Source organism: Phasianus colchicus, chromosome 11 (assembly GCF_987193195.1).
Source record: "Phasianus colchicus chromosome 11, bPhaCol1.hap1.1, whole genome shotgun sequence".
In the NCBI taxonomy this organism is placed as follows: domain Eukaryota; kingdom Metazoa; phylum Chordata; class Aves; order Galliformes; family Phasianidae; genus Phasianus; species Phasianus colchicus.
The window spans coordinates 14,325,911-14,434,482 of NC_143446.1; the positions used below are offsets into that span (position 1 = coordinate 14,325,911).

At 45.1% G+C, this 108,572-nt stretch overlaps 2 protein-coding genes across 7 annotated transcripts; both read left to right on the top strand.

Annotated features, from left to right (window-relative positions):
* Positions 1 to 4,621: 4,621 nt before the first annotated feature.
* On the top strand, positions 4,622 to 82,567 carry SYNPR (synaptoporin). 3 transcript variants are annotated; one of them, XM_090148368.1, is made up of 6 exons: positions 4,622 to 4,757; positions 4,849 to 4,914; positions 64,807 to 64,931; positions 75,298 to 75,496; positions 80,945 to 81,136; positions 81,759 to 82,567. In XM_090148368.1, exons 1-6 carry the CDS (start codon positions 4,740 to 4,742, stop codon positions 82,023 to 82,025), a joined length of 867 nt encoding a protein of 288 aa, XP_090004494.1. In that variant the 5' UTR covers positions 4,622 to 4,739; the 3' UTR covers positions 82,026 to 82,567. The 3 variants fall into 3 exon arrangements, with proteins under 3 accessions (XP_090004494.1, XP_090004492.1, XP_031462155.1); XM_090148366.1 differs by lacking the exons at positions 4,622 to 4,757; positions 4,849 to 4,914 and adding an exon at positions 52,755 to 52,857; XM_031606295.2 differs by lacking the exons at positions 4,622 to 4,757; positions 4,849 to 4,914 and adding an exon at positions 62,808 to 62,914 and having other exon boundaries at positions 81,759 to 82,566.
* Positions 82,568 to 87,137: 4,570 nt separating this feature from the next.
* On the top strand, positions 87,138 to 91,052 carry SNTN (sentan, cilia apical structure protein). 4 transcript variants are annotated; one of them, XM_090147790.1, is made up of 5 exons: positions 87,138 to 87,218; positions 87,752 to 88,240; positions 88,594 to 88,628; positions 89,203 to 89,342; positions 90,693 to 91,051. In XM_090147790.1, the coding sequence occupies exons 2-5, from the start codon at positions 88,140 to 88,142 to the stop codon at positions 90,849 to 90,851; spliced, it is 435 nt and encodes a 144-aa protein (XP_090003916.1). In that variant the 5' UTR covers positions 87,138 to 87,218; positions 87,752 to 88,139; the 3' UTR covers positions 90,852 to 91,051. The 4 variants fall into 4 exon arrangements, with proteins under 4 accessions (XP_090003916.1, XP_031465400.2, XP_090003917.1 ...); XM_031609540.2 differs by having other exon boundaries at positions 87,140 to 87,218; positions 88,016 to 88,240; XM_090147791.1 differs by lacking the exon at positions 87,138 to 87,218 and having other exon boundaries at positions 87,534 to 88,015; positions 88,113 to 88,240; positions 90,693 to 91,052.
* The last annotated feature ends 17,520 nt before the right edge of the window (positions 91,053 to 108,572 follow it).

Below are 108,572 nucleotides of genomic sequence, written 5' to 3' on the forward strand. Positions count from 1 at the left end.
AATGGAGCTATCCCTGCTCAGCTCCTCTGACACTGAACTGGGTTTTACCAGGAAGCAGGGCTGTTTTTTACTTTTAAATAGTCTAAGCTAAATTAGCTGGAACCTAATTACAGAATGCTTTTGATTAAAGTCAGACAATACTCTCTGGAAGCTAGGATCAAAAATGACAAGACTTGATGTCAGTGAAGGATTAAGAAAGAAAAGAAAAATGACTGATTAATTTTTAAAAATCAGACAGATTTGCTCTTTGTGCACTGTGTGAAGGTTTCAGCACAGCAAAGCCTTTGGACTCAGCAAACCTGACTTTCAATAATGATTTTCAATCTAATTTCACATATGCAAGAGCAATCCAAAAGGAGACATCAAAGATGATTGCTATAGAGATCAGGAGAGAAACCATGGTAAGTCTTGTGTGAGATCTAGGAATTGCATTAAGATAGTTTGATCTGTAGCCACTAATGCTTGTAGGTCAATATCAGCCATGCAACTAAACACTGGTGCTTGATTGAATCCCTACGCCTCTATGAGGTGTGCTGTAATTGCATGCATTCCACACTGCAAATGACCCTTCTACCTGCTTACAGACTCTTACTGGGAAATAAAACGTTGATTCAACAAAACTAACTTCAAACAAGAATATTCTGTACTTTCAGCTTAACAGTGAGCAATGGTCACATTGCTCAATTAATTGGAATCCCGAAATCTTTTAATTATGTATCTGGCAACATACTGAGGATGTCTTTTTCTAAACTGAAATGATCACACATGTATTTCTGTTTATGAACTTTTTTCAGGTTCTAAAGTTGGAATATACCCTAATATTGCGGCCTTTGAATTCATTGACTTCCATGTGCTGAGGGGCATTGCTGTCTCCACGTGGCCCTATCTGTGGGGGGATTTGAATCGTAGAATCGTTAAGGTTAGAAAAGACCACTAAGACCATCCAGTCCAACCATCAGCCCATCCCTACCGTGTCCCTCAGTGCCACATCTCCATGGTTCTGGAACACCTCCAGGGACAGTGGTTCCATCATCTCTCTGAGCAGTTTGTGCCAGTTGAGAAATGAAGTTCCTTGGGAGACAAGTTTTTGAAGGATTATTAGTGTGCGGGAGTGGATGCTTAGAATTTGGAATCAGAGCAAGACAGAGACCATAGATGCTGGAAGGTAGAGTAGAGCAAGCTGGCTGAAGCAGTGATCTCTGCTGCTTCTCCCACTGATCACCCATGTGTGGTTTCTGGTCACTTGCATAATTCTTGGCTGTCCCAAGGCCCATAATTTATTGCCTGTTATTAGATTTTGAAGTGAAGTCATCAAACAAATGAAACAAAGCCATGAAATGACTGGCAATTCCCATTGGGATGGGTGTCTGCTCTCCCAGTGCCAGGAAAAGGTTAAAAGCTCCCCAGTGCAAAACACAGCCATGGGGGAAAATATTGTAACCTGCTCAAAGTGTCTGGTAGCTTTAAAAAATGAAGATCTAAGAGACAGCATCAAGCTCTCCCTTCCTGCAGATAATGTGTTGTGAACAAATTTGATGGAGACCCCGAGAGGATGAAATGACCCTCCAGAGTGTGGATCTTGGGAAGAGTGACAGGTAGAGTGTGAGACTGAGGCCTGGCTGGAGCTGAGAAATCTGGTGTGCTAAGCACCATATGGTCCTCCTCGCGCCTGTGTGAGACCTCATTTCCACACCCAACTGCTCACAAAAAAATGTAGTGCTGGTGCTATCACCAGTTGCCTTCAACTCCCTTCAAACTGGGTGACCCCACCGTCTGGCCTTGGCTGCTGCAGCCTGGGCAACCCGTGGCCATGGGCTCTGTGCTCCTGCATGTACAAGGAGAAATGTATTTTCAGCCTCCTGTCTTTTACACATATACATATATGTGTATTTGGCTTACATTTCATGTCCAGCAGTCTAGCAGAATAAGAGATCATTTCCTACTGTTTGCCCACTGGCTTCAATCTTAAAACCATCTGCTAAAGATGTCCCAAGCAATGATGAATACCCACTTCATTGTTCAGTGACCTCCAATCCTTCGTGGCTTTTGCCACTCCCACCCACTGTGGTGGCAGCAGGGACAGGAGAGCATCACCAAGTCCATCCCTGGAGTTCAGCATCCCCTCTTACAATGGCCACTTCCCACAGGCAGCATTTAATCCTGAGAAGTGAGGAACTTCTACAAGAGGAGGCTCCCAGTGCAGTGAGCACACTCATGGTGTGAGGCCCTGTGCCCATAATACACTTCTGCTCTCCCCAGAGCATTCTCCATTCGCCATGATCTCTAATTGCACCTCTGTAGCATTTCTGGTTAATGCATGCCAAGCACCAGCCATCCAGGTGTGAAAACAATGAATGTGATTTTGCACAAAACCCAGCCTTGATGCCTAGCTTCTTGCTATTCCTCAGCTAATTGCAGATCTATCACATCTGCTGCTTTGAACATATGTTTCAGAGTTTTATTACACGGTACCAAAAAAGCATGGATCTCTAAAAAAACATTGTTTGTAGAGCAAGGTTTGTACTGGGAGACTCAAGAACCATCTCTGGAGGTGTTTAAGAACCACAGAGATGTGGCACTAAGGGATGTGGTCAGTAGGCATGGTGAGGGTGGGTTGTGGTTGGACTTGGTGATTGCAGTGCTGTCTTCCAACCTTAGTGATTCTATGACTCTGAGTGGCGAGGAGATGCTCTTCTAAGCTAACTGGGACTGTGTGTAGCAAGAGCAGCTGTGAAAGCCAGAGAGACACATTCTGCTGAATTGAAGTACAAACGCTAATAGCCATCTGGAAGCCTTGGTGATGGCTAGGACATCGAGCGCTGGCTGTAAAATCAAGTTACTGCTGCTGTTCTGCAGGGATTTCCAGTTGGGGGAGGCTGAGAACACAGCTGGGGTGGTGGAAAGGCATTGGGGAATGCAACACAAGGGGTTTCTTCTAGGTGCTGCAAGCTCAAGCCTATGGAGTTAGAGAGCAGCAGGAAAACCATCCCAACCCACTGCAGGGAGAGCCTTCAGAGCACCTCCTATTTGTCTGAGGCTGACAATTTCTGAAAAAAAAAACAAAAAAAAAAACCTAAAAACATTAGTGCTGCTAAAAGCCTTGCAATTACAAGAAAACATGATTAATAGGAGGGTGAGTGAATAAGTCTTCCAGTGCTCCATGGCAGTCAATGGAGATTGTGCTTTTGCTTCTTCCAGAATATGCTTGCAATGAAATTGAGGAAAAAATCCCCACTGCTCAGTTATGCCTTTATTAGATGTTTTGGCATTCTTTTAGTCTTTGAGGAAACTTTCTGAACTATCACAGGACACCCACTGAAGCCTCCCACAGCACCAAACCACCCCCAGGCAGCAAAGAGAACTGCTGAGAAGCGTTCTCAACAGGAATAATTGCTTTGTTGTTTAAATAAAATAGCTGCTACAATGTTTGATAATGAAAATTCTCAATTTTTCTTTCTTTATTTTTTTCTCCTAGAGAAAGGAGAGCTACAAGCTACAACAACATCAAGTAATAATAATGTAACATTCTGACCCCAGACCTATTTTTGATAGGGGAAATGTTAACAATAATAATATAAAAAGGTGAGTCTGCTCCTTGTGCCCTCACAGCCTGCAGCTGGGTTCCTTGTAGTTCTATGGCTTTGATTTCAAATCTTCTCCATAGAACTCCAATTAAACTCACAGAACTTCATTCCCTGTCCCCCTGTGTACCTCTTGTTCACTCCTGGAATACACGTGGATTTTTTTAATAGAGGTTTATCCTGAACAAAGCTGATTGACTCATTAAACTTCCACAGCTGCTTGGTTGATCAGGGGAGTGAGAGCCTCAGGTGGTCTCTGACCTACTTGGGCACGGCTCCTGGTGGGGTTGGGGCAGTTCTGTTTGCAGAACTGGGCTTTGAATCCGGCTGGATGTGTGCTGTTCAGTGGGTCTGTGCCATCAGCGCTTCCCAAAGCCTTTGCAGGATCACGACCTGGCCTCACCACGAACCTCTCACGGTGATGTTTCACAGCCACAGAGAACTGGAAGCTCTGCCAGCGTGCGGGGCCAACGCGAGCACGGACAGACACGGGGATGTGCCGCCCGGGAGTTTAGCATCGTTATTGAGGTTACGCCGTGAAACGAGGCCAGAACAGCGGCAACGCGAGACGGGAAAACGCCGTTCTGCTGTCAAGGAAATGCCACAAAAGCACGAGGGAGGGCGGGACAGCAGGCAGCTGCCGCGGGGGGCCGGGGGTGGCCGGGGCGGGAGGGGAAAGGAGGACACGGGGCTCTAATGTGCCTGATGTTAGCAGCTCATTGGTGGGCGGGGGGACGGGGTGGCAGGTTTTCTTTCTTTCTTTTGTATTGTTTTATTTATTCCCTTTCTTTTATTTATTTTATTTATTCCCTATTTTATTTATTCCCTTTATTTTATTTCCTTCGTTTTATTCATTCCCTTTATTTCACCCCTTCTTGTCTTTCTTCTATTCCTTCGTATCTTTGACTGAAATTCCCCGTTCCCCCTTTCCCTTCCGAAGCAAATAAAAACAGATCTCCAAGAACCAACCCTATCCTAAATGAACGGCGATGCTCCCGGAGCGCTCCCACGGCGCGGGGCGGCTCCGCGGGGCGGTGCGGGGGGCGCGGGGCCCCGCCCGGCTGCTCCGCCCGGCGTGCGCGGGGGCAGCGGCGCGCATCCCCGGCTGGAGGCTGGCGGGCGGCTCCGCTCCGCTCGGCTCCGCGGGGCTGCGGCGCCATGGAGGCGGTGGACCAGGTAGGACGCGCAGCTCCGCGGGTCGGGCGTAGGGGTTTGCGCGTTGCCGAGCGCTTCTCTCTGATTTTTTTTTTTTCTCTCTGCCCCGCAGCTCGCCTCCGCGGGGACTTTCCGCGTGGTGAAGGAGCCGCTGGCCTTTCTCAGGGTGTTGGAGTGGGTGAGTGCCGGGTGGGTCGCTGTGGGATTGGGGGCTTTTGATGGGAGAGGGGATGTCACCAAAGTGAGCCTCGCAGAACAGGTGGGAGACGGGCTGAGGATAGGGGCGCGGGGCTGAGGATGGGGACCCGTCGTCCTGCGGTATTGGGATGGGATAGGGGGATTGTGTGTGCCCCCCAGCCTTGTGCAGGTTGGAAAAAAAAATAAAAAATCTCATTATGCATTTAGCAAACTTGTCTCTGGGCCGAGCGGGAAAGGAGGCAGATAATTGGTTTGCAGAGCAATGTCACTGTTTGTTGCTCTGATGCTCATTCGTAGTGAAGTCTGCAGGTCAAATGACATTCATCGCCAGTAGGTCTGCGGGAGGAGAGAGCTGCTCTGAACGGAAAGTTCAGAACATGTCATGGAGGATTAATCACATTCCCCTAACGCCGACTGGCTGGGGAATTATGTAAGCTGCATATTTTGGGGGGCGCATCTGCATGCGGGTGCCGTTACCCACATGCTGGCACCCACTGTGCTCACCATAATGAGGGGCTGTTGAGGTGTGCTGGGGGCTGCTGACCCCTGGACCCAGCAGAGCTGGGTGATGGGCACTGGCTGCGGGCTTGGGATGAGGTGGTCCTGCAGTGGGGTGACCTGTGTGCAATGCTCCCAGCATCCCAGCAGCGCTGCTTCTTCCAGGAGAACTGGGGTGCTCAGGGGCTGAGCCCTGGGCTCTCCCTGCTGCTTGCTTTGAAAGCAAGTGTGGAGCAGAACAGAGAGTGAAGCTATTTCCATGGCAAATCCCTGCTGGGAGTGTGGTGTCTTCACTCTGTGCAGCTGTGCAGGGCAGTGAGCTCCAGGGGGCATGGGCTTTGACCTTGCAGGAAACTGTTCCCCACAGAGCATTGGCATCTTTCAGGCAGTATGTGGGAGCTCTCAGGGTTCTTTCCTTGACAGTTACCCAGTTCTGTAACTTTTTCCAACTGCTGAATATAAACCTGCCTTTATCTTGGTTGAAAACCACTTGTAAAAACTCTTCTGTTGCTCCATCTGCACATTGCCTGCTTGTATGTATACAAATATACAGGGGGTCTGTAATAGAAACAGCCCTCTGGCACTGCTGGGGTGGATCAGCCTTTTGGAAATGGGGAAAAGGTTGCAAAGTGTATTGGAATTCAAGATGGTCTGAGAAATGACTCCTTCAAATTTTGAATGTACATGTGAATGGAATTAAGCATGCCTTAGTGTAAGGAGTAAGACTTTTATCTATCAACTTTGTGGATTACCTGAACTCTACCTCTCCTCACTTCATCTTGCTGCTCCTATCCTTCTCCTCTTGCCATGCCTGCCAACTCTCCACCATCTCTGGTCCCAGTAAGTGTCTGTCTCTCCCTCTGACTCCTTTTTTCACTCCAGCTGTCATTTTGAACTCCAAAACAGACCCAAAGCTCTGGCAGATTCTGTGGCAGCTTTCACATTCCCCAGCAGCATTGCAGCCTTCAGTGCACTTGATCAGAACAGTCAAATTTCACTGCTAATTGCTGGATTTACAGCTGTTTCATTTTGGGTGTTAAATGATGTGTGAGTGGGGTTTTTATGCAGAAAGTGCTGGTGACAGTGGAATTTATTAAAGCAGCTCTCGTTAACGCTGATGAGTTTCTCGGAGGTTTACAGTAATCACCTATAGGAAGGTGTGACTGACGTTGTGTGATGACGTGACAGCTGAATCACAACACACATGGAGCTTTAGGATATGGGAAAGCAACTGCAAGTGGTTTTACATCACATTCTTTTGGCTTATTTATCATCTAAAGAGAGGTGTTAATTTCTGCTTTTGGAAAACTTGTGCTTTTTTTTTTTTTTCTTTTTCTCTGTAATGCTTGTTTCCCAGAAAGCCAAGTTCTGGATTTCAGAAGCTGTTAGGACATAGGAGTGGGAGGGCTACTGCATGGGTGGCACATTGGGACCTAAAGATCCTCAGCTGGTCCAGGCAGACCCATCCCTAACGTGTGCTCCCACCTTGTGGGATATTTGGGTAGGTTGGAGGAGGTAGCTCAGGGGTCTGTGTCTTTATTAACAGACCTACCTCTGCACTGTAAACAATGCAAATACTTTCAAGTCTGGAGGCAACCGGGATGGCTGTAGGTTCTCAGACTGATAACTGCAGTCTGTCAGTGTTCCATGAGCTCACGGAGCTGTGTCTGGAGGAGCAGGCACTGGATTGGGCCTCTTGCAATCTTCTGTTTTGATTACTGCTGAGCACTGTGAGAGAAGATGCTGAAATAGGACTGATTCTTCTGAATATTCATGGTACGTTTTCATTTGTATTTCTCATGTACTTTGCAATCTGTTTCCAGGCAAGAAATTTCATTTGGAGGCCATTAACAGACAACGTTGGCTCAAGCCCAGGAAAGGTTAGGAAAAGAAAAAAGTGACTTGTAGCAATTGAACACCAGAGCTGTGTTTTTTGGGGGAAGTTCAGAGCTTTACATTGGTTATAAATGGCGTACTTGCAGCACAGGGATCACAGTTCTGGGCTTGGAAAATTGCACACAGCTGTGCTAGATAGGCTCTGGGTGTTCCCAGTTCTGAGTCAACTCTTACTTCGTGGCATGTATTGGGGAAAGCTGTGATTGCTCTTCTGCCCCTTCATCTCCCTGCTTGATCTTCATTTGAGACAATGGGCTGCTGCTGAAGTTTATTTCTCATAATTGTCTGCTGTGGCTCTGCAGTCCTCTGTGACCTGTTAAGTGTCACAGTTTTGCCTGAGAAAGGACTCTCCTCAATGTGCACCTGACAACATTGAGTAAGGAAAGATGAAAGAAATACATTTGCTTGTCACCCTGGATTAATTTCCATCACATGGATGTCTGGATGTGTTTGGATTGCTTTGATTGGGTCTGTGAAAAGTAAGCAGGAAAAGCAAGTTTGTCACTTGCGTTATATTTGTGTCATGGTTGTTGCTTCTCTGGAGCGAATCTACTGAAAAGCAGAACTTTGTGTCTACAAAGGAAGCACTTGATGTACATGCCACTATAGAGCCAGGGGTTATCTGCAAAAACATTTTGGTAAATGGCATCAGGCTCAGGTTTCGAGAGCCATTCCCCTCTCTTCCTGTTGCTCATCCCTTGTACATTGCAATGTGTGTACCTGGGAGCTGTCTTAGGGCTGTGGTTTTTGGCTATCGGTGGTGTTGGAGGCTGAAAAACACTTTTGTGGCTTTTCTTGAGGATGTCGACATTGAGATGCTTAATGAACCTGAATCTATCTGAAGAGTGGTAATTCATGCTTTGTGCAGAAAAATTACATTCTGGTCTTTGCATGACTGCAGATAGTCACTGCATGTGATTCTGCTCAGGATGTACAAAAGGTTTCCAGAGTAGTGCCTGGCATTTGGACAACAGATCCCCATTCATCTCTGATGGAAACTAGACGTATGAATTGCCAGGAAGGTTTCAGAACTATGTGCACATGAACCAAACTAACCCTGCTCTGCTTCCTTGCCCTCATGATGTGATCTTTTGGCTCAGGAGCTAGGAAGAAAAGCCTGGCAAGAGCAAAGCTTGCTTTGTTTGCATGGCCTCTGAAAGGGTTAGCCATCTTTCCTTGCAAACAGATGTATGCTTGGAAGGCAAAGGGAATCTCAATCTACAAAAACTGACGGGAAGTCTTACCTTTAGTCCTAATGCTGATTGCTCAGCTGGCTGTGGTGCCCTTCTTTGGATTATATTTGCATGCATATGAATGGATGTAAGTAGCTGCGTGCTTCCAATTGTGACCTAGAAAATCTTAGATGTCATGAGTTGATGAAAATAATGATAAAACAGGTTATATGCATGAGGCATTGATTAATATTATGGTCCTGAGATTCTTTTCAAGTTGTTGGATCCACTTCATCACATTTGCTTGTCTGCATTTTGCCTAACCAGAAGGCAGCTGTCTGCTCTGGCATGGGCATAGAGTGGTCTATACGGAGTATTGTAGGTGATGGAGTCGAGTAATCCTGATGGAGTCTAATGCTCATGGATGGCTGGAGGGTTGGGTGTTTGCTCTTCTCTGTCCTTGGGTTGAGAGAAAAGCCTTAAAATAATATTTTTCCTGCCTACTGATGTTGCTTGTGCAACCCCAGGACCGCATTCTGTTTTGGATCTGTCCATCTTGATGTGTAGGATATGCAAATGTATCAAAAAAAGTATTGTTGATTTTTGGATGTCTTCCTTGTGAAGCAGGTACCTGGTTGTTTTTGAAAACCTCATCCCAGTTACTATCTCAGGAATCTTGTGTCTACAGTACCAGGTCAATACAACATGTGCTACTTAATGAAAAAATGTAAATCCATTTATATGGTATTTTAATATTACACAGGTAATTACCATGTGACTAACCCTTGATGGGATGATTTCTTATAGGCAGCTTAGCATAAGGCATGCAAAACACTCTGCATTTCACCACTCTGGAACAAGGGAATGTGAGCACCCAATAGAAGGGAGCCCTGTGAACTGGCTCCATTGGTCCCCGTGGTTGGACATACAACTTCTGGACACTTAGCAGGACATCACTCATTGCAGCCTCACTGAAGACAGATGTGAACCCACATCTCACCTCTGGTGGGACTGGGATGAGGGCAGCAGAAGCCCTCAGTGCATGCGCAGTATTTTACCTTGTGGTTTTAAAGTCTCAGCTTCTGGGAGTCTTGTGATTCTGAAACCTTTGGCTCTGATAAGCCATATGCTACCATATGGTAGTTGAAGAGAGATGGAAGCCCCGAAGACTGAAAACCCAGCAGACAAGCAGAGGAGCAGAAAATCTGTTCTGTGATCCCCTGTTTCCATGCAGACTGCACAGAGCTGGCTGTTCTGCACACTGCTCACATGCATGTTTTTTGTGCGTGGTACAAATTCAGGAACAGGCAAAGAAGGATGGAGGAAAAGTCAGTGATGCCTGACCACATTGCAAATAAAGAACATCTTTCATCTGAGGTGAGCTTGCCATCTCTGCTTGGGCTCAAGCTATAATCATGGCAGAATCAATTTTAAAAGGTCACTTAACTTGTTGAAGGCTTGATGATTCTTAGGCAGGCCAAGCCCAGGCTGAGTGGGACTGGGTATGCAGGAGTTACAGTGGGTTAGTGTGGCTAAGAAAGTGTGCTTTGGGAAGTGGGGGTTCTTTGGAGTGAGGAACTCCATAGTTCCTCTGAGTGAACCTGGTGAAATCTCTTTATGGTAAGCCACCCTCCTGATGGCAGACTCAGCTGCTGTTATCTGAGTATGGCTGTTCCAAGCTGTAGGAATAAAAGATGAGGAGAGAAACTCATTAATGCTAAATTTGATTATATATGCAAACCAGGTTTCTATGAAAGGAAGAACAAAAATGATCTGACTTTCAAACTAGTAAGGAGATGCATGGAGATAGAGGGCTGTGTCATGAGACATACACAGTTACAGGATCCTTGCCAGTTTTTATGAGGGAGATGTTTCAGTCATCACTCCTATAAATCAGCATCTGCATAATTGGAGCCCCGGGTGAAAGCCCTGCCTGTTGACATCTCTGGATTCCAGTGCTGCAGTCAAGGAGGAATGTGCTCATGACAAAGAGCTGCCATCCTTTGGAACCTGCAGTCCCCATGTGAACCTGGGCTCCTGTACCAGCTCCTCCTTGGAACCGAGTGAAAGCAATCAAGTGTTATACTCCAGGAATACAGAGCAGCAAAGAGCATTTGTCTGTCTGTCCACCCAGCCTGGCATCTGGCCTGAGGGGTCTTAAGGGTGCTGATGGGTTGATGGTTGGACTAGATGGTATTAGTGGTCTTTTCCAGCCTTAATGATTCTATGATTCTCTGATAATGGCTTTTGCTCTTGGGGGATCCAGCAGGTGCTGCAAAGAACATAAAGAACATAGTGGAAAGGAACATGTGGAGGTGCTGCTTTTGAGGTGTTGGATCAAAGTGGCACATGTACTGCAAGGGCACAGTTGCTAAGGTGACAGCTTGCTTTCTTTTTGGCAAAAGGAAAAGAACACTGAATATAGACCAACTGCCAGCTTTTGTACTATTTAATTTGCACAGTTTCATCTTTTGGCCATTGCAGAAACTTATCGAGTTGGTCTTTGGAAGCAGCGTTTTCCCACCCATGATACTGCACTTGCTCAGCTGGAAAAGCCAGTAGTGCTGCTCATTCTCAGTGAAATGCATAAGCCCTGTAAACTGATGGTTTTTTCAATGAGCATAACTACAGACACAAATCATGGCGTTAAAAGAGTTTGGCAATGGCATTCAATCAGAGAAGTATTTTCAAAGAGCCATTTATAAAACCCAAAAATGTTATGTGTTGCTTTAGTGGCAGTCTGTTCTCATGCATGCATTTGCATCGCTGAGTGCACAGAGGATTGCTGCATGTGTGCTTTTGCAAGTAGCTCAAAGCTAATCTCAGATGCACAGAAGGGTGAGAACTGGTGGTTCTTGCACTCGGGGTTGTGGCTGTGATGGGAGGACCAAAATCCAGGCAGCAGACAGCTCAGTTACTGCCAGGGCTGAGTATCTTTATAATATTTCTTGGGGAGGAAGCTCAGCGAAGGATCAGACAAATGTGCATCCTTGAGTGAGGGGCTCTCTGGAGGAGCAGCCCTGTGCAGCATGGATCAGTGCTGTGTCCCAGCAGTGGAGAGGGAAAGCAGAAAGGTCTTGCAATTGGGATTGGAGTCATCTCTTCACTAAGAGGTCCCAGTGGGCATGCCATTCACCCATGAGTACTGGAAGGCAGCACGCAGCCTCCCGTGTCTCTGTGTTAAGGAAGCAGGTGAAAAACAGTAGAGCTGTAAGATTTCACCAGCGCTTTATAAATAATCAGATGATAATGGCCTTACTCTGTGCCAGCGGAGCTTCAGGTTGGATATTAGGAAAAATGTCTTCTCAGAAATCTTCTCAGAAAGAGTGGTGAGGCACTGGCATAGGCTGCCCGGGGAGAGGGTGGAATCACTGATCCTGGAGGTGTTAAAGAACCATGCAGATGTGGCACTGAAGGTAAAATAAATATATCTGACTGTCCTGCAAAACTCCTGCCCTGTCAACCCGATCCTTCTTCCTTGAGAAATACCAGAACCTATAGCAAACAGCCTGAGTGAATATTCTGGGAAGTAAATAGGCAGCTGTGTGCCTCTGCCACCTCAGATGGTGGCTCTGAGTAACTGCTCTTCACAGTTCCCTGAATTTCCAGCAGAAGTTTGTGATGTCTGTCCTCAGCCGATGTACGTGCTCTGCCCTCTGGTGTTATTCCTCAGGTGGTGCGAATCCAAAGTAGTTTGAAATGCTAATCCTTGGCTCCAGCCCTCTGGCATTTGCGTGTTGGGTGCTCATATTGGCACCCCGTACTTGGTATTGTAGAATCAGAGAATTGTAGAAACATTAAGGTTGGGAAGGAGCTGTACAATCATCAAGACCAGCTGTCAACCCCTCACCACTGTGTCTACTAACCATGTCCTAAGCGCCACCTTCCTGATGCTGGATGAAATGTCTCCCTGGCCCATCTCGATGGAGTTAGGTTGGATACCGAAAATGTTTCTTCAAAACCTCTTCAGTGCCAAATGCTGCAGCCATAAGCCTGCAGAGCTCTGTGGATTGCCATCTCCCAGGGCAGCCTGCATGCTGGAGCAGAATTAGGTCCCACTTTGCAAGAACACGCCTGCCAGAAGAATTAAACAATGGATGCTTTCCTAGTTAATTTTAACATTTTAATTAAATTCTTTGCTGCTGCGTGCCTTTGATCTCAGCGAGCTGATATACGTAGTGTCTTTTGTTGCGTCCTAGCTGAGTTTTATTCCAAACTTACACATAGCTGCTGGGATGTATTTGAGTATGAACAGAAGTACAGAACCACGTGCTGTTAGGTGAAGAGTGCATCACAACTCACTTTGTCAATTGGCTCCCAAAGGCATACAGACTATGAGATTTTGTGGGCAGTGGTGGTGGTAGATGGATGGTTGAACTAGATGATCTTAGAGGTCTTTTCCAACTCTAATGGTTCTGTGATTATTGAGGAGTATTTTAGTGATGTCTCAGTACATCTTCTTTTTGAATGTAGTCTCTCTTTTTTTTTTTTTTATACTTCTGTAAATGGTAGTGCAAGAAGTAGGTAGGAACTTACAATGATTGAATGGCCGAGGTATTAAAGTCAGCTTCCTCTTGTTTTATAGCCTGGGGGCAGTGATTGAGGAGCTGTGGAGTGTTTGGGCTGTACCCAGGTGTCAGGCAAGCCCAGCCATCATTGCATCAAAGTTGTTTGTAGATCTCACTGGAGAAGAGTTTCATTTCAGGGGAGAAAAATCACTTTTCATGTAAGTTTCCATTAGAAACTCTGTCTTTCTAGTGAGATCATGAGTGAAGAAATATTTTTGCCAGAAGCCACAGTCTTTCTTTCAACTCAAAGCTCAATTGGAGGTTCAGGTTGGATATCAGGAGAAGGTTCTTTGCTGAGATGGTGTTGGGTGCTGGTACAGGCTCCTCTGGGAACTGGTCATGGCACTGAACTGTCCAGAGTTCAAGAAGCATCTGGACAATGCTCTCAGACACATGGTCTGATTTTTGGTTGGTCCTTTGTGGAGCCAGGAGTTGGATTTGATGATCCTTATGGGTCCCTCCCAACTCTTTCCTTTAAGAAGCGGTGACCAGGTCCTTGTTCCCCTCCTGCATCATGCTGTTATGCACCAGGCTTGCTTCTGGAGGGGCCAGAGCCACCTGCACTCTTGGCACTGGGACTTGCAGGGGAGGGTTCACTTTTTTTGGAGAAGAGACGATTAATTTTTGGAAAAAAGTGAGCAAGTAAAAAATGTAGAAAATTCTTTTGGTGGAAAACCTTCAGCTGTCAAGCACTGATTTGTAGACAGCATGCATATTGGTGTTGTAGTTTATGCTTATACTTTGTGCAAGTGGCAGGAGGCTCTGTGCAATCAGAACCCATCCCAGTACCAGATCTGTGCTGTCCCAGATTGTGGGGCCTTGGCAGGCAGCTGAGGCTGTGTCTCAATGGCTGACATACTTGGGGACTCTGGGTGCAGCAGAAGGTCGCCTGCTGCCACCAAGCATGATGCTGCAGTGCACTGTAAATGAGCTCCTTGCCTGTGCTGCTCCCTGCATCAGGACCAGAGTGTTTTTCACTGTGGGAACCAAGTGCTGGCATGGCTTGCTTTTTCTATTCTTTTTTTTTTTTCTTCCCCCTTTCTTTCTTTTTCCCATTTTCCCCATTTTTTTCCATCCCTTCCATCATGGGTTTCACAGTAGACTGACAGCAACAGGAGAGCAAGGACAGGCTTGGGGCAGAACTGCGCCAGCACAGCTTGTGCTGCTCAGCAGTGAAATAGAGAAACTCTTTCTGCCACAGCATCCAAATGTTTCATTCTTTAAAAAAAAAAAAAAAAAACAAAAAAAACCACCACCAACAAAAACAACCCAAAACCGCTTTTTTCATCTTTTTGTTTCTATGCTCATTAGCACTGGCCACCCGTGGATGTTGTATGGGTTGTTAATGCAGCTGAAGAAGCTCTGACAAAGCGCACAAATATTGTTTCCGCAGCTTAGCACCTAAAAAGTAGTGACTCAGCAATGATCTCATGGGACAAACAGTTCCCAGCTCTTCCCAGATTGCAATGCAATCTGCACATCCCTGGGCTGCTGGAGGCAGGGCGCTGCGTACCCCACATCTGCATCCCTCCTGCACAGAGGCTGCTGGGTGTGAGGAGAAGAGGGCTCTCTTCAAAGAGATTTTCTGGGGGATTTTTACGCTCCATCCCGTGATGCGCTTTGGGATGCATTCAGCTTTCTCTTCTGAATAGGGCTCCAGATGATGGAAATAAATTATCATAAATTAGAATAGATTGCACTCTTCAGCATCTCTACATCTGTCATTATGTTTCTTTAACAGCTCAGTTTAACATTTATACACACTCTGACAGCAGCTACTGGTGTGTATGCTATAAATATTGGCTTGCAGAAGACATTAATGGAGTTTAGGTAAACGTTTGATGACGCTGAGATTCTGTTCCATATGGTGGCATGCAGCAAAATCGAATTCAATGTGCCATGTATAGCACGCTTGTGTTCCGTATGCACCGTCCTCCTGGCATTTTATCAGTGTTCTGCACTACCAAGAAGTGCAGGTGCTTTCAAAGAGGAAAGTGGGTTTCTTGCAGTTGGTTCTGTTGTTTAGCACCTGTGCTATTTGTGATCCTTGAAGCCAACTTGTGGCCTGCGTCATAGAGTCATTAAGGTTGGAAAAGACATCCATGATTGTCCATCTCACTGCCATGCCCACCATGCCCATTCTATGGATGGGAAGGGGCCAGGGAAAAGAGTTGTCTCAGAGAAGCAGTAGGCTGGAATTGGGAAAAGAGCTGTGGGATTGCTCTGCATTCAATGTGGGGAAGAAAACTTGTGGGATTTTCTGGTCAAGATGGTGTTTCATTGGTATTGCAGTGGGTCCCAAAGGCAGGGCACAGTCTTCGTGTGTTGGTTGGTCATGACTGCTGAATGTGGAATTTGTGAATCTCAACAAAACTGTCACAAAGCCACACTTGGCAGCAGGGTCTGCCGTGTGTTCTACTGTCTGACAGGAGGACAGATAGCTCAGATATCATAGCAAGAGGTAGCAAAAACTGTATTCTGATCCCTCTGTGCCTTGCCATCATCCAATAGAATTAGGACATCTCCCACAACTCTTTTTTTCTTCTATTTTTTAAAACTTTTTTTTTTTTTTGCTAATTGAAACACCTTGATTAGTGCAGCCTGATGATGTGGCTGTCTCCTTTACAGCATTTCTCTGACGTATCCTAGTTTTGAGTTAGCTTTAAAGTATGCAGTGTTCTGTTGGCTCTGTGCTGCGGAGGGGCAGCTGCAGTATAGGAGCTGGACAGCCCAGATGTGGGGCCCAGGAGAACATCTGGCTCAGGCTGGCCTATGGGCATGGCCACTTCATTTTCCCCTGTGTAATGCAATGTAAGTAATGAAGCAACCTCAGTGTACAAAGCAGGGCGATCTGAAGAATGCTCTTCACACTGTAAATTGCTGAAGGTCTTTATGATGCCAGTGAATTAAAAATCCGAGTAGAAAAAAAACCCTGCAGTGCTGTAAGTTTAAGTCACTTCTTTCACTAGCTGTGAGTGGGGAGGGGAAGGGATCTGAATGGAATTGTATTTAAATTCTGTCTCTGGCAGAGTGCTGGGTTATTGCACAGAAAACAGTGTGCTCCCTGGCACGTAGAGAACTGGAGACATTTTTGTGCAGACCAAATGGGTTTCCTTTGGTGGCATTGTTAGGGAAATTTTCAGACCCTTGCAGGTTGCTTCTTTTAGAAGACATTGCTTCAGGAGTTTCAGTGATGCACCTGTGTTTGTTTGCATAGGGATGCTGCTCCTTCCCTGCTGGTTGGGCACCAAGTCCTCTTTCTTACCTTTTCTCAGGTTTCCAGGTTTTAGCATTGTTCTGCCTGGTTGCCTTGTCCTCCTGCCTCAGCCTTCCTGCTCTTGCTGCCTCCTGCAGAAAGAAATGTGTTTACAAAACTATTCCCTACCAAAGCAGCCTTGCCTGTGATTTTCCTCTGGGCAGCTAATTGTGTCTGAGCTCGGGGCTTGCATTTATGTCTCTTGAATGATGCTATAAAGAACTAAATAGTATTTAAAGAAAGGCAGTGTTTACGTTTGCTTGCTCTTAAAGACATTTTAACCCAGGAACATGATTTCATGGTGAGCCTTGCTCCATTGAGCCTTCTCCAAGCTGCAGGAGAAGCTGAAGTCAGGGGGGCAGTTCTAAAATGCTGAAATCCCCTTTTCTCTCTATTTCTTGTGTTTTTTTTCTGGGTCTTTCAGCTCTTTGAGGTGTGTAATTTCAAACCTGGAGGCTCTGGGTGCAGCCCTTATCGTGTGGTGATGGCAGTTTTCTCTGTGATGCCCTCATACAAAGGGTGGATTTGAGGAGGGGTGTTCTGTAGGTGGAAGTTCATGGAAATGAGACACGTGCATCTTGAGAATATCTCCTTCTGGGGGTTAATTAATTAATTGCAATGTTTTGTTTAGCTCTGAACCAAGCTGTAAAGATACTCTTGGGTAGAAGGGAGGGAAAGATGAGGCAGGGGCACAGGCTGCCCAGAGAAGTTGTGGATTCCCCATCCCTGGAGGTGTTCAAGGCCAGGTTGGAAGGGGCCCTGGGCAATCTGATCTGGTGTCTGATTTAGTGGTTGGCAGTCCTGCCCATGGCAGGGGGTTGGAGCTAGATGATTTTTGAGGTCGCTTCCAACCCAAGCCATGATCCTACAAAAGGAGCCCTTGTTCTGGGTGGAGTATTTATTTTCAAATATACATGGTGTTCTCATAGAAAATGAGTCTATGTGCTGCTTTAATTAATCTGTCAAGTTTTATCTTTCACATATAACTGATGTTCAAAAATCCTCAAACTATTTCTTTCAGGCTTTCTGTCCCCATTGTGTAATGGAGACGACCCATTCCCAGCTCCAGCTGTCCTCCATATCTGGCCATAAGCCCCTTTAGGGTAGGATGGGAGAAATGTTGCACTTTTGCACTCAATCAGTGCTGGATCTCAAAGTTTAAAAATATCACAAGTGAAAAACATGAATGTGAGTCATACAGAAAACACCATTTCCAAGGAAGTATAAATATCAGAGAAACACATTCTTCAGATGTTTCCTCCTCCAAGCAGGTATTCACATCCAAGATTTCTGTTTGAAGTGTTCAAAGACATTGGCTCCCTGCTGTCAGAGTGACCATTAGGTACAAGAGATGCCTATCAAGTATTGATAGCTAACATCTTCCTGGAGCTAAAATAGTCACAAAGGGCTGGGTGAGCTTTGAATGAAAGGGGGAAAGAAGAGAAGGCTGTAACTTCCCTTCCTGTGGCAGGATACTCCAGTGATCTCCATAAACACCTCTTCTGCAAAGGTTGGTCCTCACTTTGGACCTGAATACTCAACTGCATCTCACACACTGAGTACTGCCCTCCAGGGCAGCACATCTGCATAGTTTTGGGGAGCAAGTGTTCCACTTGCCTCTCAGCAGCTGAGAAATGAGGGTTTTGTATCAGCCAGGCTTGCTCTGATGCCAGCGTGTGTTAAAGTGCATGTGCGTTTCCTTGTGTTTTTACAGGATTAATATTTTCAAGGCTTTTTGATAGAAAATTGCTGAAAATTATTTAAATCTGCGACACGCTGCAGAGATCAGAGAACTCTTATAAACTCCTGAATTAGTAATGTTGAATTAGACATGAGAAAATCCTTTTCGGCTTAAATGGTGAATAGGCTTTTCTCAGAACTTTTTACGAGTTTAATATCTTCATTCATCCTTCTAGTAAGTGTTACAGCTTTGGCTTTCCCTGTGTGTGCATGCTCAGTGGATGCAGTTCAGCCAAACTGTACATCTCTAGGGCTGCATAGCAAGCTGCTGTGATAACTTGGGAAAGCAATGCTCGCTTTAGTCGCACCAGCTGGATCCCATTTGTGTTGCCTTTCAGAGTCTAATCGGCAGCACAAGGAGCAGAGCCCAAGGCATTGCTGCCTGAGGTTGGTGCCTGATGAACTGAAGGGACAAATACAGCGAGAATCTGCCTTTCCCTTGTTCCCTTTGAGTGTGCACATAAGTGTTAGGTGAGCCATGTTTGAAGAGACATCATGAAGTGAGCTTTCAAATATTTCCTTGAAGTTCTGTTAATTATTTCGCTGTAACGGTAAGGAACAAAGCAGAAGAATCAATATGCCTAATTATTACATCTAAATGCAAGAGAAATTAGCCAGCAAACTCTCCCTTCTCTGGGGAGGATTAATCTTCCTATGCTCTATTTCAAATGTCTTCCAGAAAAATGAAAGGCTTATCACCTAGGAAACATGCGGTCCTAATCGCCCAGGTCTGGCACTTGGGCTTACAGCTGGTGAGGGGACTCATACTGAGTTGGTCTTCTGAAGTGCAAAATTAGATTGTTTTCTTGTGTTTAACCGTTGTAGTAAGAGTTCTGAAGCTGAGTGATTTGAATGACAGATGCTAGCATTGCGTGCGTTGTATTTAATCTGGAGATGTCCCCTGGCTCTGGATGCAGTGGTGGGCCACTTGTCACCAAGGGGTGCCACATGAAGGGTTGGGTTGTCCTGGACCTGACCCTGCTGATTAGCTGAGCTTTTCTGCACCAAAGTGCTGTACTGATGGGTCTACACTGCTTAAGGAGCTGCCTTGTTTACCTCTGCACAGTGCAATAAGTGCTTTTCTGACAGCTATGTGAGACTCTGAGAAGATACTGTTTTGCTGTGACCTGCTGAGAGATGGCCAGGAGATGCTTACAGGTGCTCTTGGTTGGATCTTGGTTCTTCCTCCTTGAATTGGTCATTGAAATGAAATGAGAGAAGCTTTTTCTGCTTACAAGGTTCAGTATTGCAGTGTATTCTAGTTCTAACTCCTTACGGTTGATGCATACCGAGCCAATAATACTTGTGATATTTCTGTTTGGTTGATTACAATAATTTTAAGCTCTTACACAGATGTAAGATGATTTCAAATGGAGCATTTAAATGAGCATCTTGATGTAAAATACGTTCATCCTCCGTCAGCCAGTAGGGTCTGGTTTTCTTTTGACTTTTGTCATTTGTTGTCTTGTTCTGGTGGTAATCCTAGGCTGGAAATACTAAGATGTGTTTCCCTAGAATATGACCACGTTCTTATACATGCAGATCATGTCTGGGAAGAGAAGGGCTGGGTTTATTCCTCATCTGAAAACCCACCTCAGTTGAAAGAAGGTTCAGCAGCTAAAATATGAAGTCTAAGTAAATAAAAAAAATAATTTCAAAAGGGCAATTTCTTTTCATAACACTGAGGAAATCAGTCTTACAGTTCACAAACTGAGATGACAGCTGGCTGTAGGGAAGTACTTCAGTCCATCAATTATTTTACATTTTTGTATTGCATTACTCATGGCAGTTTATTAATTAGTTTCTCTTTTGCGCTCTTCTTTAAAAGGAAAAGATTTCAACTCATTATGTATCTCTTTGCACCTTTTTCCCTTCCCAAATTGCTCTTTGAGCTGTGGGCCATTCCCATCTGACTGTTGAGTGGATCAGCTGGGTGATGCTGACTGGAGGGCATGGGATGGGCCACTGATGCACCACCTGATCATGTGGTCATGGAAACCCTCCGAGGTAAGACCTATGTTATCAAAATAAATTGGGATTTTCTGCCAACTAATGATTGGCGAGGCTTGCGCTAATGCTAGATCCTGCAGGATGATGCACTATGGAAGCCAATTAGCCTTTGCTGTGATAAGCTAGGCTTTGATTAAGCTTTCCAGGCTTTCTCATTGCAAGAAACATGTATTACTCATTGAACATGCAAATGCATTTGCAGTGTGTAATTACAACATTTTCTAAAGGAGCGACCTATTTTAAACAGGGCTTTCGTTTCATGCTTGTTCCTCGGTTGCACTAACCCACTCGTTCACACAGACTAATTCAGCAAACATAATTGACTGGTTTTAGGAGTTAAAATATCCTGTTGTTAAGTGTTTTCTGCTTCAAATACCAAATATAATGAAGACCATTGTGGTGGGTATGTAAGCTATCTGCAGCTGCTCAGAACACCTTACTCTGTGCAAGGAGCCTTTGGGGAGCAGTGGGCTGGCAGTGCTGCCTTCCATTGATAGCATTGCCTATATTGGTTTGAGCCAATATAGGAGTGATCCTGTCCTGACCATGTTGAGAACAAATGCTTTTTCTGTAGCCATGGATAGGGATAGCTTTTATCCCGCTGAATGTGCATCTTGTTCCACTTGATGGGAATTAATTTACTGATCTAATTATCCCCCAACCTGTTTAGAGGGTGATCACAGATGAAACAATGGAGTTAAAATTACTTTTGGCTGTGTATCGTATCTATAAACTTTGACACTTGGGATTTGGATTTTATGGTGTGCCTTCTGTCAGTGATAATGGATTGCGAAGAGCACCAGGAGGTTAACATATTTTCACACTCATAAGGAATACATTTTCTGTGTTACTTTCTTATATATGGCATTATCTGTGTGACAGGATCGTGTTTCATACCTGGTCATACAAATTATGATAGCTTTTGTCAGGTTACCTTAGAGATTATACAAGCTTGTGTGTCTCCATCTATGTTCATATGTTGCAACTTTAGAAAAGTGTTTAGGAAATGGAATTTTTTCTTCCAGATCTAATTAATTGTTATGGTCTTCATGTGTAACATGACCATTCCTATAGGCAGGTGCGTATGCTTCCCATTCGTGGTGCCTTTAGCTTGCTGCCTAACTAACCTGTGAAATTCCTACAGAGTTATATACAGTGGCACGCTGATATGACATAAGCTTGGCCTGCCTGGCATCTTCTGAAGTGAGTAATGGCCTCGTTCCTGCTTTTTGTTGTTACTGAGAAAACCAAGGGCTGATGGGTTCAAGAAGAGCACGGTGGGAAGGTGGCAGCGCATCTTTCACTTGTAGGGCTTTGCTCTCTCAGCCCATCAGTTCTTCCTGCTCGTCTCCTGGGTGCTCCCAGGGTTCCTGCTAATGGTCACAGAGCAGGCTTCTCTCCTTGCTCAGAAATCACGTGTCTACCCTTCTCCAAATTAGCAGTTTTCAGGTGTCCCGCAGGACACTCAGCCTAAAATAGTCTGAACGCTTCTCCTGTTTTATTTTGCTTGCCAGTTTTCATGCATGCACTCAGGCTCCAGTGAGGCATCAATCTGAACATTACTGTCCTTCATTTAAACAAAATTCCATCTGTGGTAGAAATTTTTGCAAGTGAAGGTTCCAGGATTGATGTTTGATTGTTAATTGTGTCTGAATTGTGATTTGAATTCTGCAGCATTTGGCTTTAGTTTTTTTTTTTTGTTTTTTCTTTTAATCTTAGGATTTTTTTTTTTTTTTTGCATTCTATCAATAGTAACTGCAAACTTGAGCATATGCTGCAAAAAGCACGGAGGCAAAGCATTCAGATAGAGAGAGAACACAAGTGCCTTTTTAATCTGAGAAAATTAGCAGAAGGGATTCAACTTCCAGCAAACTGTGGCTTCCGATCCGCAAGCTAAAATCTGCATATTAGTCACCAGTTATTTTTCCAGATTTCCAGTTCATTCTGTTTTCTTATTTAAAGATGCTGCAATTCTCTTTCAGCCCTTTCAGACTGTTTCGTAACTAGTTTACTTGGTGCAGGGGGAGGGAGGGAGGGGAAAACCAGCATCGTCACCACCACCGTTATTATAGCTCACATCTGGCAGGTTGTGGTTTGTATCTGGCTCTGACCAGCAAAGATGCCAAACTGCTTTTTAGTCAGGAGGAAGTCTAAGGAAGAATACGTTCTTTTGCGACCAAATCCTGTAGAAGTGAGATTTTGCCTCAAGGGGAAATGTTGTTTAACGATATACACACACATCAAACAACCAAGATTAAGTTATTAAATCCAAACCCACCATCATGTGCATTTTTTTTTTTATTTTTTTTTGCTCAGCACCATCCTAAATGTACATGAAGAACCTCTTTACCTCCATAACTTGGAGGGATACAAAGAGGGAAGGGTAGGCTGGGAGCAGAAGACAGCTTCAGCATGGGGCAGTTTGATGTATGTGGTGCCTATTTCCAGATTAATTTAGCTGGTGAGCAGAAAATTGTCCCACTATATTATCTATTTTTTCCACCCAAAGGATCATCCATACTTGTGTTATCCAGTGTCCATTTTTCTTCCTTACGCTGCTCTCCTTTGTCCCATTTTTCCCTGCTGTGGGCCTGATCAAGGTCTGGAGATGTATGTGCATAGGTTCATTACTCATGGGGAAGACTTCTCTGGTTGGAACAAGACTACCTAACAAGCATGAACCAGGGTTCATATTTTGTTCTTCAACCTGTTACAGAGAAACTTAGATTTTCTCATCTATGCTGGCTGATGCAGGAGTAGAAGAGAGTCTGTGCTTTTAGGTTAACCATTGAAAATATTTTTCTTTTTTTTTATCCCCATGAAATATGATAGGGCCATTAAAACAGAACGTTTGCTGTAATTTTATATGTGTACACATAAAGACCATAAAGCGAAACAAACCTTATCAATTTGATGGTACTCATTATCCCAGAGCAATATTTTTTATGTAGTCCTTCTACCCTATTGCTAGATCATCTGCATTTTCTCTTTACATTTGCTTGAACGTGTTCTGTATTTTGGAGGAACATTTTCTCTCCCTCCCACCCCTCCCACTTAAGACACTGTCTGTTGTCTGATATTTTTCTTGCTTGTGGCAAATGCTTAGAAGTGACATGCTGACCTCGTGGTGGGTGAAGATAAATGTGTGATTGCATTGCCTTTGATGATGTAGTTCTGTATTGAAAATGTATTCTGCTTATTTTCTGTCAGGGCCAAGTGATATGCTCATTCAAAAATTTTCCTCCTCAATGCCATGCCATCAATAAAGACTGTTTTATAATACCTAGAGCATTGTCTGCTTTGTGTTTATTCTTTTTTTTTCAGCATGACCTTCATATTGGATTTATCTGTTATTAGGCTGAGCAGGTAACAGCGTTCTATGGTATTGTACTGCTGTATGTGCTAACAGTGTTTGGCTGTAAATTGACAGTTGCTGTGATGCATTTATGTGGAGGCAGTGGGTGATTTCCTTATTCCAAGACACCACTCTTCTAAAAAGAACTTAACAAGTAGGAGCTGACCTAAACTCAGCTAATGTGCCAGTGGGTGCACCTGCAAAAAGTCCTGGTGATGAGGTGGCACTCAATGGCATCAGCATAGATTGCTGTGACCATCGCCCTGATTTTGCAGCAAAACACACACAAAAAAAGTGATTTTGTGTGGATAAATGTTGACGTTTCTTGACATTGATGAGACAGTGATAGACTGTACGTATGTGTCACCTGAACAGGATAATTAAGTTCTGGAGGAGGCATAGCTGTGATACTGCTGTGCTGATGCATCTCTGGGAAATAGTTGGGTGCTATGGAAGTTGGACCCTGTTCAAAAATAAGCTCGGAGTTGTTTCTGTAGGTAAGGAAGATGCATGTTTCCATCTGCACGCTGTATGTTACCATTGCAGCAGAGGCTGTGATTGCAGTCTGCGTTCCTACAGGAACGTGTTTAGTTCAGATATACCCTCTGAAGATTTATCTATCAGAAATATTTTCCTCTCTTTTCACTGTTATTTTTTATTATTTTTTTTTTTAAGTGAAAGCTTGTAAAACATGGGCAAAACGCAGAGCTGAGAGGAAGAGAAGCCAGGAATACTAAAGAGAGAGAGAGAGCTTGCTTGAAAGTGTTGGCCAAGCAGCTGTTCGTGCCTCCTATTTAGCATGAATGGAAGACATAGCCCTGATTAAAAATGGTAGGTAGCAGCTGCACAGCCTGGGCTAAGGATTACCAGATGGTTAACTGTGATTGACTTGTCTCCATGGAGCTCAGTGGGGAGGGAGGAATGGAATATCTGAAATGTGATGAACATGCTAGGTACACAATTTTTTTTAATTTTTTTTTTATAATGAATGTGCCAGATTTGTTTACATGCTTCTTGAATAAAATATGGCTGCTAGTTTGACTCAAGACAGACATCTTTAGTACATGCTATGTTGCAAAACCTTGCTCTTTTGATTGTAGGTGTGATGATTTCCCCCCTCCTTCCCCACCCTCCCCAGTGCTGTGATACAGCATAAAATAATTGGTTGACAGAATGTTGATTCTGCAGCACAGGGAGGATTTGCACAGATGGGAGTCAAAATATGTCTCCTTGCCTTATGCTAATGCCACCACAAAGGTTAGAGAGAAGTTCAGAGCTGAATGTGGAATCCTTGTGCTTGAGCTGTTGCAAAGTGTTTGAAGTCGGTACCTGAGGAAAGAAGATCTGAGTCCAAATGCTCTCGCTGTCTGCTCCCTCTGTTTTCAGGAGGGCAGCGTATTCATTGCACAGTGATAATAACTCAGCTGCTTTTCCTTGATGTGCGCCCATTATGGTCAAAGTGGAATATTTTCAAGCCTGGGGAGGGCTGGTGCTCGGTAGAAAGGCAGGAAAACACAGATAGCTCTAAAAATACTGTGGCGAAGGGATGACACATCCGCACGACTCCAAACAGCATCTTCTAATGGGGCTTGGCCAAATTTCTTCCAACTGCCAAACAATTGGCACTTGTGTGAGCAATATGTTCCGCAGAGGCTGTAGCCATATGCATGGTGATGTATTCATCCCACAACCCGTTCGTTGGGATGAGGGGAAAAGCAAGTAGTGGTCAGGGTGAGGGCCAGCACGCCTCTCCCAGCTCTCCAGGGCGATCCTAGCATCTTGTGACTCAGTTTCTCATCCTGTGTGCTCCTTGGCAGCTCTCACAATGGGGTTTTGGAGGGGTCCTGGAGCCCTGGTGTCCCTGATGCCCCCGGGGCTTGCTCAGTCAGAGCATCCTGCATGCTTCCGACCTTCTGCTCTGAGCGGCTGCTGGGACTTGGCTGGCAGGCAGGAGCTGCAGCTACCCCAAAATAGAAACGGGTCGTGTTGGGAGTAATACCTTGGCATGTTTATAGGGGAAAAAAAAATAGTAATGACAGCAAATAGTTTAGAAATGCAGAGCTAAATACTGTGTTTGAGGGAATGTATCGCCTCAGGCTGAGGGGAGTGGGAGGCTTGGGTTGTGTGTTTCTTTATCCTCTATCGTGAATGGTTTTACTTTGCCTGCATTAATTTTTAAATCAAATTACAAATATGTCAAAAAGATGGAGCTGACACTTATGCCAACTCTTTCCCTCAGATTTGAGTATGAATGAAATTGTGATGCGGATTTGTCTTTGTAAGTGCTTTGTTACCTAGAAAACATTGCTTTTGAGCTTGTGACTTCTGGTGTGTGCAGTGGTCTCACCTGAATGTCATCAGTGTACGTAAACACAAATAAAATAATGGTTAAAGCTTTCAATATTGAGATTCAGATGGTTTATTTCATCTTTGCTGTGTTTTATGTGTGCTTTGGCAACACCATAGCCTATCTTCTCTCCTCTATTAAACTTAAAACCAAACCAAGACCTCATCTGATTTATCAAAACAAGCAACGGTTTCTTGAAAGCAGTGGCAGAAACCCATCTTGTCTTCACATCATAGCCGTAAGTACCAAAGGGAGGATGTGGTGGCAGTCAGTGCCCTTCCTCAACGTGGGATGAAATATTTGGCTGCAGTTTCTGTGGTACTGTTCTGAGCATCCATGGCTGCAGCAGGACTCCCACATGTGTCCCATGCAGAAGGAGAAACTCAGGGTGACAACATGACTGTCTGGGCTGTGCTGAGCCTGAAACACATCAGGTTGGTGGTGCCCCATGAGTGGGCTTTGTCTCCTCCCGTGTATTATAGCCTATGGATGCCAGCTGGGATGGGTGCCCATGGCCAGCTCCCTGCATTGCTGCCCTCATATGGGGCTTGTTTCTTCTTCAGTGCTGCTTGGCAAAGCCACAAGTGAAGCAGCCTTCACGTCTTACCAAAGAAAAGGCAAAGCTGCCAAAATGTTGTCTGTTTCAAGTCAGGAAGAAATGTTGAAATTTTGAAAGTGTGTTTGCCTTGAAAATGATACCAACACCTCCAGCCTCAGATCTGGTCAATTGATGGGTTTTGATTTTGATCCATTATACTTTCTTTTTTACATGTGTTAAGGTTTTGTAACACAATATTTTTCCACTGAAACTGTTCATTTTGAAAGCTTCAGAAGGAGAATTTTGACAATGTCAAAAATTTCAGTACAGAACATGTCATCCTGCCTGTCAACAACTATTTGTGACAAATCAAAGTTTTAAAGGGGAAAGTGTTCTTTGGGAAATTTGTCTCCAGTTGCATCGTTCAGTGTATTATTTGAACTAAAAAATGGTAAGTTTAGACCCATAGTGTGTTGTGTGAATTGAGAGCAAGTCCTCTTGAGGCTCATAGGAGCACTCAAGCTGCCTTGGAAGGTAAGTGTGTATGACCATGCTTCTCGTGTTGTTTACTGCCGTTGTAAATACTGACAAATGTGAAAGGAAGGATTTATATCATATTGCTTTTGCACAGCATTGTCTTCTACTGGTGCAAGGATGCTATTCAACATGTTCATCATGAAGTATTCCCATCTGATTGAGCTGCATGTCAATAAGTGCTTGATAGCAACCAAAAAATATCTGACTGCCTTTGTAAGCAAAACAGATGCAAGTGATTTTTCCTTCTGGTGTTGTGTGCTGAACTCCAGGCTTTGGAAAACACAGCGTCATCCAACCCCATCTACATTCTGTGTTAACCCCACCTGTGCTCCGTTCTGCCATTTTACTCTCAGCACAAACCCATGGTCTCCACGTCATTCCATCACTGTGACATTTTCCTGGTGATATTTCTGGGCAGACCTTTTGTCCCCAGCAGCATAAACACGGCAGACCAGGATTTCTGCATTGTACCTCAAGGCCTGGAGCTCTGCACTGAGAAGAGAATTTTGCAGTGAATAAAATCTTGGTGTTAAAATGCCAGGTGACTCTGGCATCCTGCCTCGTGCACTGCTCAGCATGTCTCAGAAGGGCTGTGATGAATTTGTTCTTTGGCTAATTGTTTCTGTATGTGTAGCCTGCTTTATGGGTGCTTGGGTGGCTCGCTCGTACTCAGGCAAATATATCTCCTGCTGTCTGAGTGCTGCCTGGGATGGAGATGGTAAATTCAGAAACTGCTTTTTTTATGAACTGCTCTGTTTATCAGCTTAAATTAACTGCTAAAATGAACTGTTTGCATCGATACAGAAAACTGTGGACAACTGATCTGGTTTAAGAGAAGCATTTTGTGTAAACTTATTCCATGTTTTGCAAGTACAAAGCAATACAAAATTGGCTTAAAAGAGGTTGCATCTATAATGTGCGATTTTGCCTTAACTGCCTTAGCTGAAGTCATGATGTTGACCTGCTGCAGTGTAGTGTCTAAATATGTATAAAATGCAGAAATTACATATATGTAATGAGCACACATATTTGCACACACATCTGTATGTACATATATATTATATATACATAAGAGAAATTGAGAGTGACTGCATGGTTGGCCATAGGAGTCTGGATTTGAAGCATCACCTGAGAGTGAAATGTATCCCAGACCTTGATGGGGCAACCCATCACTCTGCTGCAGTTGGATCTGTGATGTGCTGTGCTGAGCAGGCTGTGCTAAGTGAGGCCAGATGAACCTCATCTGTGCTGCACAGGCCATGAACAACATGGGTTGTCCCTTGCTCCCTCTCCTCACCCCGGTACCCACAGCTCCTTTCAGTTGGATGCTTCTGTGTAATCATCCTTAAGAATAATCTACGGATGGAAAATGAAGACTCTTTCTGAGCTGGCTCTTATTTAGAACCTGGATAGATTGGGGAAGCCACACATATGTGCCTTGCGTGCCTGCATTTTTGTTTATAAAAGAAGCACTGCCTCTGTTACCTCTGCCTGCAGCCTACAATGGTGCTGGGTTCTAATTGTGGCCCTGGGGGCTCTGTGCAGTTTGCACCTATGCAGAGGTGCTCAGACTTTGCTGCCCAGATGCAGCGTCTCCTCTTGTGGTACTCGTGGTGTTTGTACAGCACAAAAATCTCATCACAGAGGATTAGAGGGTTTAGTTCTGCATTGTGTGCAGTTGAACTGGTTAAGCTGCACTTGGTTTATCCATGTGCCCGCATACCTTGATGAGTTCATCCTGCCCTGCAGCACATGCATATTCTGCTGAGAATGAGATTTATGATTCTAAATTTCTGGGAAAATAAAATCTAAATAAACTACCGGAGTTGAGCAATTGATCTGGATTAATGGGGGCTGACTCTATTAGCCTAATACAATGCTAATCTGATTTCCAAATTGTTAACATATTAAAGCTGCTTAATTATGTGTTTGTTTGACACAACGTGGTAATCCTGCATGATTTGGGGTATACTGTCACAGCTCTTGACTTGTGGTGGGTCACCACTGATAAAAACACAATTATAGCCCTTCAGTGTGGGGTAGGCATTCACTTCCCCCTTTGCTGGATTGGAGTCTGGGTGGCGATAGGTGCTGCCAGGCATCCTCCTGGCTTTTATAGCCAACAAACCTGGGCTTCATCATACTGCAATAAATACAAAAAACGACACTGGAGGAGATCCGAAATTACTTCTGGATTAAGCAGGAGGTCAAGGGATAAGAGGATATAGCACACTGATGTATCTGGGAGGTTGTCTGGTGTTGTGCAGTGCTTTCTACCCAGTCTGGAGATAGCAAAGCTCCAAAAAGTGAAAAGCTGCCTCACATCTGCTCACTGTGAAGAGTGGGATAATGAAATGCAGAATCAAAGTGGAGTGCAGGGCCTCTTGGCTTGTTAGAGCTGGGCTGCGCCAGAGGAGGAGGTACTTTCAGTGGGAAGATTACTTGGCCACGAGTGCAGGTTGTGGCCTGCTCCTGGGTGTGTGAGAAAGCCACTGCCCTGATGGACAGCATCAACAAAACAATACCCTTGAGATTTTGTGTTGGTAGCAGGCAAGGCAAGGCTGAAAATTTTGCATAGCATCTTTGAGGTCAGTACAGACCAGAGGTGCTGGTACCTGCAGCTTTGTACTGAATTGAGAACGGAGGTTTTTAACTGCACGTGGCAATCCCTGAATGTAGCACAGCGACCCCAGCCTTCGGTGGACGTTGTAGAGACAGTCTCAAAGTATACGGTGAAATGAGGGCAGAGCAATGCTGTCAGGTCTGGCGTGTGTGACAAGGTTCCTAAGGACAGAAAGGTCATATTTTCATACTATCCTGATGGTTCCAAATCTGATGTTAAGTGTTGTCGCTCTGGGAGGATTTATTTACTTCACCAAAGGCCCCGGGGCCCATCAACCAGCAGGGAAGGTCTGTTCCCAGTGAGTGCAATCTGTATCCATAGCAGCCCAAATCAGAGTGCTGAGTCCCTCCAGGAGCGTCTTCTACGTGACAAGGCAGCAGCAAGATGCTGCAAGAATATTTCCTCATTGATCATCTTCAAACCATGGCAATGTCTGTGAGCACTGAGCATGGTGGCAGTGTTCCAGCTGGGGCTGTGTCAGCTCGTCTCCTCCTGTCCTTCTCCTTTCTTGGCATTGCAGTGGTGTTCTGGGTACAGTACCCCCACTGAACCCCCATTTGAGCTGTTTGCTTTCTATTGCTCCCACTTCTGTGTTACTTCTGTTTGATGGAGGAACTCTGTCTCAGCACCGTGTGCTCCAGAATGGTTAAGTGTGCATTTTGCAGCTAGCACTGACCTTGTTCTAAGGTAAAATCGGGTGAAAATCGTCCCCTCGAATAAGAAATCTCCTGATAAAGGCACGTTTTCAGATCCGAGCTGCGTTAATCAAGAAGTTAGTGACACCTGGTGGCAGGATCCCATGGAAATCAAGCGCTTTTCTGGTGACCCAAATTCAGCATCTCCCTCCCTCCCTCTTCTCCTCTCTCCCAGCGTGCTGCTGCAGTGTGCTGCTGTTTACTAACAAGGGCAAACCGCTCCCAATTAGAGCTCTTCTTTTCCAGGGTTTTGCAGAGGTAAAGCCTGGTAGGTAATTGTGTGCAGCGATGGGAGCATCCCGTGGTGTTCCTTGGCTGTGCAGGCATGTTTATGTCCCTGGGCTGTCCCTCCATCCTTCTGTCTGCTTGCATTCCACCAGTCCCCTCCTCTCCCACCTCCCAGAGTGCTTCATTAAAAGGTGAGGAATTCAGTACGCTACAGGGGGAGCTGAGCTCAGCTGATTTCTTATTCAATATATTTTGGGTTAACTAAATGCATACATAACAAGATGCGTTTTTTTTTGTTTTTTTTTTTTCCTTTTTTTTTTTTTTTTCACCCATTTTATATCTGGCTCATCTTGTAGAGACAGAAGGGAAAAAGTTATAAACAAAATAATTGTGTGCTGGCACTTTTCCACATCTGCTAAACTTGCCATTGCCTAACTTGGCAGAATATTTCTGCGTGGTTATGGGAATTTTGGAGTTACTGACTGTATTGGTGCACGCACCTCGATGCACAGGGATGTGTGACTGGGGAGCAGCAGTTTGGGACTGGTTCTGGGCGATGCTGGCTGCTGCAGGGCCAAAAGTACAGCCTCAACACAGAATCACACAGAATCATAGAAAGGCCAGGGTTGGAAGGGACCTAAAGGATCATGAATCTCCAACCCCCCTGCCACATGCAGGGCCACCAACCTTCTCATTTAATGCTAGACCAGGCTGCCCAACAAGAGAGGGTTAGACTGGATATCAGGAAAAAGTTTTTTACAGTAGGGGTGATAAAGCAGTGGCACAGGTTGCCCAGAGGGGTGACACCCAGGGTCAGGGTGGACGGGCTCTGAGCACCTGATGGAGCTATGGGTGTCTCTGTGCATTGCAGGGGAGTTGGACCAGATGGCCTGTAAGGATCCCTTCCAACTCAAATGATTCTGTAGTTCTGTGAAGTATTTTATGCTCTCTGTTTAATTAGTTTCCTATGGGTATGTTTAGATTTTGTATACTGACTAAGTGGTTCTTCTCCAAGCTGCCTGAGGTGTCCATTTGATCTTGACAGAAATGCTGAAGTAAACATTATTATTTGGTTGCTGTGGCCGTTCAGAACTGCATGGCTGGTGCCGAGCTGTTAGTGGCTGTGACAGCTCATTATCTCCCTGCATTCCCAGGCACCACGGGATCAAAGTCATTCTATCCGTGTTCTTAGGAAACCTTTTCCTTTATCCTGGTGGGCTGAAAATAGAGTTGTGTGCGATTTTGCACGTATTGCTGTTTGTGCAATCGAGGAACTGTACTTATTAAGTGTGCAGCATCTTACTGGCGGAGTCTTATTGGTGCTGATGCTAATGGGGAGTTGTGTACTGGCAATAATTTGTTTTATGAAGTCCAGTGTGTTATTTTTCTATATGTATTTATATATTGCAATGCAAAACATTCTCTTTATTACTTATATTATCTTCAGAATAGTCTCTGAGAGTGGAGGAAGTGACTGCTGTTTCCAGCTCTTCTGTGTATACCTCCTAGAAACAGTCAATAAAGAGCTTTCCAAATCTAAAATACTGAGCAATGTCTCTGTGAGCTTATCTGACTTTTGCAAATGGACAAAGGCTGTTGTGTTAACCACTCTGGAAACGTGGAACCACAATTACAGAGATTTTTCCAGGTCAAAAAAGCTGTGATTGGGGTAATTTATGGGAATGGAGGATCTCAGCAGCTACTGTTTCAGACTTCAAGTACAGGATATATTTCGGATATATAACATCTCAACTCGAGAAGCTGGTACAGCATCACCAGTTTGAAAACTCTCACTAATCTTCATTATTTTAGGTTTTTTTTAAGGGAAGACATCACTTATTTTGATGCCTCAAGACAACCTTGTGATACTGACCTTCTGACCAAGCAAGAAGCCACATTTTCATGTACACAGAGCCTGTAATATGCATTACATGTGTCAGCAGATCGTGACATATTAGAAACAAAAAACCCACAGGTATCAGTCCTCATCTGTGCAGCAAACTTGGAGGCTTGTCTGCTACTCCTTAACTGTTTTCTTTTCCTTCATTTCTTTTCTTTCCAATACATTTAATCAGTGAAGGAACCAGTGAACAATTTTCTGAAGCTGCTGACAGTCATAGTATTTTGTCCCTAGATCTTTCTAATTTCCTCATAAATGCTTACCTTTTTCTTCAGCGGGATGGATTCATTGCATTATGTATGTATCAGTTGTCATAAAAGTGCTGACAAAAGCTGCCAACATGGCATTTGTCTGTGTACATCTATCATATAAGAACCCACTTGTGATGAACTCAAATCCAGGGAAAAGCAATGGTATGAAGAGCAGCAGTTCTCATTTGCTGTGCCATTGGTTGTAAATTTGGTATCAGATACAGCTATAGGGAATAATTCCATAGGAAGAGAATGCATCGTGCTGTCCTTGGCGGGGTCTGAGTGACTGCTGCTCCCCTGCAGCAGTGTGCTGTAACTCACTTAGGAGTCTCCCATGGCTTTTAATAGACTTCCTGTGCTTCTTGATGCTCCAAATTATTAAATTATCCTGTTGTCTGCAGCCCCAGAGGGAGCATGGAACAAAAGCTGCCTTGTGTGTGCCTGAAGCACCTCAATCCGTGTGCATGCAGAGAGTTACAGAGCTCTGTGGGTTGGAAAGGACCTTAAAGCCCATCCAGTTCCACCCCTACCATGAGCAGGGACCCCCCACCAGCTCAGGCTGCCCAGGGCTCCATCTGTGTCTGCCTGCATGGTTTTGTTTCAGCAATCTCTGTAATTATGTCACACATTCTACTATGTGTGTTTCTTTCAGTGAGTGCACAAATGCTTCTCTCTTCCAATAAAAATTAAAGCAAAACATCTGTTTTCTGTTGTACCTTTCTTTAATTGACTATGACAAGCCCCCTGTCCTCACGAGTGCACTCCCTGCTTTCCTGATATGGTGGATGAGTTTCCTTCTGGTTGCTGCTCATCAGAAAGTTCCTGTTCCTCTCCCAAGCACTGTGCTCCTGGCCCTTGAGCCTGGCAAGGGAACAGCTGCTGGAGCAGCCTGGCCCCATGGGATGGATGGGTTGGATGGCAAATCTACGTTTGTGAAAGTAGAGCATGAGTACAAACTGATACGCTGACAAAAGAGGTGTTGGGATTGTAAAGGATTTTTGGTTCAGTGTGTTAATTAACCTGCAGTTCTTCCCTGCAGGTCAAGCTGGAATTCCCCGCCGTTAGGTTAAGGTGAGGTTTCTTGCACTTTGCTTTTTCAGGCTGTTTCCTGCGCCTGGATGTTGAACCTACCTGGCATGTGGCAGCAGTGGTTTCCCTTCCTTCCTTCTCCTCCCTAAGGGTTTGTAGGTGTCTTTCCTTAATTAACACATTGCTTGAACTTAATAACTGGCTCATTTTTTGTTTCTGGCTGCTATATTCTTCCACTGCCTTCTGAGGATGTACTGTAGATCATAAATGTGAGATATTAAATGAATGGTTTTCCTAATAGATTTGTAACTACTCTTGCTCTGTGAATGTTATGTAAGGGCAAGTGTGTGACACAGAAAGTGAATTTGGGAAGAGGAAGCTCAAAAACAAGCAATTCTTTCCACAGCAAAATTATTATGTTTTTTTCAAAGCCAAAACCATTCTTGGCCTTAGAGAATCTCTTATTGTTTAGGGAAATATAAAGACAATCAGGTAATTACTCACTTTGTCCATCTCATGAATAATGTTTATTCTGTTTAACACAGCTATTTCTCATCCTTTTCTCCAAGAGTTCATTGGGCTCATCCTCCTGCCCCAAGGCAGGATCAGCATAAACTCTTACTGATGGTTTTATCTAACTTATTCCTAATATGATGAATGGTGGAAAGGCATTACCTCCCTAAAAAGTAAATAGTGCTTCAGTACTTCCAAGTACTTCTTTTCATTTGCTTCTTAGGAATGCTGTGCTCTAAAGAGGATAGAAGCTTGCAACTGAAAACTGTCAGTCTTAGGACAATGTGCTTTGACATGAACAAAGCCAAGTATCTTTTGATATTGTGCATAAAAAGTGCACGATAGAGTATGTAAAAATAATTAGAACTATTCACTTACAGCCGTAAGCCTATAACAGTGCTACTGCACTTCTTCTGTAGCTTTTAATGTAGAAGCTTTCAAATGATATGGAAAATGATTGTTCCTGCTTCTAAATTGAAATATGTGACATGGGCATAACTGGATACGTAATAGTGGGCAGCGATGATGTTAGTGAGACAAGACAAACCCCTCCGACCTGTAGTAACAGATTTCATAGACGTGGAAGAATATATTCTTAATTAGGTGGGAATAATTTCTATGTACAGATTTCCACTGCCAGGGCATTTCTTCTGAGACACATTCATCCTGCTGAGGAACCACGGCTTCATTCCTGGCTGGGGTCAGGCTTTCTGCAAGGGTCTGGCAGGCAATTCCTTCCTGTGCTTGGCTGTAAATGAGGAGTGCTCCTTTTCCTCTCTAGGGATCTCAAGGCTGTTCTTTCTGATGACACACCGGCCCGATTGCTGTGATATAAATAAATAGGGCTTTCTCTTTAATATGTCTGTGCAGCAGCTCAGTTCATTGCTTCAAGTTACCTCGAGATTTTTCACTGTTTACTGAGCAGTATTATCCCACCTCACATTTTCATTTGCCTTTGCCTAAAGCTGCGGTCAGGAGAGACTCAGGGTGGCACAGTGCAGCTGCTGCTGTTCCCCTGGCAGAGAAGGCTGAGCAGAAGAGCTTATCTGTTACATCCCTCTCCTGTAATCCTGCCATGTTGGTTGGAGTGCAGAAACGACAGCGTTCAGCTTGTGAATATTTGTGCTTCATCACCACATCCACCAAAATCTGGAAGGCTGCTCCACACAGACAGCTCTATCTTCAGTGACAGTAATATTTTAATTGCTTTTTTACTTCTGGTGCTTATTAACCCAAATGCAGTGTCTGCTTTCATGTCGAGTTCAAGGGGAAATGAAATCCTTTTCAAAATTCTGGAAAGAAATTGCTTAAATAAGGGCCTGGGTTTGTGATGAGTTTTTTTCAAGACAATTTTTTTTCCCCTGCTCTTTGCAGAAGAAAACCTCCCACTGTCTTTATCCATCCCCTTAGTTCAGCCAGCTTGTTTACAAGGGCTGAGCTCTAAAATCAAAGCCCCATAAGGCCTCAGCTGTGACTTTGCTTGGATTATAGCAGTGACGAGATTGCTAAATACCAGTATTATGTTCTTATGTGCTGTAAGCTCTGGGGAAGATGCAGCTCTCGCTCTTTCCTTTGCATTCTACCTCCTCCAAAGCACCCTGTCCAGTGACCTGGGAAACACCAAAACCCTCTGATCATCTTTTGGGCTCCCTGGAGCTCACAAATACCCCAGATGTGACCTGGGCTTCCATATGCCTTTTACTATGGAGTGGCTTCCACGTGCCTTTATCATTTCTTAATACGCTTCTGTACACAAGGCCTTGAAATAGCACAGGCACTGCAGAAAGTTGTATCTGCTGAATTTAGTCCAGGAGTAGTTGCTCACCCCAAGGCATGGGTTACTGATGTCTCTTTTCACAGCACAGACCTGGTGCTCCCATGGGAAGCTCTGCCCTGATGCTTTCTCCATAGGCACCAAACTCAAAACGAGGTTAGCAGAGCATTGTTTTACCCTAATAACAGTGGGAAGTGCTAAAACACATGAGATGGAACCCAGGACAAACCAGAACAGGTGATTGATGTGCAAACTGGGATGTGTTGGAGAGCATTGCTCAGCACTGCTCAGTGTCATGGCTGTTGGTGGGTCTGGGTCACCAGTGGAGTGGAAGAATGAAGAGGAAATAGCTTCATTTCTTTTTCTGACAAGAAGTTTCTTCAAAGAGTTGGCTAAGAACTGCATCTTTTGGTAGAATGTGATACTTCTGAACAAATTTCTCTTTGCCAAATGCCCCTGGGGCTGCTGCTGCTGAGCCAGCACCAACTAACCAAGACTGGCAGCAGAGGCAGCCTGGCAGAAGGAGTCATGGTTAGGTTGTGGTTGGACTTGATGATCTTGAAGGTCTTTTCCAACCTGAGCAGTTCTATGATTCTATGAGTCCTGAACATACAGCCTCAACGCTTCTCTGCTCTCCTGGGTCCAAACCTCAGGTAGAAGGAGCAAAATTGCTCTGCTGTGTTTCTTTAAGCAGCTAAAATCTTGAAGACTCAATACAGCCATCCCAAATTGAGGTGGATGCTGAATGAACTCTGCCTGGATAATCATGCTGTGGAGAAAGAAGTTAAAAATAATTCCAGAAGAAGCCAGAGATTTCTTCCAGGGTGTGAATTCATGGCACCAGATTGGCCACGTGAGACATCTCCTGTGGGAACCACATCTTGCTGCCTGTGCTAATGTGGGATTATACTGTCAGCAGCTGGTATAGCAGTGGGCTATGGAAATGGTACGCTCAGTTTGTAATTGTGCCCTATAAATACATAGGTCGCTCCAAAAGTAATGCATCCTATTTATTTCCTTGGAAACTATAACTGATACAAAGAGCACAATAACACTATTTGATAGAGCAAGTTCTCAGCTACAAAACACAGTCACTACAATAAGCTGTGTATTTTTGCCAGCTATGAACAAGAGCCTGCATGCCACACTCGTAAAAATCTAAATGGCTATCCAGAATGTGGCTTGTCTTTCATGTCATTGTTGCCATTGCTGAAATGCACCACCCACCATCTCACTGTGCTCACATCCGCCAGTCAGTCTCCATAAGTGTTCAGCAAGGGTCAGTGAATCTCAGTGGATCTCACTTCTTCCTCATGGAGGCATTCAGTGAACCTCCTTTGCTTCACGTGCACTTCCATGTCAGATGCCATTTTGTCAGACTGCCCCTCTGTTGCCATCTGATGCACAGGAACAAAATGTAATGGAATGTTGATGGGAAGGTTCAACCTCTACTGCTATCCCACCAACATCTGCCTCAAATAAAAGAGGCGGCATTACTTTTGGATCAGCCTGTGTCATAGCCTGCTTCCCCCATCCACTCCCAGCACTTTATGGATGTGAAGGTGAGGGGAGAGTCTGACCTCTGTTTTACTTTGATTCAACTAATTTATCCACAAATGGATTTCTCATGCAGAGGGTGGTGACGCACTGGAACAGGTTGCCCGAGGAGGTTGTGGATGCCCCATCCCTGCAGGCATTCAAGGCATTCAGGCTGGATGTGTTGTCTGGTGGTTGGCGACCCGGCACATAGCAGGGGGGTTGAAACTGGGTGATCATTGTGGTCCTTTTCAACCCCGGCCATTCTATGATTCTGTGATTCTGTGATTCTGTGAAATGGTAGTGATGATCCCAAAAGCTGAGTGAATGGATTTGGTTTGACATGTCTTAGTAACCATGTCCACAACACCTCACTTCAACCTGCGTACATCTGAAGTCACTTACTGGCATATATTGCCAAACTTTGTCTGATAATCCTTTTACAGCAAACTCCAGTTAGAAGCAATGAAAGGAACATTAAAGAAAATTACTGTGGACCACATGACTGGGTGAAATAAGCATGGCACCAGTGATTTTTCATTTTCCTATTTCCCACTCATCCCTTCCTGAGGTATAGAGAAGCATTTGCAGTTTCAGCTAAGCCAAGCCATGGGTCCTGGTGTCATCTGCTGAAAGTGACCTGGTTGACACGTATCCAAGTGAGCCCTAGATTGCCTGCTGCAAACAGGAACATGTTGACTCCAAGCTGGGTGCTAAAATCGCAGCTCAGGTAAGGAGCAGCCATCCTCTTATGGCTGCAGTTATTAATTGTAACAGGAACTGGCAGGCTGGAAATGTAAAGATCTTTCTGCATTAAAACATCTTCAGGCAACAGTAGAACTTTGCAGAGCTCTATAAAACATATCAGCTCTAATGAAATCACTCGCTTTGATCCCAGTCTTCATTTTGGTGTCCTGCAAAATTAAGCAAAACGATGCAAATGCTGTAAAAGAGAATCAAATTGCTATATTACAAATAAAGAGGCTTTTTTCTTTCTTTCTTATGGAGCATGTTTTTAATAAAGCCGGTACGGACAAAATTAAAAATACAGCTGCATACAAAAAAAAAAGAAGATGAGTGTGTTCATTTGCAGCTTCAAGGTGATTCTCAGTTCTTAAATGTCGCATCAGATATTCTTCAGTCCTTTTCTCTTCCCCCCCCCCCCAAACCAAAAAGCTGTCTCTGCTAATTGTGCATTTATGATTTTCATGAGAATTTGTGCTTGTGCAAATCAGGTATTCTGCTGTATAGCCACCATATGTGCTGCTACAAACACATGCCAGCAGGTTGGGCATGAATGTGAGGGCTGAAGTCACAAATCACTGCATGCCGAGACCTGGGGGTGTCAGACCTTGTCTTGCTTCATTTCATTTCACGCAGGGGTGCTGGTATGTTGTGTTCTTGGTAGGGAAGCCCATCCGCTCATACTGTCTGTGAATTTATTGCTCATAATTTATGAGTTCTGATTTTCACAAGTTGTGTTTTGGGTTTTTTTTTGCCTGAGTGAGCTGTAATTCAGAGCCAGTTTCTGTGAGAAGAGGAAGGAATTTTAGACACGGTTGCAAGACTGCAGCAGACCTGGAGATAACATGTGAGCTAAATAAGCCCAGCACAGGGCTTGAATTCCACTGCACACAATAAGCACCATCACAGCCTGAGAATAACCACACAGCCAGGGAAGAAGCGTATTACTATTAGTATAATGCTGCTCCTTCCAACAGTAATTTGTTACCAATTGTTTGGGGAACTGGAGATATATCCATCTTAATGTTCTGCCCAGCTCTGTTGGAAGATGATAACAGCATGCCAAACTGTTCAACACACAGTAAGGGCTGCAAAGTTCAGCTGCAAATCTGAACCACCAAAGGCTGATGGCCTAACTCAGTGCAGATGGGCTCAGGCCAACCAGGCTGACAGGTTCAGAGTCCATCAGCAGTTGCATCTGCAGAGACTTCATTAGCAGTTGCTTATAAGGGAGGAAGGCAGAACAGGCAGTGTTGTTGGCCAGGTGGCTGATGTAGATCCAAGCTGTGTAGGTGATATGCTTGTGTAAGTCAGCCCTAAATCTGGTCCCTCCTGGTGGCTGCTTCTTCTTCTGTGGCTTGTGAGTAAATGGATGGGCAGGGTGGGATTGAAAGGATGCTTGAGGCAAGCCAAAGTGACCAGTAAGTGAGGGCATCAGGTGCTCTTAAAGGTAAATAAACTGTGGTGTGTGGCTTGATGCAATGTAGTATTTCCTAGGTTGGAAGTAATAGAAAAGCCAAGTAGTTGTGGGGATACAGCAGGCTGAGGGCTGCCTAATGGGGAGGAGAAGCTTTCCTTCCTGCTTTGTTTCTTGCTGGGTACACCTTGGGAAAGCATCCTGTTTTGGGATTATTATGTCTTGAGGAAGAGGTGACTGGGGAAACACAACCTAGAAGAGCACAGCAAAAATGAGCTGAGAACAGAAGCTTTGAGGAGAAAAAAGCTGTAGGTCTAAGGCTGCTTGGTCTCAAGGAGAGGAAAAATGGTGAGAAGAGATAATTGAGCCTGAGTCTATCAGGACTGCTGTAGAAAGGAAGGGAATGGGCAGCTTTCTACATCTGTGGAGGATGGGATGGGCAGAAGTGATATTGAGATATGTAACTTGAACATGAGGGTTGAGAAGCACTGGGAAAGATGTGCCCTGGGAAGCTGTGGAGTTGCTGTTGCTGGGAGTCAGAAGTCAGACAAACATCTGGCAGAAATGGGCCTTCTGACCCTGCCCCAGGCTGTCTGCCTCTGCTCGAGGCTCCTCTCAACCCTCACTGCTGTGGTGACATTAACAGCGAGTTCTGCATAAACAGAAGTCAATATATTGTCTTTCCTCTGCAAGGAAGGAGGGGCAGGTTGTGCCCTGGAGGAAGAGATGTGGTATAAAACAGCTGTGACAAGGGGCAAGATGTGACTGAGACCCGAAATCAATGAAACTACCATTTCCTTCCTTCTCTTTAAGTATTAATAATAGATTTATTTTTTTCTGGTCTACCAAGGTAGCCAGCATGATTCTACACTATGAAGCCCTTAATGCACTGTGCTCAAAGATGTATTCTGCAGGCATTTACTTTCCTTTCTCAGGAGAGATTTTCTTATGAAGTGCCATTGTAGGAAGTGGGGCCAGGTGCTCCAGTACAATGCTGTGCAGCTTTTCGTAAGCAAATTCCTCAGCTTCTGAAACGGTGAATTTCTGACATGAGGCTCCTTTGCTTCCCTTCCAGCAGCAGGCAGACCTGTAGGATGACTGACTGTGATGATAATAAAGAAAAGCACACTGTGTGCACTAGGGAAATAATGAGAGGAGGATTTATCAGTGGTTTGGTGTGGGGTTTGTTGGCCCTGCATGCTCATCTGCTGCTCTGTTGTTATACAGCAGCCAGATGTATCTGCAGGCAGTCAGCACCAGGAGAGCATCAGCCAAGTGCAATAAGTTGGAAAATGCATACCAGCCAAAAGCCTTTGCCATAAGGTAAGAGGGTTGGGGGATTGTGGTCCCCCTGGGCAGGATACTGAGCTGGTAGTGGTTGGCAGTGGAGTTGTTCTGCATGGGTTCTGTGTGGTTGGGGTGGTGTAACTGCTGCTGGTCTGGCTGTGGGGCTCCCATGGGCTGTGGCTGGCTGCTCAAAGTCAGAGCTCAATAAAGCCTGGAACACTGTGTCTGTTTAGAAGCATTTCTCATTTGTGGAGAGGCTTAGCAGGGGGCCTGGGCAGTGGAGTATCAGCGTGCTGTGTCGGCTCAAGCCTGATCAAAGCTTGCTGGTTAGAAAGGCCTCTTCCTCAAAGTAAGTGATGGGAAGAAAGCAGGTTTCCCTATCTGGCTGTTATGGAGGTTATTCAGAGCTGCCCTATGCACCCTTGATGGTGAGGAGCCTGGACTGGCAGTGCTGCTGTACCAGCAAAAGGCAGTCCTGCATGTGGATGCTCTCTAGAGGCACTCAGAACAAGGGAAGGCGTGTTAATGCCCATATCTGTGCTAAGTGAGAATATGTTGGGTGGTATTTGCACGTTATCAGGCTTGTGTATTGGACAGCACTGTGGAGAATTCGGATGCTGTGTACAAATTGTGCTCATTAGCTTGAATCAGAGATGCTGAGGGTAAACAACTCTGCCCTCTAGTGCCGCTTAGCAATACTGTGAGATCCCAACTAGCAGCGATCCTGGGAAGATGCTGACCCAGAGCATCCCTTCATGCATGCAGCCGCGTGTGCTGCGCTGGCGCTGGAAGCTGGGGTTGGGCGGGCAGCTCAGCATACGATGGTGCGCCCTCTACATGTCTCTGTTTCCACTTGAGCAGCCCAGTTGAGCCTGATATTTGCTTTTCCATCATGTTTATTATGCCTCTGAGGAGCCAAATGACGAACAGCCGTTTGAGGGGCTTTGCTCTTTTGGCTCCATAAATAATGAATTCATTGGGGTGAGAAAACACACACCCAGACACAAACACATGCAAAGCCCTGCAGAGGAAAGGGAATAAAAGCACGGAAGCTGGAGATACAAACGCAAAGTCCTGTGCCAGTAAAATGGGAACTGCTTTTTGGAGATAGAAGCTGTCAGAGAGCTAGGAGTTAATTGCCTCGAGGGGAGACAAGGAGCACTTAGAGATGCGAGTGAGTGCTAGCTGAGGTTTGAAGTGATAGCTTGCTACCTGCCTGGCTGTTGGGGAGGGCAATTAGTTTGAGCAGGATGTTTGTTTTATTGGCTGCAAATCCTGTCTTTAAGCATCAGCTGAAATAACTCAGCTGTGAGTCAGCTTGTGTGGTAGCTGCCTGCCCAACCTCACCAAGGTACAGGGATATGTTTGAGTCTGTTGGCCATCTTCAGCTCATTTAGGTGGCACCGTGTGGTTTCAAAGAGACTGTTTTCCTTCTGGAAGTTTTCTTTTCTTTAAAAAGAAAAAGAAGACAACACTCACACTGTGCTGACAGCACTTGTAGAAATAATGTGCTTTTGTGAATGGCAGGAATCCACAGTGAGGAGCACTAAAAGGCAGATCTGCAGGGCTTGGGTAGCACCAGTGCTCACCAACAAGTCGCTGGTCTGACTGCCAAGCTGTGCCTTGCACTGGGACACAGCGCATCCAGCTCTTCCCCGGGTGTTAAAATGGGCTTATTCTGCTTTACTGGCAATTAAAATGAAAGCATACTGCTTTGCAATTAGTCCTTCAAAGATGAATGCTTGCGGACAGCCAGTGGGAGCACACAGCAGTGGTTTCATTTATGAAGGGCTGAGATTTCAGTTCTCTGATCGGTCTTGGCTTGATTTGCCCTGATAAGAGCTGGGGCATTTTCATAACGTTTGAACATCAGCTTGCCTCAAATGTTTCCCAAATCCATCAAATCTTGGGTGCTGTCTTTTTATGGAGCTGGGAACTTGATTGTCCAGCTCTGCCCAAATCATTTTGGAGGAGCTTTACCTCTCAGCAGATAGTGCTGATTGTGTTGGGGCCGGAAAGAGAATCACAGAATCATTAAGGTTGAAAGAGACCACTAAGATCATCTAGTCCAATCATCAACCCATCATCACTATGTTCACTACTTCACTGTAGCGTAAATACCCCACATGTGGGATTGGCTGTTCTTATCAGTCAGCATAGCAGTATTGTCCTTACAATTGCTTGGTTTATTTTTTGTTTGTTTGTTTTTTTAATTGATTTCTGAAGCAAATAAACCCTGCACAATCATGTTGTTTGATCTTCTTCCTCCCTATACCTTTTGGAATGGTTAACTTGTCTTAACCAAACTTGACCCAGGTGGTTGGGGTGGGCAGGGACCTGATGGTGCCCCCACAGGGGGAGAGGCTGCTGCAGAGGTTTGTGCCAAAGGTGGCAAATGGAAGTGGGGGAGGAAAAATAAAAATAATAATAAAAAAAAGAATTAGTAATTCTCAAGCCTGGGAAAAGTTCAGCTAGAGCTTTCTCCTGATAACTGTCAGATTGCTTCTCATCCCCTTTTATCTATTCTGTGTAATGATAAAAGCTCAAATGTTAATGCAAATACGAGGTAATTTTGCAGAGCATCGTTCCTATAAGCGCTACATTCATTATAGGATGAAATAATATAATTAGAGGGATAATAGCAGAGAGAGAGAGAGAGAGGAAAATGGAGAGGTGTGAGCAAAAGAGAGCAAATATATTTTCAGAAAGTTTTGGAAAGAAATGGAGAGCTAATGAGGTGGAGCTCATCTAGATGGCAGCAGCAAGCACTGCTTTTCCTACCAGGACAAGTATCTGGAGACATGTGTCTGGAGAATAAAAGAGAATTAATAAATTGCCAGACTAATGGATGAGGGTAGAAAGAGCTACAAAGAAACACCAGTATTAGTCTGAAGCAATTAGGGGTGCAATAGATTTATATATACTCCAGTTTGATCAGAATGAGTGCTCAGTGCTGGGCAGCTCCACTGCCTTTTTTTTGTTTTCTGGGGGCAAATCCTGACCGAGGAAGCTAACAGCTCCATCGGCTGTATAATTAGTATGAGTAAGTCCCTGTATTTGCATGGGGTGTTGGTTGGAGGCTGCTGCTGCCCAGCAGACATGTCCACGAAGGTGGTCACGGGTGGGCTGCTGCTGGTGATGGGAAAGAATGAGGAGAGCATTAGGTTTAGGCTGAAATAAATGGGTTGTCCACCTGTAGCCGCTGTAGAGAGGAAGTTGAATGTTAATTAGATGCCACCAGTAATTACGGTGATTATGTATTTTTTTGAGTGGCTGTTGGGAATAGTTCAATTCACATCCAAAGGCGAGCGTGAATGACATTTCTAATCACTTTAAGGAGAAGGGAAGGTACTTTTTAAATGAAGAAAATTGCTGTAAAACAATTTAAGCTGCGGTAGATGCAAAGAACTGTAACTGCTTTGATGTCACTGTCAGGAAAAGTGGATGTTGGATGAAGCACGAGAAAATGCAGTAAAAGCATCCTGCTTCCCTGCCTCCTGACTTCAGAAACTCAGGCACTGGGCAGAAGGTCTTTTTCAACTCTGAATATGGACTGTAATGATTAAAAAAGGAAGGAACACTAGTAAAGGAAAGGAATGAGGGTTTGCCAGGTTTAACAATGTTCATAAACAGATGATGGCAAAAACGAGACCTACCCTGTTCTTCCACATGTCGGTGTATTTTCTTGACTGTGAGCTAAGCAGTCCTCTTGAAAATGCTCTGAAATTTTCCTCTCTGTCAGGTCTGTTTTCTTGTTATTCCAGAAAACCAAATTCTATAGGCTTGTCCATACACTGGGCTGTTCTAAAACTGTTGTGCTGTACATATTTCTATAGGCATAAAATAAGTGCATTAATGAGAACCTACTCAGGAATATCTGTTGTGCTCTGAACTCTATTTTTCTTTCAGCTGTAGATAAAACCTCTCACTTATACCCACTAGTTCAGAACTCATTAACATGCCACCCACTGAGTCTGATAACCTAACACCTTTGATCTCAGTCTCAGCTCAAAGTCACCCTTTGCAGTATTTGTCAAGGTTTTGAATAAACTTGCATACATTCCCACCAAGCATGTACTGGACCCTCAGAATTTTGTGGGATGCTGTACTGGAAATGACTGGTACAGACTGATTAGATGAGAGCTTACGTGCACTGGGTGAGACACCGTTGTCTTCAGTGCAAACCCACTGAGCCCTTCTAGGGGTCCCTCGTGTCTAAAAATAATGACAAATGCTTGAATTTTATACGTATGAACATCTAAGGACAGTGAGTTGATTTGCACAGAAACCTTCTGATGCTTGGACAAGGACAGTCTCCTACAACCCACAGGAATGTCCCACCTACAGGACACTTGCAGCTGCCTAATGTGAAACTTAAAAACAAACAAACAAACAAACAAAAACTGCACCATTCCCCTTCATTCACAGGAGAAATTCAGTACTTCACCACCCAGCCCTCCTGAAGCTGATACTTGGAAGGCCTCTGCTGGTGATGATTCTGGTAAGATATTGTTTCTTTGCATCTGCTGTATAACTTTGTCTTGAACATGACTGACTTAATTGAGCATTAGGACCATACAAGATAGATGTCCTTATGACTTTCAGTGGTAAGTGTGTCTTAATTAAGCAGATGTCCAGCATAATGGCACAGCCACTTGGTCCTGCATTCCCCTGTATGCTTGGGCGTTGCACCCAAATGACAAACCTACTGCCTTCTCCAGCTTCTTTCTCCATGTGGAGATCCTTCAGCGTCCCCTGCCCTTTCCCATGGGACCACCTACTCCTTTTGGTGTGACTAGAAGTGCCACCATCACAGGAGCTAAGAGATGACACCATCATGAGATGGGCGCATGGCCCTACTCCCAAGCATGCAGGCGTGTTCATTGCATGGTGGGGGCCATCAGAAGGTGCTGTATTTTAGTTCTGTGATGGATCCCTACTTTTGCAGATCAGAGGGAAATGGAGCAGTGAGGGACTGACTGTTGGAGCAGTGGGAGCGAGACCTTGCACAAACTTTATTGCATGCTCAGAGTAGAGTTCAAATTTGAAAGCTGCACTTGCAAAATTTGCTTGGCTTTGCTTTACCTTGTGTTTATGTGACCTGTGCTCTCCTCTTCCAGATTGCTCCTGAAGGACCTACTGCAGATTGACAGGAAGCTGCCAAAACACATTGTGCCACATCAGGAGGAGCAGAGGACAGCCTGAGACTCTCATTCCTTCTTACCTCTGGGGGTGAGGAGGTGACAAAACTAAAGGGACACACCACAAGTCTGGGGAAATACAGGAAGAATACAGGAAGCCTCTGGCTTCAGTGTTTGAGATGCTGACTCCCCCTGGATCTGGTGGCTTTGGTTGCCTTATACTCTCCTCCTCTCGTCTTGTACTTGCACGCTGTTAGTGAAAGACCTAATATGGGGCTCTCCGTGCTGGTTTGTGTGGGAGCACTGAGGCTGTGCAATGGCACAAACTTTGCATCCTCTTATCTCAAGCAGTGAAGTGAAGGTGTTGGTACTGCAGCTTGGTGGCTCTGTCAAAAGGGAGAGCAGTGAGACAGAGCCATTTCCTATGTGTCCCCTGCAGACACAGGGATACTAGGAGAGTTCTGTGCTGCAGAACTGTGTCCACCAGAGCCAAGCCAGGGGCTCCTCCAGCAGCAAGGTGGAGGAAAGAGCAATAACTGCAGAGCTTGTTCAGGAGAATGTGGAAACTCCAAGCAGAGGGGTTTAATGTTAATTTATATTCCCTGCAGTTCTCCCTGAGGTGAGAGCTGGGGCCCTGGGCTCCATGGGGAGGTGGCTGGGCACAGTCTGGTGCTGGCCCTATTCCTGTGTGTGCAGCTGCTCTGGGAAATGTGTCCTTTCCTTTCAGTTCTCACCAGCTCTCAGCAGTTTCTGTGCGTGCCCACCAGAGAGCAACCCTGGCACAGGGCTGGTGTCTCCAGAGACAGAGATAGGAATAGTTGGGTTGGGGGCGAGGCCAAACCCAGCTTCCTTCACCCTTTCCAGCCACCTTGCCCAAATTGGAGCTGGAGGGAGGGTGTGACCCTGCTGTGTGCCCCATGTCCTGGGCAAGAGGAGCATCCTACTGGGCACGAGGTCGTGACATCAAGAGAGAGGAGTCTGGCTGTCCAAAAGCTGTTGAAGGGAAGGACCATGCTGGGACAGCAGGGAGTGTCTCTCCCATGCATAAAGAGCAAGTTCAGACGGTCAAAACCTCCAAAATTCAGATGGGTAACAGCTCAGTGCTTTATGGCAGTCTCACAAGTAACTGTGCAGATGAACTTAGTTTTTTATATTTTTGTTATTTTTTGACAGCTGTCTCAATGAATGTCTTTGGTACTTGAATATGGAGTTTGGTGTTGTGGTGTGTTCTGGTATATGAGGTGCAATCTAGTACTTGCTGTTCAGAGAAGGAAGCAAGCTGTACTTGTCGTGCAGGCTTTATAAGCAACAGTGCTCAGTGCTGGCCTGAGGTCCTGGGTGGGCTGAAAGGTTTAGAGATGGGGGCTCAGCCACGCTGCATGAACTATCTCACTGCAGCTCCCCGTCAGTGGCGGGGAGATGGGCAGGGTTTGTTCTCCCCATGGATGTGCAGAGCAGTGGTAGTCACCTCGCTCTCTGCTCCGTGCTGGATCTGTGTTCCCATGGGCAGCAGCAGGTGGGATGGCTGTGACCCCGGTGAACTGCAGCCCCAGGGCTCATGCAAAAGGCTTTGAGGGAAGAAACAACACTGCTATTTTTATCCTTGCACCAGCCCGGGGATTTGGATTGGCAGGGTTAGTTATGAAGCCAATATTATGAGTTTAACTATGAGTGAAATAACACAACTTCTGTGGGAAGCAGAGTAAAAGAGGCAATTATGCAGTAGCTTAATAACAGCACTCTGGCTGGGTAGCTGAAAATACACAGTTGATAGTAATTAGATTTTTTTTTTTCTTCCTGTTAAATAGCTACAAAAATTACAATATATATTCATCTGATTCACTCTTACGCGCTGTTTTCATCATCAGGTCCATGCCCATTTGGCCTTCAGACTATTTTTGTTTTGTAATTTTCTACTGTCTGGCATTTTAGAGGCACGGAACTTAATGTTCTTAATGTTGGACATGCAAAGCAAGATGACAAAGGCGGGGGGGAGCAGGCAGGAACCTCATCAGAAATGCAGGGCATGTCTGGATGGACAGCAAGGACTTTCCAAGTGGGCTCCCCCCAACTCACTGTCCTCTTTCCAAGCACTCACCTCTTCTTTTTCATGTATAGACAGCAATAAGTTTTCCCTTATGCCACACAACCTCGCATTACCTTAGCAACTGTGTGCTTTCCAGCTTGCAGGGTAGAACTTGATGAGCCAGCAAGTGTGTGGCACTTGGGCTGCTTCTGATCATAGCTTGAAAGCCCTGCGCAGCATGAAGGAAAGAGATCTCAGGTTTGCTCTTGTTGCTGAAGGCTTACAATGGGATATTTGCTTGGAGGCTGAAAGTATTCTTCCTCTTGCTCTCTGTTTTATTATGTAAAAGAGCCAAGCGTGATTAACAATACCATGGTCTTTTTGTTGTGATGTTACACAGGACTGTGAGGTTGTGTTTTGTGGCTCTGATGCCCAGTGGTGTCTCTGACACCTGCAATAAATATTCTCTACAGCAGCATTCCTGACCTCCCAGCAGAGCATCTCTCATTGCCTTTCTTCCGCTGTGGCAGGAGCAGCACAGTTCAGCTTCACACCTGTGTTTCAGCTTTAAAGCACACTGGAGATCTCCGGAGCCATTAGCAGGGTAGAGGCCACCTCCAGGTATGATGCTGCCCCATTTGCTTCTTGTTTTCAACAGAAATACACTGTGCTCTTGGCAAGTGCAGATGCTCCAGATGGTGCTGGGAAAAGTGCAAATGAGAGATTTGATTCCAGCCCTTCTTCTCTTTAATGAATCCCATCCAGTTCTCTAGTACAATGGGTTTTGTTGGTTGGGTCTGTTTTTCTTTTTTTTGTTCATTTTTTAAAGGGCCTCTTAAAATGCATCCCACTTCTTTCTGCTACCCCTGACTTTGCATCACGAGCTTATGATTTTCTGCTCATCCCTCCCTCACTAGGAAGCATGCTGTGGGGTTTTGCCATCTCGTGCCTCTGCTCTCTCATAGTCTGCAGAAGTTGGATGTGATCCATCCATGGGATGTCTAGCTGCCTGGTGCTGGGGTCAGTTGTCAGTTTAGGGACCTCATGGTAGACCAGGTGACTCATGGGGTGTGCCATGTCCTCTTGCAAAGCAGTGGTAGAAGAGCATGGAGGATGGAAGGAGGGCCTTGTGGACACTGCCTGGACCAGAATTTAGTTTGTGAGGCTGGGGGAGCGGAGCTGCCATCTCCCTCTTTATCTCATCTGGAGTGGTGCATGTGCTCCTATTGTAGGCTGGCTGTGCTGCTGTTTGCACGGTGCCCCAACCACCACCCTGCATTAGCTTACCCAGTGTATTCCCGTCTTACAAAATTAGATCAATTTTGCAAATTGCTGCTGCACCAGTAATTGAATTGAAGGGTGGTTTTTTTGCTGGTTGCTGTTCTCTCTTTTTTTTTTTTTTTGCACTGGAGTAAATCAGGAAGAAGTCAACAGAATCAAGCCCTGAGCGCTTTCAGCAACATGCTCATTTAAATTGGATGCAAGAGGGTGTCTGTGTTTACATTTGGCCTGCCAAGAATCTCTGTTTCAGAAACTGGCTTACATAATATGTCAAAATTGGTTTACTCATTAGCATTGCAAACGGTGTGAAACAAGCCCCAGATTGATAAACTCTCAGCAATATTTGCATCCCGAGCCGAGCAGCACAGGGGGAGGGGAGGTTCATTAGGAAGCGTTCCATTTCCACCAGGAAAGCAAACGGTTTCCAGTTATAACTCAGACTTCGTTAATTTTCTGTCTTCCCAAATTTAAATAAAGATTGAGAGAGAAATGTGAAAATCTCCGTTGGCAAGCAGACAGCCCGTGTGTGTGTGCTGCTGGGTGGGCAGGCTCTGCACAGTAGTGTTCCAGGTGGCTGCAGCCCCTCTGCCAGGCTCCAGCCTCCTTGCACAGTCCCTTACAGCGTGGCTGGGGTGGAGGTTCTGGCATTGCTCATCAGCTCCTCTAAATGGTGCACGGGCACTAATGGAGCTGCCTGCTCCTGCACAACACAGCCTCAGAGCTGGGGAGTGTGGAGCTGTGTGCTGCAGGCCTTCCAGCTTGTGGTGGGATGGGAAAACCATCTATCTCCACCATGCTCCTTAGGGTTTAGGAGACATCTGTAAAACTGGAAGCACATGTGAGCATGGACAGGGCTGCTGAGGTGGGATGAGCAATAGAAAGAGTAAAGCAGCTCAGCATTAAGGGGTGCTGAGTGTAACTTGCATCACTGCATCCTTTCTGGCTGCCCCTGAGTCTCTTGAGCCCTTGGGTGATGTGGCAAAGCTGGCAGGAATCTGCTGGATGTGTGCAGCTTTCAGTGGTATCTAAAGGATTTGGGGGCTTAACTTCCATGAAGCTCTTAAGTCTGCTGTGAAACTCCCAGCTTAATCAGAAGCAGAAAGCTCTGATGTAGCACAAAGTGTCCGAGCAGTGCTGGTATTGGTGGAGTCAGTTTTTATGCTATAAGTGGTAATGCACCATCCCATATTTCAGAACAAGTTTTGCAAAGGGATCTGCTACAGCCAAAGGAAGCACCTGCTGCAGGTCCTGCTGCATCCTGATGGGATAGGTTTGGCATCATCAGTCAACACCAACACATCCGTAATCAGCAGTGTTCATGGCATCTGTGGCATGTCACTGTTGCAGGAAGAAAAATAAGTTTGGAGCTCTCTGTGGTCCCAGAGTCTGCAGTGCAGTGTTGATTGAAAGCACTATGTTACAAGATGGGTCTTGTATCATCTGCTGCAGCTCGTTGTGCTCCTGCTGGACCTGTGTCCTGCACCTTGCATCTCAGGTGGGCACGTCGTTTGGAGAATGGAGGGTTGGCAGCTGGCAGAGGAACCTCTGCACAACCATTGTAACGATGCTTTTCAACGCTTCCAAAAACTTCAGTGAGGTTTTTAAGCAGTAGCAGCCAAGTAGCTGTTGATAATGCAGATGTGGGGTGGGAAGGGGTGATAAAATGATCTCACTGAAAAATGAGGCTGAGAGGTGCTGGCATGTTGCTTACTGTCACACCTCATCGTGAGAGGCTGTTCCGCGTGAGATGCAGCCACGGACCTGAACACAGTGCAAAAAATCTGAGAGCAATGGGAGCCAACTGCTGCCCGGTTCTGCAGAGCAAAGGCACCGAGTTGCTTGTTTCGTTTCCAGGGCTGGCACTTGGATAGGCAGCAGCAGGCAGATGCTTTCACCTACGCTCAAACGCACCAAGCAGAGAGCAGCGCTTCCATATCTCTCCTTGGAGAAGTCAGCACTGTGACATCTCATTGCAGTGCTGGCAGAGGGCTGTATCTGCTGGGAAGGGCCACATCACCAAGAGTGACTTGTGGCAGTGCAACTCCCACCCGTGGGAAAGAGATGCAGAGGTTTGGTGCTTGTTGGGCTGAGTGTGAGCACCTTCTGTGCCCAGAGCCAGGAGCACTGGCCCCAAATGGACAAACTGAGCTGAATTTTGATAATTTGGACTTCACCTTGATGTTTTTCCTATGTTTTTAGTTCTCCTCACACAATCATAATTCCAAATCGCTAAGAGAAAGTAGCTGTGCTCACATCTCGCCCTGCAGAGAACTATTGTCACCCAGCAGGTGTTTCTGTACGCCAGCATGTAACTTCTGTCTGCAAATAAAAGAGAAAGTTGGCATTGCGTTTCATCTATTAAGTCATGTCTATTTGCATATATATTTGTTGCAGAGCATGGAAAAAAGGGCAGAACAGTGCTAAGCCCAGTAAAATAATAAAATAAAACAGCATAGAGTGTGAATCATGGTCTCAGTTACACAAAACACCACTGGGGTGATGGGAGCTCTTGTGAAAAGGCAGAGCTTTGTGTCTGAAGACAGAGGGGGGCCCACAGCCCTCCTTGGCAGCAGTGTGGCTCTGTGCTGGGGGCAGCAGTTCTACATAGCCTGGGGTGCAGTGCTGCTGCTGAGAGCTGCTGGCTGGCAGATGTGGGAAGCAATGAGCTGTGCTGCTGCTGTGGTCTCCTAGCAAACAGGCATGGGGAAGATTTCTTTGGGATAAATGGACAGCGTGAAACTTTTCCCTAATAGGTGTGAGGGGGTTTTCCATAGGTTATCTCTGATATGCAAAAAGTGAAAAAAGCTCATGTTCAAGGCAAACCGTCTGGAGGTCCACTCCTGTGAGAATGCAGGAGATGTTCAGTGCACACGACTGTAAATAAGAGCTGAAAGATCATCTCCTCTGTTCCTGATGGGCTCTGTGCTGGGCAGCTCTCTGAGGTGGGTAGGTCTACCCTGTACAACAAGGCGCCCCAAAAGCTCCAAGCCAGCCCAGCAACAAAGAGGCACTGCTCTGATGGCACTCTGCAGGTGTCAGATGCGGAGGCTCTTTCAGCTCAGCACAACTTTAGCCCCGAACCGTGGAGTGTTTCTTTCCTACAGAGCGTGCATTCAGAACAAAGCGATGCTGTGTCGGTGGCTGGGAGGACAGGGCTGCACCTTGCAGCACATCGTTGTGCTACCTGCACCACAGCAATGCAATCAGCCCCCCACCACGGGGAAAGCGTTCCATCTCTTTACTTAGGCTGTGTGTAGTCGCTGCCTGATAATATGACCATTTTGCCATCCCTCTGCAAATAAGGCTGAGGCTGCTGCCTGATTGGTATATCATCTCACTTTCTCTCAGCATTGATTTTCTTGCTCTCCTTATTTGCTTCATAAAAAGAGAGACGAGGAGCTGGTGCTTGTTCCCTCCCTCCCTCCCTCTCTCTCTCCCTCTCCACTGCGAGAAGCTTTTGGGAGCCTTTATTTTTAGTATGAGACAAACCTTGCTTTATTTCAGGAGACGCAAGTTGGATTATAAACCCTTTTGTAAATGTGTATGGTGATATTTGCTCCGGTAAGTTCTTCTATGATTATCTATTTATTTGTGTAGCCGTGCTGTTCTGGGGGAGAAGTGGGGTTTTAAAGGAATGGCAAAGCCCACCAAATTGTTTTACAGGTTGGGTTTCTTTGTGCTCCCATGCTGAGCCCAACTGTTCTGTGGTTTTTAGGTACATGGAAAATATTTTTGGTCTGTGTTTTGCATTGCAGAGGGGGGTGCCTGCTTTGAAAACTTGTTTTGCGCTTCATTTTATGGCAGAAATATGGAAAGTGGGGATTAAAGGGAAAAGGGATTCCAATTTGTCGTGTTTCTTCCAGCATTTTTTTTAATCAAAGCTCCTCAAAAATAACACAGAAATGTTTGCTACAAAAAACCACTGAGAGCTATTTAATATTGATCATCCTGAAGTATGAACATCAGACTGCCTATTTCCTTAGGAAGATTAAAGTACGGCAGGTGGGCAGCAACACGCTCCTCATTCAAAATGCACTGCTGAAATAAAGAAAATCTTTAAAGTAATTAAGGACGTGGAGTTCTTTTCGGAGTGTTACACCATTAATACAGGTCAATGTACTGTTGCTCTGACTCTGCTTTACACGGCTCTGCAGCTTCGTTCCTCTGCGCTCTCAGCTAACTTGGAGACCTCTTTGTTACCTGTAAATAGCAGCAAGGTGCAGTGATTTATCTCTCCCCATAGCAGCTCCTGGTGTGCTTCCCAGGCAGCGCGAGGCAGCGCTTGGAACAATGTGGCTGAGGAAAGCAAGATGTGGATCTGCAGCATGTCCAGGCTGCCTGATAAATATTTGAATTTGATGCATTATATTCATTAATTTATTGGCACTTTGATTCTTTTGTGGTTGAGTCTGATCCATGGGAGTCAATCACGCTGGTGCTTCAGAAGTCTTTCAGAACTCCAGCTGTAGCTGCTTTGAGAACATGAAAATTCACGTATCAAACCCAGAATAATCCACCTACTCTCATGATGCCGGGCCATGCTAATAGATGAGCGTGCTCCAGTAGGGCTGCAACTGGCTTTATTAAACCCATCAGAGAAGGTGAGGATGTTGTGCTGGCAGAGCAGGCTTAACTCATCCGGAGAGAAATTTCAGATTGGCAATAACTGCTTAGTCATTTTAAGCTGCTTTTGGACCAGCTTAATTGTTCCAATGTTGTTTCAATGTGGAGGAGCTGAACTTGGCTTCTCAGCTGTGTGCGGAGCAGCTCAAGACCATGCTGGGCTCCTGAGGACTGCATGGTGGTTGGGTGTGGCTGTGCTGGGCGTTGCATTGGAAGCCCACACCTCAGTTTCTGCTGCCTGAGACTGGATTCATACGTGCCCAGTTCTGTGTCTTTTCAATTTTCACATCGTTGCTATCTCATAAGCACCACGTATATTTATCCCATCTATATGCACTCCTGTGAATGTACGTGCGTAACAGTGATTGCCTTTTCCCAATCATTTGATTCCTAGGTGTGGAGGGTGTGAGTGTCTGAGCAGCAGGCTTTCTAAGCATTATCCTGCTTGCCGGATTGCTTTAAACATTTCCAGCTTTGCTGAGCCTTGGTGCACGGCTCAGCGTGGTAACCTTCAGGTGAGCAGGGTGATGGGTAAGGAGCACATTTGGTGACCCTGGAGGGGCAGCAGTTGGCTGGAATGAAGTGAGGACGTGGCTTCTGCTTCCAGCCCTGCAAAACGAAGGGGCTGGGGTTTCTGTACCGTGTAACTTCTTATAGCAGGGGTGCCAGACTTCCCTGAAAGGTGGGCATGCTGTGGTTTATTAAGAAGACAATTCAGCTTGTCTGTATAGATTGGAAGCTGGAAAAGTGTCCAAGCTGGTGGGACTCCTGGTGTCACCCTGCCCCTGGAAGGCAGCTCACTGGAGGCCAAGGGACTGTAAGGCACTGCATGAGCCATGTGGCTGAGTCCATCACTGCAAAGCTTTCGTTGGCAGAGGAGCTTGTGGTGAAGCAGAAATGATCCCTTTGGCTCCAAATGCTGTCCCTACAGGATAAGGCCAAGACAAACTTGGGGGGAACAGGAAAGCTTGCCTCACTCCCTATGTTGTGCATGCAAAAGTCTTCCATGCTCGTGGTTTTCCACCAGTCACCTTCTGCCCATGCTAATGCTGCAATGGTATCTCCTCTTTCTAGCAGGTGCATTAGGATCTGGAAGATGTTGGAAATTTACTTTAGGGCTGTGTGGATCCTGGGGAGCTGCTTCTCTGCCTCATTGGCTGTGGCATCTAGCAGCTCCAGCAGTTCCTAGAGAAATTCCTCAAGCTCTTAGAAGATTGATTTCTTAAATACCTCCTTCTGAATGCCAGATACATTTTTTTAGCCAAGTCTTTGGAAGACTTAATGAATGCTTTCCTCGCCTCTGTTAATCCTTTCAGACCAACAGGTGCCCCATGGGGAAAAAGGTATTTGTGTTGGTATTGGATAGCAGCTGCCTGTCACTGCTGCTGGTGGCAGGTGGTGTTTTATTCTTCGTGTCATTCTTGATTAGGAGTTCCTGTACAATTATATGGCCATTTTTTTTTTCAGGGAACATTTCCCTTTATGGAGGGTGGCAGATGGCAACTTGACCCAGAGTTTGGTTTTCTTGGTTTTGCCTTTGGGTTCCCTATCCTTCAGCAAGCTGAGCACAAATCCTTCCTAACAGCAGTGTGGGCTGCAAGCTCAGGGCCTGCTCATTGGCATGGGCTGTGACAACAAGTGCCACGTGCCTGTCTCCATGTGGGCAACTGTGGGCACTGGGCACTGTCTCTGGTGCCAGCCCCAGGGAAGTGGAAGGGAGAACCAGTGCTGGGCTGCATAGTAGGCTGGGCATTGATGGCAGAACAGTGCAGCACTTGCTCAGTTGGTGTTCAATTAGGTGTCCAGTACAGGTGAGGGTCTGGTTCTGCTTGTCTCTGGTTTGCAAAGATAATTATGACCCTGGGCCCAAGGGGATGCTCAGAGTCTTTGAACTTGCAATGAATCTCTTTGTTTTGTATTTGGGGCCAGAACACTGAATACCATCGAAGTCTTCAGCCTTCCTCTCCTGTCATGTCCAACCTATTATTTTGTAAGGGGGAAAAAAAAAAAAAAGGTAAGGATAGAAAGGAAAACAAGATGTGCTGAGCCCTTCTGTGCAGACAAGGGAGGAGACAGGTGGTCAGCATGAAGTGTGGGATCTGCTGCACTGCTCCTGTCCTTTCCCAGGCACAGTGCTGGAGCTGTCTGTCTGTCTGTGCCACACACAGGCTGTCTGTCTGGGTGGAAGGGGTCCTGCCACCTGGATGGCTATGCAGTGCTCATCTGTCACCAAACTTCCCCGGCACCCTGGCAAAGCAAATATGCTGCAGCAGGCTTGAAAGCTGTAAACATATGGGCACTAACAACAGATTAACTGAGTGATTTAGTCTAAGGGGCTTGGTAGATTACCATAAAATGTATCTTAATTAGAATAGCAATCAAACTTGCACAGAGTCAATGAGGACAAAATGTCCCTGTCGGCAACAGCACTACATCCCCCAGACCAAGGGATGGAGGTGTCAATGGATGAGACTCGTGCCCACAGTGGGACGTTTGGGGTTTTGCTGCTGTTTGCCCACTCTGGTTATGGGTGTAGGATGCCTTCATGCTGAATTATTTGTTCTTGGACCATGAGGTCATCCATCAAACTGCTCAGAATGAGGCTGATGATGAACATGCTGCTGCTGATGCCTTCAGCAGCATCAACAAACCAGAAACTGCTGAAGGTGAAAGAGTAGAGCATTTGCACATTTTCCTTGAAAATGTGTGCAATTACCTAAAGACATATTTGAGTGTTTGCCATGTATAGCACAGCTGGTCCCAGATAAAGGACTGGGGCTTCTAAGTGCTACCATAACACAAATAATTAATAAGTCTATTTCCCTCACTGTGTTCTCTTGTTTTTAGTGAACATGACCATAATTAGCTTTTACCTGATTCTGAATTTATAGCATGTTCAAAAGCTATCTTTTCATTCTGCATGTGTTTTGTTTGCTTCCTTATTTTATTGGCCCCAGTTTTACTCCACAGGCCTGAATCTGCAGATGTAAAAGCTGGATAATCATCTCCAGCAGCACAGGTATAAAGACTGCAAAAGTCTAAAACATATTGATGCATTATTGGTTTGGAACAAGTGCCTGCTTTTCTCCTGGCTCTGGAAGGATATGAAGTACACTGGGAAGTGGCACAGAAGATGCACAGCAGCTGCTGGCAGTTGAGAGAAAGGAAAGGATGCCTGATTATTTTAGAATTGGCAGTATTTTAAAACATGGGGGAAGTGGGGAGCATTCAGGCCAGGGGTTGCCAAGTTTCTTTTGTTACCTCTTTTTGTGCTTAGAAACAGATTTCAGGGACGATCAGTGAAAGGGCATGAGAAGAAAAAGGGAGAAGGTGTGGAGGAACATGGGATGGGGAGGATGGAGAGGAAACTGGGATAACTTGAACCAAGTAGATGGAGTGTATCAAGAGCCAGTGAGATAAGAAAGCATTGTTGGTTTTTGGCTTTTCAATTTAAGGATGCTTTTATTACTGTTTCCTAAAGATGTTCATGTTAAGGTGTTACTCTTTATGATTTAGCCTTAGGAACGAGAGCAATGCCACCTCTAGGGACAGAGTAAGAAGAGCAAAGGAAAAGAAGAGGAAAGGGAGGTTTTAATTTTGAAAACGTTTCTTGCTCAAAATGTTCCCCATGAATTCCCACAGCTCAACAAGGCAAGCATTCATTTGTAGCCCCATCGTTTTAGTTATTAGAAAAGAAATTATTTTCACCATGTGTGCTGCTAGCTAGCCAGGAGCAAATTCTTTCAGCCCTTTGCACAGAGCTGGGTGCTGAGGTCAGACCCAGCACCAGTGGAATTTTCCATCCAAAACTGCTTTGAGAGAAAAGGATGGGTCCTGTGTGGGATGCTGGGCGCAGCCCAGGCCCTCCTCCATCACAGGAGTGCCAGGTAAAGTGGGGTCTGCAGCAAGAGGGGCACATCTGCCATGCTCAGGACAACCACCATGGTTAGGACAGCCACCATGGGTCTTGCTGGCCAGGACTGGCTGTACATATGTTTTCTGGAAAAAAGGAGAGCCTGGATACCCAGGTTGCTGCTCGTAAAGATGTTGAGATACTGGAAAATGGGAAAGCACAGCCAGCCGTCCTATCAAAGAGCACTGCTGGGGGTGTGGGAAGGAAGCAAGGCCTCATTGCTTAGCAATTTGAAAGCACTCTCAAATCCTCACGGGGCAAAGCTGTTGCGCTGGTTTATTCATCCCAAGGGCTCTCTGGATGCCTTCCCAACCTAAATAATTTTCACCCATTTCCTTAATTCAGCTTGAGAAATGAGAACGGAGTGCCAGCATGCTTGCTCAGGGAGCAGATGACACTGGGTAGTGGCACAGCAGCACCGGAGCTGAGAGGAAGCTGCTAATGGCCTCTGATGAGCACCAACGTGATAATAATGAGGTTGGTGCCCTTTCACTCACCCAGAGAATCTTAGCAAAAGTATAATCCCCGCTAGTCAATGGGCGATCATTAAGTCATAAATAATAGAGTGTGATTGAAGGACAGCACCTTTCCTGTAATAAATCATGCAGAGATGCTCCTGGCCTGGGGGGTGGGGAGGGTCTCACTGCAGCTTCATGCTGTGCTGTGCTGCATCTCCCAGCTGTTAGCGTGGTCTGTGATTTACTGTACTCCAAAATCTCATTGCTGCATTCACCTGCACTCACAGCAGGAGAATGCTCCACCATCACGGAGATCTGCCAGCACTGAGGAAGATGGAAGGAATGATGATGCACGTTGGATAACATTTTTGTGGGCATGGTGGGGATGAGTTAATGATTGGACTAGATGATCTTGGTGGTCTCATCCAACCTTAATGATTCTATGGTTCTATGACAGAGGGAGGTGCTTTGTCCCAGCACCAGCCTAGTGCAAGGCAGGCAGTGTGTGTAGCATGTACAACATGTTGTAGGTTTTTTTTACAAGCTGCATTTGTATTCTGCTGGCCTCCATTGCTGCTGGACATATGGGGCAGTTGTGGTTCTTGCTGAGGCCCTAGGGCTGTAGCAGCCATCGTGGGGTTTAGTAACATTAAGTTCTGGGGCACTTTCCTTTTTCAGAGTGTTTCACATATGGATGCTGCTCAGCCTTAAGGTAAATCCCTGTGTTTATTAGAGGGAGTAAATCCTACTTAGCACTGGTTTGGATCACACTCTGTACACGGCTATGTTACGTGGTTGGGCCATTTTAAACCCAGATATTTCTAAACCCACTCAGCAAATAAGGAAACAAGCAACTGTCCAACTGCTTTAATTTTGTAATTAAATCTGTGTACTCATAGCACAGTAAATCTGATATGATCAGTCTCTCAAGCCTGCACAAAACCTGTGTTTTCATCAGGGAGCAGGAGCAGAACTGGATTTACACGTGAACCTGCTCAGCGCAGGGCTGGGTGAGCATCCCTACCAAGGGCATGGCAGCTCCTCTGTGCCAGCAGGCTGGAAAAGTCTTCAGGCCCAAAAAGGAGTTCATCTCTCTGCTGAAGTGGCATGTGTCACAACATGAGTTATTCAGGGATCGTATGCAGAAATGAAACAAATCTGTGTCACTTGTGCTCTCGTCTCCTTAAAGAAGAGGGTAAGAATGTGGAGATACGAAGGCTGCAGGTCCTTGTAAATGTCTTCAATTATCTCAGATCTTTGGCCAGTGCTTGGAGGGGCTGAAGCAGCTTAACATCTCTCCTCACTTGTGTGAGTGGCTTTGTTCACTGACGACTTTTCGTTTCACTGAATCCAAGAGATGTTGACATACATCTTTATTTTCTGCCTGTTAACTCTTCCGTGCAAGCTGCCAACCTTAGCATTAGCTTTCAACTTTATGGCTGACCCATTAAACATTGGATGAAACATCTCATCAGCTTGCATTACATTTTGAACTTAATAAATAGGAAAGGCATTACACAGATTCTGTCTGGCCATCTGGAGGAACAATGTTCCTTAGCTCAGCGAATGACTGTCTAATCCTCCCATATACAGTTTGGTTTTATTCCATTAAAATATAATGAGAAAAGACTACCATACCATTATGTGGTAGGACTAAATGGGATTTTTAGAGTAATCAATGAAAATGAGTAAAAAAGATAAAGATTTTCTTCAAAGAAAAATAGAGAAAATTGTCTCCTTGGGATTAAAGTATTGTAAAACCAAATTATTATAGCACAATCTTTACTCACTAAAAATACCCGTTTCATTTCCATAAATCTTTCCATTAAGAATCAAATGAAGTTTTTTTTTCCGTTTTAAAAATGTGAAGTATTAAATGAAATGCTCTGCTTTCAGCTGAGGATGCCACAGGGCTGCTGCCCGATGGTGTGGAGGATTTTCTCTCCCATCTCCAATAGTGACCCCAAAAACTTGGGTGTCTCCAAGGACAGGGAATCCACCACTTCTCTGGGCAACCTGTGCCACTGCTTCACTGCCCTCATTGTAAAAAAAACTTTTTCTTTACATCCAATCTAAATCTCCCCTCTTAGTCTGGAATCATTTCCTCTTGTCCTATCACAACAGACCCTGCTACAGACTGTTCTCCTTTTTCTTATAGCCCCCCTTTAGAAGGTTTGCTTCTTGCAATGCTGCTGTTTATTTCTAAGGAGGCACACTAAATCCTGGCAATTAGTGGACAATTGCTCTAGGCTTTCTTTTTCAGCAGAAGGAGAATATATTTCAGCTTGCTCCCCGGACAGTTGTTGGAGGAAAATGAGTCCTGCTAGTCATCGCCTCCCCCCAGCGCTGCTGCCCACCCAATTCATCAACCAGTCAAGCTGATATAATTAGGAATCCCAAAGTCAATAATCTGATAATCTCCAGTGAACAAGGCTTGTATGTAGGAGAAGTGATTCCAGGAAGTCTGCAGCTCAGATCCTCGGAGGAAAGATGCCAGATTTTAAAAAGGAAACAGGCAGAAAGCCGGAGGGGAGAGTGCTCCCTAATTTTCACTGGTGACATATTTTGGGCTATCGGCTCTACACTAAATGTTTTCCTGTAGAGTCATTTAGTGCCTTTGAATCTTCTCTTTACAGCCTTAATAATGACGTTTGGCTGCTGGTTGCATTCCATAAATAAATGATTGGAGCATTGCAAGGCTGTGCAGGGGACGATGCTGGCTGCAGGGCAGGGGATGCTTCTCACGTGTAACCCTGGCCTTAGTGAGCAAGGAGAAGGTGTAAAGCCACGCAGCGTTTGGCACATGCTTTGCAGCCTCTTTGTGATGGAGATCCAGAGAAGGAGAAGACTTATCCAAAAGCCATGCCAGGAAGCTTTGGCTTTGTGAAACACTTTCAATGTGTAAAGTGACTAATGGAGGAGTAGGCGGCTAAGTATTGCACCTTGCTTTTCCAAAGCATCAAATGTTCCCTTTGGCTTTTCATTGCTAAGGCAGGATTGGGCCTAGGATCTCTCCTGGAAGGTGTCCTGGGAAAAGCAAGTAGCTTATGTAAAAGTTTCATCAATTTTAAGTGACAGTGTTATCTTACTAACAGGACGTTTTAACTGCAGTGCTTCTATGTAAGCCTTTTAGCTTGCCATGTCAGGAGCCGTTCTGCCTTCCTCTGGCTCCCATGGCCAACCTGTTGCTCAGCAGACATTGAGGGGAATGCTCTGAAGGCCAAGTATGGAGAAATGGTAGGAAATTGTCCCATTTGTCACTCCTGTGGCAGGAGGAGTGATGTATGGGGCTGCTGCTGCCCGCCTGGGGCACAGGTGGGACATGGGCTCCTTGGGGACCCTTGTGCCCCTAACCCAGGGTGCAGAAGGGACCAGCACTGGGGCTGAAATGATGATTATTATTGCACAGTGCCATAATAAATATAATTTCTAGTGGTTAAGCTAGACCATAGGACTTACCTGTCTTCCTTACAAAAATATACTGGTTTGGTGGTGGTGTTGAAAGTTGGATTTCATGATCTCCGAGGTCTTTTCCAACCTTAATGATTCTATGATTCCATGATACAGTAGCACAGGGTAAGGCTGCACAGTCATAGAGAGAATATCACCATTATAAAGTAGGGGATGGGGTGTTCACTGGCATGCACAAAGGAACCACCATCTTCAGAGACAGGCTGCCTTGTTGGAGAAAGTCTTGTGGAAAGTGGGGAGCATACATAGGAGCAATGTGATGCCCCAAGGGCACCGTGCTGCTCCTGGCTGCTCCTTGGAGAACTGCCTTCATCTGTAATAAGAGGCAGAGGCTGTAATAAGCAGAGCTGACCATATGCTGAGATGGATCTGGTATAAAGGGGAAAAGCCATAGACATGCAGGGTGCAGATGGGATGAGCGCTGAGTGTGGATTTATAGGCAAAGAGTAACTAGGAACATAGGGAAATGCTTTCCCTTTCTCCATAAACTTTTCAATTTCAGAGAGACGAGATTCAATAAAATTATCTTGCAGATGGAAGTTTTATTGAATCTGGCCCATAAAACTCCCATTATGGGGTTTACAACTGCCATTTACACAAATCCTGCTATAATAAAATACAGTGGTATTTACAGCATTCCTGCAACTGCCACAGAATTACAGCACGCACAAAACCCACCCAGTAAATCTTGGCTTAATTCACTGACAACAGAAAGCAGCAAAACTTGGGAGGAAAAAAAAAAAAAAAGCAGAGCTGGGAGAGAGGTTGTTTGGGTGAGAGGAGTTATGCTGCTTGGCCAGAATTCCCTGGAGAAAGGATTCATGGTCCTTGCCCTGCAAGGCACGATGTAAAGGTGCTTCCAAGCAGTGCTGTGCGGTGCCCAGCTGCAGGGACCAGTGATGTGATTGCAGCCAGAGCAGGGAGCCAGGCTGGGGATGGGTTGGCTATAAAAACTTCCAGCTGGCTCCTTACTGCTTTCCCACCTGCTGCCTGGGTGCTGCCTGGGTGCCTGCAGCGTGGCGTGTGCTGAGCAAGGATAGAAAGTGGTGGGCAGCCCTGGTGGGATGTGGCTGGAGAGGGAGCAGGCTGAGGGTTTGCTGGGTGTGGAAGCATCTGGAAAGCCTCTGGCTGAGAGCTGAGTATGGGGCTCAAGGTGGGTAAAGCTGGATCTGAGGCAGCAGCCTGAGCTGAATTTTGGGGGCTGGCTTCTTGGCCGTTGTGTCGCAGGCTTGTGTTAATTCCCAACCCTTCATTATTTGCATGACTTGTGTGTCTTCCCCCTCCTTGTCCCTGTTCTGAGAGCTGCAGTTGGCAGGTGATGCTGTTCATTTATGGCAGGTTTATCTCACACTGCAGTCCTTCACTCCCCCCTTTATTTTTTGCAAGCCATTAATCTTTGTGGCTCCCAACACATCTGTAAAACACCTGCATTTGCAACTCCATTAATTAGGCCAGAATGCAGGTCAGCCCTAATCTCTCCGGCGCTCCTTAATATATTGTTTTCTGACATTGCCTGACAAATTAAGCTGAGATGATTAATAGTGATTTTCAGTGCTGTTGCACATGTAAAGGCAGAACAACTTCGAGGAAACGTCTCATTTAAGATTAAGGAGTGCTGTTCAAGATTGTTATGAGCATTTATTTCAAATTAACCAGCAAGCCAATTCATGGAAAAGTTCAGCTTTTTTTTTGGTCAGAGCCCAGTATAAAGAATTGAGTCAGTCACTATTTCTATCAACTTGTCTTATTGTTAGGCTCCTAAATCCCTTTGCAAATCTGCCCGTAAGTGATGTGCGATGGGCAAGAGGGGAGCCCAGATTAACAGCACATTTCAGTGGAGCCTCGTGCAGCAGGGATGGATCTACTTACTTTTTTTTTTTTTTGGCATTTCCATGTTGCCTTTAGTGAGTCATTCAGCCCCTCGTTTTGCCATTAGATTTGCTTGCTATATGACTTTTTCCAGTGTCCAAATACAAGTTTTTTTCTTCTAGGTGCACACAGCCTGTTTTCTCTGGGTTCTTGGCTTTTAGTTTATTCAGTTGTGATTTGGGTTGTGAGTTTACTTGTCACTTCCCATATCTGCCTCTCTTCAGATCTAAGCTGCTAAAGTGGGTGGAGTAATTTTACACCTATTGTGCTGCAGTAGGAGCAACATTGAGCCTGGTCTTTGATTTAGATTACAACTGCACCAGTAAGGCTTTCCCCACTTTTGTTCTGGTATTTCCAAGGCAGGCAATGTCATTGAAGTTCCCTGTGTCTGAACACCTGACACAAATACAAATGCTGATGTGTCTGTGGCCCTCTCCATCCCTCCAACCCCCTTCTCCTGGAATGTGAAGGTGTGATATGGGTTTGTGCCAGAAAGAACCTAAATTTTGTCTTCCTATCCAGTTTGCTTAAGTTTATCCTATGTCTTACTTTTTTTTTCTGTTTTGCAAAGTGTTGGTTAATTGCCCCACTGTATTCATCTTGGGTTATGGTATAAATTTAAGATAAATAATGAAAAAAAGATCTTTTTTCTTCCCAGATCTTATATAAAATGGAAAAAGGGTGGTGTGATGCTGTGTTTTGTCATGTGATGGGTTGATAGCTGCATGGACTGCCTTGGTCTACTATTACTACCCTTGTCTGCTCCTTACAAATATTTCTGCCAGTGTTTTATTTGTGCAAGGACTGCCTCATTATGCTCAGTCAATATTCATCCTTCCCTTCCAACCCGAGCTTGCCCATCAGTTGGGTGATTTAAATAGCTGCCTGCGCTGTGAATCCCAAGTGGGCTCTGAGACATGGGGGGGGGGGAGGGCTGAAATGCTTGACACAGACAAATGGTGATGGTTCTGTCTATGTGAAGCAACAAGGCTTCAAATCTTCTGGTTCCCTATATTGACATTTGGGAACGGTGCAGGAGTAATGTATGGCAATGCTTTGAGTGCGTGGAGTGATGGATAACCTGACCCGAGGGGACTGGTGCTGCTGTTGCACAGATCTGCTCGTGGTGTGGGTGCTGAAACGAAATAAAATTAAAATGTTGTTTGTTTTTGACAGCTTTTTGCAATCTTTGCATTTGCAACATGCGGTGGGTACTCTGGAGGACTGCGCCTCAGTGTGGACTGTGCAAACAAGTCAGAGAGTGACCTCAACATTGACATAGCCTTTGCCTACCCGTTCAGGTAATGCATTTTGGTTCATGGTGATTGGTTTGCAGCAGGTGCACGGGGTCTGGTGGGAAACCCCCACTGAAAATGGGTTTCCAGTCACTTGGAACAGCTTCTGATGAAGCAGCAGCTCCTGGGGCTCCTGAATTCTGCTCACAACACGGGTTGGACTCTGGAAGGGAAGGAGGAATAAAATTGGCTGGATCTGATGTGGATGGGGCTGTGGGAACCGTGGGGAAACTGGAGCTCAGCGCAGAGCAGCTGTGGGCATGCAGAACCCCATAAGGGCCAGGACAGCTCAGGGAGCCATGAACTGCAGTGTGGCCACTAATTAAGCTGGAAATAAGGGCAAATTTAATGGTAGTTCTGAAATTCCTTTGAAAATTGTACTGATTGCCTGTCTGCATTTCTCAGTGCATGAATTGTTTAAGTGCTGGACCACTGGTGACTTAGGAGAGCCACAGTGAAGTTAAAAATACACATTAAATGCTCCTGCAATGTAAGATCCTGCTTCAGAAGAACACCCACAGTCTTCTGTTTTTAAAGATGCCAGGTCGACTCCAGAAACCTTTCCCTTCTGAATAAATGATATCTTCAAGGAATTGAGATGATTAAGGAAAGAATACATAATCCAGTCTCAAGCCCAGTATAGCATGACTGAAATTATTTTGCTTCCTTGGGAAATTGCGTGCTGTTTTGCTTATGATTGCTATGCACAGACCAGATGTAATAGCATCTATTACTTTAACTTGTTCTAAAATGAAGCATTTTCCAAACAGTGGAAACTAAATTTGATTCCTTGAACTATTGTTGACACTTGACACACATTTATTACTCCAGAAGTCCCATTTCCTGCTATTACAAATGTTTATGTTTTTGTCTTGTACTTCTCTGTTTTCTTTCATTTCTGCTTAGTATGCATGAGATGGATCCTGAAAATTGAGTTACATGAATTTGTAATGCGATTCACTTCCAAATAGGTCATTTCTCCAGCATTCATTATAGAATACACCCTACAGTAAAGTGGTTTTAATTTACATGATTATTAAGTAGCACTTTATGTGAAAAGTTAATAAAACTTAGAAGAGTAGTCAGCAAGTATTTCTTAATGTTGTATCAGGTACGTTGACCATTGTTTGTAGAGGGAAGAGACCAGAGCTGCAATTTCCTGGTCTTGCTTATTAGGAAACCAGAAGCATTGCTGAGTAATTGCAGCATGTGCTGCAAACCTGGAGGTATTTGCAGAAGGGATCCAGCTGGGATTGCAGCTGTAGGTGGCCCTTGAACTGCTGGTGTGGCTCAGCTGTGGCTGGTGTGGTGTGAGCAGGGATGTATGATCATAGGCTCATGGAATGGCTTAGCTTGGAGGGGACCCTAAATATCACTTAGTTCTGACCCCATGCTGTGGGTTGGTTGCTACTCACCAGATCAGGCTTCCCAGAGCTCCATCCAATCTGGTCTTGAGCACCCCCAAAGGTGGGGCAATGATGGAGATGTATGGCATGTACGGTTGGATGGTGTGAATATACTTGCGATCTGTGATTGAGAAGGAAGATACTTTTATGATTTCTTCATGAATTTGATCTTTCTACTCTTTTCCAGTGCTCCTTTCACTGATTGAAGAGGGGATGCTCTGAATGCAGAAGTGTCCTCGGTTGGGAAAGGCAGTGTCTCTTGTCAGAGCAGTTGATGCCCTTAGCAAAAAGCAGACAGGCTTTAAGATCAGCCTCCCTCATCAGGACTGTGATCCTGAAGCCTGTCTTCCTGCGTGGACACACAGGCTTTGTGTAGGTTTGATGAATTTCCCACAGTTGTCTGAATCAGTCTGTGTTCACGTGGCAGTTCCCTTTGCAATGCCTTCAGTTCTCTGGTTACTGGCTGACAACTGGAGCAGGTGTGGGAGGCAGAAGGGATGTGCTGAGCAGCTGACATGGCCATGCTGTCACAGCAGTCAGCAGTGCCACTGAAGCAGCTAAATACCTGAGTGCTGCTTTTAGAGCTGCACCTTCCAGCAGGGCTGGTGATGTGGAGGGGCATCCAGCTGTATGAGCAGCTGCTCTCTTTCAATTGCTGTGAGTGTGAGGATATTGGTTTCCTTCTCCTAGGATGTGCACAGCCAGACCTTGGCTAGCTGGTAGGTAAGTGCTGGAAGCCTTAAGCAAGTAAACATCAACATGTAGGGTTCAACAGGACAGCTTAGCAAGTTTCCACTAAATGGCATGGATGGATTTGGAGAAATCATTGGTTCCAGCAGACAGGGAGCTTGGAAGGATTCAGAAGAGCATTGTGGCAAAGTGTCTGTATTGAAGATTTTTGCTACATAAAGCTTCATGTCACGTGCTTAACATGGTTAGGGTAAGCATGTGCACACGTGCTGGGAGGGCTGAGCATATAGGCCAGTGAGACAGAGTGGTGCTGCTTATAGAAAAGCTTGATGAAGTGAGATGCCCATCCGTGCCTTTGCTCTGCAGCACTGAGCAAAACAAATGCTGCTTTGCCTTTTATTTTAAATCGCCAGTTATGTTTCCAGCATGCTACTAAAGCTGTCTCTGGAAGTAATCCCTATGTCTGAAGGAAAAGGAGATTGTGTTTTGTGAAAGCTTTTCATTCACTCTCTGAGAATCTCATTTGAAGAAAGATACTTCCATTGAGTACCCTTTAAAGTGTGCACTTCATCTGCATGCAGTGGGCAGGCTTGTCCTTCTTCTGAAATATGACAACCAGACCCAAATTGCCTACTTAGAAGCTACAGATGATTATTAAGGAGAAAGTAGCTAACTCTGTGCTTTGCAGCAATCTTTCTTTGGAAAAAGCCCCTGTTAATATTAGCACGCTTCTTTGCCACAATGTACCAGTCTTCAATTTTCTTTACCCACTTGTAGTAAATCTGGCTTCAGAATTCAATGAAAAGCATTTTCACTAAAAGATTAAACATCTGTTTCAGCTGGGAAGTGAGGAGCTGCTGATCATTAGGATGAATAGGACTCCTGCCTTCTGGGAGAGGTTTGGAGAGGGCTTCCATACCTGTTAGGTAGCACAGGCATTGTGGTCTTGAGTATGTTTGACATTTCAGGGACTGCATTACCAGTGTAGGGTGGGAAACAGGAAGGGATAAAGTCATCTCACTTCCTATTTCTTTTTGCGTGTGTTCAGTACACAAAAGATGCTCCTGCAAAACCAAGTGAGGCTTCCTATCACTTCTGCTAGCTTGCTTTTCTACTATCTACCCACAGAAGTTGCACCAGCTTTAGGTGAGCTGAGTGCCAAAATGCAGATGCACTGGTTTCCAGGTGGGTTTAGTTGAGCTCCCAGGGAGCAGATCAGAGTTGGTTCAACTGTGAGTGACCCATTGCAACCTGGAATGGAGCAGTCTCCTTTCTTCAGCTCCTGGTAGCCCTGGAAAGCTGTGTGTCTTTAGCACAAATGAGCTGAGGGGATTATCAAGTGTAGTTCACCAGCTAGGAGGCTGAGCAGCACAACTGCAGTGGTCCCTTCTGACTCTGCAGTCGATCCATGCATGAACACTGCATTAACTGAGCTGTTTAAGGAATGGCCCTGGCTTGTGGATCCCTGGTAGTCAAGCATGCAAGACCTTGAACAGGTGTCTACAGGGAAGCAGATCCTTAATCAGGCTGAGCACTGAACTCTACCAGGTGAATCTTGGCTTTGTTAGAGCTGCTTGCTTTTACATTGTCTTCCTGCCCTGGGAAAAGGTGATCCAGGTGTATTCAACAAATACATTTCTCTTCAGCTTTCAATGAATTTTTAATAGGGAATTCAGAGAAGGAAAGTGGAAGCAACTTTCTGGAGGTGTCTGCTGCAGAAGCAGGAGAATGGCGCTGCTTAAATCTTCATTAAGTCGTAGAAGCTTTTATTTTGGCACACAAAGCAATTGGAGTCTTGATGAATGTGGATGGTATTGATCCAGACTGGCTTATTTGGCTTCATAGATGCTGTATTTTATGCTTACACTGTTTTGGTGTCAGAAAAATTCTTTAATACCTCAACCATAATTTGATCTTAAAGTGGAAGTCACTCTTTGATTTCTTAATATATGCAGCTTCTTCCCAATTTGAATTTTTAATATATATTCATGAATAGTCTCTACAGCGTTGTATGGTGATGGCATTTTATCTGTGCATGTCACAAAGGCCTTTTCTGTAAGCCAGGCTTTTTACAATTTCCCTTACAATTTTCTTTTTGCCCATTTTCACGCTGCCAGTGCAGAAGCAACCAAAGTAGAAACCCTTTGGCTCTGCTTTGTTTGCCATCTGATCCCATGCCCCACGTGGCAGCCATCAAACGCACCTCCTTCCCCTGCTCCCAAATCTGCATGCGCTGTGCAGCAGCCCTAAAGGTTTACCTGGGACTGTAGGGTCCCTCAGAAAAGTGCTTGGAATGGAAATGCCTTGGCTGGGAGTTCTGTTGGAGACGTGCTGTAAAACTCTGCAGAGGAATGAATTTGATTATCCCAAGTGCCGTAGGATAACATACTTGGGAAAATTATAGTTAAAATACTGTGTTGATGTGAAAATACAATACAAAGGAATGAATGCTGCTGCTGCTTCTCTTGTAATTGCTCTTGTATGTGTATTTATCTCAGCTGGCCCTGAAGATGAAACTTGTGCTTTCAGGACTTACAGACATAGATTAAACTGTACGTGAACCTTACTTCTCATAAGGCAAAGGGCAGCAGCAGTGTCTTGGCTCCTGTTGCTCCACAAGAATACCCACAGGGTTGGTGCACCCCCTGCCCACGAATCATCAGATCTGCAACCCTACCAGTCTGTGCCACAAAACCCAATGTGAAGAGATGTTTGGGTTGGCACAGTCTGGTGGAGGATGTCTGAGTGCTGTTTGCATGGGAAGGAGAAGTGTGTGCTTGAGGAGAGCTGTGAAAGTATCTCGGGAAATAAATCTGGGTCTGGATGTAGGCTTGGAATTGGGGCTGGGATCACCCACTCAGCGTTGTGAGTACTCGCAGCAGCGTGTGTTCTATAATGAGACACTTTATTTCCTTTTTGGTGTTACGATGGAGTAGTAGGGCTTGAATTCCTGTTACGGGTGCAGTCTGGGGAGGTGCACTGCTGTGGCTGGCACGTGTCCCAATGTCTCCCTGTGGGAGCATGAGACAAAGCTACTGTATGGGCTGTTTTCCAAGAGATTTCATAGAATCATAGAATGGTTGGATTGGGAGGGAACTTAAAGCCCCCCCACTTTTAACTGATGCTGGGGACAGGGCTGCCCCCCAACAGCTCAGGCTGCCCAGGGCCCCATCCAGCCTAGACTTGAATGCCTCCAGGGATGGGCACCCACAGCTCTGGGATCTGTGCCACTGCCTCACCCCTGTCCAAGCAAAGAACTTCTTCCTAACATCTAACCTAAAGCTCCTCTCTTTTAACTGAAAGCCATCCTGCCTTGCACTACTACTAGTAGGCTGTGTTAAAAGGCACTTCCCTTCCTGTTTGAAAGCTCTCTTCAAGTTTTGAAAGGATGCAGTGAGGTCTCCCCAGAGCCTTCTCTTCTTCGGGCTGAATGAACTCAACTCCCTCGACCTTTCTTCCTAGGAACCACTCTAACTGGTCCTCATCCCTCCTGTATCGGGAGCCTCATAAGGGCAGAGCAGAAGGGGACAATCCCAATCCCTTCCCTCTCCCTTCTGGCTGCCCCTCTGTTGATGCAGACCAGGATACAGTTGACCTTCCAGACATGCTACCTGCAGGGACAGTGCTCTGTTGTGCTAGGGTTTTTCAAGCCTTTATACCTCATCCTCCACACAGTTCTGGTCTTTTGCTTTGTGGAGACCCGAGCACTTGCAGAACCTCACTGTGCTAATGAGAGAAAAGATAGGATATGAAGAATGGAGATGGAAGGAGCAGAGGATGTGAATGCGGTGCTGCTCTGGGTAGGCAGCAGCATGCTGTGTTGAGACAGCAACTGTGGCTGACAGCTTGTCCTATTAAAAACAGCACTCCAGCAAAACAGCACTGGCCAAATGTTTGCACGACAGCTATGTGTGAGAAAGGGCTGGGAGCCTGACAACTTAGACTGAAAACAGAGAGGGGTGAATGTTTCCCAGTATTTCAACTGGACATAAACCAGAAAAGAATGTAGGTCAGTGGAGTTTTACTGGTTGGCTTCCTGGTAGCATCATCTGGGTTTTGAGCAATGCCTGCTCTAGACTTACATCCAGGTGGGTGTAAGCCACAGAAGAGAGCTGTGACAAATGGGGGGTCATTAGAATGTTCAGCTGTCAGTGCAGAAGTTAGGGATAAATGTGTTCAGGAGGTGTGTGAAACCTCATGGCAATTCCAGGCAGGGCTGGGATGTCTGTTGTGGCAGGTGAGCATTCTGTACCTCATGTTTCCCCCTGCCCAAGCACAAGCGTTTTCTTCTCAGACAGATTTCTACTATTGTCTGAATAGTAAACATCACTTTGTATCCCAGAGCAAAACAAAAATCCCCATCACGTTCATGTCTCACCAGGGCTGCTGGGCCCTGCGCATTTCAGCTTTTCCCTACTGTATTTTGAAACCTCATTCGTCCCTTGTTTTGGAGATTATCAGCCAAGATAAACGTTTCACATCAGATCCCTCCACGGCCACTACTTGCAGTAACACATTTCCAGTAATGTATTTCTCTGATTGCTTTTCAGACAGTAAATACAATGGACAGTGTGACTCCCAGAAACAAGCGAGGGGGAAATAAAACCCAATGCAAGGATAATGGATCTTTGCATTTTTGCAAGTGCATGTGTGGGTGTTGCAGATTTTGTTCAAGTGTGTCATGGACGGGTTGGGGGGGTGGATTACAAGATGCTATTTGCAGAAAATAGGACAATCTGCCAAAACTTGATTTTTTTTACTTGTATTTCTTTCACCATGTCCTAGTAAAGGAATGGAGAAACAATAACCCCCATTGAGAATTTTCAGAAGCAGAACTTTATCTGGTCTTTATTAATCCAGGCACTGATCAAACCTCAGGAGGGGAAATCTGTGCTTGTTCATCAATAATACTTGAGCAAGTACTTGCCATTAATTGCATGTTCTGTTGGCTTCAAGGCTAAGCGCTGCTAAAGGAGGAGATTTCTTCAGTCAGGGGAGATTGGAGTGCTCGGTGTGTGCTGTCCTGCTTGGGCTCTTGTCCTGTGCCTGTTGGTAGATGGCTCTGGAAAAGAGAGGGGCCATAATTAAAAGCAAATTCCTATGAGGCTTGCACTGAGGAAGTTCAGAAAGGAAAGAACCTCATGCTGGTACAGAGAGAGCACCACTCATGCTCCCCCACGCACATGTTCCAGCTGTAGCATTGTTCAGTGTGCCTGGCTTCATGCATTGTTTTCAGCTCACAGGTAATTAGTGTCTGAGAGCCAACCCACTCTTTGCTGTAGTGGAACAATGTAAAAATCCTCTTTTTTCACTGTGAAATATTCTTACCCTCTTTTGGTCTTGTCAAGCCAGACAATACAGTTGTCTTGTCATCATATTTCCCACAGCAGCAGAAAGTTTGCCAAGTGGTAGAATAGATCTCATAAGCCCTTAGTTACCATGACTTCACCAGTGCAACTTGACAGCCTTTGGTGGACTTTGATTCAGATTCATGTGGATCTGGGGGAAATCAGGCCTGGAAAGCCTGGCATTGTTGGCTGTTGTTGACAAACAGACCCAGCAGGTGAAGGATTGGTGTCAGTGATGAGCAGAGAGGATGGCTTCAATACTACTCTGCTGTGTGCAGGCTGCAAAGTCACATTCCTGAATGATCAGCTTCATTTCTGAATTAAGAGCAACACAGCACAGGGCAGATAGCACCGTCCAGCAGTTTTGGGGGAATTTGCTGGGGGGAAAGGATTTCATTACTTTTTTTCCCTAAATAGATAAATACATTACTTTAGTGCTCTTTATTTGCATAACTTGTCAATCAGTAGCAATCACTTCTGCTAACACAGCCCAACAGTATTGCTCAGATGTTAACGAAGAGCAGAGGGTGTGATTGCAAAGAGTCACTCTCAGGGCTCCCGATATTGCCCAGGAAATGGGGAGGTGAGAATGAAATGCAGGGGTGGTACTGGAGGCAGAAAAGCAGCAGAAGGAGGACGCTGGCCAAGGATGGCTCTGAAGAGAAGGTGGGTTGTAAAGAATTGGAGATGAGAGAAAGTGAATGAAGATTAAGTCAGAGGATATGAGAGGCAGAAGAGGGAGAATTACATCAAAAGTGGGAGGCAGAGATGTAGATGCAATTAATTTTTTGTGAGTCACCACCAAGCGATCGTGCCCCCACAGAGGTTGACTCAGCAGCTTTGGTGGGAAAATTGGAGCTTTCCCTCTGGGATGCCATTCCAGATCAAAGCAGGCTTGATTACTAGAACTGGAATTTCTATCACTGATCCTTCCCAGTCTGAAAGGAACTTTTCAAATGCGCCTTGAAAGCCAGCATCCTCTCTTCCCTGGTCTATGTCACTGTCTATTTTGGGGCCCTTTGCTCAGCTGAGATCTTAGTTGTTTGGGCAGAGGTGCAGTGGCCACAAGAGGCACCAATTACTGCACATCCTCTCAGAGACTGGAGAAATCTAAAAGGGAAAAGCTAGTGAACAAAAATAACTTGACAGAAGAAGGCTTCTGTGATCACAGGCTATCTGATATCACTGACAGATGCTTGGCCAGAATAACACTGCTGGGAAGATAAGAGTAAGATGCTAATAGAAAATGATTCACAAATGAGATGCAATCCAGAAAATACGGAATAGGAAAGTGGTGCCACAGCCTCTGTGCATGGTGTTGCATTCCCCTGGGGAATGAGGCTGGGGTTTTGTACTGATTCACTCCCCATGCTGTTGATTTCACAGGTTTTGGGCCAGGTTCCCATCTCCCAGTTTCATTCTGTGTCCATACAGCACCCACACAGCTGTAGGTGAGAATAGCACAGAGCTTTCTTTTCAGGCTATGAACATCTTGCATTCAGAAGCTTTCTGTAATGCTGGTGATGGTTAAAACAAAGCCACTCTCTCTCCAATCTGCAGAACTGGTACAGCAAACACTAGGTAATCTTCCTCTTCCCCTTTCTGCCTTTAGGAAAAGGCAGTAAGACCCAACTAATGCCAGAAATCCCTGAACCTAAGCCAAGAAGCTATCTGTATGTCCAGAGGCGTTAGTCTCTCTCACTTGTTCAGCTCTCAGTGGGTTTTGCAGTGTTCGTGTTGAGGAGGGAATCAACTGCTGCTCGTCTGAGATCTAATCTCATGTTTTCATCCCACCTCAACCACAGCAGCAGAGCTGGGGGAGGGCAGTGCCCATGGCAGATAGCTGCTGTTGTGCATTGGCTGCTGATCAAAAAGCTCTGCCTATGCTTTGGATGTGCTTAGTTTGGACCAAGAAAGGCAGAAGTTTGAGCGATGCTCCGGTGTCCATTAATCTATCTTCGTTTCTCTCAAGGGATCCAGCTTTTTATTTAGTCATATATTCATGGCTGCTGTTGGCTCGCTGCTGCTCACATTAATTGCCCTTGAGCAGAGGAATGTCTCCCAGAAGGCCTCACCCTTTCTCAGCATCAGATCATAACTTCTTTAATTGCTGTTGTTAACTTTCTGCTGGCTTCATCCCCTCTGCTGTCCCAGTGCGGAGCAGAACAGCATGAGCCTTCGTCAGGCCCCGTGTCCCCACTGATGCTAATCTGGGGCAACACACTGCTACCAGCCAAAGCCGCCCCTAGGGACCTTATCTCTCTTTCAGAATCAGAAATTAAAATTATTAAAGCCAAAAAGTGTCTGACAGGAGCTGCCAGACAGAACCACAGAAGTATTAGCTCGGTGGCTGACTGCAGTGTGAGAGCACAAGAGTAGGGCTCTGACTGCTAAAACCAAGGCTTGCGGGCTGTTTCTTTGACACAGGTTGCGTATTTCTGCTGCAGCCTGGCTTTAAAAGCCTTTGGTATAGAAGCCAACAGCTGCAGTAGCCGTGCACTAAGTAGTGTTACACAAGGAAGGTGCAAGCTTACAAATGTAGACGTCCCATAGCCACAACAGAGGATAAGCCCTGTTTTCTTCTTTCCTGATTGTAAGAATTCAACAACCAAATTGCTTCATTCCTCATGTTACCCTTTTTTTCAGTTGTTGTCATGGCAAAACCTCAGTAAGGCAGGGCAGTTGTACCAAACCAGAGGGACATCAGATCTTCTCTCTGATTGATTGAAAGATTGATGAAAAGATGTGCTCGGAATCTCACTAAGAATGAACCCCACGTGTGCGAGCAGCTTCAAGGAGTACAGCCCACACAATTCAGGAGATCAGTGCACATCGGGAATGAGGCAGGGAGACAGCAAATATATTTATATCTTCATTCAGGTAATGGTTTTCTATGCTTCACCTACTGCTCCTTGGGATGTTTTCCAGGTTGCATCAAGTGAATTTCGATGCTCCCACTTGCGAAGGCAAGCGCCGAGAAACGCTCTCCTTGATAGGGGACTTCTCCTCGTCAGCGGAGTTCTTTGTCACCATTGCAGTCTTCGCCTTCCTCTACTCACTGGCTGCCACCGTGGTTTATATCTTCTTCCAGAACAAGTACCGTGAAAACAACAGGGGACCTCTAATTGTAAGTGTGCATTTGCAGTGTTTTCAGGAGCAGTTTTGGTGGTTGAGGCTGTGGTGCGGTCCAGAAGATCCAGAAGCCCAACATCTAAAGCATCTTTGGTCACCTTTCTCAATATTGTAGTGGGGATCTAAACTTATAGCACTGAGGGTTGTAGAGCCTATGTGAGCTTAGTGACAGTTCTGTGTGTGTTTGTGGGGTTCTGTGCTTCCCCAGCACCTCCTGCAGTGATGATGTCCACGTGGACAGTGAATGTGGAGCTGGGTGGTTGCATGTGGTTTGGGTTCAGGGCAGCAGAGCTCCATCGATAGGAAGGAAGGGAAGAGGAGGAATTAGCTATCATCCTAGCAGAAAGATGAAAGCATGCCCAGCCAGGGAGATTGCTTTCTGCTAATTACTGCTGAGTGCAGCCAAGTGACTTTGATTTGGAGAATTACATGGCTGGTTTTCCAGAATTACCTGCAGCTCCCGGCACATTTATGTCTCCACACTGACTTTTGAGCATCCTTGCCCTTCAGTTATCATTACATGCACCCAGCAACCCGTGTCAATTTGTGTTGTTATTTTTCTTTTTAGTGATTCCTAAAGGTGCCCAATAAAAAGCAAGTGCTGCGGTGTATTCTTTTTCTTATAAATCAAGGCTGTAAAACCCAGGAGAGCTGTTTTGTTCTAGATGTCCATTACCCACCAGAGCATCACACCCAGGCAGAGACAGGTGCATGATGTTAGACCAGACCTCTGCATCCACAGGTTGTAGGGATGCATCATGCTGCCAACAGGGACCACTCTCCTTCATTCTCCTCCGGTGAATAAATAGTGCCTTGCTTTGCTTGATGTGGTTGGTATCAAGCAATACCTCATTTCAAACTGTCTATGCAGAGGATTAGTTGCAGAGATCTGCCATTTTAATTTTCTTGTAGAAAATAATTCTCTTTTTCTGACTAACTCCATTATCCTGCATGATGGAAAAAGGAATGACAGTAGCAGTGCTAATGTGTCAGTTTATGATGTTGACATTTGTCATTGCCTGGGACTTTGCTGACAGCTGCTGCAGTTGTTTGTTGCAGGATGCACAATGCAATCCACTACAGCATCAGCATGGTGTTGATTTAATTTGTTCTGTGTAATGGACTGTAATTGAATCTACAAGTTAAATTTAACCGGTGCCTGTTACCAAAGCTGCTGTTTGCAGTTTTCCAGTCTTTAAAGCAAGCCTATGTGACCTTATTTGTTCTGAATACAAAGATTCTTCTGTGTGTCCTACAGCTGAGCTGCTCCTGCCAGGGGGTGGTGCTGAGCAGTGGCTCAGGGTTACTTATAACTGCCAGAAATGGGGTTCTACATGCTCCAGGATGGGGTGCAAGGCAGCTTCCCAGGGCTGCAGGGCCCTCCTGAGGGATGCAATGAATTGTGCAAGGGATGAAGGCGATGTCGGGTGTTAGTCTCTTAGGGATGCCCAGGAGATGATGATTTTGCCCTTTCCTCTGCTGCCGTGCCTGATCACAATTTCATATTTAAAACCAGTCCTGTTTTAAGCCTCGCGTTTCCTCTTGGCTTGGGAGTTGCTCAGTCTGGGATGACATCTGCCTTTAAGCTGTGCCTTCTCAGAACTGGCTGCTTTTCCTCCTGACGGATTTGAAAAATGAGTGGATAGAGGCAAAAAACTTTTACTTGAAATTTTAGGAGACTTTTTCAAAACTCTCTTGCACAGGCAGTAAAGCAGAGTCATTGCATCCCAAATTGTACAAGGCCTGTCTGAGTGAAGGCATTACAATTGTAAAGAACATAATGGCCATGGTTGCAGGAGATTCCTGGAGAAGACTTCTGTTGTGAATGTTTTGAGTTCACCCTGTTGACACAAACATGGGGAAAGCCAACTGCTCGTGCTGAGAGCCACACTGGGCACCACTTCAATGGATGAAAGTGTGGGAAAATATTTTAACCTTCTGTGTTAAGTGAGACATTGTGGCAGGAAATATTCCCAGCTTGATGAATGGAGGGTTTTCCTGGACAGATAAGCCTGGGAGAGGACCATAGACTGGGTTTGGTTAAATTCATGCATTGAGTTTGGTTAAACTTATGCACTAGATTTGGTCAAACTCACGTGTTGGGTTTGGCTTTGGGAAGTTATAGAGCATCTGTGAACAATCACATACATTCACTTGTAAGCGTATATCACTTTATTCCAGTCAATTAACATAAATGCATTACTTGGCTTAGGCATAAAGTGTTGATAAAACTCTGGAAAGAGAGATTTCATTTTTCTAGTGATTACTTGATAATCTCATTATTGAAGTGCATGAAGATGCTTACATGTAAGGAGATCTTTCCTTTACATTTGGAGTCCTATGAGTAACCACATTAAGAAGAAAGTTGTCGGATTCTTTACATATGTTGTGGCCCAAATGAGTTAAGTATACTGCTCATTCTGTCTTTGGAGATCTCTTTGCTAAAACATTTTATTTCCTTCACTTTGCCTTCTAAAACAACAAAAAAAGACCAAATAATTTTCAGTTACAAAAAATGATGAATAACCCAAACAGTTCTTTGCATTTCAAAGAGTGATTTCAGCCTGCTTCTGCCACCTCCCTTGGGTGCACTGTGCCCTTGCTGCAGATGTTGGTGCCTCCCAAAGGGCTTTGTTGGCAGCGAGCTTCTAAGGCCATAGCTGGAAGTATGTATGAGTGTAACTCATTCAAAGCTTGATCCAAGTAGGCATTTTTGGCAAAGCTGATAGCAGCAAGCTTCAACTTGAAAAAGACAGCAATGATTTTTTTTTTGGCTATACATACTCCAAGCTCTTAAAAACTCCCTTCTTGGATATCCTGTGTGTTTTAAATTTTGGTTTTTTTTTTTGCTTTCTCCTACGTGTTCCTATTTTGCCTCCTTCTCAAAGACACCTGTAGGCAGACCAGAGCATCTCAGCTGAGATCTGAAAATGGAACCTTGCAATTCGGAGTATGGTGTAAGCATACAACAGTACACACTGAAGAGATCTGTAGGCACAACTTCAAGAGGGCAACTACAAAAATTACCTTGTTCCAAAGACAAAAAGGAAAAAACAACAACAACAACAACAAAAAAAAAAACTACAAAAGGAGACATAGCCATGCTATGGGGATATTAAACATTCAAATGCAAGATTTGTTTTAGTATGCAGACACTCTGGCTTTAATTACCAAGGAGAAATTCCCCAGATAGACATTAAGCCACAGAACAGCTTAGCTTGAGATTCACTTTTATTTTCAGCATGTCATTATCTCGTAACTCTGTTCCACCCAGAGTTGTGAAAATGTTCAGCCAGGAATCCAAACCTGCTTGCAAACAAGAGCAGTTCAAGCTCCAGCCAAAGTTTGAAGGCTAGCAAAGAGTCAAAATAAATAGGAAGGCATAAGTTTGTGCTCTGGTCACATATTTTGTTGTCTTTGTTTTTTTTTTTAAGGCCAGGCTGGATGGGGCCCTGGGCATCATGATGTAGTGGGTGGCAGCCCTGTCTGTGGGAGGAGGATTGGAACCAGGTAGTCCTTAAGGTCTTCTTCAACTGAAGTCATTCTATGATGATTCTATGGTTTTGCTCCTTGGACAGGATGGATGAGATGTCTGAGCCCCTCTGCTGTAGTTGGGGAGCTTCATTTGTTTTTGTAACTGTCCTCTTTTTAGCGAGTTTTATCTTCTATATTGTGTTAGTTTTGGTCTGTTTGCCTCAGATTTCTAGCCGCTGTTCATTTATTTTGTTGTTAAGGCACTGATTCCAGAGCTTGGCTTCGCTTGCAAAAATATAGCAGTGTGGCAACAGTGAGAGAGAATTATTATCATTTAACAAAGGTATTCCCCAAACCTCTAGTGCATCCCAGCCAACTGGGTTGGTGGGAACCCCTTTGGGAGTTGGAGCTTGGTTGGTAATATGTCAAGGAAGAAAAAAGCATATACCATCATAGTTCATAGCTTAGCAAGAATCTGGCATTTCTACCAGCTGGAATTTTTCAGAAAATACTTTCAATTGAGCTGTTGCCTCTAGGAGTTCATTTCTCATTCAGTTACTGCTAAGGCATAAAGTGTACAATAATTCCTTCTGCTGGAAATCTCCCTGAGAAGAAAATGCGCTGCCAGGCTCTGTGCCTCTGCCTGCACTGCTCCCATTGAGTGCTAAGATGGTTGTCAGCTCCCGGCTGGCACAGCGTGCTCTTCAGGAGAGCCCATTTGGGCAGCACGAAGAGAGGTCAGAGGAACTCAAAGCCCACGGAGAATAAATGGTGGTGCTGTAAAAAAGAAGGATGTGTCCTTTGGGAAGCATCCAAGCACAGTTAATGCGATCCCATCTGTGTGAGCAGAGCAGCCCTTTGTTCATGATGTGCCTGGTGCCTCCTCCATCCATCCTCTCTTGGTGCCACGAAGAGCTCGTTCCCCAAAGCTGGGGGTGCTGGGAGTGGAGGAGAGCCATGTTTCCGGGGATCGCTTATTTCTTTGCATACAAACCCTAAAGACTGCCTTCTTAATGATGGTTTGCTCCTCCTTTGCCATATACCTTTACTTTAAAGGGGAGAGGGGAAGCAGCCCCTCAGGGAGGGGGTATCAAGACGTGATGCAGTCAGTGGGATGTCAGACTTTGGCACCTCCGCCATCTGCTGTGTGCTGACAGATGGCATGGGAGATGACAGCAGAAAGGCTCTTCTGTTTTAGCAAGACACGGGAAAGCTCGAAAAATCACATCTCCTCCCCCGGCTCCCCCCCAAACCCACACAGTAACGGTGGCACTTGGCCACTTCTCCTGGCCAAGATGAGGAGAAGTTGATGCTCCAGAGAGCCTTTTGGGGAAAAGTGAGCTTCAGAGCAGAGCTGTGGGGAACGGCTGTAGCCTGCAGGACCACTGCACCTCTTCTCTGTTTTCTCATGGATGGGAATTGGGAGCACTGCTGGAATGGAGGAACTGAGCAGTCTCTGCGCTTGGCAAATTGTTCTGTTTGTTTGGTTGTTTGCTGGGGATAATTAGAGGCTGCATGATGCATGCAATGGGGACATTTGGCCTTACCTGCAGCTGGTGAGAAAGCACCACAGCTGGTGGCTGGGGATTAGGCAGTTCCAGGTTCTGCCTCAGATGGAAAGCTTCCCATTGGAAACCTGTGCCAGGGACAGCCACCAGCCCAGCTCCTGCCCAAGCACCTGAGTATTTCAATTGCTCCAGCTCCTGGGCCAGGCACCAGGAGCAGCCAAGCTCCCAGGGCAGCTCAGCACCCCACGCACCAGCCACGTGCCTGCAGGGATCTGCCCTTAGGCTGGAGGTGCCAATGGCAGCCTGAAAACCCTGGAAATTAGCACCATAGGTGATGGCAGTAATCCCGACTCATTGTGAAATAACAAACTCTTGTTTCTTCTCTCTGATGTTTTTTTTTTAAATTTTTTTCTTCTCAATGAACACACCGGTATAATGCTCCCAATTGATTTGTCTTTTAGGATTTCATTGTGACAGTGGTCTTCTCCTTCTTGTGGCTAGTGGGCTCATCTGCTTGGGCTAAAGGACTGTCCGATGTAAAGATTGCCACCGACCCAGACGAAGTGCTCTTGCTGATGTCAGCCTGCAAACAGCAGTCCAACAAATGCTTGCCCGTTCGCAGTCCTGTTATGTCAAGCCTGAACACTTCGGTTGTAAGTGCATTTCATGACTTACACCATTACCCCACAAATTTATTTCATCTGTTTTGCCTGTGTGTTGACCTTAGTCAGCGGGTATAAACCTGTTAGTGGAAGGTGTGTATCTGGAAGCAGAAGCTTGCTGAAGGGAAAGATAGAGCCTGGCTCAGAGCACCTGAGAGTGTGATGGGTGTGGAGGGCAGGGGTCCTTTGCTTGTAACCTTCCCCAGCTGCAGTGCTTTGGAAAAAGGGGTTGTGCCTGACAGATTCCTTTAAAAACCCTTGAAAAGAGCAATACGAAATTGGTCTTTATGTTTCAGTGAGACATTTAAATGTCATTTCGGTGTTTAAAATATGTTTAAAGAACAAAATAAATGACTTCAAGCAAATCATTTCTCTGTTTTTAAAATATTTCTACAACTTACTAAAACAGCAGGGAGAATAGATGCTTAACCTTGCAAATTCACCTCAGGAGGTCAATATGGATGTTTGCTCCATGTCTTAAAGATCTTTCTGTCAGGTCTGGGGAGAAAGGTTGATTGGGGCACCTTGGTTCTCCAAGGACCATGGGGGGTCCAAGCCATCAGGCTGTGTGACACCGCGCTGTGGGTAATGAGCTCCTTTTCTCCCCATCCAGGTCTTTGGATTCTTGAACTTTATCCTCTGGGCAGGCAACATTTGGTTTGTGTTTAAGGAGACGGGCTGGCACTCCTCGGGCCAGCGGCACGCTGCAGACACCATGGAGAAGCAGTCCAGTGGCTACAACCAGGGCGGCTACAACCAGGACAGCTACGGGCCAGCTGGGGGCTACAACCAGCCAGGCTCCTACGGGCAGGTGGGTGACTACGGCCAGCCCCAGAGCTACGGCCAGAGTGGGCCGACCTCCTTCTCTAATCAGATTTAAGGTTCACGTGGTGTGAGCTCTTACATCCCTCACACATAGAGCATTTAGCAGGTTTCCGTGGCACCAGGTTTTTAAGGGTTTTACACAAATTAATACTACAACACAGCGTTCAATGTCGGCTGACGATCTAATTCTACCTCCTGAGGTGGAGGGGAGGTGGCCCGTGGCTGGAGCTGGCATGTTGAGCCCCTGGTAGGCATATACAGGGGTGTGTGCATCACAGGTGGTGACCTGGAGTCCGTGTTGTAGTGCGTACTGTAGAGATAACTTTATGGTAGTTTTGTATGTGTTAAGATGGTAGAAGCATTTTGTAGCCTCAAGTCTGTAGTATTTAATATGCATAATATAATTGAATTTCCTTCTGCATTTTGGTGAGAAACAGAAGTGTTTTACTATTATTTCTACTGATTATTCTGTATATCCATGCATGTAACGGTTTCAAAACTGCCTGTCTGTGACTCTTCAGAGCCTTTGTTTTGATTACATCTTTTGTTTCAGAAGATTTTACTATTATTTCAATTAACCGAGTCATCTGTAACTTAGTGCATGGATAAATGGTTTCATACTACCAACTGTCTGGACTGTGTAAATGGAACTTCTCAACTTCTGCCACTACGTTTTGTTAAATGTATGTTTAAAAGAAGTATGCATCTTTTATATATTTTGCAGAGTTGAATATATGGCTTACCCAAGTTCTGAATGCTTTGTTACAAAAATGTTTTTTTCCTTGAAATGGCATTCAGTAGTATATATGGTACCTGACCAATGTTTATTCCATCTAACCGAGCTAAGTATTCATTCTATAAATCACTATTTCTATGGATGTTTTGTGAATCTTTATATGTGAGCTGTGGAGAATACGGACCAAGTAACTGTGTTATATGTTTACAGAGGTATTTATTTAACTAAGATAACAGAGGTGCAGATATCAGCATATAAATCCACCTGAAGATGCCCTGTTTCTCAGTACAGTAAAACATGAAAAATGCATGTACTGTTGTGACCTTACGAAGCGTAAGCATTCCTTTATGCCCTCTAATCGTAAGAAAGTCTTTCTATCTGTGCTGTTCAAAGATTGTTAGATTTCCCTGTGTTCTGTTGCCGCTCTCAGCATGAGCTTGGTGCTACTGGAGAATGTAACTGGATTGACCAAATAGCCCAGGTTCAGAGGAACTCATGCTAAAATAGCCAGTGCCTGGCTCATAGCCCACTGGGATTTCTCCCTGGAAGATTCCTCACTGCAGAGTATTGGATGCATTGACATGAAGTAAAGCCTGAAACACGATATGATAATCAAAACTGATCATCTGCATTTCTAAATAAAAGTGTATCAGTATATAATCTTGTATGAGCTGTAATGTTGAAAGCATCTTAGCTTAAAACAGCTTAGTTTCTTCTATGATTGTTGTAACCAATTTATGGCTACTTGGTGGATGAATCTATATTGTGATATCTATTTGACCCTAATAAAGTTATTGCATACAATGCACTTTTTTCAGAGTATGATGATATTAAAATGTCACTGCAAAATAACTAAGATGATGGACAGAATATCATCTCTGTGCTTGACCTTATTGGTCATATTATTGTTTTCCAACGCCTTTATGAGCATTGTTTCAATGTGCAGTGGAGTATGAGATGATTCTATGGATACTTGTCTTTAACAGTCACTATCACAAGTTTAAAAATATATATTAATATATTAAACTGTGCAATTTAATATCTGCCCACCTCTATGCCTCTCTTTCCATCTATCAGTAGGATTAGCCCAGTGCTGTGCTAACTATCCCAGTTCTGTAGATTGCTGGACAAGACATTTCTCAAACTGTAGAAAAGACAGGCTTGAATAACTAAATGGGAGCACAATCCAACTTTCTGGGTCAGTGAAAATTTTTATTTTGGCTTTCTGTTTTTTTGTTCCTTCTTTTATACATTTGGAAAAAGCTAAATACAGGCAAGTCAGAAGAGAATGAAATCTGTGCTTGTGGGGAGGGATGGCTGTGTCATGACAACTGTTTGTGTCTCATTCCACTATCCTCTCCTTCACTCATTATCCTTGTGTTGTTTGTTGTTTTTTTTTAAATCTGCTTTGTATTAGTTGATCAGGAATGCTCTAAACTGTGTCCTCCAGGCCTCTCTCTGAGAAGATTTTTTCGTGCAATCCAACTTCATCAGCCTTTCCTTATGTGAGGGTCCCAACTTCTCTATGCAATGCTGAGGGTCAGAAACCTGAGTTTTGCTTAGGTTCTTTCCCCATTTCAAACAAGCTGAAGTGCTTGTAACCATGTGAACACAGGAACTGTGGCTGTTCAGACCTCGAGGTTAAACCTGAAACAGGGCAGATCCTAATACAAGACCAGGGTTGGAAGTAAGACATGACTTCTTTGGGATGTTATTTATGTCACACCTAATCTAAGCAAAGGTTGTCTCATAAAAGGCAGAGCTGGTGGAAAAGTTGAGAAGAGTAGTGACAGAGGCTCACGTTCTCATGGAAGCATTGCCCCTTTCCCTACTGGGTTGGCCACAGCTTGGCTATCTCCTTGCTGCCATGCAGAACAGATGAGCTGGTTGTTGTCCCATACATCCCCCAGGGATTTCTTTGCTGTGAATTAGAAGGGATGAAAAAGCTTTTCATCTACAACTTTTCAGATTAATGCACTGTGGCAGCAGCAAAAGTGAAAACAAAAAGGATACATGTACTCGTCTGTGTTACATAAGAATGTATTTCTGAGTGCTTCCCCTCTGTTCCTGCGGGTTCAAGGCTTATAACATCCTTCAGCAAGCGTTGAGGAATTTGAATTTATTTGAACTGAGAATAGTGGCTGCATAGCAGAATGTTAAGCAGCAAGACAGAAAAGACTCCATCTGATCTCTCCCTTTTTTAAGATAAACAGCTAAGTAAACTCCAGCATCCTCTGCTGCTGGCAGACCAAGTGCTTTCCTTCTTCATCATTAGTGAGTATCTCTGCCAGTTAGTTAAATAACTAGGTCAGCCTGGGAAAAAAACATGTTCCTTGCTCTTCTGTGCTGTCCCTCCTGCTTTCCCATGTGTTTCTCTTTTTAAACCATTTCTCAGCTACCCTAGACAGGAGCAAATTTATGCTTTCCTGATTGATAAAATCTCCTTCATCACAGCCATTGAGCTGCCCAGACCAGAGCCTCCGTGACGGCTGGGACCTGGGGAAAGTTCCTGCTCCTGTTGCAAGGATTCATATTGCAATTGCCTGATGGGGTTAATTATTTCTAATCTGCAGGTGCTCTCAATGCAGTCATGCCACATGCATTTAGTCTTCTGTCTACTAGCTTGGAGCCAGACTTGAATCTATACCTCTGTATGTGTGAATGGACAGCTATATAGCTTATGCTTTCCCTAACTTAGCCATTCTTTTTCAGGATTGCCTTCCATTCCCTCCTGCTACTAACACCAAGAGCTTTTCCTCCTGAAATTTTCTAAGAGCAGCAATAATTTGCATTTCAGTATTAATACATGGTGCTGATTGCCCCATCATCCATCAATGCCATACATCTCTAGTGTAAAAAAATTGAATTTTGTGAGTGTTTTGGTATAAAGTTTTAATAGTTGAGCAAGTGGAGCATCCCTTCCATTCCATTGAGCAACCAGTTTCTTTTCTTATGTTTTTATCATTGTGATTTTATAATTTTATTTTTTTTAATGAGTATTGTTGCCTTTTTAAAGCCTAATCTTCCTATAATAAAACGTGTCTCAGAGGGAAAATTATTTGGTAATAATATTTGCAGGCTCCACTCTGAAAATGAATGCAGTGCCCAAACTGCTGGGATTGTCCCTTACATGTCAGATCTTCAAAGGCAGCAGGGTGCCTGCACCCAGGGAACTGCAGCCCTCTGCTCCTGGGCAGCCCTGTGGGGCAGCATGAGCAGATTTTGACAAATGTTGCATGCTATATCTGAAGAGTGCCTGGATGTGCAATGACAAAGGATGTTTCCTTGCAGACAGCCTGTTTCTAGTAGCTTTGCTTAAATGGTATTTCACCAGCAGTGGGATTCATTAATATTTTATTCATCCCTGATCCCAGAGCTCAATCCCAGGCTCATCTAGGAGCTACACACATGGTGAGGAGATGGGCTGAGGTGCTCGTGCCTCCACCTGAGCTGCTCTGAAGGTCAGGTTTGGCAGTGGCTCAAGGTTTAGTTTTCTTCAGGACGCTTAGCAGCAGGTGAGCTCAATGAAGGCAATCAGGAAGCCTCAGCAGGAGGCTGGCGTTGGCTTCACCCTCCCTCTATTGAGCTCCCTTTTTTGTTTGTGTCCCTGTTTCTAAGTAAAACCTCCACTTTGAAATGTCCACATGTAAGACAGCGAGGAGCTACTAAGAGTTTACTGAAGGAATGACAGCGAAATGCACAATGGTGTGGGTGCACCCATGGCTTCAGACCCTCCCATGTGCCCCCGTCCCTACTCTGTCCTGGTGCAGGCAAGCTCACACCTGCCTCTGGCTGCTGTCCTGGGGGCATTGCCAAGAGATCTGCTGCCCACTGACTCGTAACATGTCATCTTGAATGGCAGAAAGTACATGCAAGGGAGGGGAAGACTCTGGCAAAGTACCAAGAAGGAAGTGGGGGCAATAATGTGAAAGCTGAACTGCACACAACGATCCTGTAGAGGTAGGTATCAGGTTGCGTATTTTATGCAGGCAACATTGTTGACATGTGAAATGTGCTAAAAGTTGTCTGATAGGATCACCTGGGTATCTCACACGTAAATAGATGTATCGAGACAGATGCAGAGCAGATGGCCCCGCTCCCTGCACACCTTGCTGACCACCAACACGTACAGCCAAAATCTCACTGTCTTCAAAGCTGATCATCTGCAAAGGCAAGGGTTAGCCTTGTGCTACCTGGTATCTGTAGTGAACTAAGGCTCTTGGTACACTAATTAATATATCCTGGAGAGAGAGCAGAGCCCAGGCTTGCCTGAACTTGTTAATGCCCCAGCAGAGCAAATCACCTGTTGTAGAGCTCAGGCTCTCAAAATCAGTCAAATTACAAAGAAAAAAACCTGAGCTGAAATCTGATTGACAGTGGAAAGAGCCCAAAACCCCGGAGCTGGCTCTACCTACAGCTGATAAACATGCAACAGGGTCTGCTCCTCGCTTTCCTTTCTACCTTGGATGCTGCTGAGCCCAAGCATTGCTGTTCTATGGATTAACCAGGATTGTAAGGCTTTTCATGCCTTCTTGTAGGGTTCAACAGATGTAAAGGGGAATTATCACTTCAACGTGATATCAAGACTTCTTTTTTTTTTTTTAAGCTGATGACAGATTACTAAGGCTGTATTCTTGTTTAATTTTAGTGTGTTAATTGATGGGATAATGAGCATTGATTATATGTGTTTTGGCTGCGTCATTGCAATTACAGGCTCTGTTTTATTCATGAGCCAGTCCTAAAGAATGCGCTAGAGATCTAAGACTGCTTAAACCTCTCAGAAAAAGGCTCTGAATTGTTTGAGTAATGACACTCTTAGATGGAAAATTAAAGGTTCTCTTTTCCCATGCTTTTTAAGATAATTAAAATCCACGAACGGTAAGGTGGTGAACATCCTTATTCATTAGCCTTCGGTAATTTAGCTTCTACTAAATGAGGAAAACATTTTAATTCTCTAGGCCATCTGTTGCAGTCTCCTTTATGTGTCCTGTTACATAAGGACTCATTTTGGGAAGTTTTGCCATCACCCCGTATCCTTTCCCTAGAAGGATGCGCTGGATGAGGTGGCTGCGATTGCTGCCTTTTACCAGCCACCATGGGATGAAAGCAGCTGCTCAGTGCTTTAGGTCAGCATTCCCTACCTGGACACCTCTAGGAAAGGATCCACAGCAAGGAAGCAGGCAGCATAACACACAGCGTGTTTTCTAATAGCGAGATTTGTGCCAATAAATAAAATAAAACTGACCCCTCAGCACCGCCTTGCAGAGGCTGCTTTAATCCCAAGCATTTACTGATCCTGTGATCACCAGGTATTGCTTCCATTATTTATGGGGCACGGCTGTGGGCAGGCTGCTTGTACAGAGCCGAGCTTGCAACCACCTGTTTGCTGTTGCTCGAGTTGCTTAGAGATCACAAACGTTGATCACAAGAGCAATGTGCGGCTGCAGAGCCAGCATCCCCAGCACCAAGCATTACTCTGTCAACCCTGCGCCCACCACGAAGAGCCCTCCAGTTGCAGCAGGCATGCCCAAGCGGTGAGTGATGGCTTTGCTCTTTGCATTTCTAGTGATTTCTGCCTGTAAGTCGTTATCTGGGTGTGTATTTCTGCAATTAGCTTTCTGGGACTTAACAGAGGTTGCCATGCCTCTCTCTGGCAATTTAATGAGCATCTAAACAGCCCTAGCATTTTCAATCTGTCCTTGCAGGGGAGGGGTTCCATCCCTGAGCATCCCTGGGATGTTGGTCTCCCTGCTGTGAAGGAAAGCTGTTCTCCCTGAAGTCCTGGGATTCTGGGGGATTAAATACAGGAAAAATGAGTAAGGTCATTCAGGAGAAACTATACACATGCATCAGGTGATAACCGTGCCTCTTTTTTCTCTCCCTTCAGCATACCTATAGCCAAGCAGCTGGCATCAATAAAAGGTAAGGGGCTCCATCCCCAGCATTCATGATGTCTCCTCTCCTGCTCACTTTTTCCTTAAAATCACAGTCAAACCACATCCAGGATCTGACAGTAACTGTGAGCAGGGAGTGTATGGTCTTCAAGGTGTGGTTTAGGAGCAAGGGGAGGAATCCAGCCAAATATTTCAGCCAAAATTCCAAATACATCACAAAGCTAGCATGCAGCTCTGCTGCTGATGCTTACTAGTTGGGCCATGTTTCCCTGCCAGAAGTCCTGGGAGCCAACACCTACCTAGGAGGTGGCTGGCAGGTCCCTTTGGGATAACTAGACAGGCCTCATCCTAACCCCTGTCCCTACCCAGCATACCCCAGCTGTGATAAAACCTGCACTCAGCTATGGGACAGGAGGTATGGGGCTGGCCCACTCCATATAAAATCTAGGCTAGGTCCTCTGTGGGTATAGACACTTTCAGGTTCATTAACTTTAATGAAATGACACTGATTTCTACCCACTCAGGATGCTTCTGACAGATTCCTTTCAATTATATCAAACGCTGCTTTTTCTGATAGGCTGGTAACTTCTCCCCCCCCCTAGGTCTAGAAAAAGGCTCAGACCTTGAAAAAGCTTTTGCTACTGCTGCACTGGTGTATAACAACTCTGCTGACCCTGAGGGCAAACTCAGCAAAGCTGAAACCAAGAGCCTGCTGCAAACCCAGTTTTCAAGATTCATGCAGGTGAGAGAGTTTGAGCACCTTGGGCCTGGTTCTGCTGCTGTGTGTGCATCCATCCGTGGGGTAATCCCAGGTGAGGTGACACTAGGCTTGGTGCAAACATCTTTAGTTGATTAGACATAGTCTTAATAAAAGCGAGAACATGAGGCTTGGTGAGGAGTGGCAACAATAAACCAGTGTTGTTACACCTGCTTGAGCTCTTGCTAATGAGGTACTGTGATCACAAACCAACAAGGAAACAAGCCCTTGGATGATGTCAAGTCCTTGTGCATTTATGGGATAAGAAACCTATTGCAATTGATTAGGTGGTTGGTGGTTTGCCAGAGCACTGGCTTGATAGCAGGAGGATTGTCCCCCTGCTGCAGAGGTACGTATCCCACCAGTGAGCAGCAGGGCATGGAAAGCTCCTTCCATCCATCTCTCAAAACCAAAAAGAACAGGGGTTTTATCCAAGTGGTAAAAATACGTTTGTAAAACTAGTGCCTTTTTTGGTTTGGGTTGAGAGTTTGAGTGTGTGTTTATTTTGTGTGTTTTGTTGTTTGTTTTTTAATCAAGTAAGTGAGAGAGATATTTAGGACTAAAAATGTTCCTGATGATACCTTTATTTCCAAGAATAACAAAATCACATGGCAAGTAGGGAAGTGAGAATTGGTGCTAAATTAGAAAAAAGACACTTTGATGGAAAAGGAAAGACTTAATGATAACAATAGCCAATTGAATTGGACATAATGAGGTTTTTTGAAGATTATTAATCTCAAAAAATATTCAACAGCATTTTTTTCATAAGCAATTATTAAAAAACATATGTACTACACAAAGATGAAACATCTTCCATAGCAACAGCAAAATCCAACAGGGCAGAGAATGGCGTCCATTGAATTGATGTGTCTTAAAATCCACAGTTCCTACAAACTTAGTCAAGGACCTCTCTTGGTCAATAAGGTTGAGTATTTTTTATTTCTTCATCCCTGTTTTACTGAGGCCCAGGACTTCATTGCTTCCCAGCAGAGCTGTTGGCACACTGCTGCAGTTACCAGCTGCATGCATCTCTGCCTGGTTTTCAGTTGTCATTGGGCATCTTCTGAAGGATGTGTTCTGGATTCAGCTGGTTGTTCGATATTTCTGATGGAGTTTCTTGGGATAACTTTAGAAAAAGTAGTATGAGTGTGGACTTGAAAATCTGAATAGGAAGATAGAAAATATGTTAATTGTTACATAGGTGTCTTGCTTTGTTGTGGGGTTTGTGTTTTTGTGTTTGGTCCGTTGATTTTTTTTTTTTTTTTTTAACAGGTGATGCAATAAAAAAGGAGCTTCGTGCTTAATGTTGTTTTTCTCGTTGTTGATTCTCCACAGGGCCAGGAAAACAAGCCGAAGTACCAGGAAATAATTTCTGCCCTGGATGAGGAGCCAGAGAAGAAAATTGATTTTGAAGATTTCATGATCTCGCTGGTCAGCCTCGCTCTGCTGTCTGACCTGCTGCAGGAGATCAAAAACGTGAAATCCACAAAATGATGGATGCTTTGTAAGGAAAGCAGGGGTGAAATGCACACAGAGATAACACTGAGTGCTGCATCCCTTCTCCTCTTGCCTTTGAAATGGAATAAAGCCTTGCCCAAAGCTGCTACCTGTAGGTGATGTGCTGGTTGGGGCTTTTGCTGCTCCAGGAGCTGCAGCCCTGAGCTCTGAGCGCCAATGGAGCAGAACCAAAGGGGCTCCCAGTTGGCAGCGAGGGGAAAATCTGCTGCAATTTTTGGTAAACATTGGCTTGAGTCCGTGTGCTTGGCAACCCACTGCTAAGCCTTCTGAATGGAGCTTTATTTATTGATGCATTTGTTTTTATTTCCTCCTCCAGGCTCAATGGGTGACCCCCGTTTCAAGCCCAGTGTTTGCAGTGGTGTGCTTGTGTGACCAGGGGTGAGCTAGGTCCATGTATCAACTGAGACCATGGTTTCATGAAAATGTGAGGAGAAGAAAGCAGATAAGGGATAGTCAAGAGAAGGGATGATGGGCAAAGAGCACCTAGCGAAGCACAGGTTTGTTAACAGAGCCAACAAAACAGTGCAACCCCTTTCATTTCTTTTTCTTCCTAGCTCGAAAAAAAACCAATAACAACTATTTAGCTTTGGTGCATAATTTTTTAAACAGGAAGGGACCAAATGCTTTGGTACTAAAAGATGGGAAATTAGTGCCAGCTGAGTAACGAGCTTTAACTCCTTGACATGAAAAGGGTTTTAGTGTTCTCAGAGCTAAGAGGATGACTTGTAATGGATTTTGGTGTGAAGAAAGAAGAGCTGCAGCAGGGGGTTGGAAGCCAGCTGTTTTGGGAGGACAGGTCTGCATCATCATGCAGCATGGGATGGAGCTGAAAGGAGTGTGAATGGGTTTCAGAAGGGAGCTCAGCAGGCAAGGTGTTGCTCCATAGGGCTGATCCCAGGGCAAAGATGTCATCTGGAGGTGGAATATTCACAGATTAAAGTGAAGATTTAATCTGGTAGCTTCACCTCCAGGAGTATCATGGTTTCATGTTGGTAACATGCCCTCAGCCTCTTCCTCCAGCCCCTTGTTTTCAGCCCAGGCAGAAGATTTGTGGAATCATATAAAATAAGCAGGTAGGCAATGGATTGAATGTGAGTCCCTAGGAGGCTTTTCCTATTACTGAAGTACTGAAGACATAGCACTGCTTTGAAAAGCTTGTTTGAGAGACACTGACAACTTTGAAATAAGGAATTTCTTAGTATCCCTCTGTTACAACAAAAGGCAAAAAGAACAATACTGTGAAGCCAATTAAGGAAGTGTTCTTTGAAGTCGCTAAGGCTCTCACACAGTTTCTGTTATTGGTGAAACGTTTCTTAATCTTGCATGACTTGAGTTAGTGACTTAAGAGCCTTTTATCAGATCAGCTCACTCTGTCATCTCATCATGTGCAAACCCTTCATATTCTAATGCAGCTGGTGTCATGCACTAGTGTTCAGAGTGCCTGGATTCTATCCAAAGCCTTTGTGCAAAGAGCAGCAGAAATCCAGAGTTGGAAGCATAATTCAATATTGAAATGGTCAGGAGGGAATCAGAGGTGCAGAGAAACTGTGTGCATGTAGCAGGGCTGGAGGTGGGTGCCAGAGCTTCACAGCAGTGTAGTGATTGTTTCTGAACAGCATGAATGGGATGTGCAAGTCTTGATCTGCATTCATCTTTGACAGCCCTGCCTGATGCTCTAAAGCAGGGGGATACAGGAAGATATTAGGCTGGATATTAGGAGAAAGTTCTTTCTCAGAGTGCTGAGGCAGTGGCACAGGCTGCTCAGGGAAATAGTCATCATCACTATGGTGTTCAAGAGCCATGGAGATGTGGCACTGAGGGATGTGGTTGGTGAGCATGGTGGGGGTGGGCGATGGTTGGGTTAGATGATCTTAGTGGTCTCTTCCAACCTTAATGATTCTATGATTCTAAGAGCCCCAGCATCTCCTTATAGACTGCGGTAGGCAGAAGTTTGCAGCTCAGCTGTGGAAGATGCTCTTTTATTAGCTCAGACTATTTGCGGCTGCCCCGAGCACTCTCAGCTGACGGCTTTGAAGCTGATCTGGCACAGACAGCATGTCTGGCTGCATCCTTGGGGAGCTCGCTAAAAGCTTGCTTAAAAGGCTACCGTTGTGCTTTATTTCGTTCCTAGCTTGCTCCTATTGGAAGTGTTGGGAGTTCATCATCGATTTCTCATAGCAGAGCCACGCAAGTGCTAAGGAATAGGCAGGCAGCTAAATTGATGAGATGCTAAATTGCATCTCCTCTGTAAGTGTGAACATCCTGTAGCTGATGTTCAATAGCTGATTTCCCCCCCTTGAAGTGAAGGCAGCTTGAAGAGCAGCTACTCAACACCTGATCTCTGTGGGCTTGGGCTTGGGAAGCTCTGCAGGCTTTGGATCTCAGTTTTAAGTTCTGTTCTGAAAGCTCTGAGTCATATCTGCAGGTTTGTGTGCTTCCAAATCACTGCCAGAGGAGAAATGGGGGTCAAGGAGAGCTGGGCTGAAAGCTTCATCCTCAGATCTTTGGCTCAGGAGGATAGAGTCATTCTCATACTCCAATTAGCACACCCAGGTCAATAGGTTCTTACTTTATGTTTGGCCTTAAATTTGCAGCCTGCTAGACTTGGAAGGCTGGGACAATCTGACTCTAGCCCAGTCTCTGCCAGAAACCTGAGGCCATGTGCACTGGGCTTGCAAACTTGCACAAAACTTTTAGTAAAGAGAAACATGTTCCCCAGCTGGCTCACTGTTCTTGTACCCTCAGCAAGACCTGACTGGGACCGTGGGGCTGAAACCTACAGTCTGAGGGATGTGTTGCTCTGTGCCTCCTTGCCTCAAGGTGTTTGTCACTTTTTTTTTGTGTTGAATAGAACTTCTTAGTCCACCACAGCAGCAGATAACTCCCCTCCAGCCCTGGGAGCTCACTTCAGAGCAGATGACAAGCTTTGTCCCAGAATTATGTACTCTCCAATGTGCTGCAGTTTGTGAGCCACAAAGGAGCACTCAAACACCAATGGAAGAAAGGAAATCTCTTTGCTTTGGGTTCAGTCAGGGAAGCTAGATAAGGAAGAAATGGTGTTTTTTATGGCACTCTGAACTGACAGCTTACAATTCCTGTACTGACGTCTACTGCAGCCAGTAGTTTACATGGTTTCTGGTGAAGCTACACCTTCTCTCCTTGCTTGTCTGCTGCTCCCTCATCCCACAAGTGTTTATGGCCCTAGCTCTGAGTCCTCCTCCAGCAAAGGCAAACAGTGCACTGCGTTCAGCAGCCAGATACATCAGGCTGTCTTTCTAATCCCCAACTGCACAAATCAGCCATTAGACTTAGATAGATTCAGAGCCACAGGACTTATCTTTTATTCATTGTTATTGTAGGAGTGAGTTTGTTATGCACATCCACAACAAGAGCCAGTCTCAATATCTGACACGTAACGAGAAAGTGAAAATGTGATCCCCAAAATGAAAATAAAGGAATTCATGGGAGCAGCCCTAGGGCTAGCCCTAGTGCTGGGTGTCTGCAGCAGAATCTCCCCGGAGGTGTTCAAGGGAAGGGTAGACACAGCTCTGAGGGACATGGTTTTGTGGCATGGTAGGGATGGGTTGATGGTTGGGCTTTGTGATCTTAGTGGTCTTTTCTAACCTCAATGATTCTATACTCGTTGTGCATAGTTGGTGTAGTGCCCTTTTCAATCTTCCTCCCATTCAAAGGTTCTAAAAAAGCCAACTTGGGCAGTGGCAATCACTTCTGGGCCAAAACACAAGTTGGGTTGAGCACAACTTCTTTCTCCTTCGCCTTTCTCCATGGTCTGCTCTCGTCAGCTGCTGTTTTCTATATATTCTTTTTGTCTGGAGATGCTCAAGGCACATCACACACTGCTGAAATCATTGAGGGGCCAGGATCCTCGGGCAGACTTATTTCAGGCCCTTCAGCCCAAATGGATGCAGAAGCTCACCAGTGGGTGAAATCAAGCCCTGTTTGACCTGTGGTGATCAATAAATGACATGCAGGATCCTGGAAGCTCTTCCACCCTCACAACCCCCCAGCGGTAGGCAGCAGCTGCTCAGCCTCAGGGCACCCTCATGTCACCGGAGCAGAAGACAGCAAGTCACAGTGAGCAATCTATGCACAAGTCTTGCCTTACTGCTCATGATTTCTATAGGGCTCAGCAAGGGTCAGTCAGTGCTACCAAACAGCAAGCTCTCTGGGAAGGCAGCTAAAGCTAACATAACTTTTGGCTGGATAATTTCATGAGTGTTCACTCTCTGCTTCAGTCTGAAGAATGAAGCTGGGCAGTATTGGAAATAAACCAAGTATTCCTACATTGGAGACAAGCAGAAAGATCTACAGCCCAGTGCTGAAATCTTTCCTTCTCCAAAGGTGTCCCAGGGCCCTCCATCTATTCCTCTGATTCATACATGCTGGTCTACTTTGACTTCTGGGCAGTTGGAGGAAGTCTGTGTACAAATACCAACCCATTTCCCAATCTGCTAATGGATATTTCTTGATTTAGTTCTGTATTTGCGTCCAGCTTCCACCTGATGCTCTTTTGGGGTTTGTTTGGAAACAGCATACACTAATAGTCACTCAGGTTAAGCCTCGTATGGTAGGTTGCTCCTGACAAGGTGCAAATACCACTGTGCTTGGCAGGTGTGACTCTACACCAAGGAAAGACCACTAACAGGTGATCTCCTTTTCCAAGACACTGCAGCTACTGCCAGAGTTTGCTTGGGTTCGTGACCCCACTCTGAGGGTTTTATAGGATTTTGCCTAATTAATTTCAGAAAACAAATTGCAAAATTACCTTCTTATTAAACTGCTCTCACTACAGAAATAAGGCTGATTACCTCCATGACAAACTTTAATTAGGCAGCTACAATAAGCTGTAATAAAGACCACAAATTAAAAACAGATTGTATTAGGGGTGGCTTTGTCAAATTCTGTGTTAACACTGGGCAACATACACAGTGATTAAATGATACAGAGAAGCCCTTCTTTTCTCCTCTGGTAAAAATCTCTCATTCCTGGAGGATGTTTCTGGAGTTTGTAGGAAAACCTCATGTTAATACCCAACACAACAGGGAGTGTTTATCAGTAGTTTGTTTTTATCAGCAGCTCATAGCCTGTGTTTTTGGGAGATTCAGCCTTCACAATCCTCTTTATCTCTTCTCTAAATTCATGCTTGTACTACACATGACCCAAAGTTACTGCGGAGCCTCTGAGGAACAGAAAAGCTTTATTACCTCTACGTTCACTCTCTAATTTGTCTTTCCTCTTCTGGCATTTCAGTGCTTGGATTCAACTCAGCTAAAAACAGAGCATGATTTGAAGGTAATTTGCATGAGAATTTTAAGCAGAGGCCCACGCAAATTAGGCATTAATTAATGAGCACCTGAAGCCTTCAGCTGAACGCACCCTGAGGAGGAGCAATGCTGGCAGCACTTAAGTATATGCAACAGAAGGGGTAGGTAAGCATAACAAGTGAAAGATGAACAATTAATTCTTCTCAAATATTTATTGTAGTCCTTGAAAGCACTGGGAAACTGTAGGGTTTTCTTTATCCTTGCTAGAGCAATGCAAGAGCTGCTCTTGCAGCAGAGCTAGCTTAGAGGGAAAGTGCCTGTGTGGCAGCTGGCATCATCCTTAGATGCTCTAACAAGGAGCTCCCAGCTGCAGAGTGTCTTAAATCAGCTTGAAAATGCTGATGGAAAGAAAATGCCCTTCTTCCACAGAGTCCTGGAAAAGAGGAGAGGTGTACTGGCTGAGCAGGCTGCAGAGTGTGTGTGCTCCTTTACAGGTATGTGTGTACGTGTGTATGCACGTACAGAATCTCCAATTTTGCTATATAGATCTGTCTCCCTTATAAATTCTTACCATCAAATGACTTTACAGATGATGGCTATGGAGAGCAGCCTGGCTTTCTTCCTCCTCTTAAAGCTGGGCTTATTCCTACCCTTGATTTTTTTTTTTAATCCTTCTCATTATTAATGCATTAAAGGATACTTACTCTTATCCTGTGATGTTTTAGCAGCTTTAAGTGCCTTGGCTTGGGGCTTTGTCAAAAGCCTTTTGGAATTAAGATGTTGCTAAGTGGAGTGGGCAATCATTCCACTACTGGGCCCTTCCTGCTGGAGATGTTCTTTTTGACAAAGATTTTCCCCTGGTTTGTCAGGTGCTGAAGGCAAGAAGTATCCCTTGCTCCTATCCCAGAGTTCTCTCCTGAAGTTCAGTACAGTGCCAGTCAGTTCTCATCTCTGTAGTGCTGATCTAAATGAGAAAGGGGTCATCCACTCTGGGTAGTTGTGGATAGCATCTTGGAAAAATGCTTGTTGTGAGCTGAGGGCCAACTAACTGGTGGTGAGAGTGTAAAGAACACAAAACCATGTTGTTGGGTTTTTTGTGGTGTTTTTTGTGGTGGTTTTTTTTTTTTTTTTTTGGTAGCTTAATCTCTCTCTTCTTTTCTTCTCCTCGCTGTAACCAGAATCCCAAATATATCAAATATTTCATGAGAGTTGTAATTTTGTTGTTATCCTGCCATGGGTCACTGCTTTGTTGTTCAGAAACTCCTACGCTTTAATACAGCCTGTTAATTTTTAGGCAGCCCTGATAATAGCAGAGACCTGCTGCTTTGCCATTTCCTCTGTAATACACCACTGTGTTGTAACTGCATCTTCCCAAAAGTAATTACCATGGAAGTCACCATCTCTCTCTCAAGAGCCCCTTTCACAGGTGTGTGTGGTGGCAGCCAAGCCCTGGTCCCATGTGATGTGTGCTCAAGTGAGCTCTGAGATACTGCTCTGAAATAAGTCTCTCAATTACTCATCAATTAATGGCTCTCTGGGGAGGGATAGGCTGGGACTGGGGATCCTGCCTAGAAATACAGGGCCCAAGATCCAAGTGATTTCCACGAGTTGCACTAACAGCCTGCTGGCTGTGGTGCTGTACCCAGTGCTTTGCTTGTAGGTGCTTGCTGCATTAACGGTGCTGCTAACAGCCACTGGTTGGTGTTGGGGTTGTTGCTCCAGGTGTACCATCCCACCTGAACCCCCCTATGCTGAGGACAGGAGCCCAGCTCCTGGCTGGCTGTGACCGTGGTGCTGGGAAGCCCACCAGCCCAGTCCTTGCCCATCAGTGCCATTTTGTACCTTCTGCTCTGTTGGTCAAAGCATCCAACACAAAGCTGCGTGCAATCCTTTTGTTTTCCAAGTTTTCTCTTCTTTCCCACAGGGTTCTTAATTTGATGAGTTAATGTAAGACACGCTAATAGAGCAGCAAAGTCAGGAGGTGAAGATCTGTCTGCTGATACCAGACACAACAGACTTCAGCTGCACTGCTGGGTGGTGCATGCTGATTCCCCTAAAACAGCTATACTGTGAACAGCAGTGCCTGCGTTGGCCTCCAAGGAAGGTGTTTGTGGTTTCTCATTTCTTTTCTCCCTCTGTGATGGGACTGGGGGCAATTGTGGGTATGTGATAGGAGCAGGCTGGGAATCTGCACCCAGTGCTCAGGACAGACGTGTGTCCTATCTGTAGTATGGCTAATTCCTGGCTGGTTGCATGGGGTGGTAATGTGTATCTGTAGCTCAGGGCAATACAGCATTGCAGTATATTTTATTTAAAGTGTTTAAAAAAAAAAGCTGAGACTTCTGACTCCACCATGAAGTCCAAGTCAGACAAAGGTGATGGATACAGACCAATTTTGCTCTAACTAAAGTAAGTTTAATTCTTTTTTTTTTTTCTGGTTGACTCTTACTAGTGTGTTATCAGCCCTTGAGCAGCTCACGTGTCCCACGCGTTACTTACAGAGGACTGTTTCTGGGGTAGAGGAAACATTGATTACATTTCTAGAAGCAGCTCTCTGTGGTCTCTGCATGGTGACGTATTGGTACTCTCACAGCACACAGTAACGATGGTGGTTTGCATGTCGTGAAGCAGTTTTACAGTTTTCCTGCTTCAAGTTGCCCATAGCACATCCTCAGGTCACACAGATCGAAGCAGAGCTGCTTTGGGATGCTGTACCTAGAGAGAGAGGCTCCAGCCAGACAGGACAAGATTGTTCTGTTGCTATTTTGAAAGACAAATGACCTGACTGCAAATGTCTGCCTGCTCATCCAAGCAGCATTTAGTCATTTGGCATAGAGAGGAATATTTAAAGCATTAAATCTGCGTGTGGTTCTGCAGTGCATAAATAGGTTACAAATTAGGGATTCTGTGGGGCTGCTTGCCCCTTGTGTGCAGCACTCCAAGTGATTACTGCTCTCCTCTTAGTCTAATCACAGATCCTCAGCTCAGAGCAGGTTTCTAATTTAAGCACTTGAGTACAACGTATCCCACTAAATTAAATAACCTTTACCCAGACAGATCAGTGCAGGAATCTCAAACACCTTTTCTGCACCTGCTCTGTGTATGAGCACTTTATTTCCCGCCAACTCCTGAACAGGGAGCAGAACAGTCATTGCTGTTGTTCACAAATACTCTGTTTCTACTCATTTAGTTATCAACACAGACTTTTGGCTTGTGCTTGAAACTGTGCAGACATCATCTTGGGCTGCCTTGAGTCTGCTCGTGTCTTAACGCTCATCCAGAAGATGGACTTTGTAAGTGGGAGTTATCAGTTAAAAAGCTTATCCCCAAAAGATTGTGAATCAGACTTCTATACGCATGAAGATATTCAATTATATGGCTTAATATATGAATGAAATTGTGTCTCAGTAGATGTTTGTGGTGTGCAGTTATTGCAGATGGGACCTTCTCGGACCCTGCATGGAAGAGGTCAGTCCCGTGGTTTCTCATGGAAGGTTTCTCATTGCTTTTTCTAAATCAAGCAGTGCTGCCTGTGCTCCTCCATGCAAAGAACTTAAAGGCTTTGGATAGCAGCAGCACTAGTTTTTATGGCTTTCCACACAGGACTGGGATGATGACAGCAGCACCATCCATCAGTAACCTAGTGGCAGCTCTCTATGGGAGCTGACACTGCCAGGTGATAAGCTGCAAATTAGATCTCTTTCTCAATAAGCAGTCATTAACATGGCACCTTTCTATTTATTTTTGTCTGTGCGTGGTCAACAGCTCATTGCTTCTGGATGGGCATCCTCCAGACAGGGGGCAGCTTGCAGACAGTTCACTGGAATCGTTCCTGCCTTCTGGTTTTGATCTAAACCATCCACTGATGAAAGAGATGAATATTTTATGGACAAGAGAATGGTAGATGCCATATTTCTTGTGTAAACTTTAAATAAGGAGGCACACATTAAAGCTCAGACAGTTTGTGAGCATCTCTCAGAAATACCAATCTTTCCTTGGCATCTGAATAATACTTCAATTATTAATAAAGCTGCTGATTTCCTAACACAAATGTGAGTCTATGGTTTGCCAACAGAGCAGGTGTTGCTTCCTGTTGTACAGTTAAAACTCAGAGAGGCTGTGGAGTCTCTTTCTATGGAGGCACCTACCTGTGTGCCCTAGTGTAGTATAGCTTTAGCAGAGGGTTGGACTTGATGATCTCTTGAGGTTCCTTCCAACCTCTGCGATTCTGTGGCTCCCGAAAATGGCTTCTCAGCAAAACAACCTTTGCTTTTCCACTGCAATCATTCCGAGAGTTGGTTCACTTTGTGGACTTGTAGGCTGCGTGGGGCTCTCAGCATCCTGCACCATGGAGGGATGGGTCTTTGTTTCCTCTTAGAGGATCTGTTAAAGATGCAGGAGTGCCCTGAGCAGCCACCTGGAAGCTGCTTTACTGTTCGCCCTTGCTGTTTCTAAGCCATCACATTGAACCTGTTGGCGTGGAAAGAGCTGTGCATTTTTAACCATGATAGCTTAAGTGAAATTGATGCTGTTGATTGACTCATTATCTGGTCCTTCTAATAAACTCTGCTTTCTAAATGTCACGAAGGACTTGACAGTGTTAGACATGGTAACAGCTGATCCAGAAGAAATGACTAATAGCTTGTCTGTAATTGTAGCGTGCTCAGAAGGATGCAAACATGTCACCTGGTGCTATGTGAGCAGTGCTGCAGAGCAGCTCAGTCCCTGCCATAACAGCTCAGCTGAAAACTGCTGAGCTTTGTCCACTAGTAGCGCTGCCAAATACAGAGCCTCATACAGAGAGGTCCTGTTAAGTGGCTGCTTGTTGCTTTCCAAAGTCATTGTTGCTCTCCAATGTCATTGTGATCTCACAGGCCTTGAAATAAAACAAGCAGTTGGCACATTAATATTTTTTATGTTCCCTCTTGTGCGTTCCGTAGAACACAGGCATCTATGCAATCAATTTACTCACAGTCCTGATGTGACTCAAAGACTGAAACTCCTCAGAGAGGCACTGACCAGCACCCAGGCAGACAGCAGCTGGTTTCACTGCTGCCCATCAGGGTGATAGGTTTACTATCAGGGTGATAGGTTTACTTTGCCACAGCCCTGGGCTGTGGCATTCCAACTGCTCATATCTCATTTTACTGCAGGAAATCTGGTACGTCAGAGAGTTTTCTATTAGTGTAAAGTCAGTGGCCAAAGATCTTACAATGGGATTTGGATCCCACATTTGCTATCAATTGATCAAGTGAGGAGACAGTTCTCCAACACCTGAATATGACTATCTCAGTGCAGACACCTGCATGGCTCCAGCTATCAGGAGTGGATCATATGGCGTGGCTGTGGCCATGGGAGGGAGCAGACGTCCCCATTAGGATTGAGAAAGGAGTGGCTGCTGTGGCTCCAGGCTGGGGGGGTGTTCCTAGTGCAGAAGAAGATGGAGAAAGCCCACTGGCAATGACAATAACTTGAGGCATCTCCCATTGGTTGTGTTGACTTCTGGAAACTCTGCATCCAGGCTCCCCTGTGTTCTCCACAGTGCAGCACCCCCAGCAGCTCTGCTTGCTGGAAGAAAGATGCTGTGGACTCGGTGTTTCAGCTGCAAAACGTGACAGCTCTGTGTGTGTCTGGGGAAGCATCGTAACCTGGTCGATTCATTTGTTGTGTTTTAAAAGACGGATGCAGTTCCGCATCTCCTAACAGATGAAATACTGCTCACAGTGCATCCTAATGCTCAGTCCTTGGGCTTGTTTCTGAATAGGTGTTGTTTGCTCAGGAAAGGGGGGTGGCAAAAAAGCAGTGATTATACTCGAGAGAGAGCTATTAGAAGAGCGTGGTGAGGCTGTATCAGAGAAGTTGTAGCAGGATGTGGGAGGCTGATGGCAAACAAGTCGCTGATTGTTCATGGAAACTTCTTTATCCAAGATTAATGACAGGAGGTTATGGCATCCTGCTCCGTACACTTTTTTGGCCCTGGGACATTTGCCAAAGTTTAGACTCCAGCTCTGAGTGTTGACAGGCAGAGAGATCGCTTCAAAATGTGTTATGGACATAATTAGTTACTGTTATCACAGTTTTCTTAATTAGAATATCATAAAAAGGGGAAGTGTGATGATTTACATGGGGAAGATCGGAAGAGCAGTGATTCTAAAGGCCAGAGACTGAATGTCAGATGGAAGCATAAAGGTTATCTGCCTTCGGATGAGCGATGGTGCTCACCTGGGATGTGCAGAGGGATGCCTGCAGGTGCTCTCACTGATGACTGAATTATTTTTTCCTACTTTCTCAGCCAAATTGCACGAGCCTTTGTTCGGCAATTGCCCATCCATCTCCTATAGAATGGCTCACCCCTGCCAGGATCCTTGCAGTGCTGATAACTTGCAAATGTTAAAAGGAAGCTTATTTTTCACAAAGGCAGCCGCTTCTTTCATAAGCCGTGTGTGATTTTTTTTTTCTTCCTGCTGATTCGAGACGAGAGAATCTCAGACGACCAAGTTATTTATTTTAATGATTATGGGGAGAAACTACAAAATTGTTTAAAACAAGAAAGGAATCTGCTAAAGGAAGCTCAGTTATTTTCCTGGTACCTTCTCCAGCAGATCCCATGCCTCACCTCTCCACACATTCCAAACATCATGGAATCATAGAATGGTTGGAAGGGACATTAAAAATCATCCAGTTCCAGCCCTCTGCTGAGGAGCTGGTTGCAAACTATCAGCTCAGGCTTTGCAGGGCCCCATCCATCCTGGCCTAGAGCACTTCACAGGATGAGGCACCCACGGCTCTCTGGGTGGCTGAGCCACCACCTCAAATACCTCAAATGTCTCCCTCTTTCCAAATGCCTTTGGGCAGGTTGCTACGGAACCTTATTTGGGCTCCTTTTTCTCATGAAGTGTTGGACTTGGGGACACTTTGAGGTCCTTTCTGACCTGCACTGTTCTGTGATCTATGAAGTGGTAATGAAATTGGATATGAAATTGAATGGATATGTTATATTCCTGGTGAAGCTATGGCTTGGTCACTCCATGTGCTCCCAGTACCCCACGACCCCAAGGAGCTCACAGCAGCACTGGGGCTGCTCAGGGAACACCATGCACACACCCCTGCACAGAGCCATGGTGCCAGGAATCACAGGGATTGCCCAGAGAGGTGGTGGATGCCCAGTCCTGGGGATTCTCAAGATCAGGCTGGACGGGCTCTGAGCACCTGATAGAGCTGTAGGTGTCCCTGTTCACTGAGGGGAGCTGGACCAGTAGACCTTTAGAGGTCGTTCCAACTCAAATGATTCTATGGTAATTACCCCCTGCCTCCCTCTCTTCCCTTGACAAACAATTTCTGGTGAAACTGAATTTGAAATACTTAAAATTCAGCGCAACTTTTTTTCCTCGTAAAACTGAATCGTAGTTTTCTCGAAGGCAATAGCAATGTGCTTTCCTAATGGCTTTCCCTGTGAGTACAGCTGCGTGAGCTTTTTTCTTTATACGCCCTATCCGTGGGCGCACATGCACTTGTTGCTCAGTTATGATTTCGGGAGTCGTGAAGTGTCTGTGTCCATTGGGGATTGCTATTGCTACAAACACAAAGGATTGGGATTTTGGCTCTGAACTCATCCTGGGGAATGACTCCCAGCTGCAACATCCCTTCAGCCAGGATCAGTGGGGACAGCCCCAAGCACGGCTGTGCCTTCACTGGGAAGAAAACAAAAGCAATATGGGATAGAAACCCACCAAACCCGGCGTGTTTGCATGAAGGGTCTGTAATTTTCGTGTTTAACACTCCGTTAGATCTAATGGAAAGCTGGTATTTTTCTGGAGGTGTGAAATTAACCTTTCAATAAAACTAAAAGCCATCTCAAGCATTTTCAAGCTGGAGTTTAAAATAGAGCAATTATGAAACTCGCTGAAAGGCTGCCAAGTTTTCTTGTTGAAAACTGCTGCAAATGAATTATGTTTCCCTTGTGATTTACAGCAGCGTGAGGGACTTTGGTTTGTATTTAAATCTGTTTCTGTTGAAGACTATTTGTAGCTTAAAGAAATCTAATTTTTTTGGACAAAGTTGTCAAACTCCATCAGAGAAAATTGCTTGCAGTGTCTAATGCTACAGAACGCTCAGAAACCGCATTGTTTTCATGAATGTCACTTGTAGCAATTATATGTCTGTATGAAAGCAGATTGCTTTCTGTTGCTCAGCAGAGCAGCTCGGCTGCAGGCAGCAAGGAGAGGAGGGCTTTCCCTTCCTTAAATCTTAGCAAAGGAAGGCTTTAGGGCCAGCACCTCCATGCCATGCTCTGTTATTCCTGTTTGGGTAAAAAAAAAGAGAAGTAAAGAACAGACAGGCTGTGCACTCACGTTTTTTTAATATGTATACTCATATACTTGTGGCCTCCCCATAGAGAACAATGTATAGCAATGGATGCTGGATAAACACTGAGGTAGCACCCATTCTGGGAATTCCTGGAAAAATGGGATATGTTGGATGGGGCGTGTGGCAGTGTCACTGCTGCAGGTCTGGAGCAGGGCTGAAAGCTGTTTGCTGGGAATGGGATTGAACTTTCTCTGAAATTTGCCTTGGGGGATATGAACAGCAAATATGTCTGCAGAAGGGAGAATTAGCATTTAAAATATTTGTGTGGAAAGGCCTCGTGTCACCATATACAAATAACCTCCTTTAGTTTGTGTTGACACCTGCAGCTTCATTTGGAACCTCATAAACCAGCTCCTCAGCCACCCTGAAAGCCCAGCAGAGCTGTGCTGCTAATGCAGGGTGGGAATTGAAATGTACATGGCTGGAGTCATAAATTACAGCCCCTTCACAGCTTCATTGCCTCCTTTAGACACACTCCAGGGCCTCAATGTCTTGTAGTGAGGGGCCTTGTAGCATCGTAGCTGTGCTCCAGCCTTGATCCTGCCCAAAGAGGGGGCTGCTCTTTGGCAGAACAAAGCACCCTGGGGGCCTGTCCTGGTGATGGCACATGAGCTCAGCAGCTACTGCATTGTTTGCAATCACCTCTCTGCCTGTGTATCTAATTAAAAAGATACCATTAACGTGTCAAAGTAACTGATATTCCAGCAATCTCTGTAATTATCCTCTGTAAGTGTCTGTCAGCTGTATGGGTTCCTATGTTGCCATCCATCCTAATGGGAAATGTGCTCCTGCAGATGGGCTTGGTGCTACTAGCATTAGCGCAGTGAGGATGATTTACTTCCCAGGAAATCTATTTTGATACATAGAATAGCTGGTAGGTAATTGATTTCTTGGTAAAATTCAGCTGAGTGTGTCATGATTCTTGAAAAACATGGCAAAGTGGCTCCTAAAAGTGATGAATCGCGTTTCTGCTCACTTTTATGTCAGCCTCACGTTGATGCAGCAGTGGGGTTTGGAGGGGCAGGCTCAGCTCCAGCAGCACTGAGGTCAGCGTTGGTTTAAGGAACGCTGGATCTGGCTCTGCTGTCCCCAGGTCATCAGGAGAGCATCCTGAAAAGTGAAGGAGCTGCAACAGATGCTGACTGTTTTGCTGCAGGTATTCATGGAGAGTGAGCTGTACCTGGGCTTGGGTTACAAACACCAGGAGCTCATCAGAAACTCCCCATTATAACGGATGGTGTGACCTCACAGAGGATAGCAGCAGCTGTGGTTGGGGCAGGTCCTGCTTTGTGATGTGTCCCAGTGCCAGAGGAGATTTAGTATATGAGACCTCCCTTGTAGTTCCTCTGTCTCTGATTCTTCCCTTGCAGCCTCATCAGAATGATTGAATTAGCTCAGATCAGCTGCTAATGTTTTGTGCAGCTGCTTTGGTTGAGTAGTTTTCTGCAGTAAGATGCACGAGGGGAGTATTTGTTCAGAGTTTCTGAAAGGATTCAGTGCTTATGCAGCTGTTAACCTCAGGAACTGATCAAAAAGGCAGAAAATTGCATTTCTTATTTCAGGGTATTACGCGGTTATATGCAATTAACAGCTCAAGAGGCCTCATTTTCATGCGAATCTCCAAATTTTTAGTATTTTAGAAAGGATTTTTCTTCAGAGCATCTCCTCTGCCCAAGGCCCTTCAGAATTTCTGTTTAAAAGAAAAACTTCATATTACTCAATCCCGCACAACTGAGACATTCCAACCAGCTCCTGTTACAGTCCAACAAATCAGCAGAACTCTCTGCCTTGAAGAACAAAGGCTTCTTTGGTGGTGAGTTACCTGCTGGTGCCAAACCCTTCTGGTTTGGAATTATGTGAGAGTCAGTTGTGGCCACTTGGGTTGTGCTACTTGGGATTGTGGTTTCCTATCCCCATCACCTGGCCCTAGTTATGAGTTAGTGAGCTGCCTTCTTAAATTTGGTCTCCCCAAAGTGGAGGAGAGGTGGTGTAGTGCAGAAGCTTCTGACTCTGCAGCCAGAACAGGGGCAAAAGCATGATGTACATAGAGCTCCCTGGAAGCTTGGGAATTTTACAAACTCTCTGGAACTAGGAAAAAAAAAAAAAAAGCCTGTTAACAACATATTAAGAGAGAATAGATTTCTGTACTTAGCAAGGCCAAGGCCAGACAGTATGAATATGAAAGCGCAGGAAAACGGCTAATGAACAGGATTCATCCTTACTAAGGCACTATGTAACCTCTTTGAGTGCTACAAGTGGTGGGGAAGTCACTGCTGAAGTGACTGGAATTAATGAGCTGTCTCAGGAATTTTATCAAGTTTTCTGTGCAAGTCTCTTACTTGCTCCTGAGGAGATGGATATATTCAGAGAGAGGCAGAGAAAAATTTCCTTTGTATCTGCTTAAAGGTTGAGTGATCATGAAGAGCTCCCTAAGCTCATGGGGTTTATAGCCTTCATGCTGAATTTTTATGGGAGCTTTGAACAGCATCAGTCCCATTAGTAAAGAAATACATTTAACCTCTTCAGTCTACTGGTTTACCTCCTGTGGCTCCAATCCGACAGGATTCCTTGGTGCATGAGCACATCTGAAATGATGCAGTGGCACAAATAGCTGGGACTAGGTGTGGGATTTAATGTTGATTTTTAATAAAGATGCTTGTCTTCAGCTTGCACAGAGCTGTTATTACATAACGTTTTCTCGGGGCTAAGGTGACTGAACCATCCTACATTACACTGATTAGCAATCACAACAGTTTCCAAGGAAAACAAAAGCTTGAAGATCTTAGCTTGCTGTGTCAGTAGCTGGATGGCAGATGAGGCTGCTATGTTTCTTTGCCTATGCTTAGGGTGGAGTAGAGGAAAAACTCCATTCTTCCTTCCTGTAGGTGATATCTGAAGCTCACAGTCGCCATATCACAAAATTACCCTTGTACATCGTAGAATCATGAAGGCTGGTAAAGACCACAGAGACCATTTAGTTCAGCCATCAACCCATCACCTCCATGCCCACACATAGAACCATAGAACCACTGAATCATTAAGGTCGGAAAAGACCTCTAAGATCAGCTAGCCCAACCATAATGCATTACTGAAGGGTAAATATTATACCAGAGTAGCTGTGCTATCAAAGACAAGTTATTCATATGCTCGTGTCATCTTATGACATGTCATCTTGGATTGGAGCTCATGAGAAGTGCCTGGGTATGCTCTCACCTCCTTCCTTGCTGCTGAGCTCTTGGTTGGCACGTGAACTGGCAGAGGGACGTTGCCCTCTTCTGTTAGCATTTCCTTCCAGATATTGAAAGATTTCAAGGGATCAGGATGTGTTTGACAGTGTGTACATGCATGCATCTATTCATAACTTCCTGTGGCAACAGTTATCCTCTTTTTATTGAAAAGTCTCTCACACATATCTATCTATATACACATGTATAAACTGCATGTAGGAGTTGCTCTCGTGCCCTGAGAAGAGCACAGAATAAGGGAAAACGCGGGGCAGAAATGTGCTTCCCTGACTTTAATGTGTTGTGCCTGTGTGTAAAACACTAAATATAATTAGACAGTACAAGCAGAGAACAGCAGTTGTTCCCCTGCTTCTGCTTTCCTACTCAGATGCCCAGGGATGTGAGGACATGAGCTCTGCTCCAGGTGCCGTGCAGGGAGAGTACTGTGTGCCAGGAAGATAAATCCTTTCTTGGGGTCTGGTCTTGATTAGGAAATTAAGTTGCTATTTCTATTCTTAGAATAAACCATGGAAAGCTTGAACAGTGAGCTGGAAGTAGGCATATAAGAATCATGTACCACCTGGAGAGCTGGATGTGCAGAACAAGTGAATGGGTCCAGAGGTTGCTATCAGTCTTCTAAAGTGCAGAGCTATAAGGTTTGGTGGGGGGCTTTCTTCTAATCAGAAAAAGATGGAATAAGCTGTTTTCAATAGTTGCTTTTATGATTTTAGAAGCAAAATGCAGCCTGTTCAGGGAGAAGGAGTGAAAACTTGATGAAACTGGTTTAATATAAAGAGAGGTAGCCAAAACACTTTGAGCTA

Excerpts from the sequence above, each read along its gene's own strand:
- SYNPR (XM_090148368.1), top strand. Across the intron at positions 4,915-64,806 it reads TTCTCAGGGTGTTGGAGTGG|CTTTTTGCAATCTTTGCATT; the intron begins GTGAGTGCCGGG and ends TGTTTTTGACAG. Across the intron at positions 64,932-75,297 it reads GCCTTTGCCTACCCGTTCAG|GTTGCATCAAGTGAATTTCG; the intron begins GTAATGCATTTT and ends GATGTTTTCCAG.
- SNTN (XM_090147790.1), top strand. The coding sequence starts at position 88,140 with ATGTGCGGCTGCAGAGCCAGCATCCCCAGCACCAAGCATTACTCTGTC. Across the intron at positions 88,241-88,593 it reads GCAGCAGGCATGCCCAAGCG|CATACCTATAGCCAAGCAGC; the intron begins GTGAGTGATGGC and ends CTCTCCCTTCAG. Across the intron at positions 89,343-90,692 it reads AGTTTTCAAGATTCATGCAG|GGCCAGGAAAACAAGCCGAA; the intron begins GTGAGAGAGTTT and ends GATTCTCCACAG.